The sequence below is a fragment of the Hoplias malabaricus genome, chromosome Y (genome assembly GCF_029633855.1).
Source record: "Hoplias malabaricus isolate fHopMal1 chromosome Y, fHopMal1.hap1, whole genome shotgun sequence".
In the NCBI taxonomy this organism is placed as follows: domain Eukaryota; kingdom Metazoa; phylum Chordata; class Actinopteri; order Characiformes; family Erythrinidae; genus Hoplias; species Hoplias malabaricus.
This window is the reverse complement of record NC_089820.1, coordinates 51,450,269-51,594,447: the sequence shown is the minus strand read 5'-3', so window position 1 is coordinate 51,594,447 and position 144,179 is coordinate 51,450,269. Positions and strand designations below refer to the sequence as shown.

General features: G+C 42.1%; 3 protein-coding genes across 5 annotated transcripts in view; all 3 read left to right on the top strand.

The window, feature by feature from the left end:
- Positions 1-14,056, top strand: part of LOC136678701 (E3 SUMO-protein ligase PIAS1-like) — a 55,637-nt gene extending 41,581 nt beyond the window's left edge. Inside the window, exons 7-14 of the mRNA XM_066656802.1 lie at positions 122-227; positions 1,463-1,536; positions 2,201-2,361; positions 3,047-3,177; positions 6,813-6,993; positions 7,740-7,879; positions 8,495-8,535; positions 8,629-14,056. Coding sequence (XP_066512899.1) covers positions 122-227; positions 1,463-1,536; positions 2,201-2,361; positions 3,047-3,177; positions 6,813-6,993; positions 7,740-7,879; positions 8,495-8,535; positions 8,629-8,937 — 1,143 coding nt within the window. The 3' untranslated portion in view covers positions 8,938-14,056. The remainder of the gene's footprint in view (positions 1-121; positions 228-1,462; positions 1,537-2,200; positions 2,362-3,046; positions 3,178-6,812; positions 6,994-7,739; positions 7,880-8,494; positions 8,536-8,628) is intronic.
- Positions 14,057-21,860: 7,804 nt separating this feature from the next.
- On the top strand, positions 21,861-22,907 carry LOC136678453 (relaxin-3 receptor 1-like). The gene has a single exon (XM_066656504.1). The coding sequence runs from the start codon at positions 21,861-21,863 to the stop codon at positions 22,905-22,907; it is 1,047 nt and encodes a 348-aa protein (XP_066512601.1).
- Positions 22,908-32,130: 9,223 nt separating this feature from the next.
- Positions 32,131-86,107, top strand: LOC136678960 (uveal autoantigen with coiled-coil domains and ankyrin repeats-like). 3 transcript variants are annotated; one of them, XM_066657173.1, is made up of 19 exons: positions 32,131-32,331; positions 62,105-62,235; positions 68,583-68,671; positions 68,962-69,026; positions 71,514-71,571; positions 72,465-72,535; positions 73,085-73,191; positions 73,299-73,480; positions 75,434-75,471; positions 76,741-76,794; positions 76,952-77,059; positions 77,454-77,486; positions 77,614-77,706; positions 77,832-77,844; positions 77,995-78,044; positions 79,006-81,660; positions 82,091-82,243; positions 83,212-83,277; positions 84,452-86,107. In XM_066657173.1, exons 1-19 carry the CDS (start codon positions 32,284-32,286, stop codon positions 84,521-84,523), a joined length of 4,086 nt encoding a protein of 1,361 aa, XP_066513270.1. In that variant the 5' UTR covers positions 32,131-32,283; the 3' UTR covers positions 84,524-86,107. The 3 variants fall into 3 exon arrangements, with proteins under 3 accessions (XP_066513270.1, XP_066513268.1, XP_066513269.1); XM_066657171.1 differs by having other exon boundaries at positions 32,132-32,331; positions 77,832-77,862; XM_066657172.1 differs by lacking the exon at positions 32,131-32,331 and adding an exon at positions 60,945-61,207 and having other exon boundaries at positions 77,832-77,862.
- The last annotated feature ends 58,072 nt before the right edge of the window (positions 86,108-144,179 follow it).

Here is a 144,179-nt window from a genome sequence, read left to right as displayed (position 1 = left end):
TGGTTTCTGAAATGCTTTAACACTTGTCTGATGACCTACCAATGTCATTGTCACATATATAACCCCCGCTCATGGTCATATATTTACAGTTCAATGCGAGTCTGTTTGTGTTCCCTTGTAGAGCTACTCTATGGCGGTTTATCTGGTGAAGCAGCAGTCGTCAACAGCGCTGTTACAGAGACTCCGTGCCAAGGGCATCAGAAACCCAGACCACTCTAGAGCACTCAGTAAGAACACTCACTATTTACTGAATGTGATCCATGGTCACAACAATGTAAGATCTGGGCCTAAGAACCTAAGCAAAGCCATAAGTTTTAAAAAGCATTTACAGCGGAAAAAAGATAGTTCATACCACTAAATCCTTGTCTTCACTAACACTATAACGGTTAATCCATACTTGAAAAGAGCTCACATTAACTGTTTAATTAATGATTTTTCAAAATCATTAAAATAAGTATCCATCATTATCATGGCCCGGCTGAAAAAGATGCACCTATTTCATTCCTAAGTCAGCATTGCAAAGTTTCCAAAATGCTTGAATGGCCACATATTGCATGCAGCAGCCTATAAAGTGTCTGAGCTAGCTTGTTAATTCTAAAAGAATGCTCCTGTAATTGCCCCAACAGGTTATAAATTCTAGTCTAATAGCACCTGGGCTCAAGGCAGTTGTACCAAATGCTTCAGCTTGCTTTTTCTAATTTATTACCATGCTGTCTAGAGACCCTGATAAATTATGTGTTAGCATGCTGCTGCTAAGCTGCTGTTGTGGTTGAGGGTAGAAGCTGCCTTTGGATTTGAGTAAGACCAACTTCATTTGTTTCACCTCTGAGTGTGTGTGTAGAACATGCACAAAGAATGTTTGTATGATTTTGGATGTTCTGTTGTGTCGTGTAGTTGGCTGACAGTTGTTGCTTAGTCGCATGACCCCATTTATTTGAACGGACAATTATTGGACCGACCACACTCAAGTCCCACAATTATTAGCTTTAATAGTCCACAGTAAATAATGGATTTTCTTCCATTAGCATGAAGCAGTGGTCAGTAATGTTTGTTTATTTGAGCTTAAGCTCAATTCTATTTTCTGTTGGAAGTTACTAAGTAACAACAGCAAGGAAACAAAAATCTGTTAAGCCAGTTCAACCACTCTAGACATTAATATTAGTACAGTGAACAAAAGACGACACTATAATTGTTAATCAAATGTATATGAAAATTAACTATAATTTGACAGTTTAATGTTAGACAGCCAGCATTCAATTTAACACTGTGAACCATTCCTTTTTTCCCTCTAATGCCATTTGCGAGTCTGTACAAAAAGTCACATGTAGAGTTGCTTTTCTTGCAGTACGCTGTAGTTTAGTTTGATCTTTGGCCACAGACTAGACGTATCTTTTTAGCGAGGCTGATAACGTGTTGTCTCACTGACTGAGGATAACCCTGTTTGCTTGCTCATGTTCTGCAGTAAAAGAAAAATTAACAGCAGACCCCGACAGTGAGATTGCCACCACCAGTCTGAGAGTGTCGCTGCTGTGTCCGGTAAGCACACGCACTCAGTTTTTCAATTACTTGTTTTCATGAACTCACAAGTCCAGACTTGCAGTCTGATAGCCTGGAGCCTTATCAGGCCTGAAGCATTAAACTCCATGCTGCTGTTTTGAAATGCCTGCTCAAAACAACCCACTGTTATGGATATTCTGAAACAGAGATACTTAAACAATCATTCAGTCACTCAAAAACACTGACATGCGCACACACACACACACACACACATATAAATATGCATTTATTCCATCCATGGCCACACACCATTCATGGTGCACTAGGGGCAGTGACCACACACACCTAGAGCAGCGTAGCAGCCGTCCCCAACACCTGGAGAGCAATTTGGGGTTATGGGCTTTGCTCAAAGGCACCTCAGGTGTTGATTGAAAGAGGAGACAGTGCTGTTCTCTCACTCCTGATTTCCCCAGTTTTCCTGCTTGTCGTTTGTGGGTCTTAGAAGCACAGTCATTTGAAATATTAGATTAAATAATGATGGTTTTAAGAAAATACTTGTAACTCTAGTATAAATATTCAGTCTTGATTTACTGTTGTGTGCTTGTGGTTTTTCTGTCCACCTGTGCGTGTGTGTGCATGTGTTTGTTTGTCCTATTTCCATGTGGGTTGTGTGTTTTGCCACCATGTGTGCGTGTGCGTGCAGCTGGGGAAGATGCGGCTGATGATTCCGTGCCGGGCAGTGACATGTTCACACCTGCAGTGTTTTGATGCAACGCTCTACATCCAGATGAATGAGAAGAAGCCCACCTGGGTGTGTCCTGTCTGTGACAAGAAAGCCCCCTATGAGCACCTCATCATTGATGGGTAGGCTTTCCTGCAACACACCGATATCTGAACACCTCCAATATAAAGACCCACGCTTACACTCACCTGTGGGCAGCCGTTAGCCCTGATATGCTACAGTTTCTCATGCTAATGCTCCTACAGCAGAAATTCTTAACATATTTTCACTGAACTTAACAAGCAAAGCGAGAGATCAATAAAAATTGATAAGAACTCAGCCCAAACTCTGATGTTTTGTCTGGCCTTCTTGGGCTCAGCTTGGGTAGCAGATGTGTGTGTGTGTGTTTATTTTCATTCATTTGGGAGGCGGACAGTTCTCAGCCCTTCCCCCACCTCTGCACACTCTCTCTCTCTCTCTCTCTCTCTCTCTCTCTTTTGCTCACTCGCTTGCTCTCTCTCTCTCTCTCTCTTTTTCCCTCCCTTTCTCGGTGCAGAGCAATGCTTTATTATGCTTTACTAGCCAAAATGTTACATATTTCTTTATTACCTCCGTAAATCACATATACATTAAAATAAATTAAAGTGCAAATGAAAGAGCAAAGTTATTAGTCATGAACAAAGAACTGGAGAGAACAGGAAAAAAAGAGCTCAGGGGAAAATAGGTTTTCTTAGGATTGATTCAAATTTTACTCTATTGTTTCTCTTTCTCTCTCTCTCTCTCTCTCTCTCTCTCTCTCTCTCTCTCTCTCTCTCTCTCTCTCTCTAGGTTGTTTATGGAGATTCTAAACAGCTGTGTGGACTGTGATGAGATCCAGTTTAAAGAGGATGGCAGTTGGGCCCCCATGAGGTCGAAAAAGGAGGTGCAGGAAGTGTCTGCTTCATGTAACGGCGTAGACGGTAACTTCCTGTTTTTGCCCACTTTGTTTTTCACTTAGAAATCATGTGTTTATACATTTAACATTCTTTTTGTTATTCTTTAGGAAATACACACATTTCTGTCACAGTTATAGTTTTGGATTCATTGCAGGAAAGTTTAATCACACACTGCATTTGTAGAGAGTTATTTAATGATAATTGTTGGAACTTGGCTCTAAATTGTCTTTTTATTTTATATAATAAGAGTAATATAAGTCTGTTTATTTTTATTTTTTTAATATTAGAATGTGCTGTAGATGCTATAAAGTATATTTACATGATTGGGAATTCTAAATTTTTTATTTTAAATGAAAGTATATGGAAAAGGTCTATTTTGGTCCTCCTTTCTTGGTCTTTTTATTGTGATGTAGTCACAGTGTAAAGGGAAGGATTTGTTCCACTGCCAGTGACATGAGCATGAAGCACAAGGTCTTTTATTAATGCCTGTATTTAAGACTGGCTCTCTGTGTGCGCGTGTGTATTTGTGTGAGTGTGGGAGCGTGCACGCACACACGCACATGTGTCTGTCTGTGTGTCTGTTTGCGCCTGGGCCTGTGGTTGTCTGGCCTGGCCTTGCTAATAGCACAGCGGGTAAACATTAAGGCGTGGGGAAAATCAATACTTACAACAACATTTAAACTAAACATAGACTCAGACATGAAGATCATGCACAAGATGGAGGATGTGATCACGTACGGCGGTGTACAACCTAGCGATCAAACATATGTTGAGTTGTGTTCAAATAATTGTGAAATTTGAGCAAAATTAATGCTGGTTTTATACAATCCACCGACTCATTTCTGATGCACATTGAAAGGTTAAGTTACTTTAAGCACCTGTATGAATAGTCCACCTGGAGGGAGTTCATATGAATACTTTACATGAAATGCAATTTATATTTATTTATAACAGATGAGGTCTAGTGGAATGTTATTTACAAGTTTAGTAAATCAATGTAGGCAAAGTTTACTTTGTTGTTTTTCTTTCCTAAAAACACAAAATATATAGAACTACAGTTAATTAGAAAACACTGTCAGTCATGGAAAATGTGATTTTGAGAAGACAATATGAGAGCAAATATCAGCTAAACAAAGTACTGTTTACCAGTTTTATCGATATCTTTCTCTTTCTCTCACTCTCTCTTTCTCTCTCTTTCTTTCTTTCTCTCTCTCTCTCTCTCACTCTCACTTTCTCTCTCTCTCTCTTTCTCTCAATTTCTCTCTTTCTTTCTCTTTCTCTCTCTCTCTCTTTTCTTTCTCTTTCTCTCTCTCTTTCTCTCACTTTCTCTCTCTCTCTCTCCTTTCTCTTGCTCTCTCTCTTTCTTTAAAAATGTACTATTCTGTCTTCCACTGAAACAGCAGCACTTTAGTGATAATAATGTTCATACATTTATATGACAATGGATTTTTATTAATTACAGAATGTATATTGTATAATATATAAGAATATGCTGCTGCTACTGATAATAATAATAATATTTTTTTCCAACAGCTTTTAACACATTAGATAAAAACAGAAGAAAGGTATTCTGTATTAAACACAAACGTAAAAATTTTATAAACTGAGTAAATGAAAGTACAAAAGTAAAATAGAAAAAGGGAACAAAGTAAACACGTAAAAGACAAAAAAGTAAGTGTGTATAAACAAGGCATATGTAAAGACAGATAATTGAGGAAAATAAAACAAATAAGAATAAAAACACCTGAAGTAACATACAGTAAAATGAAGGATTCCAAATAGAGGCAGATCAGTGCATCCATAAATCAGTGAGGTTTAAGAAGAGATTTAAAAGAGTTCAGACTGTCTGCTGGATGTTATCAGGGCGCTGATTCCACATGCGTATAGCAGCAGAGGGGAATGATCTATCATCTGCAGTACTGTGACTGGTCTTTGGCTCCAGAAGCAAACCAGAACTCGCTGAGTGTTTTTAATCATAAAACACAAGAGAACGAAGGAAAGCGACTTTGGGGCCGAAAACCAAAGGAAACCAAATGAAATTAATAACTCAGTGGTGTGTGTTATTTCACGGCCTTCTTCAGCTTACTGCTCTTATTATTGTTGTTTTTTTATTGTGTTTTTTTTTTTCATATTTTTCCCTCTTACCAATTTTTAAATTCCTATCATCACTGAAATGAAAAATTGTTCGTTAAGAAAAAAATTTGGGAGTTTTCATTATGCATTCACCTTTCTTTGGCTTTAGGGAGCTTTCGTAATCCTAAAGGTAAATTGGCTTCAAGAATAATTAGGAGAATGTCAAGTATGCTCAAATGATATTAAAACTTTGTAAATTGCCTGTCAGAAAATGTGAAAGGCATTAGTCATCCCATTAGGTCCAAAAAATCCTCATCGGGCACTTTATTGAAGGAGAACTTTTCCAGGAGACACACTGTAATGACTTTGAACATCTGAAATTTCAAAGAGACAGAGTTGAGCAGAGTGGGGATGGTGAGCCTTTTTTCAGTAATTGGGTGAGCGTCAGTGCAGTAGATGCATGGTGCACAATATAAACAAAATAGCATTCTAGTTTTAATTTGCTCCCTGTTGAAATTGATATACATTGTTTAATACATTAAGAACACGGGTAGACTCTGACTCTAGAGAGCAGCCTTTATGATGTTGCATTTTTTTTTCCACTGTGTGTAAGTCATAAAAACTCACCTGGAGCATGCGAGTTTGATCAGGATGCTCATACACATGAGCCAAAACATAATGACTGCTCACAGATGTTCATAACGCTGGTGTGGGCTGTACTGCTGTATAGTTTGGCTGTATTTTGGGAGAAATAAGAAGAATGAATTACTGCTCCAGGGGCCTGGAGGTTGTGGGTTCGATTCCCCCTCCGGGTGACTGTCTGTGAGGAGTGTGGTGTGTTCTCCCTGTGTCTGCGTGGGTTTCCTCCGGGTGAGTGTCTGTGAGGAGTGTGGTGTGTTCTCCCTATGTCTGCGTGGGTTTCCTCCGGGTGAGTGTCTGTGAGGAGTGTGGTGTGTTCTCCCTGTGTCTGCGTGGGTTTCCTCCGGGTGAGTGTCTGTGAGGAGTGTGGTGTGTTCTCCCTGTGTCTGCGTGGGTTTCCTCCGGGTGACTGTCTGTGAGGAGTGTGGTGTGTTCTCCCTGTGTCTGCGTGGGTTTCCTCTGGGTGACTGTCTGTGAGGAGTGTGGTGTGTTCTCCCTGTGTCCGCGTGGGTTTCCTCTGGGTGACTGTCTGTGAGGAGTGTGGTGTGTTCTCCCTGTGTCCGCGTGGGTTTCCTCTGGGTGACTGTCTGTGAGGAGTGTGGTGTGTTCTCCCTGTGTCCGCGTGGGTTTCCTCCGGGTGCTCCAGTTTCCTCCCACAGTCCAAAAACACACGTTGGTAGGTGGATTGGCGACTCAAAAGTGTCCGTAGGTGTGAGTGAATGTCTGTGTTGCCCTGTGAAGGACTGTCACCCCCTCCAGGGTGTGTTCCCGCCTTGCGCCCAATGATTCCAGGACCCACCGCGCTTACAGATAATGAATGAATGAATGAATTACTGTGGGGATACTAGAAGAATGGAGGACAGGGGCTGGACAGAAAGACAGTTAGAATTAAAATCGTCCTCATACATATCCTGTCTCTGCTTTCTTCCATGCGCTCATGCTGGCAGGTGGCTGTCGGACGTCGGTTTCCGAGCAGAAATCCAACTCTCACACAAACAGCAGCAGTAAGAAAGTGGAAGTGATTGACCTGACTCTAGACAGCTCGTCTGAGGATGAGGAGGACGACGAACCCCCTCCGAAGCGAAACTGTCCCTCCCTCTCGCCTGCTTCCCCACAGATGAATAAGGGGTATGTATGCAGGATGTGCACCTAGCTTGATATTTTATGGGTAGTTGCATTCAAATTGATGCACGTTGTCATAATATATCCCCCAGCCAAAAACAGCACCTGAGGCAGTGAATAAGTAATCATTTTAAGTGTAACCTGTAATCTGGACAGTGCTGTGTCTTGTCTGGTAACATTTAGCCAGCTGCTGTGGTCTTTCTGTGCTTTTTCATTTGGCAAAACAGATGAAATCTCTAAGTATAACAGAAAACATGACATAAATCTAAACCCAGGCTCTACACTGCCCTCTGTTGGGTAATAACCACACTCATTGGCCATTGAACTTACACACACACACACACACAGGAATTTGACCTCTGCATGTATCCCATCCATATGGAAGTAAAAGACACAAATACACACTACTGAACACCAACACTAGGAGGCAGTGAGCACACATGCCCGAAGCGGTAGGCAGCCCTGTCCACAGTATCCACAGAGCATTTGGGTGTTAAGTGCCTTGCTCAAGTTCCTTGTTGGTTCAGGGGATCAGGCCACTGATTTCCCAGTCACGAGGCTAGTTCCCTAACCCACAGCTGCCCCTTTAAAAAGTGTCATTCGAGCTGAATTCAGGCATCATGCGTTTCCTCGATATGAGGCCATCATGTATAATGCTAGAAAGGAGCTAATTTGCATATAAATGAAAATGTAACAAAATGAACATTCTTCTTCTCATTCCTAAATCTCTGTGTGATTGTTTGATTCTGTAGAGTGCTGAATCTGTGCACACAGCCGTCTCCTGTGAGTCGAACTCCCAGCATGCCTCAAGTGGAAACCAATTATATCCCCCCTCCACCGCCCCTCATACAGGACTACCGTCACTATTATCCTACTCCTAATGATCTGTCAGGTATACAAACCCAGCACACACACACACACACACACTATTGGGAACACAAACGCATACCACACACACCCACCAATATCTTAATATGTATGTATTTATTTATTTATTTAGTTTCAGTATCTTTGTTAGTACATGTCTATGGATATATTAAGCATTATTCATTTATGTTGTTCAGAATTTTTTATCATACCAATAACTCTGCTTTTGTGTTTTGATTACAACACTAGGCAGGATTGGACAAGGGTACATAATATTTGCCAGTAATAATATTATCCCCCTTCCTACCGGCTCCACCAAACATAAATGCTCAGCTAGATCAGACACCTGACACCGTGTTTTACTTGGAAGTGTGATCAGGTACAAAGGAAATGACATTATGACCTTATACAAATGTTTCCATTGGAGAATCAGGTTTACACAATACAAAGGGCAGCTGCAATTTATCAAACCGTGTAAAATTATACGCGGAAAATATTCTCTCTCAAAAGTGATGACTTTTTTTTTCTTGTGTTTTCTGCTGTTCAGTAAAAAGTAGAACACACCCCTGTTCTTTATCAAAATGTCAACTGCTAATAGGAAAATGAGTGTAGTGAACACATCTTCTTTCTTTTTTAACAGATTTGAACTTCTTCTCCTTTTTGCAAGGAGATAATCACCAGGTGAGACTCACTGTCGACACAGCACCATTCTACATCACTAATGTAGTCCCGTAGTACAGCTGTGAAGCTGAGCTCTGAATGCTTTTCCCACAGCATTACAACATGGTGATGGCAGCGGCCGCTTCGGCGTCTGAAGACCACGATCTGCTCCTGAACCGTTTCTTGCCCTACAGCTCATCTCAGCTGTTTCTGGACCCTCCCAGCACGCCGGTCAGCAGCAGCGGTGTCCACGCACCCGTCAACGTCAACCGCAGCAACAGCAGCAGCTCCAGCGGCAGCCTGTCGTCCAACAGCCTGCGAGAGGCTCACCACGGCCTGTCCGCTGTCCCTCGCTCTGCCTCTGACACGGCCATGGCCTCCGCCATCTACGGAGCCATCCCTGACGTCATCTCCTTAGACTGATCACGTACGGCCACGTGCGAAAGTCCTGGTGCCCCTGTTCTTGGTTTTTGCTGGTAGTCCAAGTGACGTAAAGTTCACTCCCTCTGCAGAGAACATGTTTCTACACGTTACTGCACAATTACAGTTCATTTGCTGAGCTGCGAATATTGCGGGGGAATATAAAACGCCTTTTTTATTGTTCAGATTCAGTAGAAATCGGGCACAAGTGTTTGCAAAAAAAAAAAAAAAACGTCCATCTATAGTTTTGTTCTCTGCAGAGGGTCAGAGGGTCTTTTTCATTTTGGACACGATCAAGACATGAGCAGGAGCGTCTAAACTTGCACATGACTGTAGTCCAGCGCCAAACAAACTGAAAAGACATTGGCAGAGAATAAAAAAAAAACAAAAAAAAAAAACAAAAATGAAACAAAAACAAAAAAACAAAGAAGCTCGACAAGAAAAGAGATTTTTTGTTTGTTTTTTTCCAAAAACATTGAGGAACGTTGCCGTGTACAGAGAACAAATATATTTTCAGTTTTACTTTTTGTATATATATATAAACTCGAAAGACATTCTTTTCCTATTCTGCGAGTAACGAAGGGTTTTTGTTTGTTTTCTTCCATGGGAAAAACAGACTCTTGATTTTGTCACACATCTTCACTTTGTTGTCCCCTGGATTGTACTGTTAATGTAATATTTTGTATCTTTTTAGGTTTTTTTTTGTCCTACATTACGTTCAGTATCATTTCTAATTCCACATCAAAGCACAGCCCTCCCACACAAGGACTTCGCTGTCCTTCTGCCCATTGGTCGCCCGCGTCTCCAGATGGACCCAGGCATGCTTTTCAGCTCAGACGGAGACTCTTCAGCTGGCAGTGTTTTTCAGCACGCAGATGGTTTTGTAATACTTTTAAATTATATGAAGTATATGAACTGTTAACAAGCATTCCTTTACCTTCAGGAATATGCTACGGGGAAACAGATTGGTGATGATTGACTGCCATTATAAATATTTTTTCTTAATCTCTTATTTATACTTTAGAGCAGATGGATTATGCTTTGCTTGTGCTGTCATGTGTCCGTCTTAGGAACTGCCTTCAACGGGAATTGTGCGGAATTCGTTTTTTTTAGACCACGTTTGTTTGTTGATTGCACAATGCCTAAAGCTACGCCACAGAAACTCATCCTCTTTAGCTGTTATTTTCTTTCCTTTCTCTCTTTTTGCTCGTTTGTTTCATTCTTTTAGTCGCTCAGACTTCTCTTCTTTCCCCTTGTTTCTGAGAGGTGATTAACTGAGAGGTTCCACAGTGCGTCAGAGCAATAGAGCTTTGTCTGGGTTCGACTGATGTGTGAAATAACTAAGAAACAGGGCTAAGATGGGGCTGAATTTATTCCATGGACTAAAGAGTATTTTAAAGAAACGCTCCAGTGTTTTAAACTTACATCTGCTGCCTTCTTTTACAGGGTTCATTAGTGACATTGGTGAATTAGAGACATGCTTTATGAGCTGCACTTATCCCTTTCGTGACAGTGAAAACACAAACTCTCACTTGAGCAGCCATCCTCGGTGCTTGGGGAGTGTTTGGGCACCTCAGCCATGGCGGTTCCTGCCGATCAAACCAGCAACCTTCCGACACCAAGCCTGGTTCTCTATCCGATAGAGAAATGTAAGATGTCGTTTGGACACTGCCCTCTAGTGGAGCACCAGTTTTTTTGCGTGAAAAATATAGAGGATTATTTACATGTAGCAAATTCTAATTTTCTATTCTAACACTTCGATAACTACTGAAGTATGTGGTCATTCTGACGCTAATTCGGACCCTTCCAGCAGATTGGGACAACAGTGGAGTGTTTTTCCTAATTCCATGTTCTAAGCGGACCCATTCAGTCCAGTATTGTTTGGTGTGTTTAGTGTTCGGAGCTTTCCGAAGTTCTTCAGAAACACACAGGTCTTTTAAAACCACTCTTCATTTTTCACTGCTCTTTCTTACAAGTAATATTGAGTTGACAGTAACTCGTGACCCTCACTGCTGCTCTCATCCACAAAATGGATGAGAGGTTTCTAACAAATAAGGTATGACAGAAACCCTATCTGCTCAAAGCGCTTCCAGGTTAAACATGTGGCTTTCAAAAACAGAGTGGTTTATCAGCAGATCTGCCATGAACCCTCCTTTTTCTAAACCACTAGAACTGATTCATTGTAGTAGATGAGAGAGAAAAAGCGCACTTCAAAGACTCTCTCAGAATATCAAATGACATCCTGCTCTGGATGCGCATGACTGTTCTCTTTACGGCTCTAAACTTACTGAGTTAAAAAAAGAAAAGGTATATTTATTTAATGAATGAGTTAAATTAATAAAATTGAAGGTAAGGCAACTTTTTTAGCCTGGTATGATTCAGGCTAATTAAAGCCTTCTATCTGGCTGCCTGTGTGTGTGTGTGTGTGTGTGTGAGAGAGAGAGAGTGTGTCTTTAATGTGTAACTTGAGTTGTCTGGACCCATGCAGTGTCCAGAATTTGTCCCAAAGCCTAATTGTATTTCAGAGGTGATCGTATGTTGGGATCGTAATGTCCTTATTTAGCCTCCATGGTGTGGCAGACTGATTTCGTTTTGATCATTTTGTTCTCTTATTGCCCTCTGATCTCTCCTTTTCCACATCGCATTCTTCTAGCTGTTTAAATACCATCAGTATTTTTCTTTATTGCCGTTTGACACTGAAGAAATACGTTATATTTCTTTAATAGAAAAATGTTCTTGATTTCCTTGTGCATACATTTCATCATCACCATGTAATCATTCAGTTGACTTGCTCTTCTTGATTATTGTGTTGACGTGGGAGATTTTATTCATGTGGAAATACAGCACAGTACTGTGCGACACTTAGAGACCACCAGTCGGTTACTTCATTTTCACAAGATGTTCTGGAGATGTTTTGATTTCCTTGTGCATACATTTCATCATCACCATGTAATCATTCAGTTGACTTGCTCTTCTTGATTATTGTGTTGACGTGGGAGATTTTATTCATGTGGAAATACAGCACAGTACTGTGCGACACTTAGAGACCACCAGTCGGTTACTTCATTTTCACAAGATGTTCTGGAGATGTTTTGATTTGTTGATTTGAGATATCCATTAAGATGTCCACTGGGCGGCACGGTGGCGCAGCAGGTAGTGTCGCAGTCACACAGCTCCAGGGACCTGGAGGTTGTGGGTTCGATTCCCGCTCCGGGTGACTGTCTGTGAGAAGTTGGTGTGTTCTCCCTGTGTCCACGTGGGTTTCCTCCGGGTGCTCCGGTTTCCTCCCACATTCCAAAAACACACGTTGGTAGGTGGATTGGCGACTCAAAAGTGTCCGAATGTGTGAGTGTGTGTTGCCCTGTGAAGGACTGGCGCCCCCTCCAGGGTGTATTCCCGCCTTGCGCCCAATGATTCCAGGTAGGCTCTGGACCCACCGTGACCCTGAACTGGATAAAGGTTACAGATAATGGATGAATGAATGAATTAGATGTCCACTTCTTGAGGAGATATCCACATACACAAAAGTACTTTTTTTTTCTTTAAGTATATAGTAAAAAATACAGCGGTGTTGTGTCTCCTAACAACCGTGCAGAACCTGGTAGAACACTAAACCTGTTGGACTGGCTACCAGAGAGTCCACCCCTCAGTGTTGTTGGATGTTTTTAGGGATTTCTAATGCTGTGAGGCAATAAATGCAAGAGGATGAGAAAATATCTCTGTTTTTTTTTTTGTTTGTATTGTTTTGTTTTTCTCAGTTTTTTCCAGACACTGATAATAACTTAATTAACTGAACATAAATGACAGGTGGTCTCTGACCTGCACAGTGCTGTGTACATATGCATCAAATCAGTTGAATGCACTTTTTGTTAGTGTGTGTGCTGTCATAGTATTTAAGACGTTATTTAAGTCATTCATTCATTTGTTCTTATTTAAATCCCACGTCGTACTTGTGTTTGTCGTTCATTCGCCGAACAAAGATATCTAACTATAGGAGAGAAGCCTTTATATGGTCCATTTCACACGTAATGTTCCAGTCGACTTGCGTTTAACGATTGTTTCTCTTGTGTCAGATACCACCCGTGGGGACGTGAGCGTTATTTACAGCCAGACGCAAACCATACGGACGGCAGCTCCTTGTACTTTCTTCGCTCCCGTGGTTTTCTGGCAGTTATGAAACGAGTTATCAGCCCCCTGTGTCTCGGACATCCTTAAAGACTGGCTTGTCATATTTGCTGAAATAACCGATGCGGAGCGTGTCACGTCCAGTATCAACCTCTCGTTAAAGCCCTCTAAGGTTGCTATGGTAACTGCAGGTGTCGGAGTCCCCTTTCGTTCGACCCCGAGGAGCTAAAAAGAGCATGTTTTCAAACAAGCTACAGCTGTGATATGGCTCCAAATTGCATTCGTGGTGGTTACTGGAAGCATAAAGGTCACACCTACTTTCAGGAGAAATCAGACTGACTGACCAGTGTTTTGTCCAAGCTTCCTTCTCTCTTTCCCTCTATTCTCTGTAAAATGACGCTGACTAGGAATGATTCGTTAGAGCCGAGTGACCCCTGGTCGGTGTCAGCAGTCGAATTTGGTCGTGTGTTTCATGGAATTAACTTGATGTCAATGTTTTGCGATGATTGATAAAGGGAAAGCTTATGGTTAAAGTTTGGGTTGGGGGCGGGGTGTGAGTGTGTGTGTGTGTGTGTGCGTGTGTGTGTACGCTTTGACGTAAGGGTAATCGTGTGAACCTGGATGTTCCTGTGCTGTGTATTCGTGTTCTGACGTGGGATACCGGAGCATTTGAAATGATTTCTATATTTTTAGATGCGAAATACTGTGCTACAAGTGGACTTGATGTCGAAGTCGGATCTTATTATTATATATTTTTTTCCATTTCACATAAGCTGACATCTGCGCTCACTGCCTTAAACTTTCACTTACGTCTGTGGCATGTCCTACGAGAGAAAAAAAACAGCTTTTTAAGGAGATGTGGAAGAAATATTGTACAGTAGAACAATGTTGGTTTGTATAAAGTACTAAGAAAAAAAATATTTATTACATGCATTGGAAGAAATTGTTTACTTAATGAATGTTACCTGTTTATTTAGAGATGTTTAGATGTAATAAATGCATTGAGTTAAATTTGAAGGTCTTTTCATTTTGTTGTTTCAGTGGAGCACATTAAGTGGCAGTGAGTGATTACAGAAGCTGTGAAAACGGCATTTAACTACTCATACAAACCTGCTAAAGATGAAATTACAGGACACACTCATGGTTAATGGACATTCATTGTAAGTAAAAAGCCTACAATTGTTCAAGAAAACCTGATGGAAATACTGGAAGAACAAGCAGTACAGGTTCAGACTTACATAGTGCACTCTTTAGGGAGTAGGGAGCCATTTGAGATACACTCACTTCTATTAAATACCAGTGATCACTCAAGGCATCAAACTGGTTTCCTACCCTCCTCCAAAAGTTACATAGTGCTGTTTCTGCAGTGTTGAGCCTAGAGTAGCAACTACACAGGTTATATTCTCCATATGGCAGGTCAGTGGAGCATCACATTGACTTTGAAGCTGTAATTCATTCATTCATTATCTGTAACCCTTATCCAGTTCAGGGTCACGGTGGGTCCAGAGCCTACCTGGAATCATTGGGCGCAAGGCGGGAACACACCCTGGAGGAGGCGCCAGTCCTTCACAGGGCAACACAGACACACACACACACATTCACTTACACCTACGGACACTTTCGAGTCGCCAATCCACCTACCAACGTGTGTTTTTGGACTGTGGGAGGAAACCGGAGCACCCAGAGGAAACCCACACAGACACGGGGAGAACACACCAACTCCTCACAGACAGGAATCGAACCCACGACCTCCAGGCCCCTGGAGCTGTGTGACTGCGACACTACCTGCTGCACCACCGTGCCGCTGAAGCTGTAACGTAAAGGTAAAAATATTAAACAGTGTTCCTTTAAAACAGTTTTGGATCATATCTCAGAACCACTGACCCTCAGAGCCCTCTGGCAGCCTGGGACCCCATAAATCTTTATTTAGTGCCTCATCATATAGACTCTTAATACATCTGTACAGCCCTGACACACTGCAAGATCCATGTTTTTAACATCCTCAGTAAGTTCACTCACTACCACTGAGACAGACCTGCTGCCATCTTCCTGTAACACGTAATTCATAATGAATCCTTCACAACTCTAACTTTTAACCCTAGTATAAGTTAAACCCTAGGCACTAAGCACATGCGACATAAACAGCTGTGCCCAGGGAACAGTTGGTCCTTAAGTGCCTTACTCACTGCACTTCAGCTGTGGATGATGGCGGAGGAGAAAGTGCTGCCTGTTCATGTCCCATGGTGCAACATAACAATTGCTAATAAAAAACGAATGATATTGTTTTTGTGCTGCTGGGCGTTTAAGATGCCAGTAACACCTCTGTTGCTGCTCGGTTTAATCATCAGAACACACACTATACCAGAAGACGCTTGCACATGTCCCATATCACCACTATTCCAACACTCTATCGCCCAGACCCTTGAGTTCAGTGAAGTAATGAAAGACTGGGACGTGGAATAGTGTGTTTCTCACTGCAAGGTCTGTTTCCACCAGCAGATGGCAGTAAATACTAAATATCATGGACCTGCAATGTCTCCATGAAACAGGTTCAGATAACTCTCACTCTCAGAAAATCTGTCCCTGTGGTGGGGCTCTCAGTGGTATGTCTTATGACCTTTAAACCAGGAAAAGACCTGGGTCGTATTTTACTTTATTTGTAGGAGTTTCGTCCATCCATCCTTTGTCCACCGCTTATCTGGGTCTGGGTCTGGATCGCGGGGGAAGCAGTCTGAGTAAAGAAACCCAGACATCCCTCTCCCTAGCCACCCTTGGGATACCAAGCCGTTCCCACCTCAACTGGCTCCTCTCAATGTGGAGGAGCAGTGGCCCCACTCCGAGTCTCTCCCGAATGCCCGACCTCCTAACCCTATCTCTAAGGGAGAGTCCAGACACCCTGCGGAGAAAACTCACTTCAGCCGCTTCTCACCCGCGATCTCATTCTTTCGTCACTAACCAAAGCTCGTGACCATAGGTGAGGGTTGGGAGGGAGATTAAACGGTAAATTGAGAGCTTTGCTTTTCTGCTCAGCTCTCTCTTCACCACAACGGACCGATATAGAGCCCACATTACTGCTGACGCTGCACTGATCCGCCTGTCAATCTCCCGCTCCATCTTTCCCTCACTCGTGAACAAGACCCTGAGATAATTGAACTCCTCCACTTGAGGCAGGAGCTCATTTCCAAACTGGAGAGAGCACTCCACCCTTTTTTCCGGCTAAGTACCACGGACTCAGATTTGGAGGTTCTGATTCTCATCCCTGCTACTTGGCTGCAAACTGGTCCAGCAAGAGCTGAAGGTCCCGGCTCTTTGAAGCCAACATAACCACATCATCTGCAAAAAGCAGACATGGGATCCGGAGAGCACAGAACTGGACACCTTCCGCCACTTGGCTACGCCGAGAAATTCTGTCCATAAAGGTTATGTACAGAATTGGTGACAATGGGCAGCCCTGACGGAGCCCAACTCTAACAGAGACCAACTCTCTGACTTACTGCCAAGCGTACAAACCAAACTCTTTCTCTGTGTATATTCGGACCGGATAGCTCATAGCAAAGAGCCCAGTATCCTATACTCACTGAGCACCACCCACAGAACATCGAGAACATAGAGGGGTGTGCTGGAGAGTACTAATTCTGGGGACTTAATTTTGTTCTGCTGGGGGACTTCAACGCTCACATGGACAATGACAGTGAGACCTGGAGGGGGCATGATTGGGAGGAACGGCCCCCTGATCTGAACCAGAGTGGTGTACAGTTATTGGATTTCTGTACTCATCACAGTTTATTCGTAACGAACACCATGTTCAAGCCTAAGGGTGTCCATAAGTACGCCTGGCATCAGCATACCCTAGGCCTGCGGCCATGTGTTCTGGACACTCGGGTGAAGAGAGATGCTGAGCTGTCAACTGATCACCACCTAGGGACGAGTTGGATCAGATGGCGGGGGAGAATGTCGGAGGGACCTGTCAGGCCCAAACATGTGCTGAGGGTTTGCTGGGAACGTTTGGCAGAGGAACCTGTCAGAAAGTTCTTCAATTCCCACATCTGGCAGAGCCGCGAATGCATCCCGGGAAAGGCCGGTGACATTGAGTCAGACTGGGCCATGTTTCGGACCTCCATTTTTGAGGTAGCTGAACAGAGCTGTGGCTGCAAGGTTGTCGGTGCCTGTCGTGGTCGCAGGCTGTCAAGCTATAGAAAGAGTCCTATCGAGGCTGGCTGGGTCAAGGGACTCCAAAGGCAGCTGACGGGTACTGAAGAGCCAAGCGGCTTTGGCTGTTGCCGAGGCAAAAAACCTGGTTGTGGGAAGAGTTCAGTGAGGACATGGAAAACGACTTTCGGTCTGTTCCGAGAAGATTCTGGAAAACCATCAGGTGACTCAGGAGGGGAAAGGGCTTTCCACCAACACTGTATATGGTGGGGTTGGGGAATTGGTTACCGCCATTAGGTGGTAGAAGGAATACTTCGAAGATCTTCTCAATCCCAGCAGCACGTCTTCCACAGAGGAAGCAGAGCTTGAGGATCGCAGGGAGGGCTCGTCTATCACCCGGGCCAAGGTTGCAGAGGTAGTCAGAAAACTCCTTGGCGGATCCACCAAGTTCCTCAAGGCTCTGAATGTTGTGGGGCTGTCCTGGCTGACACGTCTTTACAACATTGCATGGACATTGGGGGCGGTTTCAACTTCAGATTCATGTGTTTTACTTTTCTACTCAAAACACTTAGTTTGTGGAAATGTAGAGATGTTTACCTTTCCTTCTGGAGAAAGAAATGTAATGGAAATTCAAGCTACACGACCAGGCGATAAGACCGCTAGTGTACCTTTTAGGGGACATTTACACTGTACCTTTAAATAACAACAACAAACTTGTAAGAGGGTTTTTCTAATAGTGAAAAAAAGCCAGGTCTGTTACACTTAGGCCAGAGGTCTCAGCTCCAGATATTAAGTCCATCTTTCCCTCCGCACACTGTAGGTTTCCAGTGCCAGAGGTAACAAGCAGCCCCAGATCATCACTGAGACACCAATGTGCTTCTCTGTAGACAGGGTGCTGTCTACATATGTTTTGTTCTTCCTCCTCCAGACATACTGCTGATACATACACTGGAAAAGTTCTAGTTTTGTTTCCTGGTCCACACAACAGACTCCCAAACTTCTGTGACTTATTCATATGGCTTTGAGCTGACTTTTCTTGTGCTTTTGTGTCAGTAGATGTGCACGTCTTGCATTTTGTGCATGGAGACCTTCAGCATTTTTCATGTGCCATACTGTTCAAACTGAAACATCAGCGCCTGCTACCACTAAATCTGGCTGCAAGTCTTTTGCCACATACTTTTGGACACATAGTGTTTACCCTTACTCACTGGTCACCGAGGTGTGCTTTATAACAATATTATAGGTCATCTGACTCTGTGCATATTTTTAGGCCCCATTTTCCTCATTCATGAAAGGTCAGGACCCTGACAGGCCACTGATATAGGGGCTGCTGTAGAACCACAGGCTGAGTGAGGATACAGGGAACATAAGGATGTGGCTAGTGGTCATAACTGTGTATACACTGCCTGGTGGACCCTTTCTATGTGTGTGTGTTTGTGTGTGTGTGTGTGTGTGTGTGTGTGTGTGTGTGTGTGTGTGTGTGTGTGTGTGTGTGTTTCAACTGTAATCTGCTCAAATATTTCTCCATCCACTCTGACAGGAAACAGCCACATCATTTTGCCCGAAGTGCAGTAGAGGAACTGAATATAAAGCTAACTCACACCAGCACTGACGTCTCACAACACAACACACCATAATACACCACACCACACCACACCACATTACAACACATCATAATACACCACATCGCAACACAACACACCATAATACACCACACCACAACACAACACACCATAATACACCACACCACATCACAACACACCATAATACACCACATTACAACACACCATAATACACCACATCACAACACACCATAATACACCACACCACAACACAACACACCATAATACACCACACCACAACACAACACAACATACCATAATACACCACAACACAACACAACACACCATAATACACCACACCACAACACAACACAACATACCATAATACACCACATCACAACACAACACACCATAATACACCACAACACATCACAACACACCATAATACACCACATCACAACACACCATAATACACCACACCACACCACATCACAACACAACACACCATAATACACCACAACACACCATAATACACCACATCACAACACAACATAATACACCACATCACAACACAACACACCATAATACACCACATCACAACACAACACACCATAATACACCACATCACACCACACCACATCACATCACAACACACCATAATACACCACATCACAACACAACATAATACACCACATCACAACACAACACACCATAATACACCACATCACAACACAACACACCATAATACACCACATCACAACACAACACACCATAATACACCACATCACAACACAACACACCATAATACACCACACCACAACACAACACAACACACCATAATACACCACACCACATCACAACACAACACACCACACCGTAATACACCACACCACAATACAACACACCGTAATACACCACACCACATCACAACACAACACACCATAATACACCACATCACAACACAACACACCGTAATACACCACACCACAATACAACACACCGTAATACACCACACCACATCACAACACAACACACCGTAATACACCACACCACAATACAACACACCATAATACACCACAACACATCACAACACACCATAATACACCACACCACAATACAACACACCATAATACACCACATCACAACACACCGTAATACACCACACCACATCACATCACAACACACCATAATACACCACATCACAACACAACACACCATAATACACCACACCACATCACAACACAACACACCATAATACACCACATCACATCACAACACAACACACCATAATACACCACACCACAATACAACACACCGTAATACACCACACCACAATACAACACACCATAATACACCACATCACAACACACCGTAATACACCACACCACATCACATCACAACACACCATAATACACCACATCACAACACAATACACCATAATACACCACACCACATCACAACACAACACACCATAATACACCACATCACATCACAACACAACACACCATAATACACCACATCACATCACAACACAACACACCATAATACACCACACCACATCACAACACAACACACCATAATACACCACATCACAACACAACACACCATAATACACCACAACACATCACAACACACCATAATACACCACACCACATCACAACACATCACAACACAACACACCATAATACACCACATCACAACACAACACACCATAATACACCACATCACAACACACCATAATACACCACACCACACCACATCACATCACAACACACCATAATACACCACAACACACCATAATACACCACATCACAACACAACATAATACACCACATCACAACACAACACACCATAATACACCACACCACATCACATCACAACACACCATAATATACCACACCACATCACATCACAACACACCATAATACATCACAACACACCATAATACACTACACCACAACACAACATAATACACCACATCACATCACAACACACCATAATACACCACACCACATCACATCACAACACACCGTAATACACCACACCACAACACAACACACCACACCATAATACACCACACCACAACACAACACACCATAATACACCACATCACAACACAACACACCATAATACACCACACCACATCACAACACACCATAATACACCACATCACAACACACCATAATACACCACACCACACCACATCACAACACAACACACCACACCATAATACACCACACCACATCACAACACACCACACCATAATACACCACACCACACCACATCACAACACACCACACCACACCATAATACACCACACCACATCACAACACAACACACCACACCATAATACACCACACCACACCACATCACAACACACCACACCACACCATAATACACCACACCACATCACAACACACCACACCATAATACACCACACCACACCACACCACATCACAACACACCACACCATAATACACCACACCACATCACAACACAACACACCACACCATAATACACCACACCACACCACATCACAACACACCACACCATAATACACCACACCACACCACATCACAACACACCATAATACACCACATAAAATCATAACACAACACACCATAATACACCACATAACATCATAACACAACACACCATAATACACCACATAACATCACAACACAACACACCATAATACACCACATCACATCACAACACAACACACCATAATACACCACATAACATCACAACACAACACACCATAATACACCACATCACATCACAACACAACACACCATAATACACCACATAACATCACAACACAATACACCACAATACACCACACATCACTGCATAAGACATCCCATGGAAAGAGCGTGTGTGTGTGTGTATATGTTTGTGTGTGTGTCCAGTGATTGGTCCGGCCCCTACGCATTTCACCAATCGCTGCGCGTGTGAAACGAGCCTCTCGGAAAGCGCGCGCCATAAGCAGGACCTCTGCGCTCTCTCGAAGTATTTGTTCCGCTCATGTAGCGCGCGCTGCGAGGGGGATTAACGGAGACGCAGAGCTCTCGTCGCCCTTCCGGCTTCATGGGTAACTCCGAGGTCAGGGCACCGGCGGCGGAGGAGGCGGAGGGTCAGAACCGGTCAGTGGACGAGAGAGAGGACCGCTTTCGGAGCCTGGAGGACATCGAGGTATCAGCGGACGGCAGCCCCGCGCTGAGGTGCCTGATCTCGGCCACATACTCGCTGGTGTGCGCTGCGGGGCTGGTGGGTAACCTGCTCGTGCTGCTGCTGGTGCGCGCTCGCCACCAGCGCCGGACGAACCGGGTGAATTTCTTCATCCTCAACCTGGCCGCCACGGACCTGCAGTTTGTGCTGACCCTGCCCTTCTGGGCCGTGGACACAGCGCTGGACTTCAGCTGGCCGTTTGGCGACGCCATGTGCAAGATCGTGCTCTCGGCCACGGTGATGAACATGTACGCGAGCGTCTTCTTCCTCACGGCCATGAGCGTCACGCGCTACCGCTCGTTGGCCTCGGCGCTCGCGGAGGGCGCGCCGGTGAGCCGCTGTTCGGTGCGCGGGGTGGGCGCGCTGCTGTGGGCTCTGGCCACCTTGGCCACGGCGCCCACCTCCGTCTTCTCCACCGTCAGCACCGTGGCCGGAGAGAAGCTGTGCCTCCTGCGCTTCCCCGAGGGCCAGCGTTGGCTCGCGGTGTACCACCTGCAGAAGATCGTGGTGGCCTTCGTGGTGCCCATGGCCGTCGTGTGCGTCAGTTACTTGCTCCTGCTTCGGCTCGTGCGCCGCCACGGCATGAAGCGCAGTGCCGAGCGCACCACGCGCGTGACCAGATCCGTGACACTGGTGGTGCTCGCTTTCTTCTTCTGCTGGATGCCCAACCACGCGGTCACGTTGTGGGGAGTGCTGGTAAAGTTCAACGTGGTGCGCTGGGACGGCGCGTATTACGTGGTGCACACGTACGTCTTCCCGCTGACCGTGTGCCTGGCGCACGCGAACAGCTGCCTCAACCCCGTCATCTACTGCATGACCCGCCGGGACTTCAGGAAGAAGCTGAAGGAGCTGTGGCTGAGGGACCACCCGAGACCAAGTGTCGGAGTGTTCAAGTCCCACTCGTGAGGCAGTGGTCACCGCTGGAGTGACCTCGCGAGGTCCATATTTAAATAATGTGCAATACAACAACAACCAAAACATTAAAGCCATTCTCTCAGCTCCATTGGCCATTGTGTAGTTTTACAGTTATACAAAGTAGTCCGTTTGTGGCTCTGCATACTTTGTTTGCCCCCCTTTGCCCCTCCTTTGTGGCCTGGACCCCCACAGGACCACCAGAGGGCGAGGTATGTTTTGGATGATTGCTCTTTCTCAGCGCTGTGTGATACTGACGTAGCGGTGGGGGGTAATTCTGTAATAATGTCTGCTCTGTGGGGGTCCTGACCTTTGAGGAACAGAGTTCATTCATTCATTAATTTATTCATACATTGTCTGTAACCACTTATCTAGTTCAGGGTCGCGGTGGATCCGGAGCCTACCCAGAATCACTGGGTGCAAGGCGAGAACTCACCCTGGAGGGGGCGACAGTCCTTTACAGGGCGACATGTACTCAAACCTATGGACACTTTTGAGTCACCAATCCACCTGCCAACATGTTTTTTTTTTTTTTTTGGATGCGGAAGAAACCTATGCGGACACTGGGAGAACACACCAAACTCCTCACAGACCCAGAGCAGGGCATGAACCCACAACCCCAGGACCCTGGAGCGCCACCGTGCCCACCCAGGGTGTGATTGTAGAAATAAATAAAATGCTCCTGTATGGTCAGTGGAGCTGAGAGAATGGACAATGAATGTAGAACAAGAAGGTTGTATTAATGTAAAGGCTGACTGGTCTACACAGTGCCGTGTAAAATTCAGAGACCACTCTTTTATTTTGTTTCCAAGCAATATATGAGGTCTATCTTTCATTCATTTAATTCTTCCTCTTCTCTAACCACTTCATCCTGATCAGGGTCGTGATTGGTCTGAAGCCTACCCAGAACCACTGGGGGTCAAGCCCGGAACCCACCTTGGACAGAGGGGTGTGTCCCTTTGCAGGCGCTACTCATTTTCAAGCAGAACTGAAACCTCTGCTACGAACTCTGATACCATTTAATTATCTAGTGCTATTATTTCCCCAAATAAATTTCACAATACGAGATCCGTGTCCTTTCAGAACCACGGTGTTGAGCTGAGTGTCTTCACACAGTGGAGAGCAGGACACACACACCTTCGGATTTGTTTGGATCTTAAGTGAAAGTGTAGCTCTGTGTTTATCTGATGTTATTAGTGGAGGTTATGCACCAGGTGTCGACAACATGTTCTCTGTATATTATTTTTAATGTTTTGAACTCCAGTTTTGTAATTCCTCAGGAGTTAAATGAATGAAGGGTGTAGGGGTGGTCTCTGACTTTTGCACGTCTGTAAAGCCACTGACTTTTCAGTCCTGATTCTGAAGCTTGTTGTTGGAGAATTGGTTCATTTCATCACTTTCTGTGTCAACAACCTTTATCAGTCCGATATGAAGGGGCTGGTGTTTTAAAAATGCAGCTGCAGGAAATAAATGCGTCGACACAAATGGACAAGGAAAGGTTTAAAGAAAATGCTTCAAAAATATCTAACGGCTTGAACAGTGAGAACGCTGAGTTCAGTAAAGGCACACGGAGCTGGGACATGCTTCCTGTCGTGTGTATCCCATGGGGCTGATGAAACCTTCTGCATGGAAGTGTGTTCGTGAGGCTGTGCACAAAACAAGTGCAGAATCCAGCTGATCAAACCTGGAGCGCTGTGACTGCCCTGCACCCTGTCAGTTCATGGAGTCCTCAGCAGTGTGAGCTGTTCCTGTCCGTGCCCCTACCCCTCCCCTGCGACTCTGAGGTGTGTATAAACTTCAGCATTTCTACATGAGTGCCAAACACACTCATACCAGTGTTACACACACACACAACCATGTCAGGTTTACTTCTGTGTTTGAATGGAGACGGTGTGGGGGCCTGATTATTTTGTGCAGAAGCAGATGAGCTATGGACCGAAGCTGTATAGTGCCCCTATATGCTGTCCACAAAATGCCCAGCCTTTGTTGTTTAAAGTAGTTATCTAAGGAACTGTCAACTCAGGTATTGATTGATTGATTGACTTGGTACTGTACCTAAAGTCATATGCACACTGTATGTGCAAAAATGTCTAGACATCTCTTACTATTAGTGCATTCACTTAAAGTCGTATTTGTGGAAGCTGACATTCAGTCCCTTCACAGTCTGTGTAATCCACAGAAAGCCTGATATGAACACACTTGAGAGTCTAGGCTAATCAAGATCAGTGCTTAATGTTGATTAGAGGAGTGTACAGCCTCCCAGCATTGGACTGTGCATCTGTGGAACTGCATTATCTGAAGTGATGGAGCAGTGCTGAATACCACAGGGATACTCTGGAGTGGTGTTTGCAGTCCTTGGACCAGAACAGACATCAATACCTGACCTTGCTAATGGTGATGTGGCTGAATGTCATCAAAAACTCACAGAAATGTTCCAACGTCTGAGAAAATTAGCAACTGTTACTGCAGCAAAGAAGCACAAACTACCAATAACGTGCTTCGGTTGCGATAAGACACCACTGCATTGATGCTGGAGGAAACTGCAGAAGAAAAAAATACTTCTGCCAAGTTGTCAGAGCTGGAGGATGCCCTGCGACAGGCTTTTAGAGCCACAAACAGACAGTTATTCATGCTTGTGTTGATAAATCTGCAGTAAATGTTCTCAAAGTACTGATGGCAGAATGCCACGCCTTACAGGCTAATAGGACTCAGACTTTAAGGGATTCGTTTTGCATCAAATGTCAACACAGTTCATCCCTCAGATTCATAAAAGCAGAGGTCATTTATGGCACAGCATGGCTGCATCCCTGCTACACCTGCTCTGTTTGTGAATGATTTATAAATGGCTTAACTGTGCAAGACTGCAGCCCTCCAGTGTATGACCCCTGCAGTAGAGGACGACCACCGTAGTCACCATCAAATTTAAAACCTGAACTAAAATGATCTAAAACACATTAACAATAACGTGCAGTGGCTGAAGGAGGAATGCATCTGATTCTGTTCTTTCCTCTTCTCCATGTGTTCCTTTATTCTTTATCCTTTTTTCCAAATCACTGTGTTATAACCATGTTGTTTGTTTGTTTTTATTTCAATTTAAATTGATTGCTGCCCTCTCCATTATGTGGACGTTTATTTTATGACGAACGGATCAATAGAATGAATGTAATATATTAACACACAGTACGTTACAGGGGGTATTTTACTAGATCTATAAACTCTCTGCCTAATTCATGTGTTAAGATATGAACAAAGATGTTCAGAGAAGTTTGAAATTTGTGAAATTGTGACTTATAGACACGTTTACTGAATCTGATTTCCTAAAAGTGGTGGTGATAGGATCCAGGGGCTTTGCCCGAGATGCCTGATGTCTGACCTCTGGCCTAGATTTGGATTTTGGAGATCTGATATTATGAAAATGTTCAGATTATATATAATTTAAATATTCAGATAAGGGCGGCACGGTGGCGCAGCAAGTAGTGTCACAGTCACACAGCTCCAGGGACCTGGAGGCTGTGGGTTCAAGTCCCGCACCGGGACGTTGGGTGTGTTCTCCCTGTGTCTGTGTGGGTTTCCTCCGGGTGCTCCGGTTTCCTCCCACAGTCCAAAAACACATGTTGGTAGGTGGATTGGCGACTCAAAAGTGTGTGTGTCACACTGTGAAGGACTGGCGCCCACTCTGGGGTGCGCTCCTGCCTTGCTCCGGTTAGGCTCCGGACCCACTGTGACCCTGAACTGAATAAGCAATTACTAGCAATGAATTATTCATTCATTCATTATCTGTAACCGCTTATCCAAGTCAGGGTCACGGTGGGTCCAGAGCCTACCTGGAATCATTGGGCGCAAGGCGGGAATACCTTAAAGTAATGTTTCACCAGGCCATTGTGTCCCACCATTCACCAGTGTGTCCATAACCATGACACATAGTGTCTTTCTGTTTGGTGGATTATAGACAGGGACCTCACCCAACTGAGACGTCTGGTTCCATTCAGCACAATGGAGAAAATGAAGCCTCTCACATCACATCACTCTAAAGGCCTTTGTTTCTATCTCAATAATTTAATCATGCAGAGAAAATAAGGAAGAATATCACCAAAAACAATGAAGTCAATGAATTTCCAATGAAGTCACCATTCTGAGATATGACTTTTCATTATGACAACAGGGATAACAGGAAAAAACAAAACAAAACCCAACATTTCTGTCAGTTCCCACCCTGCAGTGGTTCTCTCCCACACGCTCACAGCTCCGTTTCATTCTCGGCTCTCTGAGAGATTGATGGACACCCCCTACAGATACACCTCCTGTATCTAGTGATATCTACTCTGGAAGGATATCTAGCCACACCAGGCAGACACCACACATCTCTTTCTGGAGAGAACCTAGCTTCGAGCTTTGAGACGTGCCAGGGCGTTTCACTAAATCTCCTTAGTGCCGCCAGCGTCAACTTAATTGCAAGTTAATCACTGAAGGAGCTGAGTGTTCAGTGTTTTATGTCTGAGTTGAGGTCTGGCTAAGTATAAATGGCAAAGATCACACACAGCTGCTGTTAAGAGTAACTGATACAGCAGCTCACACACATGAGCCCTGCCTCTGGTTATTATCACACTAGTCTGAGTGGATTGAAGCCCACAGCAAAACACATCTTTAGAACCAGTACATTTATTAGACACCTGTGAGTCAGCACTGAAATATTTTTAGAAGCTGTAGAGCTGCACAGGTTAATAAAGGAGAAAGACACCTCCATCCTCTTGTGTACCACTGCAACATAATAAAAGACCACTGAAATGGAGGCCGTAGTTTAACCACAACCACCGCAGACCTCATGGTAAAGGGTACATCCACTAACTTTTCAAAATTCCCTCATAAATTAAGATGTAAACAAACACACAGAGGGGGGTGATGTGAAAAAAGCCGTTTTAGAGAACGTATTCACAGTGGTTGTGAATGGAACCAGACTTCTGAAGGGTTCATTTGACCTTCAGACTGAATCTCCTACATTTATTGCATGAAATTGTTATGCAAATGCGGAAAAACTGAGCTGGGAGTCTGGCCTAAAGCGAGTTTTGTAAAATGTATTCATGGTGTAGAGCCACATGCAGAATGTTGCGAGGCAAAGTAGTGTGAGTTGGACTAATGTTTTTAGACACTTATGAAGCCTTAGAAAACCTGTGGGTTCCCTGGTTGTTTAGATAATAGTAAGATGGCGTAGACCATGTAACAAACCCTGGCTCCTATTACCACTTAAAGAAATTAAAGTGATTACGTCTCTGTAATGCATTAATATTCATAAAAACTCAGACCTTGTTTACATTTCTGACCTTAAACCATGTCAAAATTTAAAAAAAATAAATAAAAATCATTGGATGTCCACTTTAATATTTGCCCAATGTGGTAAAGACTTTTCACTGCATTTAAAAATAATGCATTTGCTTTTCAATGGCCTGTACTTACTGGAATAAATGCTATGTGCTGTTACCTCTGGATGAGCCTCACTCATACATTACTCCACTGCTTGCTCAGATTCCATACCTTTTAATGTGAAGTGATGTGCCCATTGGGATAATGACAGTGCACAAATGCTTAGTGGTTTTTCTTTTCTTTCTTTCTTTCTTTCTTTTATTTTTTTTTAATAAAATGCTTTTACTCGTGTTCGTTGTTTTTCTTTTACTGACTTTTTATGAGAGTGTGGATCTTTATCGTGCCCATTATTCTGCACTTTCTATAGCAAACCTAACAAAAGCCACAGTCGGTGTTCCTGTGAAGACTCGGTCCTTTTACATGGTGGAATTACATGTTTCAGAGTTGCTGCTCATTTCCTGATGCTCCCTCTATTATGTCCACCTATATCCATTAAGCCCTGTGCTCTAGATAAGAAAACTCATGACCATGAAATTGAATTGCGGCTTTTTCCTCAGGGACCCTTTAGTTCCAGCTGTGATGCCATGTGATACGCTCTCGGAGAGGTTTACTTCTGGAGTTCAGGAGACTGTTTCACTCCTGAATTATGTCTTCATATCTCGGGCCCCCCCTAGACATGGTGGGTATTTTGTTGCAATATTTTTTAATATTTTTTTTTTCAGATGTTCACACAATAGCTCATTGGTTTATATTTAATAAACTGAAAAAGCAGAAACACTGGTGTTAATATCTGCAGCGTTAAACATGCCCCACAGGGAAGAACGATGCTGCAGTCAGGAGCAGTTCTGTGTGATAATATACAACAGCCTTTTAAACCAACAATAATCAGCCTTCTGCTCAACATCAAAACAAAGTCTCTCCCACCCACCATGATTCGGATCTGTGTTCCCGTCTTTATACCTGCTGGTGGATCCTTCCCCAGGTGTTTCCTAGTAGGAGGATGCTGATCGGTAATCCTTGAACCAAATTGAGTGCGAGAGGAGTTGTTTTGCTTCAGCCACACCTCAGCTCAAGGCCTGGCTACGAATTCAGCCTCCTGGGATACATTATCGCTTCTTCCCTGGAGCACGGCCAGCAGCAAGGCTTTAGTGAGCCTCCGTCCTGCCTCCGGAGCTCCGGCCACAGCAGCACATGCAAAAGTTTGGGAAATTCCTCGCTGCCATGCGGAGGTTTTGCTTTGCCTTTCTTGTCAGTGTGGGGATTTGCTTACTTTGCTTGAACATCTGCATTCACTTGTGTTATCTTAAAGATACACCATGCATAAAGTAATCATTCTAGCTGTCTAGCTAACTATCTGGAACATATCTCATGTAACTGGTGCCATGACGCAATGTAAGGTGTCTGCCAGGTGTGTACAGGGAAAAAGCAAATACAAAGTGTATATGCAATGCCAGCAGTAACGTGGCCAGTTGTGAAGACACTCATATTTCTGTTGGATGAATACTAATTTCATGGTGTTCTTCAAAGCCAGCCTAAGACATTGAATAATTAAAAAAAAAAAAAAAAAAGATTCTTCGCAAGCTGAATAATTGAGAGGGAAGTTAGACCGTACCAAGTTATTTGAGTTTGTGGAAAAGGCTTGTGACCTTGCACAGCTTCATTTTTGTTTTATGTCCACAGACATTTGACTCTGAAAAATGCACTCTGAATATCAAACCCCCCCAAAAAATAAGCATTCTTGGCAGCAATGCTGTATGTGCTGGGTTTAATGACAGTAACATAATATTTTAGATTATATTTATATTTTTATATTTAACTCTCAAAATAAAATGCTGAACCATTGGCTTCCCTTAAAATATTTCAGCTGAATCATTCATTTAGTTTTTCCTTAAAATAACCATCCTCTGACAGTGGCTGCTCTAGGAATCAAACCTGTTCTAGCGCCTTTGTTTTTTAACAACAACACAGAAACAAATTAGACACAGTGTTAAAGCTCCGACGCCGCTGGTCTACAGTGGGTGGCTGAGTTCATGTCCAGTCTGAATGCTTCACTGGTGCTGACCTGAGGGTTTTTGACAGGATAATCAAATCCCTTCTTCCTCATCACACCAGCGCAGAATCAGACACTGGGCAAAACCATGGCAACCATGATTTCTATAGCAAATATGAAAACCACTCAAGGATAAAGTAGTTTAATATCAGAGGACTCACCGCAGTAACTCCATAGTGCACTATTCACCCAAAGCCACGAGGAAGCCAGACTTCGTGCAATTGATATTAGTGTATTTCCTACAGCGTGATGAGGTATACAGGGCATCCAAACATTAAATATAAACCAGCAAAGTTAACTTTACAGGAGAAGGGGAAAGAAAAAATAATGCTAATTCGAATGTAATGAAAAATAAATACAATTATGTTTCATTCCAAACAGTTTTTCGTTCTTCTGTGGGTTCAGTCATTCAGAAAAGCAGCTGGAGTTTACATTAGATCCAGATTTAGTTTAAGTCCGAGGATGATGGCCCACCTGTATGATATTCAAAAAGGAGCAAGCACAAGATTAACTGACTGTTGGGTCTGTTTTACTGGACTCTTGAAACTCTGCACTTCTTTGATGCTCATGTTGAGAGACAGCAGCATTGCTCTCCAGGTGCAGCCAGCTTGAGAATTTTTAGCACTCCTTTGCATGGACCAGTGAAAAAATGCAAACAGCTGGCTGGCAGATCAGCAGCCAAATACAGGTCCACTTACAGTCATTTTCAAGGGTTCAAATGATTGACAGCAACACACTTTAACCTCCAAGTTATTGTTTCATTTCAAATCATAATGCAGTATGAGTAATGAACCAAAACACTATAATGTAACACTTTCCACTTAACCTACTTACACACTGTAGTGTGTCCTGTTGGGATTTATCTCTGTTTTGGAGATCTAGTTCCAACTTTGCTTTGAAGTGCTGTGACCAGAAACGAGAAAAGTAGCCAGTCTTGACTCACGGCCCCAAGAGGGAATAATTTAACCCCTCATTTGTTCTCAATGAGGCCAGAAGGGGGCAACAAATGTCTTGAGTAGCGTATGACCACAACTAGGCTTAACTTTCCATAGAACATGTTTATGAATTCAAACATATATCTACTGACGCAGGCTTTGAGCGTATAATTATTCCTTTATTTTAATAATAATACAACATTAATAATGTTTCAAGAATCTTATAATAATTTAAGCCGTTTCTACAGACAGACCGATGCCCTCTACAGGGTGTGTTCCTGCCCCACAGCACCTTGAACTCTATGAACGGTTACAGAAAATTAATAAATAATAGAGCTGTACAGTGAAAATCAAGATTTTTAACATAGTTAACATCTGTGTGGAGCAGAGGTGGATTATAATGAACAAGAACTGACAGGCTGGAACTGAAAAAATATCATAAAATTAACCGCCTGTGCAATTTTATGGCACACGGTCAGCAAAGAAATAGAAATGGAGCATTGAATTTAATATGTTCCTTAAACAAAGTTTTACTTTAATTTCACAGTGAAAATCAACAAAAGTTTGGCCTTCGACTGTGTCCGCAGGCTGTTCTGGGGAAGAGCTGGGATTTATTTAAAACCTGCTCCTCTCAGGTGAAAGTAAACCGCCACTCGCCCGACAGCGTCCCGCCCATTCTCAGGTAAAGAATACGTCACAAACTCTCAGGTTGTTCCCGGCTTTCCAAGCCAAGCGCCAACCGACGAGGAAGTCCCGCCCATGCTAACACCTGATTGGCTGCTGGTCATGTAGTTCAGTGAGGTTTCGGGCTCCCATTGGTTGAGAGTCGTGCCTGTCTCAGGACAGGTTCAGCGTCTGTGGTGAACGCATCAGGTGAAAACCGCAGTTACTAGTTTGAGGAGAAAAGAGGAAATTTCGGTTCAAGATTCATAAAGGGCAAAGTGTAAACAGACTCCGTGTTTTATTATTTTTTAGTGAGTAGTTTCGTTTAAACGCTCGGGAAATCTTATTCAACCAAAGAGCAACAATGAAGAGCCTGAAGTACCGCCTGAAAAAGCACGAAGTTACTATCACAGTGAGTTAAAGTTGTTTTTCTAGATGGTTCTGTCCCAAACTGCTACATTCTGTCATGATATGGGCTGAGAGGGCGAGGGACTTGGTTTCTGTGGGCGAATGTAGATTTTTTGTTTAGTCACCACAACGCTTTCTGATTTGTTCACGTTATCCGCAGTGTTCACACACGAGGCTCAGATTTAGTGAGTTTATAGCGTGTACTGGTAAACAATATTAAACAGCCGATTAAAATAAACAAGAACAGACTCGACCTAAAATTCGTGGTCGTTTCACCAGGAAAACCCCTCGACATGTCCTCTTATATTAGCTTAGGGAGTCAGTAGAAGTTAAACTTTATCAGTTTTTGCATCCATAACTCGTACACAGCGTTTGTACGTTATTCAGCCCCATTCGCCTACATTTAACCCTAGTCTGTGGTTAGTTTTTCAGAGAACGGTTTATTAATTGATACACAGTTTTATGAATTACAACGTTTTCTTTCTTCCAAACTGTAATACATTGAGTTGAATCTTGGTTTTGCACTGCATTCCTCACTCTTTGTCTAAAAAAAACACAATAAATCAATCTACAATACATAATAGTTTACAAACACATGTATTAAACCTAGCTTGAGATAAACATTTCCTTTGAACAGAAGTGCTTAAATGTTCTTTTGGACATTTGGGGTTGAATTTGTATGTGAGAAAACCTGTTGCTCCACTTTCAAGGCTTTCTACTTGGATAAAATGCAAAGGGGTACGCTGGCACAAGACAGTTACTGAGATTTAGACACAGCTCACTGTTCCACAAGCCTGGTGCTTGCACCCTTCTTGAATTTACATGTGAAAGAAACTCAGCTCTGATCTTTCAGTGGGACCCAGCAGGCCAGCAACTGAAGGGCCTTTTGTGTGAGTGTTGTATTGAATGGGGGAAAGGCTCTCTCTACATTTCTTTCTGTAGTGGTTTATGCTGTTCCTTATGCCCTTTCCCCATCTCCTGCTTTATGATTGTTTTCTTAATTTCTTGAGCCTTTGCATCGAAGAACTGTATGTGGCATATGATTATTTTCCAATTAAAAACACGTGTCTCCATTTTTGTCGATTTTTAGTTTAGTAAATCATTTAAAACAGCAGCTGCCACTTCACGCGGTGTGAACATTTCCTGATGAATGGATCAATAGAAGTGTTCCAAAATGACTTGGAATCAAATGACTTTTTACATTCACTTCCACTGAAAGTTAACAAGTTTTTTTTCTTTCTCTTGTAAAATTGATGTTTTGATAGTTACATGTTTTAATTACAGTTTTGATGTAAAAAAAAACTGACTGGATAAGCAAGGCCTGCTACTAAATGTTTAAATGGCTGTTATGGATCCACATTGCAAAAGTTAATAAAAAATAAATGGTGTCTCACTATATTCAAGAATCCCTGATCTGCAGCTGAAGGCTGAGGTGTTGTGGTTTATGCAATATTTTCTTCTCTGGGCTGTGACCATGCCTTTGGTTTCCATACCCTAAGAAGTGGGAAATTGCCCCATTTCCATCATTTTAAGAGCACATGATGTTCAGGATGGATTAGACTGCTTGAGGCCAGTTGTCGCGATTGTCAAAATTGCAGTAAAACCACATGAGCAAGGTCAATTCCCATGCTGAGACAAATTATAGGAACAGCAAAATGTACAGCAAGCAGATATGAAGGAATATTGATCATGGTCAGGATTTTTCATGTTGTTGCTATGCAGGAATTGAAGTGTCCCCAAAATGGAAAAAAAGCGATACAGGAAAATGAAAACAACCTTAAAATTTTACATGAGGTGAAGTTACAATATTTTGTCATTTTAAAGGATGATTTGGGTATTTTTTTTTGTTTCTGGGGCTCCTCTTAGTGTTATGAAAGTTTACAGGCCTGTTCTGAAATAAATTGGGAGGGTAGGGAGTGGGTGGTTTTACAATTACATAGTGTGGTTTCTGCAGTGCTGTTTCTAGAGTAGCAATGATAGAGGCTCTGTTCTCTCTATTACAGTTCACTGAAGCATCACCATGGGTTTGAAGCTGTAATTTTAATGTGAAAATTTTATGTGGAGGTCTATGACACTCTTTCCTCTTTGTACATTCATCAGTGTATGCATTGCTTACTCAACCCTGGGCTCTCAAGCTGAACTGAACTCTTGCTCATTTTCATTTAGAGCAAAACTATGTAAGACTTGGCATTTTTGCTCTTGGGCTTCCTGTACAGTTGCAGAGTGTAATTCACTTTAACAGCACAGTCATGAAATCAGGTCTGTCCCTGTTATTACAAGCTACCTGAGATAGCACAACTTTGAGATGTCAGGCAAACCCCTAAAGCTCTGTGAAAATGGTTTGACTTGACTCATGATTACAAGCTTTTTTTTTTAAAGTCATAACTTAATAGTCCACCAAGAAGAATGCCATTCTTTTTTCTCTGTTAGCTCACACCAAAAGATAAAATATGTTTGTGTGCTTGAAATTGGTCTAATATGCTTCTAAAGTCCTAGTGTCTGTAAATGGCTAAAACAAGAGTCTTTGTCCTGCTAGACTCATGGCAGAGAATATCTGGAGTTTATAGAAAATGAATGAATGTTGCTCTATTCCTGCTCCACTGGTGGATAATGGAGATGACTAACTGCATTACTGAAAGTGCTACAAAACAAAACACCTTGAGTTACAAATGAGTTTCTGTGGTAATAAAAACAGTGAAGTTAAACTTCAGCCACCTATTACACAACAGTCATTTTTCTCCCCTCAAATATACCATTCTACCTTAAAGGCTAAGCACCACTTAATGGACCTCCATGAATATTTCACATTATTTTAGTTACTGATATATATAAGTATGATTTAAAATGAAAATATCATGCTTAATTTGCTTTAAAACTGACAGTTTTATTAAATTGACGGAAAAACCCGAGCTCGCTACGGAAATTTTTGAACGCAACCGTGACGTCACTGGTGGACAACAGCTGAACGAAGCCGCGGTAAACCACAGTTATGACTGACTGTTATGACCTTATCTAGCTAGCTCAATAACCGACATTATTCATGACAATAGCCTAGCAATAAGCTAAACTCAAATTTAGAGGTACCGTTATTCTTGTAAATGTGATCGAAGTCGAACTCGAACTCATCCGACACTATAAACCTCCGTAATGCAGCTACGTAGCCGAGTATAATCTGAGCCCCCGAGTTTAGCGAGTCAAGCTAACGTTAACTAACACCAACTAAAACAGGCGAAGTGAGTGTCCTCACCCTGTTTACCTCCATGTTACAGAGGCTCTTGAAACCTTTCGTTGGTGTCCTTACATGCCCATATTGTTGGAAAAGCGCCAGTGAAATGAGCTACAGATAACGGAGTGAGCGGAGGGTCCTTTCCAAAGTGCCCGTTTAAAGTTGACAAATTTAGTCCATTTTCTGGATATTTTGGGATCTTTGGGCCATTTGTGCACAGATGTCCCAGTGTACATTGAATGATTGCAGCCAAAAACAACACACCTTTTCATCATTTTGTGTTAAATTAACTGCAACTTCTAGAGTTGTTTCTCTACAGTTTTTAAACCTTATTCCTTGAATTAGTAAGAAATAACATGTTTTCTGACTATTAATAAACACAAGTTAGGAACTCTAATTCCACTGTATTTATTTGTTTGACACTTTCATAGAGCTGGTGCTTAGCCTTTAAAAGATGCAGAGGTTCTGAACATAAACAAAGACGACAGCGTTACCGCACAAACGTGGATATCCCCTGAAAATGACGGTTTGAAATAATGGTTACATTTCTTTCATTGCCATGTATTCACATTGCCTCCAAAAACAAAACCATTGCCATAAAACAAACCTTTGTAAGCAGTACCCCGCTGTGTTGAATTACACCACTGCTCTATGTACACAGCCAACGATTCCCAAAAATATTAGGTTGCTAATTTTTCTGAGAAACATGAACAAACATTGCTAATTATTTGCATAAAGTTTATTGCTGTTAGAATGGCATTTTTGCGCGTCTTATGTACTACTTTTCTACTTTTATAAAAATATTAAATTAACCAGAAAGTGTTCAGATTCAGATAAGATACAAGTGCCATTGCCAACTATAAGTGGCAATATACCTCTAGTTTATTCATGAAATATAGTACAGCAGCAGTTGACATAATCTACTCCTGCTGGCCTTGACATATTATTTTCCACAATTTTTGAGTAATTTATGGGTAGTATTTATTATTATTTTTTTAAACATTGTGAAGCAAGTTAATGTGGACTGTTATTTCGCATGCTGTCTAACTAATTCATATGCAAAAAGCCTTATAATAATGGGGTTGGACTCCCTGTGGTCACTGATTCGGCTTCAGTCAGCATTGCACATGTATTAGGTTCTAATATCACAGAGGTTTTTGTTTACAGAGTAAACAACAGCTTGATCCAAAGACACACAGGAAAGAAAAATAGATCTTTGCAAAATAAGCAGATAGACCGGGCAGACAAAGAAAATTACATTTTGGGATTAAGTCTTTCTCTTAATGAAGTTTCAGAACACACACACACACACACACACACACAATTTTGAGCAGAGATAACGTGTAATTGCAAATGCTCTAATGGTTTGTTAAACAGTGCTTAAGTGACTCTTAATGGGCAGTTTTCAGATCTGTAGTGTTGCACCAGTTATCAATTTTTCATGGCTGACTTTGATTTCTTTATAGTCCAGTACACCCTCTCTTTAAAAGAGGATTTATATGGGAAGTAAGACAGGGCTGACTGTGACAGATCACAATGAAGCTATGGTATTTTTCTAAGTGTGTCAGAGCTCCAGCATTCATGCAGCGCGAGTGCCCTTATTTTAACTCTTTATTTACGTCATGAATCTGCAACATGAAACGAGCTAAAGAGCAAAAAACTTGTCAGATTTGGTTTTGATTTATTTATTTTTTTAATTCTCATATTCCCTCAGCTTAAATAACTTAGATATGTAAAACAACAATATCCTGTTCATAGAGTTGTTTTTGTATCTTGTGGAATTTGAGTGATCCTATTAAATATATGGAGCTTTAATAAAGCTAAGATTTGTTTATCCAGTAGCTACTTTGTTGCTTCTTTGTGGGTAATGATTATTTTTTAATTTGATAATGAATATTTAATTTCAGGCATACAACAGATCGTATGATATTGTGTTCTAAATCCTACAGTTCTTAACAAGGTTCTAACCTGTGCCACAGCCATGCTACATGACACTGCTGTTAGTGAGTCTGATCATATAACAGTGAACAAAGGAGGATGGGACACACCCCCATTCCCTTTCCAGAATGCGGCGGCTTCATGCTCTGCGTCCTCAGTTGCTCCCTGAACGTGGGCTGAATTTCCCCATTCTTCAGTTAAAGCTCACTCAGCTTGCAGTGAGTGTAGGGTGAAAAATGCTATGATGACAAGATCCGAAACTTCTCCAGGCTTTATACATCTGTTCAGAACTCTCTGCACTGGCATTTTAACATGTGTAATGTTTCAGCGTTCCACTGTGGCAGGAGGAGGAGCAGATATGAGAGTTCTGAGTTCAAGCAGAACCTCTCCTCTGACAGCTAATGAGCCAAAAACATATTTCACTTGATATTTGACATGCTTGCGTCAGCCGGATAAGTGACTGCTCATGGTGTTATCAAGTGTATGACAGAGTTTTACAGAAGTAGAGACTTTTAATTAGGGGTGTGCATCTCTCCAATAAATGATGATCCGATACATATGTCTGTACATGTGGTACGATAAAACTCAGAAACAATATGTTTTAAATGGGATTTTGATAAGATTCAGTTTACTATAATAGGATGTGAAATAATACGGTAGTTTCTTGTTTAAAGGAGATGATCATTTTACATTATGATTCATAAGTTATTTACGTAAGTTAATACTAACAATGCAATGTGTTTTTGCTTGCATTCAAATAGATTAATGAAATACTAGAGAACAGGTACAGTGTTGTATTTGACATGTGAATTCAGAAATATGGTGTGTTCTCCCAGTGTCCGCGTGGGTTTCCTCTGGGTGCTCCGGTTTCCTCCCACAGTCCAAAAACATATGTTGGTAGGTGGATTGGCGACTTCAAAGTGTCCATAGGGGTGTGTGTGTGTGTGTGTGTTGCCCTGTGGAAGGACTGGCGCCCCCTCCAGGGTATATTCCCGTCTTGCACCCAATGATTCCAGGTACGCTCTGGACCCACCGCAACCCTGACTTGGATAAGCGGTTACAGATAATGAATGAATTCAGAAATATGTCTTGTTTATTAAAGTAACATATTGCACTGAAAGAACTTTATAAAGCCCCTCTGGCAATGAAAAACAAACAATATTCAAGTTCACTATAGGCATGAATTAGAGCCTAAAACTTTCAGAGGTCTGTGTAGCTTCAGATCAAAGAACAATGAGCTACTGAAGTAGAACATAAAATCTCACAAGACATCCTTTGGGAAAATTGAAAATGGAACATAAAGTGGCAAATTGTAAATATTCATATACAACACTCACCAAGGGAGTGTTGAGGCTGGTTGTACTTCAATGCGACTTTGCATTCTTTGCAATGCATTCTTCGATTTTAAGCTTGGCCGAGTGTTGTGTATAGCATCGGACAATATATGAGAGAGAGAGAGAGAGACAAATGGATAAAACTGGTAAATATTACTTTGTTTAGCTGATATTTTCTCTCATATTGTCTCCTCAAAATCACATTTTCCATGACTGACAGTGTTTTTTTTAATTAACTGTATTTTGTGTTTTTAGGAAAGAAAAACAACAAAGTTAACTTTGCCTACATTGATTTACAAAACTTGTAAATGACATTTCACTAGACCTCATCTGTTATAAATAAACCTGCATGTCATGTAAAATATTCATATGCATTCCTATTCATAGAGGTGCTTGGAGGGAGAGAGGGGAAAACACCAAACCAAAAATGTTTTAAATCGTGCCCTAGGCCGGTTCATGCTAAAAATAGACAGATTCAGGGGTCTGTGTACTGATGTATTCGCATTGTTTAAGTCAAAACCGGATATCTGATTCAGATTGGTTGTTTTTTTACACCCCTAGTGCCGAGGGCTTTTATTAAATTAAATGATGTAGTTTTAATGTCACTGCGCCCAGTGATTCTGGGTAGGCTCTGGATGCACTGCGACCCTGAAGTGGATAAGTACTTGCAGACAATGAAGGAATGAATGAATTAACAAGATAAGCAGGTGTTATGCTGTACAGATTAAAGAGAAGTCCAGTCTTAGAGGTTATTGGCTTTGATCTGATCTGATCTATAACTTTTTACATTGCATGTAGATTCTTTAAACTTTTAGAAAGTGGTAAAATGGAGTAACTGACTCATATTTGCACAACAACAGGGAAAATTAGTATCATTTTTGATCATCTCTGTAAATTAGCATTACAGTAAATTATGATTATCTACTGATGCTAAACGGATACCACTCAGGATACTACTGCAATGTGCAAATATTATCATAGCTTTCTTAATTTTAAGGATGGCACTTAGCCCTAAATAAATGAACAAATTTTTAAAATGGTGTTAAATCCTACTGTTTCAAGGGGCATATAATCTCTGTCACTGAACACAGGCCTGGATTACTTTAAGTAATCAAAATAGTTCTATGTTAAATTTCCTGGTTCATTGATTTTTGAACTGAGTTTCTGTTCTTTCAGAAATAAACCTCCAAATAATTATGCAGTCTTTGTGGCACGAGGCATTACTTTTTAATTTCCTTAATAAATCTAATGAGTTAAAAACACCAACACTCCACTAAACCCCTGAAGCTAGAAGATGCTCAGTAGTCGTTTGAGCCTGATGTGGTTTTCTGAAAATAGAGACACTTTGTTTTTCTGCATTGCAAACAACTGCTTAATATTTGTCAGAAAACATGGAGTAATAGACCAAACATTCTATGCTTTCCCACTTTGAGTTCACAGTTATTAGTGGTGTTCTGGGGCTGGGGAATGTTTACTGTGTGTTGTCCTGCATGCTAATGACCAGCAATAACCATAAGCATTGTGTAATCTGTCTCAAATTCTTTTCTGTTCAAGAAAGCATTGATAAATGACTTTGTGCTTATGGGAAAGGGCAGTTTATCATTATTTATGTTTGATTGGAGTTCATGGCCTTAATTAAATGCCTACTATTTATCTTGGTGGTTTATGGGTGGGTATTCTGTCATTATTGCAAGAAAATATGATGTGTTTCTAAATGTATCTCTGGTATACTTATAAAAATGAAAAAGAAAACTGTGATATACAGGAAGAAGTCTAAATCTAGGGTTGGGGTTAAATGGGATACAAATGAGTGGCTTTTTATTACAATAGAGTTTTTAATGTATCATACGTATATTATTATATATTGAATTAAATTTTTATTTCTGCCAATATTCACTATTGATGTTTAGATGTTGTTTTTTGTATAATTAATTTGACAGCCGATGGTTTTATTTTTTATAATTGTATATGTAAATATGGCTTCAGCACTGTGATGGTGTGTCACAGAGTTTGCAGTGAATCCCAACTCTATTAATATGTAGCTTCTAGTTTCACAAACACACTCCCTCATTCCATCACATGGGAAGTCATGTAGAAAACAGTGTATATGTGTGTTCTAGGCTGATTCCTGGAAGGCTGTGTTGTTAGAATGGACTGGCCTGTGTGTACCGCTCTGAAAGCCTGTCACTGAGCAGTGAGGCCCCAGAGTGCTGGGAAACTGCTAATGTGGATTGAAGGTTATCCTAGCTTGAGCAAAGGCCTGGGGATTACAGGCAATGGGAATGTGATGTAGATGAAAGCCCCCCAGGCCCTGATGCCTGCAGAGCTGGTCTGACACGGCCGGAACTCAGAACACCATCATAAGAACGCTTCGGAGCTTATTTATTCCACAGTGCATAAACATCTCAAATCAGCTGACTCAGCTGACTTCTGCAGGTTTCATTTCCTTTGGTCCAACTGCATTCTTGTGTATAGAATATGTTTTATGTTTGATGGGAGAGATTTAGGTCACTGACTAAGAGGGTGAGTGGAGGACAGAAAGCTTTGATGTGTTTTTAATAATAGATCAGTGGAAATTTCTAATAAAGAGAAGGCTATATTTACTTAATGTAAATAGGTTGTGAATTAGTGTTGAATATAAGCAGACTAGGCTTTCTGATCACTGTACTGGATTGCCATTATTCATTCATTGATTCATTGTCTGTAACCTCTTATCCAGTTCAGGGTAGCGGTGGGTCCGGAGTCTACCCGGAATCACTGGGCGCAAGGTGGGAACACACCCTGGAGTGGGCATCAGTCTCTCACAGAGTGACACACACTCACACATTCACACCTATGGATAATTTAGAGTCTCCGAAACCCCTACCAACATGTGTTTTTGGACCGTGGGAGGAAACCGGAGCACCAGGAGGAAATCCACGTAGACACAGGGAGAACACACCGAACGCCTCAGACAGTCACCCAAAGCTGACCTAAACCCACAACCTCCAGGTCCACTTTGCCACCCTGTATTGCCATTATAGGGGATATATTATACCCCTTTATTTACAACTTAAAATAGCTCCATGGGGTCTTAATTAATTAAGTCCCTGTGTTTATGGAAATTACAACTTTCCATTACAATGATCCACTGTACTGTACACATGATTACAACCAAATGAATGAACAAATTAACAAATTAATTAATTAATTCCCCTGTCTCCTCCCACAGTCCAAAAACACACGTTGCAGGTTGATTGGCGACTCAAAAGTGTCCGTAGGTGTGAGTGAACGTGTGTATGTTGCCCTGTGAAGGACTGGCGCCCCCTCCAGGGTGTATTCCCGCCTTGCGCCCAATGATTCCAGGTAGGCTCTGGACCCACCGCGACCCTGTATTGGATAAGCGGTTACAGATAATGAATGAATGAATGAATGAATAATTCCCCAGTCAAGAGGATACCCCACATTAGGGACGTCACGATACCAATTCCACAATTCTCGATACCAATTTCAATACCACGACTAAACCAACAAATGAAACAAATGCATGTCAACATAAATGCGTTTATTTAAAAAGTCTTTTTCCAGTAAAAAAAATTGGCAATTTATTTAACATTTTATTTGCTTTTTTGCTTTTGTTTAATGTTGTTTCTAACCCAGTTCTCTACCCCTTTTTAAATACCAGGCGTGTTGGAAGGTGGGAGCTTCACCCTGATTGGCTGTACAGCGAGGCAACCTCTCTCAGACCCCTCCTGTATTTACATGGTCTCAGTGGGAGAAAGGCAGCTAGTGAAAGAAATCTAAGTTTTGAAAACATATTTATTGTCTTGGATTTTAGTTTGTTGAGCTTGTGGCTGCCAAATAAAACCGTCGAGTCGTCTCTCGTGCTGCGTTGGTCAGTTAGGTGCTGAGACTGAATGCGCTCGGCTGAAGCATGGGTCTGTATTTGTCCATTCTCCTTGGATGTGCATTGCCATAACCTGGCCCCTGATTGGTCTACAGACGTGATTGATGTGTTGTTGGAAAGCTCAGAGCTAAAGCTACACAGGGATCATTTCAATAGTTTTTTTTTCATTTTTGTATTTTTAAACCAAAGGCTTCACAGATCTGTGAAGAAATGAAGAAAGTAATTACATTTAAAGCCCTACTGTTTGAATAGGAGTTTAAAGCATTCACAAACCTATGATGTCAGCCTGAGATGGTGAAGTGATTTCATTAAGGCATTTGTGTGGGCTTGATCTCCTTTGAGGAGAATGTTCTGTGTTTTATCGAGCTGTTCAGCTGTATCACAGTAAATGAGTTGGTACACTTGACTGCAGTTCTGAAAGTTTGAAGTGAATGAAGACCTTTTCCATTAGCTTTAATGCTGACAATAGATATGTTGCATCAGTACTATGGCAGATGAATTGCGTCCAGATGTGCTGGAATTGGGAATCTGTCTGATTGTAAGAAGCAGTGCTTTTATATCAAAGTTGATATTAATATGTGAAGAATCTGAATATATTTTCTCATCATAGCTTGGTGCAGTGCTTAACATCCATTGTATCATATAATGCCAGGCTAAGATATTTCATCTCTTATCCATGGCATGCAGGTAAACAGACAACCTCAGTATGCAACATTTCAGTGTTTGCATGTGGACATAATAAACAATGTACTGATCTATGGAACTATATTGCTATGCCCATGTAATCTGATGACGGTACCCTAAACGTCCTCTTCTTCATATTTGTTGTCTACTGCTGATCATAGGCCATAGATGGTGAGCTCCTTGTTGTAGTCCAAGCACGTTTTGAAGTTGCCCTGGCATGAATATGTGATTTGAAGCTTTCAAGCACCAGTCCTCAGCGTACAGTCTGGGCCAATAAAATTGTTACCAAAGAAAGCTGAGCAGCTGTCAAACTTATACTGGCTTCAGGCCTACAATGAATAGCTGATGTGATTTTTTTTTTTTTTTTTTTTTTTTTTTTTTTTTTTTAAATAACAAACAAATTTTTTCAAAAGAATAAACAACAGTTGCAGTGTCTTTTGTTCCCCAAAAAAGGCACCTATTTGAAGAGATGGCATTAAAGCAATAGCTCAGATAATCAAACATGTTTATGTACTTTATTATTGTTTCTTTGATTGGTGTTTTGCCCAAGGTATTAAATCTGTCTCAGTATGTAGATTAAGGGTGAAGAACACGTTTAAAAGGCATTTGACTAGAATAATGAATCATGCAGAGGAAGGACCACCAAAGCATGGGGAGGCACCTTGCTATTTTGTTTGATTTGAATAACCTTTTAATGGTATTCAGAACCCTGTCATTGTTTTCACTACTCTTTAAAAATAGAACAAACCTTACCGGATGCAGTATTAATAAGTATGAAATCTCTGTTGGTGTTATGTTTTTGGGTAGTTCCAATTGTATGCGACGTCAAAATGCCAGTCTGTTTGAACATGATATTTACAGGCATAGACCCCAACAAATAATTGAATTTTATATATGGCAAAAGATTTCATAATATAAAGTATTATATAATATTTTTAAAGTAATATTTGACATGTATGTTGCTTGGCAACCATAGCGTGCTTGGCAGAAGGTTTCTTTGCATTTATTACATTCCTTTACTATGGTAAACTGCTGTAACATTCGACTTCTTGTGGCTTTCTTGCTTTATTTTTGCCGAGTTTGTGTGTGCACCTAAGTAGTGTGTTAAAGGGTGGGCTGGAAGAGAGGAATGTTGTGATATGCAGTCCAGATGTTGCACTGTTCTTGTAGAGCCTGTGGCACTATCTCCCCCCCCCCCCCCCCCCCAGAGAGTACAGTCTCCCCTCCCATTCACTCCCTCCACTCCGCTGTCACGAAAACTTGATTGCTGCAGTGCCCCTCCAGTTCCTCTCCCTCTTCCTCACTCCCTCCATGCTCTGTCCTTCCTCCAAGAATATATATAAGAATATAGTCTAACATTTAAAGAATAATGTTATTCAATTTAAATAGTTACCTATTGAAAGAAGAGCAGAGAGGGTCTAATAGGAATGAAACCATTACCATATACATTTTTGTATTTAATCACCTGCTGATAATTACATTATGCTAAATAATGCTGCTGATTATAGTATGAATAATGTTTGTTCTTTAGCAAAGAAAGTAGTCGGATGTAGCATCAGCTCTGGCCACATTAATCTTTTGGCTGTTGGTTTTGTTAAACTCCCCGGCAGTGGACTCCTACCGCGTTAGTTGCGTCTGTGGAAGGCCTTATTTATTACTGTACGTGTTTGTGCCATGACGTGAGACCTGAATAACTCGCTATAACGTTAAAGAAGCCTGACGTCATATAACAAAACCATACACTTATTCCTGATTATTCTTAATCTGTTCATAGTTTGTGCAGAAATAATTTGTATTATATCTTTTTCCAAAGCATGCATTTCATTTTGACAACCTTTTTTTATAAACCCGTCCTCATCTGCTTGCCCACACATGTTCCGCTGAACAAGCACCACACCTTCATACGACCATGACTCAGCTCCTTTTCATCACTAGCTCTGACACACTCCATCCCCGTTTCCTTTTTTTCCTCTTTTTTTTTTTTTTTTTTTTCCTTTGATTCTGTGCCATACACCCTCCACATATCGAGTTTCTGACCCCCTCTTTTCACTCTGTTTCTCTTACTCTTGTGTCTTGTGTATCTTCTCCCTCCTAAGACTCAATTTCAGCCTCTCTCACTTTGTTTTTCTTTGTGAAATAACAAGGGAAAGTACTTTATCCATCACTGGAGGATTTTTTTTTTCTCCCTGTGTCCAGTCAGCATGAAGACCCTCCTCTGGAGAAAGAGAGTTGCTTTCTGCCAGATCTTGTTTTTCTCTCTAACTTCAGCCACTCAATCGATACAGGCCTTTTCTCCCTGAATAGTCCTTTTAAAGGTTGAGTTTTTAAACACGGGGCTTATTCTGGTCAGGCTTTATGTTGATGCTAGTGAAATAAAATTTTAATAATAAAAACACAGCAGGATAAAGGAGAAAAAAGAACTTGCAAGTTCTTTGGAAGATGGAAGCAAAATACTGAACTGAGCTTTGAAATCACATCAAATACCTTTTTAAAGAACGTGGCTTACATTTTTATTTTTGAACTCCTTCCTCTTGACTGCAATTGCAGTGATTAAGTTATAACCAAGCAGCGTGCCTGTTAATTTGAGGTTAACAACAGGGCAGTCTCTGAGCATATTCATGTTATCGTCAGTGCAAAAAGAGCATGGACCAACAATGTTTTCATTAAAAAGACAGCACACTTGGACGTGTTCGGCTGCGTTTCTCACATAAAATATTTGCAACGTTATGTAGGAATAGTTTTAATTGTTATATGGAATAATTGTTTTTATTAATGTGGCATAGTCTGTTCTAATTGCTCAGACCTCAGGACAATGATGCTGTACATTGTCATGTTTGCGGTTTTGAAACATCTAATGTAATGTCTCTAAAACACAAAAGCTGTATCAGTGGCAGTCTGAAGTACATTTATCACACTTCAAACGCTAACACTGTTTGGAATGCTTTTAACGTAGCCCTATCCACCTGTGACAAACATTTATAGTACTTTTCGGTGAGTATGTTCAGTGAATCTTATCAGGCAGCAATAGCTCAATGTTCTGAGGTGCTAGAATCAAGCCTAGAGCTGGATAAAAATTCAGAGGCTAATGAATGCATACCCACATATTGATTTTGTGTGGAATGTGCTTGGCAGGCTGACTGTGTTGGCTGCCACCCTGCACGCACCAACATTGTTCATTATGTTTATACACAGTAAGTGAGCTGATAGTTTACTCATTAGAGATGATGTGGTGACCATCATGAAATACCTCTCCCAGGGCAAACAAGTAAGTCCTGGGGTGAAACCATGACCTTAGAACAAATGTTCATAACTCTCAGACTCTACTGTGAAATGTTTTTTAATTTTAAAAGCAGGGGGTGTTCTGAACAGTTAAAAGTTTAAATTGAGTTTCTATAGGAAAGTACAAAGACTTTAGAAGGAAATATTTAGTTGAAAATGGCAGTTCAGACCGTTTTTGTTGACCTCACCCACCCTAGGCCCCTCATTACAATAAATGCAGAGCAGAAAGATGTTCTACATTTCTGGAATTTGATATGGTGGGGGGGCGTGGTGTACCTACATCTGACAATGTTGGTGAGTGTAGCTGAAAAATTGACTGAATTAGAGTAGTATGGGAGTGTTTTGTCAAAAGTTAGAAAGTTGTCTGAACGTAAAAGCAGTTTGAGTTTTAATATAGTGCTTTCCAAACATTAAAATAAACTGGATTAAATACACGCTCAGTTTGGCCGAGACACAGAAAGCTTTGCTCATGGTCCGTGGGCGTAATTTTAAAAATGAGATTCTCTTTGGGGGTTGCCAGGTTAAATGCAATTCAGTTGGAGGCAGGAACTGTAATTTGGTTATATATTTTTTTTTGCTTAGTTGTTGAACCAGGAACGACAGAATTCGCCTAAAGTGATGAGCTTCTTATAGAATACAATTACGTTTTTGTGTGCAAGAGTGAGTTTGGAGGCAAATTGATCCTTTACTGTGAATATTAATGTGGAACTGTGTAGGAAAAATTTGTTTGCAGAATGATACAGAAATGGCAGTCATATTGAAATCTCATGAGGCCAGTGGATTGAGAGGTTGTGCTTGGAGACGGCTGCTCGACAGTTTGTACTATATCAAGCATTCTTATGATGAATAAAATGTTCTGGAAAATTGTTTGGGTTTTTCAGTGCGATCTTTGCATATGTTTGAGCCTTTCATGGGTGAAAGCTGATTTTGTGCCCTGCAGAGGTGGATAGATGAGTAAAGAATTATCACTTATATTCACCAGTGTCGAGTATTGGACCTGCTTTGAAGCTCAGAGTAGTTGTAGAAAGCAACATGACTCCCGTTTAAGAAAACATCAGAAAAGTATCTGGCCCTTCCCTGCTGAATTGACCTAACAAAGCCTCTCTCTGTCTGTGCTTAGCTGGAGCCATTATCTCTCTGAATGAAGAGGATTACTGAGGGTGTCTGTCTGTGTCACTGTGTAGAGTGTGTATGGGGGTGGGGTATGTAGAGTTTTGCCACATGGCTGTTTGTGAATCTGTGCTGTTGATGTCTCTGTCCCCATGGCCTGTTGTGGAAGTGGGCCCATGTTCTCTAGCAGCTGAGCATGAATTGGAGAAGAGAGTGTGTTTGAATGCATGTGCTCTTGTGAACTCGTGCGTATGTGTGTGTGGTGTACACATCCTCCTATAGCCCCCCCCCCCCCCCCATGAGGTCAGCTAAATAGGTGGGAGTGAGAAGAGAGTAGGGGAGTTTCAAGCCCAAAGTATGTGTGTGGGTGGGTGGTGTTGTGCAAATTGGTTAAAGTGCCATCTATTTATTCTGCTCTTCCAAGTCTTCCAATAAGACAGGGGTTCCCAAACTGAGTGGTACAGAGGTATTGCCTGGAGTTGGGGGGTGGTGTGCAGGAAGCAAGGCAAATGAATCAGAGCCGTAATGAATGTCACTTGTAATAATTACACAGTAAATGTGATTTTTAAAAATATTTTGTTCAATAAGAAATTGCCTTTTTTTTAATGAATTTCAACAGTAAAAAATAAATTACATTTGTAGTCTGGATGCAAAAGGCATGTAATTTGTGTGCTGTGAATATGACAGGCTTGAAATCATCCTCATCTACTATAAGCAGGGTGCTGCAGACAACGTCTATGAACCGCACCAATAAGGCATTGTCAAATTTATTTGAAGATTTTGTGTAATAAAAACAAATGATAGAGGTCAGTAGTCATCCATGACTTCTCTTAATACATCTTATAAACATCTGTCGGCCATAACCCAAACATATAGTGAGACCTCTTTTATTAAGGCCTTAGAGACTAATGTGTGGTATAAGACTTGGACATTTAAGTGTAGACCCATAGTGCTCCTGGGTTTTGAACACATTTGCAGGCCCAGACTCGGGGCGTTTTCCTGGGGAGAGGGGATTATAAACCTGGTGGGCTTTCCAACAGCAGCGTCTGGCTGTCTCGGGGGGGCTTCGGCTTATCGCTGTGCTGCTGATTTGATGCTGCTGACTGCAGTGTATACGCTGGCATGGGGCTCCATCACAGCAACAAAAATACTCTTCTGCTGATGTCAAGGCACTAAGCACCACAAAAAAGTGCAGAAACACACTGTAGTAGAACCGAAGAACCGCTGACACTCTAATAAATCTTACGATTTCTCACAGTCTGTAAATATTTAATTTAGTTGTACCATTTCAGGGCACAGCTAAAAATATGGGTCATTTGTTACAGATGAAGGCGCAGAGAGAAAATGTATCCCACAACTTTAGCTTTTTAAATGTCAGCAATGTTTCATCTTACTGTTGCATCTTAATAAATTCTGCTGTTAAATCCAGAACACTGGGATGGTGATGTGTTGGGTAGTAATACTGCCCTCTAGAGGAAAGAGAAGGTATAACATTAGTTCTAAAGAATTTGAGGTGGATTGGATTGTTTGTTAAGAAACATTAGTGGATGATGTCAAAGGAGGCCGAAGAACTATCTGTGGAAAGCAAGTCTAACATTAAATCGTGTGATTGGATTAACGTTAGAGAGATCTGCAAAGTAAATGAGAGAGATCTTACCTTTTGTTTTGACTATTGTAGATATCCGAAATCCTAGATATCTTCAAATAAATTACAGATATCTTGAACTTATTCACTTTATGTATTTCTGATATCTTAAATTACTGTTCTTACTAGTCAGACTGTAAATACATATGTCTTACTTTGTCATTCTGACTGGTCAAAATGTAACTGCTACTAGTCAAAACTCTTGTGTAGATATCCAGTATTTAATTAAATATAGTCAGACGAGCTATTTAATGTTAAAACGGCTTGCCATACTGTGTCTAACACTTTTCCCTCAGGTAGAAAGAGGGAGACACACATTAGTGGGATTAGAAGGAATCTGAACAGTGGGTTGGAAAGGAGCACAGACTGGAGAAGCTCTATCTAGAGACAAGTCTGAGCCTGCAGTTTGTTTTTCTTAACTAAGGATTGGCTTCTCCTCACAGATTTACAAATGCAGTTGTATGAGCAATTTTTTAAATCCCTGTTAGTGAGGGTTTCTTTTTATAATAGTTAACATGTTCATCCTACGCTCATATCTCATTTATACCTAATGTTTTTAAGGTGATGTTCATTTTCTCTTCTATAAATGACCTACAGCATTTCCTTCTTCCTCTAGTTTATGCTCTTCCTCCCAGTTCATTAGTATGTGTTTTTTTATGTACATTTTTTGTTATATGTCTTCATTATCCATTGCCCATAGCTTTTGTTAATGCAGTAATAGTTAAGGATACTTTCTTAGTTTGACTAAGAAGAATGTCAGTGCATTCTTTTCTTATTTACACAGAGAGGAATGTCGGCATGCTCCTTGATTCCAGGCTATTTTTAAGGAGGGATATTAATATTGTGAGGCCACACTTTGTGAGCCGTGGTCTTTTCTTAGTTTCATCTCTTTTCGTCAGCAAACATCAATTCTTTACAACAGCACGTATAATATTTCTTTTCTCTGTAGCTCTTATTGTTCTCTCTCACTCTCCCTCTCTCCCTCTCACTCTCTCACTCTTCCTCTCTCTCTCTCTCCCTCTCTCTCTCTCTGCCACAATCAGCTCTGTATGCAATCTTTCACTTATTGAAAGTGGGAAAATTGAAATATATGAAATGTGTGACTCCTTTCCCTCTGATATTTTCAGCTCCATGACTTTGCAGAAACAAGAACAAGCAAGGTCGTTTCAGAGGAATCTGAACACTCTTAACAAATTCTCCATCACAGCAAACTCGATAGAAGCGATTTCCAATTCGTATAATTAATCTCTCCTTCCCCTGCTCTGACGTGAGCATGACAATGTTATTAATTCAACACTAAGTTTTACAGCATCTGCCACCCCTCAGTTATATTAAATGTTGTGGATTCTGTTTGTTGTAGTGTTGCAGTGTTTGAAAATGTTATTTCAGAATTCTGTTTTACAAATCTATAAATAATAATAATAAGCTGACGTCTAAACAAAATTCTCAGTGCAATTTTCACTTCACATGAAAAAACTAATTTCACAAACTAGAGGGTGGAGCTGTCATTGAGATCGTTATATTTTCGATGTTAACAAAAGTGAATAGACTCGTAGTTTAGGGTGTGAAGTTGATTTAATAGTTATGCGGTGTTATTAATTTTAATAACAAAGAAAGCTGACAAGAGTGAAGATGGATCATTTGACAGTGTTTTTCTGCTCTTGTGACAGTTTGTTGAAGGTTGGTACCCACAGGCTCTAAAGGCTGGGTCCAGCTGCTTTGTTCTTTTTTTCAATACCCAACAAACCACTTTTTTCTTTCAACCACATGGGAATTGTTTCTGTAACAGGTGCAAGAACCTGTTTGAAGGGCATCACTGAGTAGATTAACTCTGCATTCTGTGTAAATTAAATTCATATCAGTCTAACTTTTTAACCCAAAATGACTAAGACATTTCCTTCGCAAGAAAAAACAAAAGTCTTGCTTGAATTGATGTAGTTAACATTTTTAACAGTGCATTATGATGGTCATCTTTTGAGTTTAATGTGAGCTCAAGTTGAGCAGTGATGGTATTTAGAAAAAGTGTGCCAGTTCCCCTGTATAGTCAGGATTTGGTTCCACACTACGCTCTCTGGAGCAGCACAAAAAAGAAGTCTCTCACGCTGAGTAACAGACAATTTGGAAGAGTTTGTTTGTGATGTTTAACTTTACAACTTTACCCTCTGACACAGGATGGACGGTCTTTAATTTGTTTAGAGTTAAAGAAGATTGGGGAGATAAAGGGGGGCTGTTTGTGTGTGTTGTGTTTTGAGCTCCTTGGTGTGTAATGTACTCCTCTGCTCATTATGTGCTGAGAGCAGTCTGAGACAGAAGGGGTCTCTAGTGTCAGTAAAGTTGGTCTGAGTGGCGCCGGACCCCAATAACCCCCCCCCCCCCTCCACTTGCAAAGCATCCTGATATGTTGCCACCCACAGTGAACTCTGACTTGGTTGAAATCGTTCTCATTTCTCGTGCTTTTAATGTCTCTCTTGGCCTTTGTTTGACTTGTTTAGGATTAAAGCTTTATGTACAAATAATTTCCATATTTTTCATTTTATTTTTAATTGAATGAGTAAATGTAAATGACTTTAGGCAACTGGAGCTTGCTTTTTTCTCTCTCTCTTCCCCTCTTTGGTCTTGAAAGTATTAATTTCTGACTCTCGCATAAAGCTCACATTCACTGGGCTAAGAAGGTGCCTTTCATGTGGGCACAGCTCATTTTCCATATATGTGAATACAATGTGTTGTAGTGAATTGCTAATATATTTTGCACAGACATTTTTCTGATTAGCGCCTTGCTACCTTATTTGTTTATGTTCAGTTGCACTCTTTGAGGCTCCTGGTCACACGGCACTGTGGAGAGCACTTTCCGCCGGTGTAAAAGTTAATCAGTTCCGTCTGAAGACTTGTTCTTATAGAGCCCTGGCAGGTGTGGCCACTGACTCGCTGAGTAACCTGCTGTTGTGGTGTATTTCTAAACCCAATGTGTTCTCCTTATGTATGTGCCCTAGTGTGATCGGTTAGCGGAGGCCTGGCTGTGGTCTACAGAAGGGCAGAGGACGTTCACTGGGAATACCGATCCTTCTGATTAGAACTCAACTTCCGGAAATAAGAAAAAATATCAAGTGGGACACCGTGACCCCTGAGGTCAAAGGTCAGATCTAGCCAGTGTGAATGAACAGCTGTCTAGACTTGGGGAAAGTGCTTTCTGACTCACTAAGTGAAAGTGTGTGCACAAACGCCCTCCATAATGCAGAAAATGAAACTTGGGTTCTCCCACCGGGGGTGTGTGAAAGTAACAGTGAGACTAATGGACAACCGCAGGCAGATGGACATCTATATTAATGGATATTTGACTCTGCTTTACTCCGTCAGACTTTTAGTAAAGCAGACAGGAGCTATCTTGGGGATCTGCAGATGGGGACTCCTTAACCTTATTTCATGTAATGATGGAGGAGTCGACAATCATGAAGGGCCCAGAAGAGTGCTTGTTTGTCCTCCAGCGATTTGGTGTTTTGCCAGATGCCGTGCTACAATAACAGGTGCACACTGGTGGCTGATCATTTGAACACAGTAGGCATTTATGGTCAAAAACAAACATGTATAATTCAACAACTTCACTTTGGCACAAAGATCAAATCACACACACACACAACTTGTGAAATGTTCAAACTTTCAAAATTTGATATTTACAAGTTCATAAGATGCATATTTGGCAAGATATTTTTATTATTGCTTCATCAACTATGATTCAGAATTTAAAAATATCACTGTTGAAGCTGTGACGTGATTAACCAAGCACTTTAACACTACATAATGCTAGGTGATGATTGCATTACGAGAATATTGGGTGCATCCTGTGTCTGGCACCTTGGTCTCACTGTTGCCATGGCAGCAGTGTACCTCGACAAATTGGTTTCCGCTTTTTCTCCCGTCCGTCATGTTTGCATGCATGGATATTGGTCATTGGAAATGGCACATAGCCTATAGCTGTCTCTCCTCAGCTAGTTTACATACCAACACACAGGCCTCCCCAGCTCCCCACTGTCTTTCTTTAGCATACCAACACACAGGCGGCTGTGTGCACACTTGGCCACGATCATCAGCAGACGCCACCTCACTGGGGATGTCTAATTAAAGCATCCATTTAGCCAGCTGCATAACGACAGGCACTTTAGCTAGCTGCCTGTGGTCCCAGTGTAGCAGTGAGCCTGGAAATAGCTCCCACTTACAACAGTACACTCACTAATCACAGGTTAGCCCTTCGTCCCCACCGTGCAATTTAGCGCACTGCATTAATGGCTAACATCAACAAACCCACAATCGCTACACTGCAGCTGTTGACACCACTGGGGCGTTAGCGGTGGGTGGCTAGTTTAGCTGTGGCATGGCATTAGGCTCTAGAGCTTACACATTTGTTGTGTTTGAGGTCCATAAACTGATTTATTGGCCCATTAAATATAACCTTAGTGCTCCATTATCTTTCATGGCCTCATCTGTGTTGGCTTTTGAATGTAAATATTATATTTAGATGAAGATTATTTGGCAAGATTTGTTGGGAAATGTTTATGGGACAAATTGTGTTGTAATTAATTTTTAAAAATGTATATTCTGCATCTTTCACCATCACACATTGATAAATCATTATTTATTTCTACTGTAAACATGTAAAATAAAGTCTTATTTGGAAACTAATCATTCATGTAATATCACCCTGACCTTGCCCTTGAAACATATATAAACCAGTCATGTACCTGAGCTTTGCACTACAAGAAACTTATCACGGAGTCAAGACCATCCATATGTTACATGATCTATCGTGCCCTAAAATAGACTTGTCAACAGTGGATCTAATTATCTAACATCCAGTAAATCTATGCCCTACTCTGCATTTCAATGAGAGCAAGGTCTGAAAAGCTTCACCTTTTAGCTCGTCTTATCTGTGACGATTGTAGATACATCCCAGGTGTAGATACGTTTAGTGTTTCTTAAGCCTTGCCCACACTGTTTTGCAGCAGAGTTGCTCATCCCAACAACTGTAAAAGGTCTCCTGAATTTCTGGTAATTATAAACCACAATCTTCCCTGATTATCCTGTAGCGTGGAGAATCCATAGTCCAACCAAACTCACGCAATCTTCTGCAGTGTGGTGTGGACACTGACTCTCGGGTGTGAAACATAAAGATAGCATCATGACTGAAAGAATCTAAACCAATAAGAACCGAGCCAGGGCTATGGTTTCTCTGCTGTTCACCATTTGTTTAACTCCAGTTTGCGAGAAATACACTTGAGATTTTGAGGACTGGAGCTGTGTGTGGGATGTGAGCGTTCCGAGTGTGTGATGTTTTGTTAAGGTGGATAGTGCTGTGTGAGGGCTTTGAGGATTGACAACAGTCAAGCACAGAACCGTCTAAAAAATATCGTCATGGGTGGTGTGTCCGTTTTTAACATCGGTTAGGATTTTTAAAATCCTGTAGTTTGGACCAGGCATTAGAGCTTGCCTGGGTGGCTCGGCAGTGTGAGCGGATGTGGTGTAGGTCCGCTTTAGGCTGCTGAAGTCCAGCTGCGAGAGCCGTTTGATGTGGCGTCAGCGGTGATGGGATACATCCTGACTGATCTCTCTCGAATCCTCGTCATGCTCACAGGATCTCTCAAGGCCTGCTCTGGCTTTGAGAGAAAGAGGGGAAAATAAACATGTTCCCTCCTCATCTTTTGTCAATCGTTCTAGCTGGTTCCTTTCAGCCTGACATCACGTAATTTTTTTTTTTTTCTTGCGAGTTCTCTCTCCTTTTCTTGCTTTCTCTCTCTCACTCCTGCTTTTGCCTTCTTTCTTGCCCTCTCTGACTTTCTCTCTCTCTCACGCTCTCTCTTTCTTTCTCTTTTGCATGCTCTCTTGCCCTTGTTTCTCTCTCTCTCTTTTGCATATTCTCTCTCATGCTCTTGCTTTCTGTCTCGTGCTGTTGTGCTCTCTCTCTCTCTCTCTCTCTCTCTCTCTCTCTCTCTCTCTCTCTCGTGTTAGCCTCTGCCCTTCTTAGTCACTGGAGAATGTAGTGTTTTTCTCAAACTTTCTCAATGTTGTGAGACTCTCACCTCCTCAGGGGTTGGGGCGGTTCTTGCTGGGGGGCTGAATTCTCTTCCTAATACTCATGCGTCTGGGGGCTTTCCATCTTTGGCAGTTGCAACACTGCTTCACTGGACCAGTCCTGGCTGCTGTGTGGCTGCTGCTGTTACGGGGGAGAGCCTGACATGAGTAATCTGGAGAAATGAGCACAGAGAAAGATAATGGGCTCCTGTTGGAACCTGTTTTTTAGCTGCAGGTTGTGAGTCTACGAGGACGATCTGTTGAGTGAGGTCTGATTGAGAAGTGATCTAAGATCACGTCTCGTACTCATGACGTGCGTAATTCATGGTTGTCACCATATACTCTTAAGTGAACTGTTGGCTAGAGGATTTGCTGCTGAAAGAAAGTGCTGAACACACGATATACTTTCTTTTTCTTTGATATTTATACTTTCTAACAGCACATATGACACACAACATTCCATGACCTTCTACTGCAGCGTCTGGTTTCAGGTGTCTGCAGTCGTCTCAGATGTGTTAGGATATATAGGCCCATTAAGTACAGTTCGCTTGACATTGCCAAAGGATGGATGGGGCTGTGTGGGTGGGGTTGTGGTGGTGGGGGGTGTTCTGGTTTGGAAGGTGTTGAAATGGACTGAACTATAGCCTGTAGGATGACCCAGACAGCCTGGCAGCCAATGACTGACTTTGGATGACAGCAGCTAGAGACAGAGCTCATCACACCTGTCTAAGCTGAGCGTGTAAACATTATAACACATTCCACTTAAATCTGCATCTAACCCACAATTACAGCAAAAAAAAACTGCCACTAGTGAACACTAGTGATTTAGTCTTATATCGCAGCAAAAGGTAATAGTAATATTAGTAATATGAAAATAAATTTAAATAAAATTACTGTCATAAACAGCATCAAAATATTCACTGTATGCTTCATGTACTTAAAGAGCACTGAACTTAATGTGTCATAGAAAATATATACGATAAGACAAGATGGATAAATTACAAACAAGTATAACTACTAGTGTGTATTTACCACATAGTAACAATTAAAGATTGAGGTCATTGTGCCATTGTCTTATTTCTTACAGTCACCTATTTTTAAATTTTATTTACTTAAATGATTAGAAATTGTTACATGCAATAATTTCACTGTTGCACACACTCACCATTTTGCTTTTTCGATATGAATATACACTGAACCGCGACTCTGAACTGGATAAGCAGTTTCAGACAATGAATGAATGAATGAATGAATATACTCTGAATCAGCAGATCAGACACAGCAGGGTGACATGAGTTTTTAAAGCCCTCAGTGTCACTGCTGGCCACCAAACAAAAATTTCCAGCCAGCTGTTTCCTGTGGGCGGCATCCTGAGTCCACTGGTGATGCACTAGAGGACGACCAACATAAACTGCAGAAGCAGGCAGTGAGTGGAGTTTAAAAACTCCAGCAGCACTGCTGTGTCTGATCCACTCGTACCAGCACAACACGCACTAACACACCACAACGTCAGAGTCACTGCGGCACCGAGAATGATCCACCTGGGGTGGTCCTGTGGGGGTAGAATGGGAATAGAAGATATGCAAAGAAACAGATGGACTACAGTCTGTAGTTGTAGAACTACAAAAGTGCTCCTGTGTGGTCAGTGGAGTTGATAAAATGGACAATGAGTGGAGATACAAGTGTTTCTAATCCAGAGATCATACTTTGTATAACATAAGCTATTTTTATTTGATAGACTTCAAATTGGAAAAGTGTCTATGAGCCTTTTTAGAACATTAGAACATTAAATCAGTTTAATTTTCATTCCTATATGTGATTCATTCTAAAGCTGATACCCATCAAGAGCAGCATGACATCTTCATAAATAAATCTTAATAAAAATGGAAGATGAAAATAATATCACTTCACATATAGTCCCACCACCAGGAGCAGTGTAAAGCCATTAGACACAGCTCTCTTCGTATTCACGTTCACACCTATGCCTTTGCCTTCTTTTGTGCCTGTCTGAGAGTCTGGCTCTAGGCCCAACCTGTACTTACTTATCTCAGTATGGAGCAACACCCTGGATTTTTAATTAAAGCCTTACCTTACATGGTACCTATTGTTTAAAACCCTCTCTAAACCACAATCAAACCAGCACCAACAGGTGCTGTGCTGTAAAAAGCTGATTCACTTCTTAAACAGACGGGAAGTGAAGTATAAAAAAGGAAGAATAAAACATCACTGCATTCCTTAAGGTCATTTTGCTGCTGTAAAGGGTTTTGCCTCATTAGAACTCATTAGAACTCCTCTGAGGGCACACAGAGGACCCTGCTGCCATCAAATGCATCTCCAAAGCTTACCTTCCTTTTTTGTTTCAGGTAAGGTTGTGTGACCTGTAGTATTGGAAACCAAGTGTGATATCATACGCCTGCCACTAATCTCACACTCACAGCACTCGCTAGTTTGAGAATATTGGCTGAAACTCAATTTTTCCGGGTGGTTAGAAACAGTAGGTCTAGTAGAGATAAGCCTGTGTGAGTGTATAGAAGAGAAAGTACTGTACGATCTACTGTTGGTTCTCCGAAAGGTAAAATTTTAGGTGGAGGAAAATCACACCTGACTTTCAGTATGAAAAAGTAAACGAACAAGATATTAGTAATGGCCATTGGTAAATTTAAATTATGCGACTGAAGTTTGAAGTGCAAATGAAAGGTTTTGGCCTTCAGGAGGAATGTCATTTAAAGGTGCCGTATACGATTCTGCAGACGGATTGTTGATGTTTGAACTCCGCAGTGGGGCAAACGTGTCCCTCCCTTCAGCGCACCTTCAGAAGCTCTTTTTTAACTTATTCCTATGTCCATGGCACTTTGTTTGTTTCCTGTTTGCAGAGCTGAGGTTGTGACAAACACAGACCGGAGAACTAGTGAGTCATGAGGTGTATTTCTGGTGTATTTGTGACCTCAGAACACACATGTAAACATATACATACATTAGTTTACAATCAATGTCAGAAACGAAATGAGCTGTTTGATGTTGCTATAGGGACTTCATAATTTCTCCAATGAAACATTTATCCTTTTGCATGGTTTCAGAATATTTATTGAGTTAATAATATTGTAATATGTTTAGGGGAATGGATGTAAGGGATGTTTGAAACACTATGTGCACTTTGTCACTGTGCTTTGTTTGTTGTGATTGTTTTACAGACAAATATTCACTGTCAATACTTCCATTTATTTGTTTAATAGATTGTTTTACTCCAAAGACGCTATATATGCACATATTTAACTTCTTTTAAGGCTGGAACATTCTTATGTAAATAGGCACCTGCTACTCCTGTCCTGCCGTGTTTCTGGAACAATCGACACATGACTCATCACGTCCAATAATCTCCCTCTACTTAATATGGGTGACTACAATGTGTCACAGATTTAAAGTGACATTGAGTGAATAGGCTATAAACGCTTCTGTGCCATCACTCACACTCCTCTCAGCAAGACAAAAACAAAAATACACACCCACATATACATGTTTATTTCTGTGAGTGGTCACACGCATGCCTCCGTTTCTGTTCCTTTGTCTCCAGGTTGCAGAGCAGGTTAGAAATTGCCAGCCCCGGTTCATACGTGTCTCAGCCGTTCCGTGTATGAGATTCTCACACGTTTGCTGAATATTGCTGCCACTCAGCCAGCTCTTCTCAGACTCGGATGGAGGACGAAACCCGAGCATCCCTTTGCTGCTGCACACTGTGTAAATTAAACACATCCCCCTCCCTCTTTTTTCACCTTCTAAATTAAAAGGTGACGTCTTCCTGATGGAAATAGATCTCATGCACAGTGTTTACCATCATAGTGCAGAACGAGAGGGGGGCTTTCAGACGCTCTGTTCCAGACAGCTGATTGTAAAGGAGCAGACACCTAACCCTGCTACCGTGTGGCTGGATCAGCGAGCCTCACACTCTTCCAGCATGAGGTGTCACAGATTGCGTGATGCTGTAGCTTTCTTCTTACTCTTCTGCCAGTAGTCCACTTTAGATTTGGACTTGTAATCTATATTTCTACCTGTGGGGGTCTGTGTGTTTGTTTCTATACATTTTTAGGACAAAAATAGTCATGACTTTGTAGATAAACTGGAAAACCTACAATGTTTGTCCCAGCAATATGCTTTGTTTGTGTACACAAGGAACATCCCTTTATGCTTCTTGGAATGAAACCTGTTGGTTTCGTAACAGTGTGTGTGTGTTATCCTGATATAGGTCAGTGTCCTTCATTCAAAAACACACACTTTTTATGCATTTTATCATGAATGTGCAAGGATGCACTCTTGCAGGGTGATGTCCCAATGGGGACTGATTAGTAAATGGCATGTTCTGCTAAGGTACACTCTCAGAAGAAAAGGTACCATGGAGGCATGTTGTTGTCACTAAAGCTACAAACAGTGTAAATGTATCTTTTATAGGTCCAGCAGTGGTTTTAATGAACAGTTGTTCCCTAAACGTACATTACATTCTCTTGTCCAGGAGGAGAGGTTAATATTTGTAAACTTTCCTTATAGATCTGTGGAAAACAAAAGAACACAGCATAAGTTCATCATTACATTCCCTAACTAAAAGTGTCAGACGGTCCCACCACAGTGAGTTTATCAGACAGTGCATGATGTAAGCTTTTATTTCAAAACAGAGTGGAAAATTTGACATTGTGTAAAGTTAACAGGCATTTGAAGAATATATTGACACCCTTTTCAATGGTTCCTTTATACGTGGTGAGATCTGTAAAGCTCTTAAACAATTGTGGAAACCATTCTGCTGCAATATTCATTTTTGTGTTTGTGTTGTGCATGAGACTTGTATGACATCAGGTCCTGATGTTGGATAAAAACAAGTCTGCCTAAATGTGTGTGAGGGTGCGCGTTGTCCTGCTTGGCAAGCCTTGCTTCTGTCTTCGCTCCACCGCAGTGGCAGTTACTCATGGGCCGAGCATGTTGGGGCAGTTTATTCTTAGCGCCCCGTCCCTGATCGGTCATTGGAGAAAGGTTGGAGGGTCAAAAAATAAAGAGGTGTCCAGTGGAAGGGCCCATCCGCGTGTTGTTTACTAGGATATTTTAGACCTCGAGGAGATCACATATTTACTGCCAGGGGTTTGACTATCTTGCCATTTGGCGTGGAGAGGGAGGAAAGGAGCACAGGAGGCCGGAGCGGAGAGAATGTGAAGACTGAGAGACAGAGCGAGGGGGGGGGCTGGAAAAAAAAAAAAGAGGACTGCTCTGGACTCTGCAGAAAAGGAGGACAGCCTTATTTCAGCCTAAAACCAAGCAAGAGAACAGGACAGAAAAAGTGAAAGTGAAGCCCAGAGGAGGAGCTGCTGTTCCAGGGCTGGCCCCTGTGCTCCACAGCAGCTCTCAGCTGGGGCGTGTGTGCGTGTATCTGCGGAGGCGTGATGAGAGCGCTAGAAGAGGCTGTGGGACGGGGAGGAGAGCACACGCTCGGCCGAGGTTTACCGGGACTCAGTGAGGCGCAGGCAGCCCGCTGGAGCACAGGACTCTACTGAGGAAGATAAAACACAAACACACTCGCTGGCAGAGTGCGGTCTTTCCTTTGACAGGAAAAAGAGAAGAAAACTTTTAGTGGGTTTTATTACTATTATTTTTTAAATACCTCTTCAATACAGCTGCGTAAAAGGACCAGCATTCTCCAGCACCATGAGTCGATGGCTCAAATGCACCTCAATGTATTTCGTAGGTATCCCACCAAATCTTTAAATAAAAAGTATTAGTTGTAGTTGGAGGCTGTTTTCAAGTACAAGATGTTAGTTCAAAGAAGTGTTTTTTATTATTACACACTGGCATCATGTAAATAGATTTGTTACTGTGGTCCCTGATCCCTTTCCTTCTCATACATAGAAGAAAAGCAGTGCACATATTTGTATTTGTGGTACAGGCAGATATAATGGTTGACTGACCAACTGCATGTTTAAAAAAAATAAAAAATAAATAAATCTGGGCCCTTGTGTATCTTAAGTTGCTGTGTGTGTGTGTGGAGACACTGACCCACTAGGGGAGCGTGACTTATGGCTTTCTCCATAGTTGCAAGGAATTCTGGAATGCACCACAATGTTACTGGAGAACACAGTGCTGATTTGGAGTGATATTTGCAGCCTCGGGGATTTAACAACTTGTTTTAACGTGTTGTCAACTTGCTTTTTTCCCACTCAGTTTGATTTTGCCATTGTTTTAAAAGCACACATGAGGCATTTGCCCCAAAATATTTCTGAGATACTTTGGCCTGTTCATTAGGCTCCTATTTTCCATGCAGATGAGTGCTTTTGCAGGTTCCTTTATTGTTGATAAACTGGTCTCACGGAATTCCATTCCATTCCTTGGAATTGTGAGCAGAGATATTTCTGACGGATATTTGCAGTGAATCAGTTACTGACACACACCCTTTAGCGCTGAGGGCATAGTTTGGTTAAATAGTGAAAGCTAAGCATGATGTTCTCTTTTGAAGTTTTGCTTTTTGAAACGTGAATGTTTTCATTTGTGTATGTAGTTGTTGAGCAGGCTTTATGACCTATGTAAAATAATATTTTGTTTTCTCTCTCTCTCTCTCTCTCTCTCTCTCTCTCTCTCTCTCAGAACACAGACTGGAATAAGTATGATGACAGGTTGATGAAGGCTGTAGAAAGAGGGGAGGTGGAGAAAGTTGCAAGTGTACTCAGTAAGAAGGGTATCATCCCAACAAAACTTGACGTCGAGGGCCGCTCTGCGTAAGTTCCCACAAGCTTATGCACACAACCTTTATTTAAGTTTACATCAATGATTTTAATACATGTTATGGAGTCAATTACAACCGAATCATTTTATAGAGGCTCAAAGTAGTGCTATAAATCTTGCCCAAGGTCTGATGTCTGAACCAAAGCCTTGTTTAATACGTACGATGCCTTATCAACAGCATTCATAACTGTGAATAAACAGACTGCATATTGACTGGTCCATATTCAGTACTCTTTTGTTCGTTCGTCATTTTAAAGCTATGGTTTATGTAAAACTTTATCAGCCATGGCTGCTCATGTTGCATCAATGGCCTAACATGTCATAAGTGTTCCCAGATTTATTGATAAACTGATAAGTTGTACCTGGCCCTGCTAGAATGATACAACATATCAGTCAGTTTCTCAATAAATCCGTCGTATTGTTCCCAGTGGCTGGTAGACTGTTTAAACTAATTCTGTTCAGCAGTGCCCTTCTGAATACTGGCAATAAGCCAAATTTTCAAAGCTTAAAATCTCTAAAATCTTCCTCTGTGAGTGTCTTTTTATAACTCTGGTCTTGTGTCTGAGAAATTCATTCAGCCTTGCCAGACGCTTCCTGCTCTTCTCCTGCTGCACAAAATAAACATCGCTATAATGGTTCTCCTAATAAATATGAATGAAAATATAGTGGACTTATTTGTGCCTGCCCTGAAAGCAGTAAAACAGCAATAAATTCATAGCACTCCCAAAAGGACTGTTTGGAGTGCAGTTAGTGGGCTGTTGTGACATGATATTATATGGTTTTACCTCCTCTAATAATGGCTTTGAGAGCTTACTGTAGAGCTGAGTCCAGGCTGTGTTCAGTATGTTTGGACAGTAGCATATGGTAGTGATTAAAATCTATTTGAAATCGCTGGTATTTACAGAACCCTTGCTGTTTGTGTAGTCTGGTCTGAGGCTTTCAGTGTCCGTCCATAGTTATAGATGGATCAGTATCTTAATCTTACGGGGGGGCGGGCAGCTTGACCAGAGGAAACATGTTAGCAGGAAACAGCTTATACTTTTTCTACTTTTTCCAACCCCAAGGATGTTTACATATGAAATATGTAATATGAGCATTCCGAAGAAATCCAGGGTATTTTGGAATAATCAGTCTGTACAACTGCCAATAGTGAGTAAGTACTCTGCACCTACACTCAGCAGAGGGCAGAGAGACCTAGGTTGGAAATGACCCTTAGATAAGCAGAGAAAATCCATGCTTGTGCATGCATGGAGTAAATTTAGGAGCCCGGAGCTGGCTGCTCTTCTAAGGTGTTAAGGTTAAAAGCTGCTTAATCTTCGCCTCGACGTTCCGAATGTAATAGGTTGTAGTGGATAAGCTTTTATTTTAGGCTAAAAGGAGAAATAAAAACACATTACAGAGTTCAAGCAAGTCTCATCACCTTGTTGTACTCAAATTAGCTGTTTTCCATTGCTCTGCAGCATGTGCCCACCCAACTCACTTTAGTTCTGCTCTCCATCTACCTCAGGGAGCAAAGCTTGGAAGCCTCCTTGATCCCCCCACCATTTTTATTCCAGAGGCATTGAAAGTAGGGCAAAGGCATCCAGCTTTCGGGTTATTTAAAACCCAGCTTTGTTTTGCTCTTCGATCGCGACCGTAAGATTTTCCTCTGTGCTTGGAGGGGGCAGGAGGGGTGTTTATGTTCATGTGTGAGATTCCTATAGTGGGCTGCTGTGGATGGGCCACGACGGGCCAGAGGAAAGGGGATGGTAATAAGGCCCTGGAATTTCTCAGGCCTAAATCAAGTGCATCGGCCGCCGCAGGAGTCGCCAGGCCGGCGAGGCAGCGTAACGGAGCTCATGGTAATAAACGCTGCGCTGATATATGAAGCCTGCTTGTCAGCAGCAGAGCCTAGCATGCCGTGTGTGATCAGAGCTGCTGAGGTACATCACGCTCCCCCACAGTCTCAAAGAACCCCCAGTGGGAGGTCAAAGAAGTACCACCTCCCACACTGGGACAAGATTTTCAATGCAAGTCAGCCTTCAGATGTAAACAAAGGTAATAACAAAGAGTCAAGTTTTAAAGGGACTTTGGAGGACATTATTGCAGAATATTGTCTCAAACTTAATAAATTAGCATTTAGCATTAAAGCTCAGACAGCTAATAAAATGCCTCTAGGTGTGTTGTAGACATTGAGACCCCTGGTTCTTGTCATCAGTATTTATTTAAAAACAAGCCACCACTAAGTTTTCACACAAAAGACCATTTTACATCAAAACAGTGACTGATTTGTGCAGAAACAATTGGTGGAATTTCTTTATAAAGCTCAATTCAATTCCATGTCTTTGTGAAGAGTATTTACTCATCTGTGCTAGGTTTGTGCTGCTGTCATAGATGTGCCTTAAATGGGCATGTGGTTTGAATGTCTATTTTAAAGCGGAGAATGAAAACAACTCAGATGACAGAAAAGAGCATGTTGTGCATGTTAGAGCACAATGACCTTTAACAAAATAAGAAACTAATAAAGCAGTCCAGAAAACCAAATCATGTCATAATGTGCCACCAAAATGTTACAGTTAAATCAGTTTCATTTAAGAATATAAAGTTATTTGCAGCCTATTTATTAATATTTACTTGCTTTGCGTGAGGGCAACCCAAATGTATTATATAGAGATTTGTTTTTTACATAGTATGGGCAGATAATCAGTATTGGGATTGAGTGTAGGGCAGAAATAAAGAAACATATCTATATATGTGCAGTGTGATACACCCTTAGAGAAGCTCCGATCAAAACAATTTGAAGAGCACAGTTTGGCCCTTGTCGAATTCGCTCAGACCCTTACATTGCTTCCAACACACATTTTATTGCCACTGATTGATCGCCATATTTCAAGAAATCCACCAGAAACTAATTTTTTTTTTGGTAATGCATATTTACATCTGGCTATAAATAATGTAACAGTGGGGATGCTGGTTGTTGCTGATTGCAGAATGTGCACACGGCAGTCAGCAGTGTTCAGGAGGAGGTGCTGTAATCCAGATTCCCTGAGGGGATGTTTTATATTCTGGATTAAACCAGCAATGTTTATTTTTAATAAAAAAAAAAAAAAAGTTTTGCCTGCCCCATGGAAATTTACCGCTGAGCAAACATTCAGCAAGAGAAGATCTGCTTGAGTTGTGTGTGAGGTGGTGCAAGAGGCACATCTGTCTAACACTGATTATCATTGCCAATCAAGGATTAAACAAAGAGACCAAATCTTCCTACTGTGGAAATGGTCTTATGTCTCTCACAGACACCAGCACACTTTACATTTTCTCAGGGTTTAAGACCGTATGTGATTACGCATTATGAAAGTTTACTGATTTGCCCAAGTTACTCTTTCTTTACTCTGTTGTAATTGCTCTTCTGGTACCTCAATCATGCCGTCGTGTAAGACTGTAAGTCAGTTGGGAATTTGGCACTGCAGTCATTACTTAATATTCTAGGTAAGTGACTTCATATTCGACTGTTTATGTACAGGAAAGCTGTTGAAAACTTCATGAATATTAACCAGCCCTGTGTTCACATTTGTAATTCTTCTTGTCTTTCTATCTCTCCACTGACGAGTACTGAAACTGAATAGTAACGTGTACTGTCAGAATATTAAAAGCTGTAACTTGTATCCATGTTTTCAGCTGGTATTTATTCCCCTTGTTTCTCCGTCACTTATTTCTCACACCAGTACACTGGTATGCAAGCGTACACATCAGTTCGGTGCTTCTAAAAATATGTTGCACCTCCAGGGGAGTTACAGAATGAGCTGGAGCCAAGCTAGAATGACATGTCTGGGTCCTGACCAGCATCATTCCCACTGTTTCTGTGCCTGACAGCAACATGGCCTCTGTAATTATGAATGAGCTTAATCGGCATGTATTATATTCCTGTATAATGCATCTGTATTTTATACAGATTTGAATACACCAGGTCTGTTATGGAAATGAACTTATAAACCTGTTTTGACAGAGTCTGGAATTTAGGACTGTGACAGAAGCACAGAAAAGCCCACAGAGTTGTCAAGTGTATGTGGAATGCTGGGTCACAGTAGGATCACACATGGGTAGGGTTTAAAAAGAAATCAGTGACTTTATTTCTGCTTTTTAATACACTACAAATAAGCTTTTTTTGGCTGTTGTCAGCCACAGTACCAGATATCTTGAAGTGCTGCTTGTGTCTGTAATTTGAGGAAATTTTTACTTTTTTGAGTGTATTTGTTATGCCTTTTGAATCATTTCGACTTCACTCGCTTCACTGAGTCCAAGCCACTCATGTAGAGAATTTCAATCCGTGCAGGTGTTCTGCTGAGGCCAAATCTCCAGTGTAGGTGAGAAGTGAAAACATTCATATTTTGTCACAGAACAGTGAACACTTTCTTTTTTTTTCCTCAGAAGAACTGATTACTTTAACCCCTCAAACCTCAAGGATGGTTATGTAAGCCCATATTTATAGTACTTGCTGAGTTTAATTTAGGGAAGTGTTCAATGTACAGTGTTTATTTCCTGCTAAGTGTACTACTTAAATGCATTTTTCCAATAGAATTGCAACTTTTGCCTCTGTTCACATGAGCATTGTGGATCATGACAGATGCATGCTAAGTACATGACACACTCCTGACATACGGATGCATGCAGCATGTAACAATACCACCAGTGTTGAGTGTGATGGATGAGTGTGATCCACGGCAGAGTCACAACACTCCCAAAAAAGCATTCCTCTGCATGACACGACAACAATAACCCTTGAATAACATGATGTAACTGTATTCCAGGGAGCAGATAGTGTCGGTCGGGTCGGCATGCCCTTGGTCATCCGCAGCTTTTTCGGCCAGAGCCGAGGTCAAGGCTGCGAATGCATGGACTTCATCTCAACACGGTTTTTAATAACAGAAGCTGTAAGCAGGCAGCAGTCTGAATGTCTCCTCACACCTCTTCTAGTGATTGGACACAAGTGGACTGCGTTCAACCTTGGGTCTTAAGGTTTAACCCCTAAATGCCTTCTCTGTGTTAACAAATCACAAGCTCTGAAGCAAGCAGTAGTGACAGTGGAGACCAGAAATACATGATGTAACATTCACCAGTTATCACAATACTGATGTAAGAAAAGCCGTGCTATGATGAGCATGTTTTTCCCAGTGTGTGATTGTTGAGAGAATCTTCAACAATCACAGTTGGTCAGATGAGTGTTTTGAAGTTTGGACAGTGTTCCACCAAGATATTTATTCAGTGTAAGGTTTTAATTAATTATCAATTAATACATTTCCAATCTTTAACTAAACAATTGTTATCCTAAAGCTTTTAATATTTTCATTCAAATAAAGAATAGCAGTTTCAGGCTAACATCAGCAAGAAATGCTGCATCAAATATCAGAAGGGAGCAGAGCCATTAATTTGCCCCACACTAGTGTTGGACAATAATATAAAGATGAATATATAACACCAGAGAAAATATCTGGTCAAGACAGTGGATATATTTATACAATGCAGAGTGTTATAAAAACGTGTTTCATGGACTTGGCAGATTTATCTTTCAGAAGTTTGAAGGTACAGATATCTGTTCTTGACTGTTTTTTTTTTTTTTTTTTTATATTGTTCATATAGATACTGGAATTGTTGTATCGACCAAAATTGAGTAATATATTGTGATATAAATTTTGCCTGTTTCATCCAGCTCTACCTCACACTAACTATCATCTAAAGGTCGGGTAATTTTTAGTAGAGTGGCGCTAAATGGTTTTTGTTTGGAAAGTTGTGGCAGTGGTAGCACAGCAAATATGCACCAAGGCAAATAAATCTCATCGTTATGCAAACAAGAGACAAATCCATGCTGATGAGGTTTTAGACCAGGATATTTTAATAATGGTCTATGTCTGTTCTCACTGCAGCACATAGCTAACCTTGATCTCTTTCTTCTTCTTCCTTCTTCTTCTTAATTGTTTAAACATGAATATTGTTTTGCAGGTAATTATTTTGTACATTCTCAAGCCGGTCTTTGCTTACCCACACAAAGATTGAATGTGTGAGTGTGAACAGAATGGACCCAGGCTGTGTGTTTTTAAACATTCGATGGTGTTGAGTTTCCCATCATACCTCTTTTCCTCTCTGAATGCTGATGAAGCTGGATACAGCAAGCATCAATTTTCAGCACTCTGTTGCCCACCTTTTCACTTGCTCTTCCCATCACACTCTCATCTGTCACACTCTCCCCTCTCCCACCATCCACTTTGTCTAATAGAACTTGCAATCAGATATTACTCTTATACTGTTGAACGTTATAAGATTGAGGACCTGATTTACTGAGGATAATTCCCTCCCTCCCTCCCTCTAGTTTCCATCTTGCAGCCACCAGAGGACACCTGGACTGCCTTAACCTCATCCTCAGCCATGGTGTTGATATCACAGCCACAGATGCCACAGGTAAGACAGATACTTTTGAGTGCATTATTATTAATGTGCCGTTATAATGGCTGCGGGTCAAATGAAATATTCACAGCACTGTTAAACATTAAAGAAGGGGGTGAAAGATTATAACTGGAGAGCTGTCAGTAGATGAATCCACTACGCACACCATCAAAATCTTGTTTGCTCAAATATGTGGGATTTTTTGGTAATCCACTTAATGTAACAGTAGCATTCAATTAGATGAAAAGTGTACTTTTTGAGATTTGAAACGTAATTTTAATGTGTGCTCATTACATTCATTTCAGGGAAAAATGCCTTGCACCTGGCAGCCCGAAATGGACAGTCATTGTGTGTCCAGAAACTACTGCAGGTAAGGTCCTTCTACTGCCCGTTCGGTCTCTCCAACACATTAAATGGTCAGTGAACGCAAGAGTTTGCGATTTTTGTGGTAATACCATTTTAGGGCTTTGGAGCTTCGGTCAGAATATTCGGTGGAGTGGAGTCATTAACAAAATCCTCTTCCGACCCCTCCTTTAATATTCCTCTCTCCAGTTCCCTCACTACCTATGCTCGCTAACCTGCTAACTAGTATACACAATTTAACCAGTTTTAGTGTAAGTGCTCTAATTGCAGGCACAAATCTGACAAAATGAACCACCTCGCTTCGTTGTGAGTGTGTTTTAGCATGTTAGGCTGTTTTATATGACTGAGCTTCATTTGCACAAAGACGTTTATGAGTCTGAATATGAGTGGAGTGGGGACAGCACTGTTTTTACTGCTGGAGAACCTGAATGTGGGTTGAGAGGAGTGTTGCCTTATTGATAGCCACATTTATCCAAAATAAACGGAATGTCCGAATCTCAAAATTAGAAACCGAATACCTACCCAATGGAAAAATGTCTGAATGCCGAATACATGGGGCCAGCCCTATTGTTCAAAAAATCAGCGCTCAGCACCCGCTTTAAAAATAAGGGCTGCACTGCGGCACCCAGCACGGATCCGTTCGCTGAGTCGTTTGCTAACTCATGCATACACGGTGCCACTAAGGGCACAGGGTGTCCACGAATAAACCAGAGCTTCATGGAGGTGTTCTAATTTGAAATCTAAAGCAGACATGAACTGTAGCTTTGCCATGCTTCATTGTTAGGAGGTTGCTGTAGCGTGTTATGATGTTTTAGGCTTTGTTCAAGACTTTTTAAAGCTGAATACACGTGGAGTGGAGGGAATATCTAAATCTCAAAATTTATAAAACAAATTCCCAGCGAACGAATATTTGAATATTCTGGGCCAGTCATAGAATTTAGAGGTATCTTTCCGCCTTGGTTTTTGAAGACAACTTCTGTGGTCGTGATTTGTTATAAACACCGGAAACATTCTCACATCTCCAAAGAAATTACAGCTGTCGCTTTGTTTGGAGAAAAGAAGCTGGTCAAACAACTTCAGTGATGAGCAGTGTTTAAAGTCACTCAAGTCAAAAGTAATTTGTCCATGGCCTGTTGGTATTTTATTGATGCATGTGTTCTCCAGCTTGGCAGGCAATCTAGAGAACAACGTGGGTGTCTTTTGTCAATTGTGTGCAGAAAGAACGAAATGTCACCAATCAAAAACACAAGGCGCAGCAGGCGGAGACACTGTCTGATTCCTAATGAAGGATGTTCATAACAAACTGATCTCATCCTGTCATGTCAGAATCTCCTGTCAGTTTAGCCCTTTGACATCTGCTAATTACACGACAGACTTTGCAAAGAACCAATGATTTATCTGTCTTAATTCATAAAGTCAGTAAGTGCTGTCTAATTTTAAACTGTTACCAGCGCCAGCAGCTTTTGAATCTGTGAAGGGAGTCAATGTGGGAAAACGGCACTGAAAACCAGGAAGGATTTTCTTTTTTGTTGTTGTTGAGGGAAAGTTAGTATCTGCCTTTGTCCCTTTTTAATAGAAGGCGTTAATCCATCTCAGCTCATGCAGTTAGTTTATCTTCAAAGCATTTTTAGTACCGCATGAATTAAACCAGGCATGACACTTAGACTTGTGCATACAAGATGAGAGGAAACTAAATGTAAATGTATCTCTATATTATTAGACAGGCATCTGATGTCTATGCTGTATTACTTTTACTAATGATGCTGTAATGCTTAGACATGATAGATTAACTCTTTAATTGTGTGCCAGTGTTTGCCTATCACTAGCTGAGCTCTGGTAGCTAATGCTTATGCAAACAGTCTTCAGGAACTTGAGCTGGGTGTTTGGAGTGTTGACAGGGCTGCCCTGTACTGTAACCCCCATCTGTATTTCGGTGCCGTCATCATGGTGGTCAACTGCAATCTGACCCCTCCGCCCCTCACAGCCCACCCCTGAGGAGATAGAGTTACCCAGGACACAGTTAGACGCCCTGCTGCCGGTTTGGGAGGCTGTTGCTAGAGGGAGGAGGGAGAAGGGAAAGAGTGATGGCTGGAATAAGTGGGATAGGAGGGCAGGGAGTTGAATGAAAAGAGGGATTGAGGTGAAGGGGGAAGAAAAAAAGAACGAATGGGGACTGGTGTTGTGGGACCTAATGTTCAGGCCACTTAGCCTGTATCATGGCAACACTTTCCCTGACTTGACCTGCTTTCACTGCTCTCAAATTCTGGGGCTTCAAAAAAAAAAGGCCCTTTAAAGGCAGGCACAGAAAGCACTAATCATTAGGGCAGATGACTCCGCTGCTTACTTTAGGCAACATTTTTAAAATTTGATGTAGGTTATTTAATTTGAAGTCAAAGCACTTGCAACATATTTGCCATGCCTCGTTTTATATTAAACACATGTCGGCTCACATTAGATGGAAAGTGAAAGTGTGTGTGTGTGTGATGTGTTGCAGCACAGCTGTCCAGTTGGAAATGTGGACCTGCAGGGGAGAACAGCACTTCATGATGCAGGTGAGCTTTCATGTATTGATTTATTTTTCCAAACCTTTCATCTGCACAAATATTTTTTTTACTCTCTACTTTCCTCTTATCTCTCCCATTTTTTCAGTTCATTTCACTGACATTTTCAACTCTCCCACTATCTCGCTTAATTCATTTCACTCTCATTCTCTTTCGCTCTCCTTCTGTCTGTATTTTGGTCCGTCTCTCCCTACCTTGCTCAATCTATTTGTCTCTCACCTTCATCATCACTGTACTTCTCTCATTAACTCATTAATGCCGCTCTAGTGCAAATCACTTACTGTTTCTGTGTCTGTCTTCCTCACTTTCACACCAATGATTCTGAAATCTGAAACAATGGTAGATTATTAATATTAATGGTCTGGATATTAAGATTTGGTCTGGCAAAAAAATGTGTATCACTATATGTCTTAATATCAGTGGATGTGATATAATATCTATATTATGAATAATACCTATGAATAATATAAAAGTCTCACAGAAAAACTGCCAAGAACAAAGAAGAAACATGACATCACCATCAAACAATTCAATTCAAATGAGATTTTATGAATGGACCAATAGATATGCCCCAAAATGTATTGGAATAAAATCTTATTACAATAAATTTTGGAGCATTTCTATTGGTCCATTCATCTTGAAATTCTCCCATGATGGGAAGGACAGCTGGATTCAAATGATGGGGTAAACTAAATATTGACAATAATGGAGACGCACGTTTTTAATCGGACAGGGAGAAATTTACATATATTATTGTCCTGCCCTACTTGATTTTTTTTTTTTTTTTTATTTGTGAACTTGCCGGATGTCCTTGAGCTTGTTTTAACTCCAGCATATTTGTCTCTCTCTCTCTCTCTCTCTCTCTCTCTCTGTGTTCACTGCAGTCATGGCAGGCTGCTCCTCCAGTGTTAAACTATTGTGTGACAGTGGGGCTTCTGTCAATGCCAGTGACTTTGTGAGTATTTGCACAGAATTGCATTGAATTCTCCTCCAGAGTTCCACTCAACCACTGCCCCCTCCAGTGCTTTGGCTACACCATGAGAGCATAGGAACATTAGGAGCAATATGTTTGATTTGGTGCCTATCATGAAGTTTATTGTATTGTTAATCTTGATGTTTTCTGAGTGCTGTGGCATTCAGTGCTGCAGTGCACTGGGTCTCGAAGGAAAATGTCTTTAGTTATTTTTCCCTTATGCTGAGTGACTTAAAGGTCAGGGTTTTACGTTGCCAGAATGGACTGACACTATCAGGTCATTCATGACATTTCATCTTGAATAAAGCAGAAAGTGAAGGCTGATTCACTTAAAAATCAAATGATTCATTAGAAATGATTCATTACTCTTTCCTTTTCTCTTTTCTCTGATGAAATGATCAGAATGCTGTAGTTAGTAATAATATTAATGATGCATCCTGTTTATAAAACTCTGTTTTAGATATTCTTCACCCTGTAACAGTCAGTTGAATGAATGTGCAGTATTGGTTATTTTAAATTGTGTTTGTGTAGGATGGACGAACTCCTTTGGTGCTGGCCACTCAGATGTGTCATCCCCGTATTTGTCAGCTCCTGCTCGAGCGAGGAGCTGACATCAGAGTGAAAGACAAACAGAACAAGTAAAAAATACTCTTTCAAAAACAGGTTATTAATCATCTTTCAGTGTGATGTTATGCTTTGAATATAAGTGTTAAGTAAGTTTCTTTGTTTTTGTGTGTTCTGTCAGAACTGCATTGGTCCTGGGCTGTGAGTATGCTTGTAAGGATGCTGTGGAGGTTTTGCTAAAGAATGGTGCTGATGTCACTGCTGTGGATGGCTTTGGTCATGACAGTTATCACTACGCCCGGCTCAGCAAAAACCAGGAGCTTATCAGCCTCGTCAAGAGCTACTTGGACAGTGCTACAAAAGGTACCTTAATTCACCTCATCTTAATGACCTTGAACTTGCAAGTCCAAAGCAATCTAAAGCTGGCTGCGCACTTTGTCATTGGCAGGAAAGCAGCAGACTGGTAATTTGGATTGATGATAGCGTTAGGACTCTAATCAGTATGCCACAGACTTTGCAGTGTTGCATCAGCATGCAAGTGACTTTGATCTACTCATTTGTCTTCATGCACTCAAAGTTCTGCTATCTATAGAATGCACAGATGCGCAAAGCACATCTGCATATTATCAAACGTACATGGAATTAGCAGATGTAAATCAACCCAATTACTTCATGATTCATAAAAAATTTAGTTAATTTGTATCAGGGTTTCCCCATGCTTTACTTGACTTGTGTGTATTTATGTGTATTTAATTATACATTCTGGGCCATTATGTGAGGAAGTGCACAGACACAAAACCCCAGCTGCAAAAAAAAAAAAACATTAAAAAAAAAATTCAGAAGACGTTTCCTTGCAATTTGCTAGCTCCTAGCTAAAAAAAATGGCTCAATCAGACAAAGATAAGGATATTGCTCTATTCCTGCTTCATAGGTGGATAATATTGACTTATTTTTGCTGAAGATGAAACTTACTCTAAAGTCGGGAGAGTGCTGACTGCATGAAAATAAACACAGAACAACAGTGCTACAAAACGAAACAGCTCAAATAACACATTTCTGTCGTAATTCAAACAATGAATAAAAACTTAGACAAGCGTTCACCTTAAAAAGATGCTGAGATTCCGAACATAAACAAACCAAAGAGAACTTCAGTTCTCCACTATTGTAGATGTTGAATTTAAGAGTTTTTATATCCACAAGCTCAGAGAAGTGAGCAAATAACATTGGAAGCTTATAAAAATGAATGAAAGCAGTGCCCCACTAGGGCAAGAGATAATGCCATGGGGACGGGGGCACAGGGGGTGTCCGTTGAGGATCACAAAAGGTTTGATGAGGATAAGGGAGACTATAACTGCAGGCCTCATGCTTGAGCTTTTGAGATGGGTTCCTCACCCTTGCACAAGCCTGCTTACTCTACATTTGCATGTAATATTTATTTGGATAAGTGCCTCTATGATATGACCTGTTAAGATAATGTAGTGAGAGAAGAAAACGAGGCGAGTGAGACTTTGAAGTGTGGCCAGGGAGGAAGAGAGTGAGTTCAGGAGTTACTTATGACACAACAGCGACAGGAAAGGAGGTGATGAGACTTATCTGAGGAGTCAGAGCCATCTAGAAGGTTCTGGCTTTCTCAGGCCTGCCAGGTGTTTTAACCCTAGCCTCAGGACAGCAGCAAGCACACAGGAAACTAGAGATCAAATCTCAGTACCGCTTGCATACAAAACTCTTTCAGCACCTCTCTTTTTGTAGAGGAAAGCTTCTTCAGTGCTGATGGAAAAAGGGGGTCATATGAAAGCTAGCAGCATGTTGCCTCACTCTGAGACTGGACCAGAGTGAGAAGTTTTAATGTTGACACTACGGCATTTTGAGACTGAATCTAAAAAAAAAATCTGCTTTAGTCTGTTTTTTCCTCTGCCTGGTTTTGTTTTTCCTTAAACAAAATAGCATATACTTCAGGCATTAGATGTCATTATTTATGTCAAATCTTTAAGCAGATTGTATGGAATATCTCTGTTGTTTTGATTGTTTCAGCCAATAGCTGCATGTCAATTTAAATATGTTCATCAGAGTTGTATGATATATTCTGTTAATTAAAATGCCTCATCCCATCTTATGGTGTTTGCTCCCATTGGCGAAGAGCTTCTTCTTATGACCATGAAGCCTTGCTGCAATAGTGTAATCACAGCTGTTGAGTTTCCTTTTTCGAAGACTCTTGGCCTTGGTTAACCTGTGCTCTCATGAATAAAGCCTGGCACTTGTGCCTTTGTACGGAGGAAGCTGTGAAATGACTAACATTTTCTTCATCTGTATTCACAGCAAAGGAGGCATTGAGGATGGAACAGAAAAAGAGACAGGTAATAAAATATACTTACACAGGCTGACATTTCACAAATAGAATTGTGTTCAACGCTCGGCTGATTTAAGAACAGAAAACTAAATGTTCAGTACTGGGCACAGTCGGAAACCACTCGTGATTAGTTGGTTCGGTATTAAAAGTGGGTTTTTATATGATGTTCTTCTTGATCCAAGCAAACCACAACACATTTTAAAGTGCATGGACCTTTGCGCGGCCCGCTCTACACATCCTTTCAGACCCACAGCACTGAGTAGTCCTCAAATCTTTCAAGAACTATTAATATCATGATGAGAATTTTGGTGGTCTACCAGGTTGTGCCCTTTTATATATTTCAGTTGTAGATTTAACTTATTATCATTATTATTTTCCCCTTTGATGCCCCCCTCTTTAAGCAAGAGGGTTTATATTAAATCACATCTCAGAAAATAGCTGATTCTTAATTGCCAATTTGACCTGACATTCTATTAATGGGGGGTCTCTGACTTTTGCACAGTTATGTATGTTTTTAAAATAGCACCTGTTGTAAATTGCTTGTATTTTATCCTCGTTGGACTGTTTACTGTTGACTGAGGTGAATTTGTGTGAATTCTTTGCACGTACCATTGCCTTTTTTCTCCTTCATTATGCTGCCACCTGAGGTAGACTATGCAGAAAGGCAGTGAGCTTGAACAGCTGGGAAAAGATTAGACTGGCTTATGTCTTTACTGATATTTTGATGAGGGGTTAGTGATAGGAGCTAGTGTAATTATTGAAGTAATTGTTGGCTCATATACAAAGCTGCGTGAACTTTCCAGCTCTGGAAGTTCTTCAATCTGTTCCAAACATCTTCCTTTTGTAGCTTTAGACTGCCACCAAGGGATGCTGTAGTTTTAATTTGCTTGCTTATTAAGGTGTGCTTAGTTTTGCTCTTGTTGATTGTACAGCTGGGATTGGACTTAATGTGTATCATCAAGTGTTGATGGCGTGTAATAAACATAGTTGATGCTCACTGCAATAAGCCCTGTGGAATATCCGGTTTACTTCTCAGCACTACTGCCATCTGGTGCAGGAGAAAAAAAACTGCAAAGTAACCCCTGAATTAGGACTCTCAAGAACTCAGGACAACACAACCTCAATTATAGCTTTCTGCCGTCATAACGTCTTATCTAGATGCAAAGAGTATTTGCTTTTTCCTTCGTCTCATTATGAGATTTGTGATTAAGTCACGGTTGGCAGTGATTTCTACCCATGGAGACCATGATGTTATTCTTCTTTCCTGTCTCTGCAGCTGTCTGTGGATACTGCCTCTGAGACATCATCTAATAGGGATCAGATCATTCACGTAAGTGGAAGAGTTTGCACTTGCTTATTGGACAACTGGGGCTTGCTATTCATATATGACATAATTTGATGGCTATGGTTCAAATTAAGTCTCTGATGGAATCTTCATCCAGTGATTTACTCCACAGCTAACTTTATTTTCCGTTCAATTTTCTCAGGACTTGGAGAAACAGAATGAAAGCCAACAGGAAACTCTAAGGAAATATCATCAGGATCAAAGGGCTCTGTTGGACAAAATTAACATGCTGCAACAGCAACTTAGTCAGGTAAAATCACATGTACAATCACACGAAACAGTTAAGTTTCACTGAAATGGTGGGTTGCATTAGTAGATAGAAATATGTAGGTTGGGATATGGGATCTCTAATATAATAGGTTTCCCATACAATCCAACAGCCTGTCTTTTGCTTTCTGTGTCTGTAGACAAACTATCCTTAAATGTGTTCAGCGCAGGCAGCAGGTGGTGTGACAGGATACTGTTTTATGTCCAATTCTTTGTAGTTTGGAGACTACTGCTTCTACAGACTGACACTTATGTATTTTAGATGACTGTCCTCAGGTACCCTCCTGTGGATGGTAAAATTATGTTCCTTTAGTGTGGAAATAGATTTGTAATTACTGTGCTCTCATAGTGGTTCATATTTTTCTTTTCTTTTGCAGGAAAAATCAATGGTGGAGGACGTTCACAAAGAGGTAATGTGTGTATTTTGTAGGCCCTCAGAGACTAACCCCAAAACTATCATTTTAAAGCATTCAGGAAAAAGAGACAGCTGATTAATTAAACTCCTTCTCATTTTCCACATCTCTCTGTGGTACTTAGAGGGAACAACTGAAGCTCCTGCTGTCAGCCAAAGAGAAGGAAGAAGGAGCCAGGGCTACAGAGACCGTGAAGGTTCAGCTCCGGAGCCAACTGGTGAGTGGCCAGCAATGGCAAATGGAGGCAGCATGGTCATCAAAGCCTTAATATCCTCATCCAACCTCTCACCGTGATCAAAGTTTGTGTGTCTAATTAAGAAATTTGCATGTTTATCGTTTCAGGGAGATTACGCAGGTCAGTCTGTGATTAAAGGTGAGTGTGTCCTGTGATTATGGCACTGACGTGGTTTAACAGGCCTACTGCTGAGATTGAGCAGTATCAGGCATTTATTCGGATGGATTAATGAGGTTTGGTCGGCAAAGTAATTGCTTTTTTTCTGTGCAGGGAAGGAGAATGTTCTCGTCAGGCAGTCTCGTAGTGTGGATTCTGCTCAGGTAACACCATCAGAAATGTGTTCTTTCCTAGATTCACAGGAATCCTGTATCATAAAGGCATAATTTGTCAGTGTAATACATTTTAGGTGACAAACATTAGACAGAGTTTTTTAATTTTGTAGCGTAGCATTGTCTAATCTGATCTACTCAGTAATTCCTCCCTGTCTGTGACCTGTTTACTGTACGCAGACACATGGTGTCAGCAGCATTAAGCTTGAGGGAGACTCATTCTGTCAGCTCTGTCACCTGCAGTGGGAAAGTTATGATTCATTGGCTTTAATCTCCGAAGGGACTTTCTCAATTTGGGATCAACTTTAGCGATAAACATTTTATTACACCAAATGGCATCTGATCTCATCTGCCACAGGGACGTCTATAGCTGTAGTATAGTGAAAATGTCATTTGGAAAAGTAAACTGTTTCAAATATGTCCTAGGGGTGTCTGTTAAATATTTAAATGCTCGGAATGACTTGGTGTGAGTGAATGATAAAGGCATCGGTTCTTCTGCTAACCAGTTGAAAGTTTAATAGGTTTTTTAATATACTGTACTGTACAGAAGTCCATTTACAAAAGTCAAATATGCACCTCAAGTTCAGTTTCATTAGTTGCATTTTCTTGTTTTTATGATCCAAGTATTCTCAAATACAGAGTAAGACATAACTGCTTTTCAGTACTTATTTATTGATAGCTACTCATTCTTTCACACTTATAAAATGGAGGGTTTTTACTGTTCAAATAATGATGTTTTCTGTGGTCTACTGTGCATTTTAGGATTATTTTTAATTTAATTTATTGTATTAGTAGACTATTTTACATGTTTATTTTTACCTATTTTACATTTTAACTGGACATTAAATGAACAACAGTTTTTGGTATTTGCAGAGTACTGAATGTATATGTTGACACGCTAATGGCTGTTTTTTCTAGGAGTTTACTTGAGTCATTATGTTTATCTCTACAGATTTTACAGCCCCCGGTTCCCTCACGTTCCGTATCTCGGCCGTTGGAGCTCTCTCCCCCGGTGACTGGGACCACTAACGAGATGGACATTCTACGGCAAGAACTGATCTCTACCCGTAAGAAGCATGAGGCAGCCCAAGAAGAGGCGGGCTACCTGCAGGCAGCACTGACTCAGAAGACCCATGAATGTGAGGAACTGATCAAAAACCGTGAGGTGGCCAAACGTGAGGCGGACCGGCAAATTCAGGAATTGGAGGGGGCACTGGGAGATGTACAGAAGAGAATGCTGGACTCTGAAGCCAAGGTCAAACAGCTACAGGCCCATGTGGTGGCTGTGAAGGAACACCTAGGCAATCAGATGGTGGATGACCTTAAAACTCAGCTTGGCGACGTCAAGGCCAAATATGAGGGCGCTTCAGCTGAGGTTGGCCGAGTTAGGAACCATCTAAAGCATAGCGAGAAAGCTTTAGAGGAGTACAAGAAGAGTGAGGGTCTTCTGGCCCAGGAGGTCGAGAGACTGGCTGCTGAACTGAACGTGTTGAAAGAAGAGCGGGCACAGATGGCTGAAACTTTGATAGAAACTGAGGCTCAAGTTAAAGAAGCAGAAGTTCGTCTGACGGCCGTGGTTCCTGTAGAGAAATTTGACAACATGAAGAACCTGCTGACCAACGCTGTGGATGAGAAAGAAAGACAACTGGCCGAGCTGAGGGAGGACTATGACCGCGTGCTGGAGGAGGTAGCGGAGCTTCACAGGGAGAAAGGAGGTCAGGACACCATCCTGCTTCAGGAGCACGAGAGGGTCAGGACCACTCTGGAGGAACAGTGTGCTGTCTTGAAGAAGAAGTTGGCTGACGTCACTTCCAAGTGCCAGTCCCTGATCTGTGAGGTCGAAGAGGGCGAGGACGAGCGAGAGTTACTCCGGAAAGACCTACAAGAGCTCACCCAAAATCTCCAAACCAAGTTCATTTCCATTGACTCTCATGAAAAAATGAGGAGTGCGCTGGAACTTGCACTGGAGGAGCTGAAGGATCAACTAGAGGAGACGGAGGAGCGTCTAAAAACGATCCGGGAGGAGAAGGTCTCTCTCTCTGAGAACATGAACAACCTAAAGAGCACTCACATGCCCCGTGAAATATATGAAAGCGAAGTTGCTGTGCTGTCTTCCCGCAGCACAGAAATGGAGAAAGACCTAGAGAGTCTCCAGAGGAAGTTTCAGGAAAAAGTGAAGGAGCTGGAGGTCGTGGCATCTGAGAACGTGACACTGAAACGGAGCATGGAAGGAGAGTTTGTTAAAAAGGACGTGCATGAACAAGTTCGTTTGGAATTGGGCGAAGCTTTGGCAAGAGCCAAGGCTGAAATTGCCAAGTTGGAGGAAGATGGAAGAGTCAAAGAAGAAGAGCTGAGAAAGGTGAAAGAAGGAAGCGCTAAGTTGAAGGAGGAGTTTGAGAATGTGCAGAAGAAATTAAAGCAGGACTATATCAGCCTCGCTGAACATGAGGCAGTGACGGGCAAGCTGACATCTGCGTTAGCTGGGGCCCAAAAGAGAGCCGATGAAGCCTCCACCAAATATCAGTCTGCTCAAGAAGACAACACGAAACTTCATAAAGAAATTGAAGCCCAGAAGAAAGAGCTAGACGCTATTCAGGATGCCATTCATTCCAAGTTTGTGCCACTGACCACTGCGGAGGAGAAGGAGAAGTCTTTTAATGCTACTTTGAAGGACCTAAAAGAGAAACTCGTTGACGTGCAGGTAAGGTACGAGAGTGCTAAGGCCGACTTGGAATGTCAGAGACAGGAGAAGGAGGCAATGAAATTAGAGATTTCTTCTGTACAGCAGAAGCTGGAGGCTAACGTTGTGTCCAGTGAGAAACACAGGGAGGTGGAGGATGACTATAAAAGCCAGGTGGAAACATTGAGTCTGAAGTTGGTGGAGATGGAGCAGCAGTACATGGAAGTGACTGTACAGAGAGCGGAGCTGGAAGAACAGAATGCACTGTGCACAGCGGAAATCCAAAATCTCCAGCGCCGACTGGAGAGCGAGTTTGTTCAGATGGAGCAGTTTGAGACCTTGCAGTGCTCTTTGGGCTCCAGCTTGCAGGAGGCACAGGCTGAGTGTGATCGGCTCCGGGAAGTCTATAATCTGGAGGTCCAACACGTCCAAGAGTTGGAGAGAGAGCTGCAAGGTCGCAGTAATGATAGTCAGTTATTACAGACCTTGGAGAGGGAGGTGACTGATCTCCGGCTGGCCCTGAGGGAGGAGGAGGAGACCAGTGCACAGAGGGCTGAGGACGTGGCCACCCTGCAAACAGAGCTTCTCAGAGCAACGCACGCCTTGGATGACCTCCGCAGCCATGAAGGACAGGTGGCTGAACTACGGGCAGAAAAGCAAAGACTGGAGGAGGAGGTGACTGAGCTCAGCGATCGGCTCTTGGGCCTGGAGGATCAATGTGAGGATCTCTACAAAGAGCTGACTCAGGCCCGAGAGGGTGAGAGCAGGGCACGGACAGAGACGGAGAACCTCCAGGCCAAGAGCATTTCAATTGAGAAAGAGATTCGAGAGCTAAAGGAGAGGTATGACAACTCTCTCGTTACCATCGGAGACCTACAGAGGAGGATTCAGACGTCCTCAGAACAGACTGAGGCCAAAGACAAAAGGGTGAGGATTAGAATGTGGGTTTGTCTGTGTGAGATCACCTAGTGCTGCCTAATTCAAAAAGCAACAATACACTTCTTACATATCAGAGAAGGGCTAGTGGAGAGACAGGTTTTTGTTCCAGTCAGACAGAAGCTAACCTGATCCTACTTGATGAATTGCTTGGGCTCAGTGTGCAAAGATGTGCCCTTATTCAATTAGAATTAAATCCTGCAGTCACCCTGGGTTTTTATGGATAACACTGATGACCCCTCTTCTGTTTATCATTTCTATCCTGTAGTTGGATTAATCTTTCTTCTCTTTTTATTGCTTTTAACTTAAATGCTCCATAGAAACGTACTACAATGTGGTTACAAATGATTAAAGATAAGATATGCTTCTTTATGCAGCGTATTTAGGATCCAAAATAATAATATATATGTTTGTGTTTCAGATCACAGAACTGTTGGCTGATGTGGAGAGACTAAAGCAGGCCCTGAATGGCCTGTCCCAGCTGGCATACACTGGCAACACGCCCAACAAAAGACACACACAACACATTGACACACTCCAGGCACAGGTCAAGAGTCTCCAGCAGCAGCTGGCTGTGAGTAGCCCTCTCCATTAAACGCCTCAGCCTTCAAATACACTTTCACATCAGACCGAGTCCTCCTGCCTAGGCAATGAGATTATATAATGTGACTCTCAACTAGGCTTAAAGTGGCGTAATTGATTCCACTGTAAAGGAATAATGAAATAAGTCTATCAGTAGATAACAGTTGGACTTTTTCCTTGGCTTTTAATAATGCACAGACTGGGAGAGGATTAAACTTCATTAAAATGTTAGCCAACCACAGACTATAAAGCTATGTAACATTGCAGCTGAAAACCCCCTGGCATTCAAGCCTTTTGTTGTGCACTTGAATATGAGTCACTGGTGTGAAACTGGGGCAGGAAAAGACCAGAAGGACGGCTTTCTCGTAAGTGTATGTCTCAGCAAAAATTGAATTTATTAAAAATAAATAAATAAATAAAAATAGAAGAAAATCTGTCTCCAGGCCTTTCCAGAACTTTATGTGAAATGAGGTTTGAACTTTGTAACGTTTCAACAAAAGCCTATTTACTGAAGAAGGATTTTTCACCGTTCTGATATACAGTCATTATATTTGCCTTCCAAAACATGATGGAGAGATGACTAAATAGCTAAATTAGAGGTAAAATTTGGCCAAAAAAAACAAACAAATAAAATAAAACAGCTCTTAAAACTATAGGTGGCTTGAACTAGGGGGTGAGCAGTACACACTGAAACAATGCTTACCTAATAAATCACATTAAATTCAATCATTATGGGTTCTTCTATAGTTCATTCCATATAAAATCAGATGCTGGTGCGGATGGTGCTAGATAAGTGTAGAGAGATGTGTGAACATGAGGATAATAAACTCCAGACAATCTCTCACTGACTCTCAGGCTGGTTGAGTTGTAAACATTGCTTTCATTAGGACTGAGACAGAGACATGGAATGGAGTCTTGCCTGGCTTTGTTTAAACTTTATAAACTCTCTTGCCATTGCAGGATGCTGAGAGGCAACATAGAGAGGTGGTTTCAATTTATCGAACTCATCTTCTAAGTGCTGCACAGGTAATAAAGTGTGGATGTATGTGTGTGGAAGTGCTTATTTATGCTTTAGTGTTAACAGTTATATCCGTCTCAGGGTCTTATTCAATATGCTGACTCTTAGATGCTCTGAAAATAGATGATCTTTTATAGCAGTGGTCTTTGAACTTCAGTTCAGTTTTAGTTTATTCTCTGACTCAGGCACACCTATCTAAAATTGTTCCTCCTCATTTCTATCTGACACATCATTGACGTTACATCTACCTTGTGAAATTACGTGTTAAGTGCAGGCACAGTGCTTATATAATTGTTTTTCGAGAAACTTCACGGTCTGTTTTCTATTTGCTGCTTCTATATCAGGTAGATAATGGATAAAAATGCATGATTAATCTGTTCTGTCTGCTACAGAAGCAGCCAATAGAAAATAGATTGGGGGGGGGGGGTCCACCTTGCTTTGGATATACATTGGCCACTTGTAATAGGTGTCCAGTGTGACCAGATGAGATCCAGTTTTTGTCTCATGTAAAAAAAGCACACATCATTTCCGTTTTATGTTCTGAAACCTACTATAAACTTGTTTTCTCACTGGCTATTACCAGCGTATTGTGAGTTTGCTCTGGTAGCTGTAGCTGCAGTTGTCAGCGATATTATTATCTACAGAACTCATAACCACGAGAGCAAAGTCAGCACTGGTGGGAGAAAATTGTGGCTGGTTTCACAACAGTATTCTTGTCATAATTTCCCATCCTTTAGCAGATATTCATCTTTAATTCTGGTAAAGTGTGACCACCGGCCTTGAAAAGAACAACCCACAATGCATTCACGACAAATTTCCATAATTATATGCGGATACAGCATGTGCATTTCCACTTCCTAAATGTGGTTTGAGTGACCAAGCACAATACATCGTGGGTCTGTTTACACCCAGCTTTCAATTTGTCAAGGAACCTCTGAACGTGAGCCCGTCACCAATAATGCAGGTTAATTTCAATGCTCCAAAGTGTAAACAAACTCTCTGTGTTTCTGATTCCTTAAAATGAATGTCTTTTGTGGTTCTGACCCTGTACGGTTAAAACTGTAAACACATGTTTTATGGCATTGCTCCAGAGAAACTTTTTGGTTATATGTGAAATCACCTGAAAGTGGATTTGTCCGGATTGACACGCCGCCTGTTCCCTTTTTTTTTTTTTTTTTGCAGGGTCACATGGATGAAGACGTCCAAGCAGCCTTGCTGCAGATTATCCGAATGAGGCAGCAGTTTGTGTGCTAAACCCTGGCCTAAAGGCACCACTGACTCAAATCCCCCCCCTCACCCTTTCTCCGTAGGTTTACAGTAAGACAAAGCCATGCCCTGGTTCAGTCAGGGAGAATATAACGTATTAGAAATGTCCTCCCTGGTGTGGGACTGTGTGCTTCTGTAGAATCAAAGCCTGTTAGTTTGTTGTGATGATAAATATTGGTTTTAGCAATAGAAGTTTCAGAAGTGTTACTGAGGATGGCTGTAGGCCTGCCTTACTTCTCATGTATAGTAGTTTTAAATCAGCAGTGGATGGGTAGTTTAATATTAAAAATTCAATGAATGTATTTAGTCTGAATATTGACCAGCAGAGGTACTCCAGAGTGGTGTGTGATGGGTACTGATTATAATTCATTGTTCAGTATGCTAGATTTAGCAGACGTTTATGCAGTGTTGTGCTGGATATCTAATGGAGTCTCATTTATCTCCTCCTTTTCACTGTAGAAAAACCGCCTAGAGCCTGCAACAGGCCTGGCCTCTCCTTGTCTCTGTATAGCTACTTATTTGAGACTGTTAGTCTTTGCTATAAAACTGCGGTCAGGGAGCAGGTCTCCTACCCCTGTTATCAAGGGTGTCGGGCACAAAAAATCTTTCATTAATGTCCAAACTAAACAGCACATTCATAAGAGCTGTATGGCTAAATTTACACGAACAGAGCTGGTGTTGACTGCTGTCCCTATCATCACCTTTTACCATCAGTAACAGCCTCTGACTGGAACCAGTAGTGCACGGCTTTAAATAAAGTGAAAGCTGGATTTGAGTCTGTGAGTGTTAAAGACACTGGGTGAAACGGGTAGCAGCCCATTAGCAACTACAGCTCAGCTGCTTCCTGTTCCAGCCACAAGCGTTCTGTACCCTGGATAATACTGCCCTCTTGTGGTGTGACTTGGCTGGCCAAGTTTTGATGGCATAATTTAGGTCTTTGTGGTTTCTTTGACTGTGTAGGTGATGTGATGCATTTGAGATTTTTCTTTGGTGCTTCCAAAAATCTGATATTTTTATCATGGCTTTGTATTACTTTTGATTAATGATCGTTGATAACCATGTTTTATGGTAATAATATTCAGCAGGACTGGACTAGAATGCACATTTATTGAAGGGACAGGACATTCAGATTTTCATATTTTTCATTGTATTAATGTCTCATACCCCACCCCCCTTTAAAAAAAAACAAAACAAAACAAAAAACGAGTAAATAGCATTTAGAAGCGACTTTGTGTTTTATTAGCTGCTTTAGCCTAATCACTGAGATTACTTTGTGTATCATAATACTGAACTAAACACGTATTCACTGAACTCTTTTGCTAATTGGCTTTGCCAATAGTAATTTATTGCAAAAGGCTACTGATCTTTTTTTATTTTATTTTATTTTATTTTTTTATTTTTTTTTTTTTTAAGCTTATGAGGCTTTGGTTCTCTACTGGGATTACAAACTTCATAACATCATCACTGTGGATCTCTCCTTTCTGATGTATTGGTCTACAGGTAGATTTTCATGCTGTGTAGGCTTTTCTTTTCATTTTTGTTTTACAATTTAGTGAATTTAACATCAATAAAAGTGCCTACTTTAGACTATAAGGCCTCTGACTCTTACTCTCAACAAACAGGTAGGATCTCAGCTGCTCGTGTGAAGAGAATCCTAGGAGATAAAAGTATATTTTGCACCATTTTCCTGTCAGACAATCTCAAGTCCGTCAGCTGGAGATGTCTTTGGAATCTGGAAGCTGTATCTGTTTCTGTTGCTGTCTATTTGCGAGTACGATGCTGGCACAGCTCCAGTGTGACACACTAAAGACACAAAGTTCAGCTCTAAACGTGTCTTGGCTGATTGACTGCATTTGGAATGAGGGGGAAAAATCTGTAACTTCTGTTCCTGGGTTTGGACCCCATCCTCCGAGGACCTCCTGCAGATTTATGACTTCTCATTGAAGTAAATGCGTACGGCCAAACCCACACACACACTGCAGTAGGCTGAATTCACAGGAGGTGGTTAAGTGTATTTCTCTCTGCCTGCCTCTTACACAGTTATTCTCCTTCTGTTTGTTCTTTTCTTTCCCCCTGTCTTCTACTTCTCTCTCACACTTTTTTTATCCCCCCTCTCCCCTGCTTCTTTCTCACCACCCCACCTCCCTCTCCCCCTCCCGACCGTGCCCAACCTTTTATTCCACGTTAGTCAGGGCATGTGTTTTCACTTTAAACACAATCACTGAAGGAATGACGATGCTCTGCTGCGGAGGCTGCACTTTTATCTCTCGTGGCTCACATTGATTTGTAATTTTGTGTTTCACGAGAAGGTTTGTTATTCCGCAAATACCTTTAAAGCTGGGAGTCGAGTCGTACAGGAGACTCAATATTGCACTTCCGTTCCAGGGATTTAGCTCTTTTTGAAGTGGCAGGAGATGTGCATGCCACCTGGGTGATCTAACAGGAGACTGCTCCTCTTGTTGTCTGTTCTGTTTCACCTCTTTCGCTGAAAGCGTTTTGCTCTGGTCTTTTGTGGTTTCCAGCCAGATCAGAAGCCGAAGCGTTATTTCTGTGTCATCTTACGCTTGTTTAGTGTTTCCTTTCCGAAGCTTTTCATACAGCGCTCTGAATATTATCAGCTTTACACGCGTGTCTGTCTGGGGTTCCAGCTCTTTGAACTAAAATCCCTGAGTGCACTTGAGCCCTAACCCCATCCTTTCTCCTTTTCTAATGAATCCAACATTTCTCTTGTGTTTGGTAAGTGAAGGAGTGGGTTCAGATGGCAGAACCTACCCCCCCCCTTTTTTTTTATTTTCGCACTGTGTCTTTTTATGACTGTGTTATTTGTGGTCTGCGTCATATAAACTGTTCACAGTAATTATAGCAAATACAATTCAATCTGTTTGGAGATTTCCTTTTAATTTCATTTCCAGGACTATAAGCAGAACCAGACCTCCCCCTCCACTTCTCTCTCTTTCTCTCTCTTCTGTTATCCCTCCCCCTCTCTTTTCTTGTTCTCTTTCCCTGTCATTCCCTTCACTCTCATCCTTGCCCTTCTGTTATTCTCTCTCTCTCTCTCTCTGCTCATTAATCATGGCTGTAAGGATCACAGCGCTGGCCTGCTGTGTAACGAGCCCCCTGGAGTGTGTGTAGAAGGAAGGGGTCCATCCTGTTCATGCAGCTTTGATGCACTGAGTTGTCTCAGTTCAGTGTGTGTGTGTGTGTGTGTGTGTGCTGTGATTCATAGGAAGCCTGCACCTTATTAGACTCACTGCGTCTGCGGATCCATCCACGTCATGCTTATGATTTGTCCATGCTTTCTTTGGACTCTGTAATATTTTTACATGCCATTTACCCTCTGTCCTTCTGTTCCTCTCTCTTTTTCCCCTCTGCTGTTTGTCTGTTCCCTTTCATTCTCTTGTTTTCAGTGTCTCTTTGTTTCTCCTGCTGTGGTTCAATGGAGACAGTGCGCAGTTTTGATGAGGATGAGAAAAGTGCTTTTAAATTAGGAGGTTTTTTTTAATAATCCTGGGCAGTTCCACCCTGCGTTTCTCAGACTCATGACTTACAAACATACAGCTGTATTTCAGAGCTGCTACGTAGTACTCCTTAGGATCCAGGGGTTCACCCACAATGTGAAGGGGATCTTTAACAAAAGCAGTAGTTATATTTACAGTCAAGTCTTTTGTAACTTTTAATGTAGGAAAGATTTAATTGAATTTTTTATCTAAAAACGCAATGCTTGCGAACAACGATTACATGGTTTCAACCAATCAGAAGCAGATAGAGGCCATGTCATCAGAACCACAACTAACTGACTGTCTGTTTCACTGCCGGCAGCACTCAACCCTCAAGCCATAACAGAGGATATGCTGGAAATTGAAGTCTGGATTTCATAGCAAACAATTGCACTTTAAACCACAGTCACAACATTGGTCAGAGAAATCACTTCTAGATATTTTCCCCCAACCGTTCAGCCCTGGTCGTAATCAAATTTGAATATTTGTTTTAAGGGCACTCTTTCACTCCTCTCTCCCTCTGTCTGCCTTCTCCATTCCTCCAGTGCACTGAGGTCAGCAAAGCGGCTGCGGTGCTCCGTTTCCTCTTAGGGTCGCGCTGACCGTGTCTGTTAATAATGGGCCATTAGCCAGCGAGTGGTCTGCGGCCCGCAACCCTAAGACAGACCATCCCCTCGCTCACCCCCTTTAATGTTTTTGCAGACTTCCCAACACTTTGTAGCCCCAATAAAGTTCATTTATAGGATAATGGGGCTGTGGAGGACACATGGGTCTGATTTGAGCTGGATGGCTTCAGCATGTCTCAGGCTGACCCCACCACTCCAACACCTGGGAGGAGGGAGGGATGGATGGAGAGAAGGGGAGAGAGACAGAGGCCCTTTCATTTGCCAGGATTTATTGGCTGGCCATGGGAGAGGTCCATTACTGGAGCCAAGCCCTCAGCCTTCTATCAGGAGAGCTGCTTTCATGTGCCAGAGAACGACCACAGCGCTGTGTTCGCTTCACCACCGCCACGTCCTGTGAAACCGTTTGTTGTTTTAAAACTCTCCCAGATCTGCCCTTATAACTTAAACCTTAAATTGCGCCAATAAGCAACTGGAACATGTGCTTATATAAACTTAACCCACGCTCCCTTTCTGATTGGAACACACAGGTTTAAGAATCTGAAGCTGTTGACGCTGATTCGAAACAGGCCCCTTAACCGCATGGTAATTACGCCAGAGGAGGTTAACACGGCGCACCATCTTTTCCCTGAAATGCAATAAGAACATTATACGCTGCACGCTAAACGGTTTCATCTGAGCCCAGTGTTTTTCTTCTTCCCTCATTAGCTATTGGTTAACCACTAATGCCTAGTGTATCCACTTGCTTTTTTTCCCCCTCTTTTTTTTCTTACCCTCCACCTTCTCCTCTGCTCAAGGACTTAGCAAAACCATATGTGCCCCCCCCTCCTCCTCTCTCCGAGTCCAACTCCTTAATAATCCCCGAGCCTAAACGGAAAACAGGCTGCGTTTCACATGTCTGCTTAGGGCTGACACATGGGGCCGTGTCCGTGGTTTAGCAGAGTAAGCCTGCCCAATCGCTGACCGACTGCTTGGAAACGGCACCCGAACCAGTGTCGGCTTTTCGTCGTCTTTAAGAGACGAGGCTTGGCCTGCAGCGGCCTGCTTTTCAGCTCGGCGGAGAAGCCCTGCGGTACTTTACAGGCTTGTTAAGTGGGGAACTGCTGGGGAAAAAGGTTGGGAGTGCAGCAGACCTGGGACTTTTGCTCAAGTGCTCAATATCTTTCTTTCTTGCTTGATAATATATCGACCACTCGATCTGACGGACAGCCTCATAATCATCAGCTGCATGTCTTCTGAGCCCATGTCCATGACCCTGGGAATCTGATTCATCAGCCCCCTCCCTTTTCTTTCTTTATTTTCGTGGCTGGAGGATATCGCTGTACTAGCAATTTATCTCAGTCCGCTGCAGCTGTATTCCAGAGAATACGTCTTATAAAACAGTGCTGTAAAGTGTAACCACTCTTCTGCTTTCCCTCCAAAAGGCATAGTTTTGAAACAGCGTAAAACATAGTTTCAGTGGGATTCCACAATTTGGGACGAAGAAGTTAATGCCTTAAGTTTACCCCCCCCCCCCCCCCAAAAAAAAAAAAAGGCTGTGGTTGACCACATTGGCTCCAGATAGTTGTGTTAGAAAATAAGTCTAAAGGATCAAGAAATGGAGTGTTCTCAAACCACAACAGATATTAGTAGAATTTAATGACTGTCCTGTCATTTTACTACAGCAAAGCTTCTTTATCCTTTATTCAAAAGATTTTTTTTTAAAAAGTGGTTACAGTAAAAAGCTCAATTTCACCATTAATTCATGGCTGGCTTTATTTTATTTTGAAGCTACGGATTGGCACAAAGGGCTCAGTACCACAACTTAACATGAGTTAATACAAGTGGAGCCACTGCATCTTTATAATATGCTGCTAACACAGCACTTGTGGTGACAGCTCATCACACTGGGAGGAGAACACTACCTGCCAATTCTGTTGAGGGGAGAAGGGTGGACCGTTTTAATCACCCACTGTGAGGCCATTTGTTCTGTCTTTAAATAATTGTGGTAATCCTCAAAGCAAGAGCAGGGCTCAAGTTATTTGGCTAAACTTAAATGTTCCTGTGCAATCCCCCTCTGCTCATGGAGGCTGGTGAACATCCCCTAATCTACAGGTTCTGTAATGTGTATATACAAGTCTTTCTTTATTAGAATTACAGCTTAGCCAACAGTCACTAAGACACCTTTTAAATCAAGCACTGCATTCAACAGTAGCATTCAACCTTCTCACTTCTCAGTGTCCTCCTCCTCCTTACACCACACACTCTCCACTTCACAGCTAAAGCTAAAGCTGTTCTTTTGATTCAGGCCTGTCCCTGCACACGAGCCCATGTGTTTACTTCCTGTTAATTATCTTTCCAGCAGGAAGCCAGATGCAGGGATGAGGTGCAGTAGTGAAGGTGTTGGAGATGTTTAATGTTCCTGAACATTCCCCTCCCTGCAGAAGGTTTCGCTTTACTCATTAGCCATGTGCTTCTTAGCCCCTGTGTTTAAGGTGTGACTGCTGATCATTAGCGCTGAGAAAGTACGTTTGTTACGCAGCGCTGTACAGTCACACGATCCAATTAAAGACATGAAAGCGCCTTTTCCTTGGGAAGGAATTCACAAGATGTAAACAGGTAGTTAAATGAGGAATTCACATCTGTGTTCATTTCTTTCCCACTGCAATGCAGCCACATTTGGTAATCTTTAGCAAACACTCTTTCATACAATTTAGAGCATTTAAGAAGACCTGGAGGGGGTGGGATATGTACCACGTGGCTTGGACAATACCCGTAGTATTGAGTTTCGTAGTAGCAACTTGGACATTATCATCAGGGCATTTGGTAGCTGAATAACTGGTTTCTATTAATATTTGCTCATGTCATTTTTAAAAATACTGAACTAACTCCCTCCGTCTGTCACTTTTTTCTCTTGGTGAACATGTATATTTTATTATTTCTAAGTATACTGCTCATTTCCCAGTTTCAATATGGAAATTAAGCTGTAGAAACGGTTCTGAGTTTAGCTTTTAATCTGTTAATAGCTGTTTAGCTCCATGCATTTGGTAAAGCATTATTTACAAAGTGTTTTAGCCCAGAATGCTGTTAAAAAACAGTGCAATTCAGAGCAGCCAATCAGAACAGAGGTCTTTACATATCCGTTTCAAAGATGTCGTAGCAGTAGCTGGGAAATGTAACTGTATTTTTACGTTTTTGTAAGTGAACCACACAAGCATCGCAATGGGACCTCAAGAAATATCAGAAGTGAAGAGTATGAAGTCTTTACAGAATTTGTCATGAAAAGAACAATATCCTTCAATAAATTTGCTGCTAATCGGGAACTAAATACTGTGCCTCTTTAAATAGAACACCATTAGCTGTTGCAGTAGTGGTGTAAAATGTCTCAGCTACAGCTCTGGGTGGTGAATTTTAATTAAATTACCTGCTCTTTTCCCTCTCATTAGACAAGGTAGTGGCTTCACTGCTTCTAATGCAGCTTTAAATCTCTCTAATCTCACCTCTTTCATCTGCGGCTCTCCCTGGTTAGCGTGTCTGTGATTGCTGCTGCTGTGTGCCTTTGATTGTTCCTTTAAGCCCTAAACTCATCTTTGAATCAGAATGCAAATGCCCTGATTAGGAGCTTCCAGACGGTTCCGTGTGCGGGGTGGTGGGCTCCTGCGGGGATCGCTGCCTGTTGGGCCTGACTCCACAGATCGGATTCGCTTTTACAGATGAGCTGCAGGATGCTCTGGCACGGTCCAGACTTTCATGTCTGAACTTCAGAGAGACTCTGTCACTACCTTTCAAACCTGACTCCAGTAAAAAGGGAAATATTTATGAGTCATCTGCACAACAAATATCCAGCCAAGCTGCCCTCAGCATCAGCCAGAGCATCCAGAACGAGCTGCTGGAGCATCCACTGATGTAGAAGATATGCTACATTGCTCTATTCTGATCTGCAGGACTCGTACAGAGTGCCCTGGATAAGCAGAGAATAAGGAGTTGAAATGTGAAGGTCAAGGTGAATGAAAGGTAGTAGCATTAGCGACAATAATCTCCTTACTGTCTTTTGCCTCTTCATACAGTTCTAGGTCTGGAGCCGACCTGGAATCACTGGCCTCAAGGCGAGAACACACCCTGGATTGAAACACACCAAACGACTCTCAACAGTGACCCAAACCCAGAACCCTGGAGCTGTGTGAAAATGACACTACTTTGTTACATTACTGTAATGTATTCCCAGTAAACAATTAGCTGTTGATTCAACATTGAAATAACGTAATGACTGCCGTCTAATCAACGTTCTCTTAAGGTTGAAAATGAAAGTTGAAAAGACGTCCAAACACAGACATTGAAAAGACGACTATTAGACGTATTTTGGACGTCCATTGACGTTATTAATTGGTCCCGAAATAAATTACTTGTATAAAAACGTGTTTTGGACGTCCATTGACGTTTAAAATATGTCCTTGACGGACAAACTACTTTTAGACCTATTTTGAACGTCCAGTGACGATCCCTGTTTACTGGGTTTACTAAATCAAGTCTGTTATGTTGTTAAAATATCCTTATATGAGTAATTTATATCAGATCAGAAATCCAAACCAATGTTTCTCAATTCTTTTACTGCACATTCCTGTGCCAAATTTCCAGAGCTGAGGCTAGTGCATGACAGTAGAGAAACAAAAATCCAGATTTGGGAACCAGTGGTCAGCACTGTAAGAAGAAAACAAGTTAAATGGCCAGAACCACTGTATAAACAGTGTAGTGTTAGCATTTCTGCAGTCTAGCTTTTTAATAAATATCACTCTCAAAATGTTGGATTTCTTGGAAAATGTTAGAACTTTAAGTAAATGGATAAGGCTGCAGAACGGGGCAGAATCACCCACCTGCTCTTCCACTAGTCTCTGCTAATTACCATACTAACACACACTATTAGATATTCACCATCTAATGCCTCATTAGCTTGTGCAGGCTAATAGCTAAAGCAATGCCAGTGAAATGGACAATAATGTGCATAGCAGCCCACACTGAAGCACAGCCCGGGGCACCTCTTTCTGAATAGATCTAATTGGAGATGAGAGTGACCTCCTGGTTTTTATATCCGCTATATAAGGGTGTAGCCATTACCGCGCTGTTAGATGAAGCGCTCTGGTGTAGTTCCGCTCCTGACCTGCAGAGGGCAGACGTGGATTGTGATAGTATGCTGGCAGTAAGGAGACGGTGAGATTTCTTGAGGAATGCTGAACAGTTCAGCTCACGGTTTCAATCACATTCAACAGCGAATGAGCGTTAATGTCATTCCTGCAGTTTATGTAGCTATTGCAGTGATGTCTAAGGCTGGGGCTTTGTCTCAGAACAGCGTTTTGGCTGGGTTCATATGAAATGTGAACTGTCGCTGACCTTCATGACCTTTTGATTTTTCTGTTTTAACCGCATATTCTTTTTCTTAGCCTCTCTCTCTCTCTGTGTGTCTCTGTCTCTCTCTCTCTCACACACACACACTCCCTCTCACAGTAACTTATTCTTCCAGCTTCCTCATTGAAATTCTCTGCACTAACCTTTCGTGTTGTTTTTCTTCCCTCTGAGCATGTGTAACCGATTATACACGTCACATTCAACAATACTTTACAAGTTCATCTGATCAGCAGCGAATATGTTGCTGGCTCCTTATCTAAAGCAAGCATTGAAAACATTGGAATAAATGGCTGTGATTTGGGCAGAAGCCTGGATTTTCGGTGCTCTCAGCACCGAATACTTTGGCCCTGTGTCTGTATTTGTTCAGGTGAAATGGACTATTGTCAAATATTTGTGTGATTTAGTACTGTGTTTTCATTGGCAGCGATGGGGCCAGGTGATTGGCGGAACACCGCGGAGCGTCTCTGGCGGCTTTTACGGGCAGCAGGAGCTGAGATCTCGCAGTAATGTCGTTACAGATATTTACCCTCGCCACTGCAGCTGGAACATCTGCTGAAATGTTTGTGGTGGACGTTCAGCTGGGGTTTAAACCAGGGCACACTGCCATCCCTGATTACAAGGGTGAATGTGGCTCGATATGACTGAGGCTTCTGGGTGGAGTTGCCCTTAAATGTCACAACCACTCAAGGCCCAATCGCTCCACCTGAGGAAAACTGCTCGACCAATGAGATTGCGCTGGGACCCCGGGACAGTGGGCTGTCTCGGAGGCTGTGAAAGCCAGAGCAGTGTATATAAACCATTTAGGTCTTTACTAAGCAATTCCAGTGTAGAGTGGAGAAAGAGCGTATGTGTGAGGAAATGGGTAAAAGGCATTAAGGATTTATAAGCTGCCTGTTGGGGAGTAGTGTTAACAGAGAAAGTACTGGTTCACCCGCAAGATGTTTGATCATCTTATGCTGTACCTCTGTGCTTTTACAGAATGTCTTAGCAAGGCAGATTTCACAGAATTCCTCTCAGCTCTAAAGATCTAACTGCTGGGCCACGGTTACACCATGGAAAATTGGTCCATAGGCGTTCTGTACAAGAACCTATCACTGATTTATCTTCACACTGAACATAAAATATTCATGGAACTCATGTGGTAAGATCATGTATCGCTAACCTTTAGAAGTCAAGAGTTATTTCTTTCATTTTGCCGTGCTGCTCAATTGTGATAGAGTTCTTGCATTTTTAATTACGCAGTGAGCTATGCTGTGATTTGCATTTACATTCAATTGCCATCATTTTTTTTTTTTTAACATATTCCAGTCTGGACGTCCATGTAATTTTGTTTCAGTGTCAAGAAAAACACACACCTCTTCTTGTGTTTTAATTGTAATACTTGGGAAAGTGCACAATCCACACTTTCTCTCCAATTACACCATGTTTTTGCTCTTTTGCTTCCCAGCCCCATTTCCTGACGGCCATGTTCCAAATATTAATGTGTCCCCCAGTACACGATGCTGGCTGTGAATGTGTGTGTGTGTCGCCCTCTGAAGGACTGGCGCCCCCTCCAGGGTGTATTCCCGCCTTGCGCCCATTGATTCCAGGTAGGCTCTGGACCCACTGCGACACTGAATTGGATAAGCGCTTACAGATAATGAATGAATGAATGAATAATAGTAAATATTATTATTATTTTAAATATGAATACCTGTATACATATGAATAATAGTTTAAGGCGTTGCCGGCCATGACTGGGAAGGACACCCAGCCCATCCAGCGAGTCAGAGGCCATGTATGCAGTTGCCTTGTAATGGATACATATGAATTCATCAGGGATTGGACCACTTACATTACCAGTCTGTGCCATTCCAGGGTTGAAAACGTCCGTGTTTACACTCTTCTTGCCTTATGCATTCTCCACACGGTTAGAGCTGAGCTGTTCCAGCATCTGATCCGCTCTGATCACAGCACACGGGAGTGTAGTTAAATGTAGGCTGGGAGAGAGCGGACATTTAAAGTGGAGAGAACGCTGGAGGCCTCCATTTGGCTCTGATCAGGCTCTGTTTGAAGCCCCGTTCTCGTGGCTTTGGACTCCACTCTGTCAGGTAGAGTTCCTGGGACCGAGGCGCACCAGAGGCCTTGCCTTTCTTCCCCAAGCAGAGCGAGTGTGAATATCAAAAGGCATCCAGGCCCCCTTTGTGGAGAGTGGGACATAAATTATTTGGGCCTGGCAGATGTTCTGTGATCGAAATCTGCATGAATTAGAGCCATTGGCAGCGTGTCCCACAACTTATTAGTTTTCATGATGCATGCTGGAGCAGCCTGGATCCTGGCGCTTTTACAGTGCTCGTAAATCTGTGCCTGTCGTCGTCTCAGCCACTTTGCTAGAGATTATTTCACTCGGCTAATAAAGCAACTCCGGCTCAACTTTACAAATGCCCGCAGGTTAACAACCTTGGCAGCTATGTGATCTCAGCACACTCTCACACTTCAGAGGCTCAAAGGGGGCTGGGAAAGGAGTAGATGCGCCAACCATAATGAAGCCTGAAATGGATCCCATGTGGTTGTTAGCTCCAAACCCACCTGACTTTTCCACGCTCTGGAGAGCAGAAACCTGGGTCAGCCCGTGTCAAGTGTTTAGAGTTTCATAGTTCATTTGTTTCCCCTTTGATGGCGCAGCGTCAAGGTACTTTTGCAACGTGGGTTTTTTTTTCAAAAACAGACCACAATGTTTTCAGCTAAAAAGGAATGTCCTGGTCGCACTTTCAAAATGATTAGGTTCTTTACTGGTGACTCTTGCTGAGAGCAGTTCCTGTGATTCAGGACACGTTCTTTGTAAGGCATGCATGTTTTTGTGGATCCTGGGAGTGAAACGCAAGTAGATTTGTGGCACTTTTTATTAAGCGGCCTTTGTGGTGAAGGGTGAAAGACAGTACTATATGTCAGTTATTTTGAGTCATCAAAGGAAACCACATGCTGACTGAGCTGTCCTCTATCAATTGCCCAACAGTGGCTTTATCAGCAGGCTCTCTGGCTCATCACACAGCTCACGTCTCTTCTTGTTCTTCAACCTTTTAATTTCCCTCTTTCTTTTTTTTTCGACATCAGTTCATGTGAAAGACTGCTTGTTATATTGTCTCACCTGAGAGGACATTAAAGATACATTCAGAATCTCAGTGAAAATCTGCTAATAGGGTAGTAGACAATATGGAAAATTCCAGGGACAACTACAAATTACAATGATGGGAACTTTAATGTCATTTACTTCTAAATCCACAGGCATTAATATGAAGTTGGTTCCCCATTTGCAGCCACAACAGCATGTGTGGAACTCTTTATTATTCAGCAAACACAGTGTTGTCGAAGGTTATGCGTTGTGTTCCTCAGAACTCTGTGACAATGCTCTGTAACGTTACACAGTCTGCCAATTTGTGGCTGAGTTCCTGTGGTTCCTAAACACTTCCATGTCTATAAGGGATGACATTTCACAAACCGACTTGTTGCTACATTGGCATCCTACTACATCACTATGCTTGAATTTAGTGAGGTCTTTGGAATGCCCCAAACTTTCACAAATGTTTATTAACCTTGACTTCATGAATAGGTGCTTTTTTAAAAACATCTCTGGAAATGGGACTGAATCACTTGGAATTAGTGATTACGTGGTCTGTCCCAATACCTTTGTCCATGGCCTGGAGTAAAATGCATCAGCAGTGTTGTCTGTCACTATAGGAAAGGAGCAAAATTCAGTTTTTGACAGTTGGTGTTGATTCTTCCACGTATCCTCATACTGTGCTACTTTTGTTTGGACAGTTGATCAGTTTTTACAGTAGCAAATAAAAGCAGCTGGGTTATTATGGGTTAGTTTAATTCATTTAATAATATAAGACAAGCTGTTTGTCCCACATTATTAAATTAATAAAGTGATCATTTTTGATCATATACCCATCTGCACCGTAACAGCATGGTTGTGTTGTTCTTTTGTTTCAAAGTAAATATCAGAACAGCTTTAAGCGAAATAATTAAAAGAAATAGGCAGTTTGCCTCTTGTTTAATAGCCTCAACTAATAAAACTGCATAAAGATGACATCTAACCATTATGTTGCTTAATAATTTTAGGAGACGGATAATATTTTTAACGTGTGACTTACACCGTAACTTGTGTGGCAATCAGAACATACTTTAAACCTCATGACCGTCCCCATCTGACACTGCATGTTGTTTTGAAATGAGCGTTTGGTGTAATCACACTGACACAGTACAGTTAGTCTCTATGTTCTGTATTACTATTTCAGTGTTCATGTTTTCTGACTCTTTGATTGAGCTGAACTGGGTCAGAGCCAATCTGTGATTTGTTCTTACAAACCACAAACCCAGCGTCCTCTCACAGTGAGTGCACTCGATCTGCTCGCCCCAGAGAGAATGACTTCAGCTCTTTCCTTTCACACCACGGCTACCACATCTCCTCCTTTTGTTGGGAGCCTTGTTCTTTTTTTTTTTTAATGACTCAGAGAGAGAGTGCTTTGTGTGATGGGGATTTACAGATTTTATAAACAGTGACGGGTGAGTAATTAGTGCTCTGGAGTGACAATACTCTTGGGGTCTAGATTTAATAGTAAATGCCTTTAAACAACAAATGTTCTATGGTTCATTTGCACGGTAATGCGTTTATATATATATGTTTTTTTTAAAAACTATAAGTTCCTGCAGATGCCAAAGGTGGCAAGTAACAACTATAATAATATCTGGGTTGTGACTCAGCAAAGATAGGCTAAGGACTTTGGGACTACTGTGAGTACTTGAGAAACACTGTTGTAAACTATGTGGCCTAAAAAAAAAGCTAGCCTTCTCTAGCTTCTAGTAGTGTGTCCATAAAGTAAGAAAATGAGCCAGCAGACCATCAAATGACCAAATCATGGGCAGTTTCTGACAGATTTATGTTTATTTCTGCACATGGTCTCCGCTACTTTTTTTTGGGGGGCCGTCAATCCTTTTTTTTTTTAAAGCAAACAAGCGCAAATAAAGACAGTCGGGCCAGAATATTTACAAACAGGGCTACAATGTTTGAGAAAACTGTACACAGAACAGATACACCATCTTGATTAAGGGAGACAAATCTGACAGCCGGATAACTCTGTCCGATGAATTCAAAGCACAGCGTTAATTAAAACCAGGTTCAGAGCATCAGATATGGGATATCAGGATTCAACTGCATGGACATTTCTCTAAACTTGTTCACCATTTTGCTGCTCTGCAAGAAAGCGCTTGCTGCCAACACGGTTTCCATTAGCTACATCCAAACCCAGCATCCCCCTGCGAAGAAAGGGCGGTGAACATTTGATCGTAGTCTAAAGCATTTCCATTTTATTGCACGAGAAAAGCGTTTCTGATATAAACGTCAAACGCTCTTTATGTTGTGCGTGTTTTATGAAGAATAGACCTGCAGAACTGTTCCACCTTTATTCGGAGCTCTTGTCCCCTGGCGGTTAAAGAGGTAGGTAAAGGAATGATAGATTAATTCACAGATTTAATTCATCAGTTACAGTTTCAGCAATACAAGCAGCTATGTTCTACTCTCTCCAGTCCACAGCTCATAAAAACAGACTGTGTATTTCTCTCTGTGTCAAGGCAGAGCAGAGCACAGCAGGCCTGGAGGCCAGAGGAAGCTCGGAGCTAACCCAAGACCCTCAGTGCGGCACAGATACTCAACAACACTCCAGGGTCCTGCATCATTCCATAAATATTCCAGCCCATTTTTCGTTAAGGACTTACTGTGGGCTGCAGAAGTGGTGGGCCGTCACTTAAGAGGCTAGGAGCAAATGGCTGGTGCCTTTAGGGCCCTGTTTTCTGTCTGGCTGAGGATCGAAAAAGCTTTGGAGAGGAGGCAGAGATTAGGGTTGGGGAGATGAGTTCAGTTAAAAACAAAAAAAGGAACCTTCTTGGAGTTCCTAGGGACATGGCAGGATAGATGAGGGTGACAGATCTGGTCAGTTGGCTGCTACAGTGCTGTTATCCTCTGTCCAGGCTGGTGTTGTCCGTGACCAGTAGTTTAAGCCTCTGTGTTCAGGAGTCTCGCACTCTTAAGGTCCCCACATCTCAGTTGATATCTGTCATAAAAGAATTGGTAGTTAGTCCTCTCCTCCAAGCATTTTATGCTGCCAGTTGATGATGTGTTAGCAGCAGTGAGAAAAGATGCTAGTCATTGGTTTGGCACGTCTCTCTGGAAACTTCTACTAGCAATCTCAGCTTGGTAAGGGAGTGTGAGTATGTGGAAGTAGCTATGACTAAATAAACATGTAAATTCCCAGCAAAAATATGTCCTAATTTACATGTTCCGGTAATGGAAGTCAGAACTAGACTGTTATGACATTTTGAAGAGCGGAATATTCTCACCCGGGGGTTCGGCCCGTACCCTCCAGCACTGAATCTGGTGATAACGAGGGTTGCTTCAGTTTCAGTGAATTGCAAAACACATCACCATAAACCACCTTATCATAGAGAGTCTTTCACAAGTAAACCACAGACAGTATGGGCCCACCCTAAGAGCTAACTCTAACCACAACGCTAAATGTGTATGGTCTTTATTCCACCCATTAAAAGTTCTCACTCACTCCCTTTCTCTCTGAGTTTTCTTGCTAGCTTTGCTAACTTCCCTGTTTTTCCTCTGCTTCATGGTCAGCAGCCCTGAGAGTGAAGGCCGCACTAACCGCCCTAATTGCACCCGGCTTCATTTCCTCTTTACAAAGCCACACTGACCATGGCTACTTCTGTTGCACTCTTAAACACAAGCAGCTCAGACCCATGCTAGGCGCTAAACCACACTAAACAGCTATTTTGTGGCAGCACTAGCTGCTTGGTTCTTTTTTGTGCTGCTAATGTTTCCTGGAATCGATGCGCTATAAAGTAATCATCTGTCAGTGAGGCAGTGCTGCTGCATTGAAGGGAGCAGTGCTGGGGCACCTAGGCCTCGTTTATTGTGTGGTTATAGCATTGTGTGTGTGTGTGCGCGCGTGTGTGTGTGGGGGGAAATGGTGGAGCCGTTTAAAGATGGCCCCCGCGGCTCTCTCGCCTGATTTAATGTAATGGCTTGCGTGGGAGGCCTCTGGGCGGCCGGCCTTAGCAGACAGACGATTAGACTGACCCCATCTCAGCCAGGCTCCCCTGAGGGCCGCTAGCACAGAGAGGAAGTGTGTGTGTGTGTGTGTGTGTGTGTGTGTGTGTGTGTGTATGTATGTATATATATATATATATACACACACACACACACACAAATTGTGTGCTATGAAAAGAAAGAGAAAAGCAATGTGTGTGTGTGTGTGTTTGTGTAAAAGACAAAGTTGTCTGCAGAAAGCCCCCAGAGGCTTTGGGTTTATGTGGGAGATATTCTTTTAACATCACCCCACCTCCTCCTCCTTCTCCTCCTCCACAAGCCACAATCCTCCCATCATAAGATCCTCATTGGAGAGAGAGAGAGAGAGAGAGATAGGGATGGGGAGGGGGGGAACAAGACAAGAAAAACAGGAAGAGTCGGATCCTTCATTTCCCATTCCTTCAACAGATTGCTTCTTTTTCCCATGGCTTTGAATAGAGATGAAACAGGCCTTTCGCTGGAGACTATACAACCGTACAAACACGTAGCTGTAGGGTGAAATCCCCGCTGCAATATTACAATATGGAGAGAGGCCTGGTTTTGATGTGCATGACTCCGTGAGACGGCAGACGGGGGAGCAATAAAAACACGACCAGTGGCGATGCTTTTGATGTCAACACAGAGGAATTATCAAGAAACAATTTCGCTTGGTCCTAGGCCAAGCCTCGAGATTACTCCGAGATCCTATCTGTCTCGGACCACGTTTAATGAAAGAGATTTGTCACTGTAATAAGTGCGGATATTGGACGGTATCGGAGAAAAATGGCCACCGCTCTCAGTGGCCAACGGAGACTGTGAAAAAGCTACTTTGCATTAATCCGTAATCTGTCAGTCAGCACTCTGAGGGGAATGGGAAGGGGAATTATTATTAGGGGGAAAAATATTCCCCCATTAACAGCTATTAGCGGAATAATCATTAGCTACCGTCGATCTGAGTAAACGTTAGCTCAGATATCTCCATGTTACTCTCTGCTAATTCATTGTACGTGGTTGTTTTATTGCTTTACAAGCACTGTTCGTACCACCGTCTGCAATTACACGGCAAATGGAAACAGCCTTTAGCTAGCTGAAGAATTACGACTAGTGTTTTGCTGTTACGCTCATTATTTGTGATGCAGATGAGAAGAGCTGGAGGGCCATCTTCTCCTTTGTGTCAACAATCGCTCTCCAGGCAAGGGCTTTGCATTTGTGCCTCTCGCGCACACACACACACAGACACACACACACACACAGAGGATAACGAAGTGCATATCAGCTTTATAGTCCATCTGCATTCTCATTACAGTGAGATTAGGATAGATGCTGGGTCATGTTTGCGATGTCAGTCATTTTCTCGCTGTGCCAAAAGCTTTCAAGAAGCATCCATCTCCCATCTGCCTCATCGTGTTATTATGCCCACAGAAAGCACACGTCCAAACTTAGACACCCCACTAGCCAGCCTTCAGAGCCAGAGCCAAGCTCCGCTGCACTCTGCCAATTCCTAAAGAACTACACGCTAGACAAATATGTATTTTTTTTTTACAGTGTATTTAGTATTAAATACAGCTTTCTTCAGAATGTGCTTCTGAGAAGGAAAAACTTTCCTAACTTGTAATAGAAGGAAACACAGAAAATTATTTCTTTCCAGTGTTATTGGACCATAGTGGCATAAATATTACAGGCATAACTTTCAGCAATCCAGTGAATAATTATGGGAAGGAAGTGCACATACAGCCTATAGCGACATGTTTAAACATCCCAGTAATAACACACTCAAGGGATGGTTTTAATAGTTCGGCATACATCGTTTCACTGGGAAAATTGAGAACTGTTTATATGTTCTTTGAAATTTATCACATTTGTGTAACCCTTCCCCAAAACCTGGCCCAAATCTGGACTGTTTCTGGAGCTGCCCTTTCACATTTGTAGAGTACATCCTGAGACTTGCTTCATCAGGTGGGTTCTCAAAGCTGGAAATGTTACACATGGCTGCACACGGCTTGGGGTGGTGCCTGTGTAGCATGTGCAGGAGGCACAGCATGAACTGACTGTGATTCTCGAGAAAATCACCAGCTCTGTACAGACGAGTTCACTCAGATACTACGACTTGTACTAGGGGGCTGGTAGGATAAGTTCAGAGTAATGCCCGGCATAAATGTTATGGATGTATGCCTTCACGCGTACAGCTCCTCTGGGTAACGTCGGCAGATTTCTGGGTTACCGTGCATGTGTGAAAGGAGCTTAAGGGTAAGAGGAGGAAACCTTAAGGGAACTCTTCCTCCCCTGGTAGCAGCTGATAGAATTATCACAGGAACTATGCAAAAGAGGGATTAACCACACACACCTGGATCGTGCAGAGGAGGGAACAGTGACATCAGCCAGAGGCCAAAATCTGGCAGACAACACACGGCACAGAAATGTACAGCCCAGTAGTTTTCAGAGCATGACAATTAAGTTAAATATACACAGCCTTCCTTTTTCAGGAAGGGTGGGATTTATTACCTCATTTTCTCAGGCTTGTTGTTATTGCCAGTTCCATCCGTTAGCCAGGTCTCGTCCCATATAACAAAATGCTACCAAGCTAGACAGCTAGACTAGCTCACGCGTTCTCCAAGAAACTGCAGCCAGCTACTTATTGAATTGCAGCTAACATGCTAACACAGTGAAGCTTGAAGGAGAAAACTAACTGTCTGTGATAATTAGCAATGTTCTGGGTGTTGTAAAAAAAATAAAAAGAGAGAGAGAGACTTGATTGGCTCATGCCTGAAGTTTGCCTCTTTAGCTTAGTGCTAAAGCTCTGATGTGGAACTAGCTAACTTTTAATTGAAGCTAATGCCCTGCAAAGTAGCACCAGCCTCAGACTGTGTCACACTCTTAAGTAATTTTAGACAGACTTGCTACTACATATTTTTTTAAGCTGTGCTGTGCATAAATTTGCATAATGTAATTAGCGGGCATAAGCTCCCATTAGTTTTTAGCTGCATTAGCTTCACTGGTCCAGTGAAAAAACCAAAGACACTAACTTCAGACATGGACCCTGTCTGCATTTGAGGTGAGGGAACGTTGTGTAAATGTAATTATTCACTGAACTATCAACATTAATAAGTCTTAATAAGTATGTTACTTTGTGCTTTATTGGCATAGGGTAATTTCTCATTTTGTTGCTAACTCGGCCCGGTCTGGGAGCAGCAGAGTTATAATTATGATTATAAATATAATTACAAGCCTCAAGATTAATAACCCAGTAAAACCCTGCAGTTTAAGTGATCCGAGCTAACGCAAAATATGACACACTTTTTACACATCTGACCCCTTCAGCGTCCTGCTTTTATGGAGATTGGGGGTCAACCTCCCATCTCAGCTTCCCCAAACCCTCAACCTCCCTAACCTCCCCAACTCCACAACACCCCCCCCCCTCCCCTCCCATCCAGAAAGCTCATTATCCTGTTAACACTACATTTATCTGACAAGACAAAAGTGAGTGGGTGACCCAGCCACCATTAAAGATTAATAGAAAGGCATGAAAAAGGAGGGGACAGGGAAACAGAGGGATGAAAAAGGCGAGTCTTAACCAGGCTTTTCTCTTTAAAGAGCGAGATGAGTCTGACAGGATTATTAATCAGACTGGAGGCCAGATCAGACCTGTATTCCAGCTCCCTCACTTAAAGTCTTTAGTTAGCATGGCTAGAGAGCAGGCCCGGGTCAGGAGGGCCCGCACTAATTGGTTCTACAGGGTTTTGAATAACAATGAGCCTGGGCCCAATTATGAAATCACTCAGAGAGAGAGACAGAGGGAGAGGGTAAAGAGTGAGCATGTGTAAATTCAGTGGAGAGAGAGAGAATGTGAGGATGAAAATCTGTGGAGAGGAAGCAAAAGAGCCTAAAATTACTGTACAGACAGATAGAGAGAGAGAGAGAATGTGAGTGTGTCTTTATCACAGCCTCTCTCTCCCTCAGCATGAGCCTATTAATAAGATTTATAAATCATCGGTGGTATAAATTTTAATAGCAGGTTGGTGGAAAACATTGGCTGTCCCTGAAGAAAGCTTTGCCTCATTTTAAATTCCATTTGCATTAAAGATTCACATAAAACAGCCAGATTTGAGGGGAGTCTTTTTTTTTTTTTTATCTCGTCTTCATTTATTAGTAATGATTCGTTTTTTCTCTCTCTTTTCGTCTGACTCTGACACAAGCGCTTTAGAATCTAAATCAGTGTGTATTCAGAACAAACACTTCTCTTCCCTGCTTTCCCTACCATTCACACATATATATATAGAGAGAGCTATCGGAAGGTTGCTATTGCTTCCAGTTACTCTAAAAAAAACATTAGTGTTCATTTGTACAGTATTTGTTCTTAAGTCGTATAGCATTTCACCGCTAACAGCACACGCAGTGGTTTTGTGGGCTTCCTCCGAGTGTTGTACAGCTCTGTAAACGTATGGATTCTGTTCGGATCCCTCGGTGAATAATGAACGCTCACAGAAAGGAGGCTGTCAGGTAAAAGTAGTACATGTGTATGATATCGTCTGGTAGATGAGCAGAGAGTAATGATTGTTGTAAAATGACATTCGTTCAGAAGGAAACCTGCTGCTGTCTGGGGCCTGTCTCTTAATAAGCTAATGTTTATTGGAGCTGCTTAATTACCTTCATTAATTGTGCCATTTTGATTGCACTGTTTGCTGTGTGCTTTCTTTGCGGAGGCATGAACCTGGTCTGTTTGTCTGTTTGAAAAGCGAGGCGTCGCGCTGAATAATTCATGGCTCACTCTGCCAACAGACAGCATCGGCGTTTAAATTATGAACCGATTCATGAAATGCTAACCCTCTACAACTGCCTGCAGCGAGAGAGAGAGAGAGAGAGAGAGAGAGATGAAATTCTCAGAGTGTGCTACTTCACCTTTAATGAAAGTGGGGCTAGGTGGGGGCAGGGGATGGGGTCATTTAAAGTCTTTAATGTGTGCTATTAGACTCGGGGTGAGGCTGTAACTCCTCTTGTGCTCTGTGCTGGTTTGGGATCGGCACGCGGCTGTGTTTATACTTCATTTCTTACAGAAGGTTTTTTTTAATTTAGTCTTTTTTTTTTTCAGAAGAAACTATAAGGGCCATGGATCCAGAGGAATGCTTTCAGAAGAGAAGAGAGGGCAGGAAACAGAGTTAGAGGAATGGAGGGATGGTGGGATTGAGAGATGGAAAGATAGAGTGGGTGTGAACATGGAGAGCCTGAGAGTGAAGACTGAATATCAATCACAGAGTCAAGCTCCATGCCAGTTATGCCCTGAGCCAGCCAGTTTAATATATATATATATATATATATATATATATATATATATATATATATATATATATGAGAGAGAGAGAGAGAGATGAGAAAGTAAGACAGGAGAGAAAAATAGAAGGGCACAGAGAGGATGAGGAATATCTCAGAAAGCTGCTGTTTGTTTTGAATGCGGAACGGCCTCCCAGGCTTTTCCTTTTGTTCTTTTTGTTTTGGGTGAATCTTCCTTTTATCTCCATCTCTCTTCCTGTAAGCCATTATTCACTCCTGCCTCTCTCTCTCTCTCTCTCTCTCTCTCTCTCTCTCTCTCTCTCTCTCTCTCATATAAAGCTATGTGATGCTGTGGTTATTCTCTGTGTGTGTTTCTGTAGAAGTCTATCCATTCCCTCGCGTGTGCAAGTCCACGATTCTGCAAAAATGTGTCAATTAATGGATTTTAGGCATTCTTAAACATCTTCATTAGCTCACACACATACACACAAACACACAGACACACACAAAAGCACACAGAGAATCTCATTTTTTTTCTCAGCTCAAAGCATCAACTGCATTCTGTCGCTTCTGCCTTTGTAGCATGGCAGCGTGCTAGCTATGCTAATGTGGAAGCCAATTTGCATAATTAGAGAGAGAAATGGTGTTATTATTAAGAGAAAAACGCCTGAGCGAGGTTATTATAACTCACGCGGCAGGGAGTCACAACTGCACACGCTCAGACGAGCCTTACTCTCTCACTCAGCGGCCACATTCATCATAATTAATTACCCACAATACATCTTAATGATATTTACTCGCCTTTAATATAATTGTTTGAAAATGCTTTTCTAAGGAATGTGTGTGTGTGTGTGTGTGTGTAGAGAATCAGGAAAGAGAATAGTGAAAGCAAGGCCTGTTATTTGGATTATTACAAGCTTTATATATTTATTTATTTTTAATATGCCGGCTGCATCATTAGTTTTATTCCCTCAGTGTGTGTGTGTGTTTGTGTGTGTGTGAGTGTTTAATAAGGCTTCATGGTTCTGACTGCACAGCACACACAGGGGAGAGATTCAGCCGAGCGCTGCTATTATTCCGCTCCTGGTTTAGAGAGCAGATAACAACTCTACAAGAGACCGCTACCTGCTAATGAGGCGGAGAGCCCCCAGGAGTGATCCACAGCCGCCAGAACCAGTTCACTTTCTGCTATCACTCTCACTTTCCTTCTCACTCTCACTTTTCTAGACTCTGGCTTGTAGCGTTAAATCAACAGTGAAACGTGGACCTGGACGCTGCAGTTCGCTCAGCTGTGTGACAGCGTCAATGTGGCAACGTGCCTCCCTTTAGAACAGGACTTTACACTGTCCTTTCACTGAGACTTTTATCACCTCAGTCATTTGGGAAATGACTTCAGAAGCAGTGCTCAGATTTATTTGGGCTGTGGCTTCAGCACTGTTCACACCTTGGGGTAAAGTTAATGTAACGTACTGTAAGCTGTTATAGGGTTAATACAGACGCAAATCTAGTTTCAAATGTACCCTGTTCCTTTCATGAAAACATTAAAATATTATTATAAAGTCCTTTATAAGGAAAAAGACATCGGAAAACCTGAGCAAAATACTTACTTTACTACTTTCATTCATTAATTCATTCATTGTCTGTGACCTTTTATCCAGCTCAGGGTCGCGGTGGACCCAGAGCCTACCCAGAGTCATTGGGCGCAAGGCAGGAACACACCCTAGGGGGCGCCAGTCCTTCACAGGGCGACACACACACTCACACACTCATACCTACGGACACTTTTGAGTCGCCAATCCACCTACCAACGTGTGTTTTTGGACTGTGGGAGGAAACCGGAGCACCCGGAGGAAACCCACGCAGACACAGGGAGAACACTACTGTTTTTCTTTTTGATTTTCAAAATATTTACAAGTAATTAACTGGTTTTACTGGTATTATTATTATTATTATTCCCCCAAAACCCAGCATTAGTTCTGCTGAAGTGATGTAGCGTTATAGTGCAATGCTCATCTGCTTAGTAACTGAAGTGGCTGTGAATCTACAGGGTGTTAGAGCTCCGATCGTTCTTCTCAATAGTGTGTGTATTTCCTGTAGTGTGTGTTTGGTGCACTGGGTGAAGCCAGGTTCGCCTGATGATTCCCTGCTCAGGTAAAGCACAGATCAGTAAGAAGAGATGTTACCAGCTGATACTGTACCTGAACACGTAAAGACAGGTCACTAACAGTAGTAAGTTGAAAGGGTAGTTCCCATGAATATCATTGACAAATTAATTAATTGCTACCATCTAACCTTTACTGGGCATAGAATGATTGTAAGTAGAACAAAACAAATTTGTTCTTGAAAAATAATGTTTTTCTCAGATCTATTGCCTCAGTTGTTGACACCCTTAGTTTTCTATACGTGGTGCTACCTCCTTTTACAAAGATAACAGCTCTGCCGTCTGCTGTGGTGCTCAGTGAGTAGTCGAAGGTATCGGAGATACACAGAACACCCTTCAGATACTGAGCTCTGCACTTGTTAATATTTTTGTTAATATTATGAGTGAAATATCAAAGGGAATGAGTAACAAAAAGCTTTTTACGGCCTGTCTTGCTGAGGTTTATCAGGGGTGCCAGGAGTTTTGGAGCTGGCAGTTGCTGGTGTAAGTCATAGTAGGGTGTGTTATTATCAGGTCGCTCACTCTCTCAGTTATTCCTCTGGGTTTGAAGGTGCACTCTGATGTTTTCTCCTGTATTAGTGATTTAGACGTGTTCAGAGGATCCTCTGCAGAGCGGTGGGGCACAGCTGGAGACACAGCAGGAAATGAGGCCTAGATTACACAGGATGCTTCGGCTATTTCTGTGAGGGCTTGAAATGCCAGTCATAATCTCAATGGTGCTTTTCTCCAAAGATCCTCAGTGAAAGGCTGAGCGCAAGAGAGCAAAGAGTGCATCCTTCAAAGACAACACTGCATCCGAGCGAGAGAGAGAGCAGCTCTTCATGCATCCTGTTTCATCATGAACAGTTCTGCGCTCCAGAAATATCCTTTTATTTCACTGTCAGGCCAAAACATCCTAATAACGTTATTTCAGAAAGCGGGGAAAATGACCTTTACCATGTAACTGAATGCTGCTGTAAGTCATTTTACTCTTTGCATGGATCAACATCACACAAACATATGGACTACATCTGCCATTTCATCTCAAAACTAACTGTTAATCTTGAATTTTAAACTCAAGACATATGTTTTTTAAGTAGAAACACGTGAGGGTCCTCAGCTGTGACTGGAACGCACTTCAGTTCTGCGGAGGATCTGGTTCTAAACCTGTTTACGTGGCCGACCGCAGTGTTCAGTGTCCACAGTGAAGGTTTGTTCATGTTTACAATTCACAGAGCTTCTCTACGTCTGTATAGGGTCCTTCCGGGTGCTGGAGTTCCCTTTCACAACCCAAAAACACATGAATGTGTGAGTGACTGGATGTTAGTGAGTGTGTGAAATTGTCCACAGGTGTGAGAAAAACAGTAGACCATGAAATATGATCAAACTGATAAGCCAAAAGATTAAAATAACCTCATTTTCCATTGTATCAGCTCTACTGACCACACAGGTTTGTGTCCTGATGGTGGATCAGACACAGCAGTGCTGTTGGAGTTTTTAAACACTGTGCCCACTCACTGTCAACTCTATTAGACACACCTACCTTGTTGGTCCACTTTGTAGAATTAAGTGCTGCACAGTTTTGTTCGTCGTCTTTTGATTCTCAACGATGCATGCCAAGTATGCAGAGCAACACTGGGAGAACAATGTGTAATTGTAAAAAAACAAAGAGTGTAGAAGCAAAGAGGCGGTTTTAATGTTTTGGCTGCTCGATGTCTATAGTTTACTTTGTGTGACAGAGGAACCCGACCCTGACGTATTCACAGGTTTCTGCAGAAGAAGTCGAGCTAGTGCTGCTCTTCTCTGAATGACAACTTTATTAATTGGTCTAATATTTAGATATCTTTGATATCTTTCTTTCACATGTCATCGTGAAGTCTTCATAGGAAACAGAGCCCATATGTCGGCTCATTAATATGTCACTCCGCATTTCGGGGGGCTTGGTAAATCTTGCTGCAAAGAGGATAATGATGGCGGCTGTGACCCTGGGCTCGTGGTGTGCCAGCACAGCAGGTGGAGAGATGGAGGATCTGGGTGGCTGTACAAGTGCATTTTAATGAGTTCCTCAGGGAATTTCTCACTTTCTTCCTCTTTCTCTTTTTTTTTTCGTTCTGGGAACCCACATGCTATGCTTCACCCTAAATCACTGTCAGGTTCTGTCCCACCATGCTTTAGTGGGGCTCGCTCTCGTAGCAATGTTTGTTGTCAGCAGTATTTCTCTCCCGCAACCCGTTCCCCTCTTCATATTCTCTCTCTCTCTCTCTCTCTCTCTCTCTCTCTAACCACCACAGATGAGCTGACAATTTGTCCTGTTTATCTTTGGGGTCGTCATAACGCTGCCACACACTCTGCTTGGCCTGGATCTCTGAAATGAGCTACAGATGTGGGCTGTTTCTTTTCTCTCTGTCTCTCTCTCTCTCTCTCTCTCTCTCTGTCTGTCTCTCTCTCTCTCTCTCTCTCTCTGTCTGTCTCTCTCTCTCTCTCCTTTTTCTTTCTTACAGATTTGATAGTTATTACTGCATTATTCATCACTGCATTAATATCTTCTGATAACATCACCAGGGTACAGCTCATGCCCTCTCTCTCTCTCTCTCTCTCTCTCTCTCTCTCTCTCTCTCTCTGTCTCCTTCTTTCTCTCATCTCAACCTCACTGTCTCTCTCGCTCTCTCTGCCATTCTTTTTTGGTCTCTCTCTCTCTCATTCTCCCCCCTCTCTACCTCCCATCTTTATCCTTCTCTCTCACACTCTCTTTCTCACCCCCACTCTCATCCCATCACTCCTCACCCCCCCCCCCCACACACACACACACACACACAGACACACACCCGCCGACACCCCCTTCATCTTTCTTTCCCTCGTTCAGGCCTCTTGGGAGAACTTTATTATGCTGTGGTCTGACAGTGAAGTATACAGATAAAAGATAATTGCCTGGCTTGACTCCACTATTGATATGAAAATGGGTTCTAAATTATTCAGTGCGGTTTAAAGGTTAGTTGAAGGTTATTACTGAAGAGAGGCGATGAGGAAAAGGGGGCAGAAAACATTGTGTGTGTGTGTGTGGGGATGGGGAGGTTACACATATCTGAAAGGCTAATTTGCTGCGCATGCAGCTCTGCTGTCTCCTGAACAAACTAGAAGGCTCCTCTGGGATCTGGACAAGGGGAAGTCAATTATTTACAGGCAAATTAAGGCTGACATCTCGGCGGCAGAAACACGGGTAATGCTCGCTGGAAGAGACCGCTGTTTGTGCTTTCATCCGCTGTCGTTTGACATACAGAAGATCCCCATGTCCCTCTCTATAATTCGCCTGTTAGCAAAGGAGCTAATGCAGCTCTATTAGTGGGGAGCTCAGCTCCGAGGGGTATAAGAGGGTCTGTGGGGCGTTAGCATGTGCCACGGCTAATACACAGCAGGCAGGTGGATTGAGACCTTGGCCTGGTTTCTCTAAGTGAGGTGGAATAGTGACTCTGTGAAGTTAATTAGCAGAATCGCTTAAGAGTTCTGAAATCTACTGCCCTTCTGCCCTCTCTCCCTGGGCTTAAACACTAGTTAAATGCCAGAAGGCCTCTTTAAGCTTAGTCTTACTGTTGTTCTTCAAGTCACTAAACAATCAGCCTGGAAGAGTCCCTCTGCAACACACTGCAGAGAAGCATTTATGGAAAATTAACAAAATCCCTGCTCTGTCTATTATTGTGAATTTATGAAACTCATAATAAAGTCCCACAAGTTCTCAGATGTTCAAACACACGCTGATTGGGTTTTATTGACCTGATTCTCCATTCAGACATTGTTTATTTTATGCTAATACTGTATTGAAAATTCCACAGGGATGCTAGAATAAATAAACAGAAATAACACATAATCACTGCTCACTTCTGCATTTTATTCATACTGATGTTGCATTTCTAAAAATTATTGAAAGAAAAACATTATTATTATGTATTTCTGAAAAATCAGAACCGCTAAATACAGTAGGAAGATCTCTGAGTACAGGAACGTGGTCTGGATCAGAGCAGTGTTTACAGATAAAGCTGTAAGTTTGTGAGATGTCTAACTGTCTTTATTACAAACATGTTTTATTAAGCTGAAATGTTTATACAGAAATGTAGTATACAGTTGCAGCCAAAAGTCTGGACACATCTTCTCATTAGCCATTGGTGGAATAGGGCTGTTCACAGTATACAACTGTGTACCAGCCCCTACCTCTGCACAACACAAGTTACGGTCTCACATTAAGAAGGCGAGCAGTTCTACAAATTAACTCTTGATGAGGCCACAGCTGTTCACTGAAAACCATTCCATGTGACGACCTCATGAAGCTGACTGAGAGAATGCAGAGAGTGTGCAAAGCTGTCATCAAAGCACAAGATGGCTGCTTTGAGGAATCTAAAGTATGGTTTGTTTAACATTTTTTGTTTACTACATACTTCAGTGTGTTCCTTCATAGTTTTAATGTCTTCCATATTAATTTACAATGAAGAAAATAATAAAAAATAAAGAAAAACATTGAATGAGAAGATGTCCAAGCTTTTGACTGGTACCGTATGTGAGTTAAGACTATAGCTAAGGCTCAGAGAGTTGGCCATTGGCCAGGCAAATTTCAGAACATATCTAATTGATTAATTTAACACTAATAGTGTTGATTTAACTCTGGTGAATGTCACTGCAGCACTGAGAATGATCCAGCACCCAAATCTTACCTGCTGTGGTGGTACTGTGGGGTCCTACCATTAAAGGGCAGGGTGAAATGGGGATAAGAAAGTATGCAGAGAAACAGATGGAGAAACTACAGTTTGTAATTGTAGAACTACAGAGTGCTCCCTTCTGGTCAGTGGAGCTGATGAAATGGATAATGAGTAAAGATACATGGAAGGTTTCAAATCCAGTGATTACTCTCTGTGTCAGGGTTTAATAGAGCTGACTGGATTTAGACTGTGTTTAAGCCCAGCCACAATTCTCTGTGCTTAAACTTTTGACTTCATTGATCTGGACAACATGATGGACTATGGAAAACCCCTGTTTTAATGAGCTCTGACTTCCACCAAGGCTTTGATGTTTACTGTAGGAGCAGGAAATGATGGCTAACCTAGCCACCAATTAGCATGATTGCTTTCACTTTATTTTAGCATTACTGCTATGGGAAATATACTCTTAACTGCGTACATGTGGGCCTTTCATTGTATGTGGGTTGTGTATGGGGAGGATTGACAGCCCAATGGTGTGTTAAGACGTGTGGTAGTGTGGGGAGGTGGGGGGGTATTCAGTGATCCAGAAGGGTAAGCACTGAACTGATTGGTGCAAAAGGGCGTCTGGGGGAAATGACCGGCCTCGCTGTTGTGGGCTCCCTCTCCAGCCCGCTGTTAACAGCACGGGGGAGCACGCAGTCCCCAGCATATTAGCACAGAAAGTTCCACGCCCGTTCCATGCTGAAGGGCACATTCAGCATGTTCTCCCTTATGAAAGAACACAATCAGCTCCAGCTCACTCCCACACTCACTCACCCCCTCATCTACGGCAGCACGGAAGACATAACTCAACACCTTCAGCCTGAGCAGGGCTTAGAGCATGTGGTAATGCAGCGCTATGTAAAGTACATAGGTCAGAGATAACTCCATAAAACCACTTTATGAAGGAATTCCTCTCATTTTTCTAGAGAGTAAAACTCATTCAGGGTGAGGTCAGGCACTGATGACAGTTTCTGTACTGTGACTCAAAATGGACGTTAAATTTAAAGCGGTGTCATTATGAATTGAACAAGGTACTGTACACTTCACCACGGGAAAAGAGCACTGAAGAGCTGTCAGTGAATTTAACGAAGCCCAGACAAGAGCCGCCATCTGAGCTGTGATCTTTCCTTCTGTCTGTGACCAATCCTTACATCTGTTATCAAATTTTTAGTCTGTGATCTGTCCTTCAGTCTGTGATCAGTCCTTCTATTTATGATCTGTCTTTCTGTCTGTGATCTGTCCTTATGTCTTCAACCTGTCCTTCAGTCTTTTATGTTTTTCAGTCTGCGATCTGTCCATCAACTCTGAGCCGTCCTTCTGTCTGTGATTCATACTTCAGTCTGTGATCTGTCCTTCTGTCTCAGAGCCATCCTTCTTTCTGTGATCTGTCCTTCTGTCTCAGAGATGTCCTTCAATCTGTGATCCGTCCTTCAGTCTGTGATCCGTCCTTCTGTCTTAGAGCTGTCCTTCAGTCTGTGATCTGTCCTTCTGTCAATGAGCTGTCCTTCAGTCTGTGATCCGTACTTTATTCTCTGATCTGTCCTTCTGTCTCAGAGCTTTCCCTCAGTCTGTGATCCATCCTTCTTTCTGTGATTTGTCCTTCAGTCTGTGATCCATCCTTCTGTCAACGAGCTGTCCTTCAGTCTGTGATCCGTCATTCTGTCTCAGAGCCATCCTTCTTTCTGTGATCTGTCCTTCTGTCAATGAGCTGTCCTTCAGTCACCTTACTTTAGTCTCTGATCTGTCCTTCTGTCTCAGAGCTGTCCTTCAATCTGTGATCCATCCTTCAGTCTGTGATCCGTCCTTCTGTCTCTGAGCTGTCCTTCAGTATGTGATCCGTCCATTAGTCTGTGATCTGTTTTTCAATCTGTGATCTGTCCTTCTGTCTCTGAGCTGTCCTTATGTCTGTGATCCGTCCTTCAGTCTGTGATCCATCCTTCAGTCTGTGATCTGTTTTTCAGTCTGTGATCTGTTTTTCAATCTGTCCATCTGTCTCTGAGCAGTCCTTCAGTCTGTGATCTGTCCTTCTGTCTCTGAGCTGTCTTTCAGTCTGTGATCTGTCCTTTAGTCTGTGATCTGTTTTTCAAACTGTGATCTGTCCATCAGTCTCTGAGCCGTCCTTCAGTCTGTGATCTGTCCTTCTGTCTCTGAGCTGTCCTTAAGTCTGTGAGCCATTTTTCCGTCTGTTTGTGAGCTGTCTTTTGTTTATAAGCCGTCTTTGTGTCTGTAAACCCTCCTTCAATCAGTGAGTGGTCCTTCTGTGATCCGTCTTTCTTGGGAGCTATCTTTCCGTGAGCAGTTCTACTTTTTTTTGAGTCTCTCTGTCTAAGAGCCCTTCTTCGGTCCATACGTGTGTTTAGTGTTCCCTTCTCCTTCCACATCTTCCTGCCCTCACGTCAGAAACGCTCCTCTCTCAACCTCACGCTCGTCTTTCATCCCCCGTCCATCCCCCAACATTCAATAATTCATCCCTCCTCCGCACCCAGTGTATTTGTTTTTATTTAAAATTCAGAAAAGTCTTGTCGGCAAAGGCTCCCCACCTTCCCTGGGGGGCTCACCTGGGATGGGCTGATGGGCCGTATCGATCTCCTGCAGCTAATCATTCTCCGCCGCTTCCACTGGGAGCTGATGAGAACCATTTTCCTGCTTCTTTTTTAATTAGCTGCAGAACCCCGTGGGCTCTAATCTATGAGTCCTACTCTGATATTCCTCTGATGTGCGGTGCTTTGATTTCTCTGACCCTACAAGGAGTGAGAGCTGGGATCCAGGGATGCTGCCTGAATCTTAATGCTGCCTCCTCTCTCCCTCTCTCTCTCTCTCTGTATGGTGAGAGGAGCTTGAGGAATATTGGCCAGGGACGATGTAAAAGATGAAGAGTCTCTAAATTTAGCCTCTCTTTGTCATGAGTCAACTACACAGTGATTCTTTTTTTTCTGCAAATCTGCAATTTCTTTCCCAAACTAAAGGGTCCACATCTTACATTTGTGTTGTATTTCTTTCCCAGTGAATGTCCTCTACAGACATCAGGGAGGGGGGTGAACCCAAATACCGTCATGATTCATTTTATTTGATCATTGTCAAAACTTCCTTTAATCCAATAGAAACAAACAGACTACTGACTTTCTGCATAACTCTGTCTGATATTTGTAAATCAGCTCTGTTCTGATTGGTCAGCTGTCCAAACAAGTATATGTAAATTAGGGATGTGTGATATCCACATTTTTCATACTGACATACTGTTTCAAAAAAGGCTTGCGCACTGTGGAGCTGCACTGAGCCTTATATCTGTGAGCACAAAGTCAAGTGAAGGGTTTTCTGACTGTTTGTGTTGTGCAGTTTAGCTCAGCACAGACTGACAGTGTACACCAGCACACGTGTTGATGATTTAAAAACCTGTTTTTAGACAGCGAATTTCAGTAACTCTTTTTAGAGGAAGAGGAAATTGGAAAATACGTGAACTAAGACTATCCTACACTGTTTAGAAGCAGAGCTGGCCAGCTAACAGGCACTTGAATTAGCACACCACAGCACATAATTCCAGTGAACTGAGGCTCAAAACACACATAAATAGAGGATAAAGCCTCATACTTGTGTGTTCGAGTGAAGGGTCTTCTGAGTATTTTGTCTGTTATCATCCTTCTTCCTCTCTTAACCCAAGTTTAGTTATAAATTCATTTATTCTTATATATATTCATCAATTGTGGTGGGCTACTGGGCTTGTTTTTCTCCGCCTGTTTTCAGACTGTCACATCTCCAGTCAATGAGCTCTCCTTAATCTAAAGGAAGATATTTACTGTATTTAGTTATAAAATGTCCAAGGTGTGTGATCATAGATTAAGGAAACAGTCAAAGCTAAAACACTGCTGTCTCTGATAGCATTGCTGAAGCACTGTATTCTCTTGATCCCGCCCTCCGAGATCCTGTCTGTACGACAGCGTTTTAGGGTCACGGCTTTAAAAAAAAAAGTAAAAATTCAGAGAATAAAGCCAGAATTTTTTTTTTTTTTTAATATTATTATTTAACGCCGTGGCCCTAAAACTCGTATGCCTGTGATCCCACCCTCTGTCCAATCATTTTACAGTCCACCGTGTGGCCTGATCTACAAACAGTGTCCCGCGGCCATGAAATGACCAAGTGAACAAAGTCAATGTTATATTTTACTGGACCCAGAAAGCCCCATTGCCCTTCTAAACATCTCCATGACAGGAAATGAGAGGAAATATTGGCCTTGTGTTTGAAAAGTTTACAAGCAGCAACACTACTGAACAGGTAACAGCAAATCATTTCTGAAAAAATATTCAGATCATTGAGATGCCTATGAATATTTTTACTTAAAATACTTTTATTTAAAGAAAGTGAGGAATAGTGATGTTTGAAAGGTGTCAGGGCTGTGTTTTGTGTTTTATATGAAGAAGATAATTAAGAACATGATTGAAAGGTGTAAATACCATTGTTGGTTTGTTTTCAAGATATTGATGCAGGTTCACCACTCCATGGTGTGTGTGTTTTAAACAAATTAAGAAATAAAATTTGTGTTTGAAAAGTCTCGCATATTCATCTATTTAAGGTGGAATGGAGTAATCAAGCTTTGTAATACACATCAAATATAAGCGTTTCTCCAGTAGGTAGATGTTTTAGTGACATGACGTGCACTTGGTTGTGTGTTTTTAATGGATAAAATGGGAATAAAAATGAGTTTATAAACCTAGCGCTAGCTTTAGCTTCGCACAGCTGTTTAAGGTGGAATTGAGTATTCAATAAGTAGCTGGAGACTCTTAAATGGACTCATTCAAGGTGGAACTAAATGCTTGAATATGAAAATTGTGAATAGGAAGCAAGGATCTGCCTTCTAAAATGACATTTATGTTTGAAGAGAAAATAACACCAGCCTTGTTTTTTCTCACATGAATTTTTTTTCATGTGGTTTAGACATTACATTCTTGTAAGTGCAGGGAAAACCACAGTTTTTGTAAGTGCCATGGAACAACAGTTGCTTCAAAAGGTTTCATAAGCTATAGCGCTAGCTTCAGCTCTTAAGGTGGAACAGAGAATTCAAGAACCTGGCAGATAACGCCATTAGGACTCGTAAACCGACACATAATGTGGAACGAAATGGATAAGATCTGCCTCCTAAAAGACATTTATAGTGGAAAGGAAAAATCGATAAGTAACACCAGCCTTGTCTGGTCAAAAGATTTCAGGTGGATTTGGACATAAAAGTCATAAAAGACTTGTAAATGCAGGGAAATGGCAACAGCATGTTCTCTTCTTTATGTAGGTACATGTTTGAATGAAATGATGAACACTTTTCTGTGTAAATATGTTGATTATGGCATATACGTCTTAGCTATTACAGTCCAAGTTCTTAAACTCTTGCTTGTTCTTTCACACAGAACAGAAATTTGACACGACACACACACGTCATAAACCCCGCCCTCATTTGAGATACGTTCCACATTTTTAAATACCGCGGTATATGGTATTAATGTTATATCGCCCAACCCTAATGTAAATGCACTTCTAACAGCCTCTAATCCTCTATGTTGGCTTTACACAAGAGATGAGAACACTGTGATTGTGAATGATTTGATTGCATTCTGCCACAGAAATATTGAGGATGTCAGCAACTGATGTTGGATGATGTAGTTCTGGATCGCAAACACCACTCCAGTCCAGATGTATTAGATTAGGCTTCATCATTCCAGAGAATGCATGGTGGGGGTGGGTTGGGGGCCATTGAATGGACGTTCTCTAAAAATATATCTGTCAGAGACCGAAATTCAAAGTAAGAAAAAAACAATCCTGTACCTGTTGTGAAGTTCCAGCTCAGTCTGCCCTTGACGATTTAATTGCTTTCTCCTTGAAGCAATTATACAAGGCTGTATGTCCATGTAAAACAATACTGTGTTTACTGTCATGGGAAATCTGGACCTAGCTGAGTTTAGCCCTGAATTTTCTTGGCTTTTTCCACAGCCGTTTTTTAAAGGTCTTAATAAACTTGTTGTTAATTTGTTCCATCCTGACCTTTCGTACGGTCAGCATCTCTACATTCCAGGAGTTATGAATATTTTCATGAATGTCTTGCTGTGCATTTCTAAACATGGCAGCCAAGGTTTCCAACCACTGGTTGTTTAGCACTGGGAACACAACCACTGCCAGCTACATATTACCAGTTTTTCATAACACTTAATTATTGTGATTAAATCAATGGAAATTATATATTTTTATAAATTATATATGATTATAAGTACATTCTATTTTGTCATGTCTCTTTGTCTTTGTCAACCCAAACTTATCACAGTGGCCCTAAAGTGCTACTACTTTCTGTCCAGATATTTGTGTGAAACAGGTGAGATACGTCAGATACTTGTGATCGAGTATATCCCATGTGCTTGTGAACCATGTTTTGCTCATGCTCAGATGCTCAATGCAGTTAATAGTTGCCTCTGCTTCCACTCTTCACCCTGTCAATGTCGATTCAAACTGGAGATATAGATGTGTTCACCGCACTCTCCTCAGCCTATGAAAATGAGAAGAGTGGCAGTAACAAATTCATCGGTCAAAGCCCATAACCCTTCCTGACTGGCTGAGGTGAGCGACAGTAGCATTACCCCCTCCCCACTCTTCATCAAAAATTGTTGTTGTCTGGTCTGTAGTCAAAAATTTGGGAACCCCTGCTGTAGAGACAGAAGAGGATGTCACTTTATCCACAGCCACCTGCTGCGGCTGCTGTTGTCCTGGATGATCATCTTATATCCCTCGCTCTGTTCTGCTCTGAAAAGAGGGAGACGTACATGAGGGATGAGTGGAGATCAGAGGCACTGAGTCAGCTCCACAGCTCCATTCGGCCTCCAAACACACTGAGCGGGGTAGGGTTTTTATATAAAACAACTCTAAATATGCTACAAACCTTTGCTGACAGTTCTGACATGCGTTGGTGTTTGTGAAGCCAATAAAGCATTGTGAAGAGTGTAAAACAGTGACGGTATGGACCTCAAAAACTTCAGCATTTTTCATAGTAACTGTAAAAAGCAAGCTCCGCTTTATTTAGACGTCCCTCCATTGAAATGTGTCATATTATTTCTTCAGTAACATGCATGGAATGTAATCTGAAATTTGATCAGAAAGCCATCGTTGCTCATTAGCAGCTCAACAAAGAGATAACAGCATCAGATAATCTGGTACCAGAGTGGAAGGCCTGCAGACGCAAAATGCTAGGAGGTTAGCAACAGGAGCTAATTTTACTGCGCTGAAAGTGGAATAAAGCCCAGTCTTATCTTAAGATGTGTTGTAACAGTGTGACGGTAGTTTATCTGTTTTTCATTGTCATGTTTTTCCAATATTTACTCACAGAACTCAGCAAGTGCCAGCTGCATTCAATTTAAACAGGATACAAATTAATTTCCTATTCTTATGTACAATAAAATGATGGCAGTTGACTCTATGACGCAGATGCGTCTGATAGAGATGAGTCTGAAAGCGATGTAAAAGTATTCAGTAAACAGTGCGGACCGTCTCTGGAAGCAAAAGACTACCACATGCTACACTTTTTTACGGATAGAAAGACTTTGATTATGCTCCAGTGAATGAATGTGTTTATACGAGCCCTAAAACTCTCTCAGACCTTGGCTCTAAAAAATGCCTCGCAGCGTTTTCATGGTGATGAAAAACAGGAGAGCCATCCGCGAGACACTAAAACAACTCACATCGCTTCCACACACCCTAAAGTGGACTGCGTCTGGGAGATCGTCCAAAAGCAATGCGTCCTGGAAGCCGTTAACAAGTCAGCAGCTCCGCATCCTTGTAAATTCCCATCTCCAGAACATGGTGTAAGAAGTCCCTGGAAGCTCATTAAGACCTACAGGCTTTTGCCGTTAAAGGAGCAGGTGTGTGTGGGTGTGTGTGTGTGTGTGTGTGTGTGTGTGTGTGTGTGTGTGTGTGTGTGTGTGTGTGTGTGTGCGAGTGTGAGTACATCCAATAGCAAAGACAGCATGCTATTGGACGGAATGCTGAGTATCAGGCCATCCGAGAGTAATGCTCGGCCGTGTAGCTGAGGGAACTTAATGCCTACTCAGCGTCTCATGGAGCCAGACGCCACTATTGAGCGCTTTATTGTAGCCTGCACTCTCCTCATTTGAAACAATATAGGCTGACTGTTGCTATTGATTTTAGTGGATTGTACGCCGGTAAAGCTCTCCTCTGAGCCTGCCTGCTATATTAAGCAATCATTCGTCCTGCTGATGACAAAGCGCCTTCCCAAGGCAGTGGCCAGGCCTCTAATAGGCTGGGTATTACTCATGTTAATTGATTGGGTGACAGTGGAGGGCCGAGGAGAGGAGAAATTATGGCCCTTCTGAGAGGAAATCAACACAAGTGGCAGTAATTAGCGACGAGAGAAACTAGCCTTAATCGAAAAAAGCTTCACTCTGGAGAAACGAGCGGAGATGGGTGGAACGAAGGACTCAAGCTCAATTTTCGACAGCAATTAGGAGACGCTAAAGCCTGTCGAAGATAGCTTTCTGCTAAAGTTTTATTTGTGTTTGTTTTCCTGCTCGATTCAAACGTCACTCTCCATTTACCTTCAGTGGCTTCACATTGCCACATTATGCACAATCATTTATACTAACGGTCCCAAATCTTACAATGCTTTCATGGATTTCTTTCTTGGAGTCCATCTGGAGATATTTGTCTCACATTTATGTACCAATAATAACAATAAATCATGTTTGTTTGACCATTTGAACATGATTTCTCTTTGTCTCCTCTGCCATAAATACTCCAACTTTATCTCTCCCAGGTTTAACCGTTATACACCCCCTGTCTGTCCAATCAAACTCAGCCTAATCCGTCCTACCCAACTTACAACACCCTGTCTCAGTCTGACTCAATACAGTCAAACCCAGTCTACTCAACTTACCCCAGCATGTCCTGCCCAACCCTACTACCACTTCCCCTAACCCTAACCACCAGTTCAGTCTAACTCAATACACAAACACCCAGTCCACATTAACTCAGCCTATTATACCTTATCTAACTCTCCCATCACGTTCCCTGATCTACCGACTCACTCAAACCCAATATCTCTAATCAACCCCGGTGTACACAGCTTATAGAGTGTTGTTATGTTACTGTCAGAAATATAATACAAGTCAACAATGTTAATACAAAATGTAATTCATTGCATAACTGTAATACATTAATAAATATCCTAAATTATACATGTAAATGCAGGAAAATAAAATTCAAAGATGTCTCGCTTCAGTTCTGTGTGCTTCAAACTCTCAGGAGTCCACACAGGACATTTCTGAGATGAATCCCACCCCATTGAACAGGAGAGGACTGTGAATAGTGTCAAATCGGAACTGCTTTTCAAATCAGCTCAACACTGAAAGTCTTCTCAGTATCTGAGTTCAGCCAAGCGCCGATAAATCACCACACACACACACACACACACACACACACACACAGAGGGCACATCTGGGGCCTATAAAGCACTCCATAGTCATGCATATTTGGATATACAAGCCTCTTGTATTTCTGTTGATGGGGATACGCATGGTGGCCATTCAGATGCCAGAGAGAGAGAGAGAGAGAGAAAGAGAGAGAGACTCTTATAGACAGAGAGATTTGATATTTCTGCCATCAGGGAACAGAGTGATTGCTAAACCTTCTGGCATTTGACTTCATGTGCTTATCCAATTGGCTGCGCTCCGCAGTAGAAGTGGAAGTGATTGTGTGTGTGTGTGTGTGTGAGAGAGAGAGAGAGAGAGAGAGAGAGAGTCAGTTTGACTTTATGTCTTCCAACTTGACAGAGGGCCTCTGGGAAGTAGCCAACTGTGTCCATGTCTCATTTTTCTGTGTTCCTTATTTATTTAATTATTTATATATGTTTATGTGTTAACATGCTGGAATATGGTGCTGTGTGTGTATGTATGTATTCACATAGTGTGTGTCAGTGTTATGCTCCACTTCCTCCACTGGTGTATAGAGCTGATTAACACCAGTCTGCTGCTTTCAGAATACACCATGACACCACATCGGGCTTAAAAATAGCATTCACAGTACATGCTAATTTGTGCAGTGGAAGATAAAATAACACAAACCCACATTATATATATAATAAATTAAAATAAATATGTGTATGTGTGTGTGTGTGTGTGTGTGTGAATGGACTGTAGAACTTCACTTCTAATGTAGTTTCGTTCCAAGATCGGGCTCTGACTGAGGGACTGTGTTTTGACTGGATGGGAGCTTGCCTAAATGTAAGTCGTAGTACTCTCTCGGTGTATACAGCATTAACAGCGTGTCCGGAGGGGCTGCTCATTTGGCTGGAGACGTGCGATACATGTGTCACTTGTGGTTTTTGCTGCTATTCAGCGTGGTTCTGGCAGAAAATCCCATTTCCCCTGGAAACACTGCCCCAGAGTGGAACATGCAGGTATCAGTCAGAGCTCAGCACAGTGCTCGGTTACTAATGGAGGGTTAGCTCTGTGGGCTTTGTGTTTGGCTTCATTATTGCTTGCTCTTAAGGGGGGGGGGGGGGGGGGGGGGCTGTTTTCATACAGTGACGGCGCAGACTGGCCTCGGAAATGCAGTAACTAAGCCATAGCCTAAGGACTTGCCCTTTAAGGTCAGGGCCCAGCCTGGTGGAGGCCGTTGGCTCAGCATGAAATGTCTATCAGAGGTTAGTGAGCAGCTACCACAGCAACTCTGGCAGACTTTTCCTCTCTTTTTTTCTGATGTTTTGCATCCCCCTTTCACAGCTGAGTGATACCCCTGCTCCACAGTTAACAGCACGGATCATTTACATAGTCGCAGAGCTCATTTTCATAATGTTTTCTTTATTATCAGAGGGAGAAATTAACCCAGGAATATATTTACATAGCAGGCGCAAACGGTAACAGCTTGCTAATTGCCTGTTAGATGATTAATAAGCTTACAGAGATGCTAATGAATGGAACACTCAGTGTTTCAAAGGTGCTCCGCTGGTGCGCGTGTTTTGGCAGCTTAATTACGAAGATAATTATGTACTTGTTGCATCTGCTCTCGAGCAACCATCAAATATCAAGGAATATGAAGTTGAATTCAATCAATAAGGGCCAATCAAGCTGAAGTGTTGACACTTGCGCTAGCTCGCGGGGAAATGGGACGGGGTCTGGGAGTTATATCTCAATTTATGGCTGCAGACGCTGCTGCGTTACTGAATTACACACACACACACACACTGATGTGAGTTTGGAGAAAGCGGAGTTGATTTCCCAGTGTCAGCTGACCAGTGAGTCAAAGAGTCTCTATCAGTAACTCAGGGGAGATTTAATAAAGACCAGAAATCTGTTAAGAACAGAAAGACTGTACAGTTTATCTCAGCTTGTTGACTGAGAGGGCAGTGTCTGAACACTGTAGTCTTCGGGCTGAACAAGGCCTGGCTGAACCCTGTGCTGCTGTTTGTCTAATTGTGCCTATGATTCAGTGGACGTGTTCTATTTATTTAGCTGCTGCAACAAAAGAGTGGATTTACTTTGTGTGGCCTCATGCAAAATTGAACAGGGCACAAGGCAACAAAGCACTCTGGAGACTCCCTGAGATGCTAAACCAGGACGTGTGTGTGTGTGTGTGTGTGTGTGTGTTTATAAGCTTTCTGTGGACATCACTCTCTTACGGTTTTACATTACATACACAAACTATTCTACGTTCTACTCACTGTCACTCTCTCTCTCCATTCATTTTCTCAGTTCTTTATCTATTTCTCTCTCTCTACTCAGTTTCTCATCATCTCTCTCTCTGTATACATCCCCCACTCTCTTAGTTCTATCTCCCTGTTCTCTCTCTCTCTCTCTCTGCCTCTGTAAATTGGCAGTATCTTGCTGATGCAGGCTCCCTCTAATGCGTTGCTGACAGTTGCTGCTGCGAGCAAGTCTTTGGATTCTTGTCTCAATTCATTAATTCGGGAGTTGGCCGGAGTCGGTGGAGTGTTGCCTATAAAATATTAACTTCGACAAATCTTCAAGGACTTGTACGAAAATATAATAGAGGGACCAATTAAGAGAAGGGCCCGGAGTGAGGGTTTTTACGGCTTACTCTGACTCAGTATGTGCAGTAAAAATGCAGCTTGGAAACAACACATTTTATATAAGAAGCACTCCGTGTGCGCGGTGTAAAACGCCTTATTGAATTTCTCCACGCCGTCTGGGCTTATTCCCGCCCACTCCCACACCACGCCAACATCAAGCTTTAATGTGTACAACATCACCAGTGCATGCGGGAGAAGTGTGGATCCGTCTTTTTTGTGTTCACCTAGCTGCTATTTTATTCATCTATTTATTCAACCGGCAGCTTATGCTCCCTGTCATATCTCCCTGGCCGCTCTTTAAGAGATGCAGCGTGTGTTTGAATGCTGTTGTTCTCCAGTGACTGTGTCGAGAGATGCAGGCAAAGTGCTGGGTCTCTAAATTTAACCCAGGGAGCACGCCAGGCTGTTTGTAAAGAGCCTTTGTGGAAGTGTGCAGGCACACAGCTTCGTTCCTCTTGCATCATTTCACTCCCTTCCAGCTGCCAGAGCGGTTGTAGTCATATTTGCACACGGGGATAAGAACACAGGCAGAGAGAGGAGGGGGGGGGGGGCTGTGGGATTAAGTTATTAGTGTTTTCACTTTAGAAGTAAAATGGTTTGGCCTTTTCTGCACTTTTGGTCACTTGGTTTAAGACACTTTTACTAAAACTGTGCAATAGCGGTGATGTAACCAGAATTTATCTTTATTCAGGGCTGGGTAGAGGTTAGGGAAACTTTTTTATTCATTCATTCATTTTCTACCACTCTTTTATCCTGTTGAACACACATTGGTCTCACACACTCATATATTTACTCACACACTCACAGCTGTGGACACTTGAATAGCCAATCTACCTACCAACATGTGTGTTTTCATGCAGTGTAGAAGGAAACCCATGCAGACATTTGGAAAACACATCAAACTCTTCAAAGACAATGGCCCAAGGCAGGAATTAACCCCCCATGACCCCAGAACCCTGGAACTGTTTGACAGCATCACTCCATGTTTCACCACCACGCTGCTCTAGTAGCATTACGTCCAGAGATAGTGGACTTAACTAGCCAACAAGCCTATTAGCCTAATGCACACTCTTAGCACGAGGGAAGACACAGTTTCAGACCTGATTTGTTGACTTTGCATTTATCTGCTCAATTTTAGAACAGCTGACATAATACAGTGATGGGTGCCTCCCTCTTTCTCCCTAGGAGTTGATATCTGAAATGTACAGTTGGTGGTTTTGCATTTTATTATGGTATTAAACTTTATTACTCAACTACCAGGCTAAGCTGTAACCCATGCTAGGAGCTAGTCCTCCAAGTCTGCACCAGCACTTGAGCATGGTGACTGTGTGTTGAATGCTGTTCTATTCTGAGCTGTACATTACAGAACTGGTGTGAAAACAGTGACGGTGCATAAGCAATGGTGACATGTCATGGTAAATGTTGCAGTGGTTTTGATTATGATTAAGGGCGACTGCACACTAGGAAGGACGTGAATACATGCAGATCTTGTCCGTCTACAAGGCCTACACGTGGCTGGAGCTGGGGCAGAGTTTTTGCACTTTGAAATTCAGTGGGAAACTAGACAGTTGGACAATATGAAAGAAAACTAACAATAACCTGAAAACCCAGAACATAAAGACACATTGTGCTGCAGCACGACTAACTGAATCTTTATATTCTGCCAAATCTGCCATCATACAGAATCTAGAAATAATTCCCACCACTGACCACCCTGTCCTCCATCTTGGACATTCTTCCATTGTCTGCCTGTGCCCGCCCATCTTCATTTCTATTGGTTGATGTGCCTGCACATCAGAATCGATTGCAGTAAAAATTGAAATGGTTGGAACTTTTTGACACTCCATGGAGCGTCTTTGTCTGTAAACAGGCATGTGTTGATGCAGTGTCCAAACTGAAATACATTGGGGAACTGCATTTTTGAAGCTCCATTAAGGCTAATGTATTGTTCCGCATTGAATCTACACCATAAACAACATGTAGGTCCCACATAGCCACGTACCCTGTGCTGTACTAACACACTCCTCCCCAGAAATGTAATTATGCATCGCAATGACACAGACCACAACAAATGTGGTCCGCAGTTTGACAAAAATAGATCAAGCTGAGGAGACATTAGCAAAGGAAGTCCAAAAATATGAACTCCTATTCGCCACAGGACAACAACTAACCAATGGCAGCGAGATCATGGCGAGTGATTTCCTCAGACATTGGTTTGGACGTAATGGAAAGAATAAAATGTTGGAACAACCTAAGGGAATCATACGAATGCCTCCAAACAAAATTACTATAAGGAGCGGAGACACGGGGAAAGGGAGGGAGTGTTGACGTTGTTTTTGTTTCTTTCCTCACGCTGCATGTAAACTATGCTCTGTTCCAAATAACACCCTACTCCCTACATAGTGCACTTCATAGATTAGAAAACTAATAATACTATACCATTACGTTGTGTGGTGGAGGACAATATTTGTGATTCAGGCCTAGTGTTTTGAATGTGTAATTGTATAGCAAATGCAGTGCACAAATATAAACACTCACAACAGTGTAGGGCACAGCCACTAGTGTGTAGGCACCCTAAAGGGGACACTTTAGTATTGATGCCCTAGCTTCTCTAAAGTTCTACTGTCATTTGAGACTCTAAGGTGCTACAGTTTAGCACAGAACCCGACCAATGCAAACGTTCCAGTTGTGTATTAGATGAGGTGTGTAGTCCTCTCCTGGATGCCAGGTAAATCTAGGCCTGACTGTTCAGGCAAAGGGGCTAATTAAGTTAAACTAAGACCTGTTAAAAGGATAGCGCCATGTTTGACTCCTTTAATGCTGATCTCTATTTGTGTGTGTGTGTGTGTTTGACTGACTCTCTCTTTGACTGCTCAATGAGCTCTGTGCCCCCTGAGCTAGCGCTCAGAGTGCTGTAATTCTCATTAGCCCTCATTAGGGAGCAGCAAAATCACCTTCTTAATCAAACTCTGGCTGGGCTCGAATGTGCTGCGTGTACGAGTCATTTAGAGCCTGGCACACTCCGAGGAGCCTCATAAAACAAACTCATCCGTGAAGCGGCACGGAAACTCCAGAAAAGAATGACCCTTTAGCTGCTGCCGTCCCCCCTCTCTTTAATGAATAACTCTTGTGCTAACATGACACGAAATCGTGGCTTTGCTAAATTGCATAAACATTATTGCGACTCGTAAAACTCAACGACTCCTCTCTTGTTTGCTCCTGCTTGGCAGCCGCGTTTGCATAATGTAATGTAACGTGTCAGTTTTCCTCCTTAATCAGAAACAGCTGGCTGTACCCAGTGCACCATGGAAAAGCAGCAACCTGCCAAACAAACACAGAGAGCCTGCCGTGCACTATTTATTTAGCCCAGATACAGAAGAGAGTCTTAGCATTAGAGAGAGAGAAAGAGAGATAACAGGGCTGAGCTGGAAAGCCCTCTGGCCCTCTGACCGGCCCATGGCCTTAAGCCGAGCTGATTGGTCAATTTTTTAATCTTAATTACTGCGCGGATGAGCCCAGTGCTGGGATTGTGCCTGCCCCTGGCTCTCTGCTGTAATTATAGATCAATCTGCCTGAACTGCTTATGTTTCTGGCTGCAGGCTGGATGATGAGTGCGTGAGTGCTGTACCAGGATCAAATGGCCATAACCTCGGTGCTAATCTGGGATATCAGCAGCTAAATGCTCCACTGATCCTGGATCTGTGCTTAGAAAGCATTACCGGGAATTGCGTTATGAAGTCTGTCCGCTTGGTACGGAGTCTGTGAAGCGGTATTCGTAACCTTGGCTGAGGATGACGGAAGATGTTCATCCAACATTCCTTCAGAAATTAAGGGTATTTATAAGACGTTTGTCCTTCTGCTGCAGTTACAGCATTGTCTACTGTTCTGAGAACTCTTCACACTTGATACAAACTATTCTGTGGGGATTTGGCTGTTGGCTTTCCTGGCATCAATATATATACAGTACACACACACACACACACACACACACACACACACACACATATATATATTATGTCTCTTTCTCAGATGAGTTTCAGAATGGACAGCATGTCGCCAAGCATCCATTACCTCACTTCAGCACTCTGCCAGTCCCCTGACCTTGTAAACACAGCATCAGTGAGAACTGGAGAGCGACAGCACAGCGGCAAAACACAAACAGAGAACAGGCCTGAAGCCCACTTGCCCTTCAGCGCGAGGACAAAACGGAAACAAACTGAAGACTATTTCTGGGACACATCTGGGGAGACTCATTGTTCATGGGATCAGGAACGTTATTCGACCTAGACCTACACAGTATAAGACGGACTATTCTCAGTCCAGCAGTAACACAGAGGGCTTCAAAAACTCCAGCAGCACTGCTGTGTCTGATCCACTCTTACCAGCACAACACACACTAACACTCCGCCACCACGTCAATGTCACGGCAGCACTGAGGATGATCCAACACCCAGTAGGTGGATTGGCCTTTCACAAAGTGTTCATAGGTGTGAGTGTGTGTTGCCCTGCGAAGGACTGCCGCACCTTTCAGGGTGTGTTCCTGCCTTGTGTCCAGTGATGCTGGGTAGGCTCTGGACACGCCAAGACCTTGAACTGGATAAGCACTTACAGGCAATGAATGAATGGATGAATGAATGTTCGTTTGCTCAGGGACTTATTTGGATTTTTCATTGTTGATGTTTATGGAGTGCGTAGCCTTCACCCAGTAATCCCTTTACCTCTGTAATCCCTGAGCTCTCCTCTCATTTTTTTTTTCTATATTCATATTCATTATATTTGTATTTATTGCACATTTTGTCCTTGCAGTCTCCTGTCTTTTCACAACAGTATTGTTTGCACTTTTGGTACATGCTGATGGCAGTCACACGCAGTCACACAGCTCCAAGGCTCTGGAGGTTGTGGGTGTGAATCCTGCTCCGAGTGACTGTCTGTGAGGAGTTGGTGTGTTCTCCCTGTGTCCGCGTGGGTTTCCTCTGCGTGCTCCTGTTTCCTCCCACGGTCCAAAAAAAAAACCACACGTTGGTAGGTGGATTGGCGAATCAAAAAGTGTCCGTAGGTGTGAGTGTGTGAGTGAATGTGTGAGTGTGTGTGTTGCCATGTGAAGGACTGGTGCCCCCTCCAGGGTGTATTCCCGCCTTGCGCCCAATGATTCCAGGTAGGCTCTGGACCCACTGTGACCCTGAACTGGATAAGTGCTTACAGATAATGAATGAATGTTCTTGTACTAACAATGACAATAAACTTGAATATATCTGTCTATCAATCAATCTATGAATCAGAATTTAGAAGACTGTCATGTCTCAGTGGAATGAAGCTACTTAGCACCATTGATTTCCAACAATGAAGACCAAGGTGAGTGAGAACTGTCAGGATGTCTGTATCTACAGCCTGCTGACCCAGAGGACCACTCTGTGTGTGTGTGTGTGTGTGTGTGTGTGTGTGTGTGTGTGTGTGTGTGTGTGTTTGAGCTGAGCTGAGCTGGACTCTGCTCTCGGCTGGTGGCCAGGCTGTGTGCCCTTGAGGCTAATGGCTAACATCAAGCCCCCGGCGTATTAGAGCTCTGAAATGTGTGTGCGACTGTCTAAAAGCTTCCTTGGAAAGTGACAGACAGGTCAGACTCTATCTCGCAGCGTCTGACCTCTTGATCTGACCTCCACTGATTGATCTACCCAAGCTCTAGAGGGGGATTTAGTTGCAGTCACTCTGAAGGCAAGACAGTGGACACTTACTGCACTTGTAAATACAGACGAATGTATTTGGAAGGCAGCCACTTTTCTGCAAAGCATCACTAAGTGACCGTCCTGTTTCACTCGAACCCTGAACGTTCTGGGCAAGTCTCAGCAACTGTTCTGTCCCTTTGGGAGCTGCCACATGTAAAAGCCACTTAAAGATCATGAGCCATGAGCTTTCGCTGCAATGTTAACTGTCTTTTTGCCTCATTGAATGTACTAGTACTTATTCTCCTCTCTTCTTCGGTGTCAGAACTCACACTAAGACATCATTAAGTGTGATATTTGGAGGTTAATGTCTCTCCAGAAGAGATGAAATCTCTCTGTTGCTCTGTCATTTGCCTTTACTGCTTGTGCCTCATTGGTTATGGTAATTCCTATAGTCTTTCAATAGCCTTCCGATGTGAGATGTGGAGGATGTAGAGAGATATGACACCAGGCACAGTATGAGAAGCCCATAAAGTGGAAGTGTTTCCATAACCTAGTGATTTGATGTACATTAGGCCTAGTGAGAGAGCAGATTGAGCTATTCATGCATTACTTCAAATCAAATGTTGGAAGGTTGAACAAGCTTTGCAGAACATTGGCAAAGATTTTATTGACCCACTCGACCTGGACTTGCCCTTTATTCTGGTTCGAAATATATATAAGAACGATACGGGTAAAATTAGGACCACAATCTTAGTGGCTAGTATATATATTGGGTAAGAACTATGTAGGAAGTATGCTAGCAAGCGCAGTAGCTAATTTAGCTGGAATAGTCAGGTCATTTTTGGGCCCAATCCCATTTCTTATTTTTACCCCATCCCACCTTGCCCCTAGGAATTGAGTTAAAATCTTCCTCTACCCTTCAAGCGCCCGCTATATCATTAGCGGCTTTGCCAGTCTGCAGTGATATCAGAAGTATGATACAGTGAAGCTATCTAGCTGCTGGACCTCATTTATCGCTGATTCTCAACTCTTCTGTGATAGAAAGCTGCAGTCTGCATCTTATTCATCAGATATTTCAACATTTAAGGTAGAACTAGATATTTACCAGCTAACTACCTAGACGTGTATTCTGGGTATGAAGTAATGGGTCATAATACATTGAATGGATATGAAACTGAGGCAATACACATGTTATCATAGAGTTAAAATGAAAATACTGTTATTTCTGGGTTTCTTTGGTCACTTGCACAGCCATTTTGCCAGTGATTCACAATATATTTATAACACGCAGATAAGGTGTGCCTCTGAAAAATCAACATTTGAAGAGCCCTATAGCCCTAATACAAGGCCCTACCTTTCCATCCCAAGAAGAACTGAGACACTAACTCCTAGGCAAAACAGAAGGGTAGGGATAAGTGATAGGGATGAAATGGGATTCACCCATTAACAGGATTAGTTATTGCACTTGTATGTTTACAAACAACAAAACAAAGATTTTAAAAACATTTTAAACATGTAGCGCTTCTGTTCTGCACTTTATTTTGAAGGTTCTATTATAATCAGAGATTAATTATTTGAATCCTCACACTGACTGTTGTAAAATGCAAGGACTGCAGTAAAAATAATCTCTTGAATCTCTAGAAAATCCCTAAGGACAAACATACACTTATTTTGGGAGAGCAAAGACTCTTTCTCTCTCTCTCTCTCTCTCTCTCTCTCTCTCTCTCATACAAACACACTCTCCAGGGGAGTTGAGTGACTGAATGAGGGTAGTGTTCTTCCAAAACCAGACACTTCTCATTCTGCAGTCCAATCACACACAAACAGGGAAATAGGCTGCTTGTGTCTGAAACCTGGAAATAATGGAAAAACTGCTCCTTCAATTTACCTGTTCTAGGTGTTTTCTTTTTTCCTGCCTGGGGTAAGAGAAGCTTGGAAGTCTTCTAACAAAATACCCCCCAGAAAATGGATAAGGCTATAAACAAACTAGCTGCAATATTCTGTGTTATGAATATATAATTTCCATCGTTGATAATCAGCGAACCCCGGGGGAATCTGCAGCAAATGGCTTGGAGTGCTGTGATATTTGTGCAGAAAATTCCTGTTGAATAATTAAAGCATCTCCTCTGACGTATGACATCACTCTCACAGTTGCCAGGCAGTGGAGATTTCCAAAAAGCAACTGGACACCGGGCTGCAATTTTTCAAATGCCAGCTTATAGTTTAGCAACAATCTACTCTTCAGTTACAAACTTTTCACCAGAGCTTGACCCCTGCTGTACAGAGATTTAGACTAAACTCCCCCAAACTGGGTGTAAATCTAATAAAGCGGTAACTCAAAAGTGTTAAATAAATCCCTAAAAGGGGGCCTTGTTCATCAGATTTATCTCCTTTCTTTTTACTAATTTAAGAAATCCTATTAGGATCCTAATTCTTTACTGAGATGCCATTAAGATCCCATTGTTTTACACTGAAGTCAACTTTCAGTCTCTTACCCACTACAGACACTTCACTAAAGCTGTGCTGTTGTGATGAGAAGAGCCCCATGTTGTCTGTATCGTGTTATCAGGACATCTGACCACTCGGAGATGTTTATCAGCTCTCTCAGAGCAGTGGGAAAGGGCAGATGTCTATCTGTGCATGCATCAGTATTGCAGCTCAGACCTGCCCCAAAGGCAGTGCAATGTGACCTATGTTAAACGCTGAGAGTGGGAGGAAAGTGTGGGCAGCTGCTTTCCTCATGGCTTCCACGCACCTAAAACTTTCTCACAGAAGGTTTTAAAGGTAAGACGTGGAGGTGTGGAGAAGGTGAAGCAGCAGCTGTACTTGGTTTAGAACTAATAAACAACAACAGCAGCCTAGGGCTGCTCCATTTTCAATGCTTGCTTTTTCTATGAGTGTTACTAGCATATCAAAGCCTTCAGTAAAAGTTGGAAAATTAGCATTTAGCCCAGTGTCAGCTGCAGAGTAGTGCCACACTTTGGACAATGGTGTTTATATATATGAACCTGTGTTCAAATCTCAGGAGTGTGGTGTGTGTGTGTGTGTGTGTATATATATATATATATATATATATATATATATATATATATATATATATACACACAGTTTATATGTACACACATTTTATAAGTGGTTGAAAACTTGTAAATAACTCATGAAAGAATAAAGTTACGTTAAAACCAAGCACACCATTGTTTTTCTTGCGAAATTCCCAATAAGTTTGATGTGTCACATGACCCTCTTCCCATTGATAAAAACAGTTGAAAAAGTTGGATCGAAAAGGCCAAATTCAAAATGGCCGCCATGGTGTATCAATATAAATGGCCCACCCTGTGTGTGTGTGTATATATATATATATATATAAATAGGAAGAAGTTTGTAATCATTTTATCATTTATTAATTTTTAAATGTCTGAGACACCGTTCAGACTTCGTAGAATAAAGATATACAATAAAATTAAATAATGATTTAGAGAATGGTATTGAAATCTGTTTCTAACACATGTGGTTGCAATTAAATGTCAATAACAAAATATCTTATCCCTGAATCTTTATTACTACTGTACTACTATATTGTCACAACTGGCAAAAAGTGCTAAATACAATTCAGACAAATAAGCTTCTGTTGCAAAGGTGACAAAACGTTCTTGTGGCTATTATATATTAATAACATGCAATGAACTGTAAAGTGCAGGATACTGTTTTTGCACCTGTACTTTAAAAGCAATATTATCAAATCTTTCTGAGGAATGTTCCTCAGCTCCGGAAGCCCACGGCTCGGTCGCAAATTCTCAGTTAAGTATCCAGGTGTTTTCCAGTGGATTGAGTGCTCAGCTCATTTCAACCAGTCTAACCTTTCTGGAGTCAGTGAGGTAGAAAGGAGTGAAATGAAAGACTGCTGAGTTGAGTGAGAAACAGACAGAGAGAGAGAGACAGAGAGAGAGTGAGAGTGCATCCATATTCATTAAACACAACACTCTCACACTTTGCTTGTCTGACAAACTGGTAATGCATGCTTAATGATGGCAGTTACTAACAATGTAGAGACAGAGGGAGAGAGAGAGATGTTGTTATTGACCCCCACACACCTCCCACCCTTGCCTGGTTTTCTGCTCTATTGATTCTTGTTGCCGTGGTTGCAGTGAAGGACCTGCTTATCTGCTGTGTATCTGAGAATGTGGTGGAGGTGAGGCGTGGGGGGGGGGGGGTTACCTTTTTCCTTCTGCCATCAACAGCCATCGAGCTGACCATCATTAAAGTCTCACAGAATCAGAGAGCAGGCTGGCAGACATCCTACTTAGGTGTCTGTAGAGAAAAAAAAACACATTTCACACTGAGAAATACACCACTCAGTTTACCCTCATCATTCGTGGCACCTGTTTATACACTGTTTAAGAGATAAGAGGTTTTCACAGCCTGATCTCTCTATCGATAGATATGTTACTGAAATGCCGTTCCCAGGACTTGTACAATGTGTATGAAACACAGGTTGCCATTTGTGGGGGATACATACAAAATAAAAATAAGCCTAAATATATTCAGTCTAAAAATCAACCTAGCACTAAACCTAACTCCAACGATAACCCTATCCCAAACCCTGACCTTAACCCTGACCCTAACACTAACCAGAAACTAACCATAACCCAAAACAGAACACTAACACTCTGACACTTACAGTTAAGGCCAATGTGTGCTTCTGCGCTGACTCAATACAGACTCTACACCACAGCCTCATCTGCCCTACATTGCTGTGAGTGTTTATAAGTATGTGATAGTCTCTGTGTCAAACATCTTCCTCTACACTATGTAGTAAACAATGTAGTGGGGTATTACTATTAATTCTTAAATCTGTGAAGTGCACTATTTAGGGAGTAGGATGCTTATTATTGGCATATGACATGGCATAGTTTACATGAGGTGCCAGGAAAAAAAAACAGGTGTGTTGCACCCTGTAGCTGCCGTCTGCAGATCTGTAGTGTGGAGTAGAGGGGTTCATGTTTATGAACTTACTCAGTTTAACTTGATCCATATTTGTAGGTGGTCTGTGTTGATGCAATGCGGTTACGTTTATAGGGAGGTGCATGTTGGACCTATACATTGCGTATGGTATAATTTGGCCTTAACCAACTTTAATCAGAACCAAAACCATGAGATAGAGGGGAAGTGAGTATTGCCAATTCTGAGCATTATATGCAGTTTTATTAAGGTCAGTGAAACTTAACAACAGACAGCAGGAGACTCTCCATGTCTCGTTGTTGTCTAGGAGGAAGTACACAGATCTGAGATCTATGTTTAGAGATGTCTCTCCTTTGGGTACATGCGTGTTTACAGTTGGCCCTCAATTCATACAACAGTTAAACTGAACTCTGAATGTCCTTCGTCATTCTCTGGGCACCATATTCTCCCTCTGTATGAATATGCAGTACTAGCTGCTTAATGCACCTGAGGTACTTTAACACACACCGGGTTACTTTAGTAATTAATCAGCTAATTGCCGAGAGTGGTTTCCTCGTCAAGCAGGATGCAATAATGATGATGACAATAAGCGACGGAGCAGAGAGGATATAATAGCGCTGATAAAAACAAAACAACAAAAAACCCAACAACAACAGCGGCAACAATAAACCGCGGGAGGAGGGGCAGAGCTCGGCCTGCGGCGGAAAACGCGAGGTGTTTTTGTTTTGCATTTTTTTTCCCATGCTGATAATCAAGCATTTATTCCATAAACAATAAGGCAAGCAGCTTGGGATTAGCCTAACAATGGCTCATTACGAGTGCATGAGCTTATTTTTCCCCCCTCAGCCAGGCTTTTTGTCGAGGAATGAAGGGATGGAAGTGACGAGAGGGGGAGGAGGGGAGGAGGAGCAGGAGGAGGAAAAAAACACTTATTAATTTGCAAGAAATGGAATTAGCGTTAGGAAGCATAGCGGCGGAGTTCTAATTTTACAGGGGGCCTTACGAGCTGCTACGCTTGCGGGAAATGGAGATTTGTCACACTCCACTTGGCTGCCTCCCCAGAAACGCAAAGGCCTGACGAGCTGTCGCTGCTACCAGAGAGAGAGAGAGAGAGAGAGAGAGAGAGAGAGAGAGCGAGCTGTGTGGGCCATATATCAGCAATGACAGGAGGGGCTTCACCTCTTGTCCTGCTGTCCTCTCTCTCTCTCTCTCTCTCTCCCTCCTTGCTTAAAACGCTGCATGAATATAGCAACAAACATGTGGAGATTTCCAATAGTATGTTCATATACAATAAAAACTAGTGGACCAGATTCAGTTATATTCAGTAAACAAGCTCCCATCCACTGGTGGTGCTGTTTTACCAAATACATTCAAACTCTCTGTCATGTACCTGAAGAAGTATTACAGAAACAGCATTACAGTGAAATAAACTGTTGTGGGAGAATGTTACACAGAAGAACATGGCTTCTAACATTTTTGAACTTATGGTTAGACTTAGCATTATGATACATGTTAGGGTTAACCTTGGGGCTAAGGTTTGGTTGAGGCTTGCGGATGTGGTTAGAGTTCAGCTTAGGGTTAGGTGCATTGTATATGAACGCTGGGAATGGCCTTTTTCTGAAATATGTAGAGATAAGCGTTGAGACCTGGCTGCATAGAGGAGTAAACCAAGCTCTTAAACACTTAAATGAGAGCTTGGCTTTTAAACAGTGCTTTCCAATGGAGGCGGATATTAATTTAGAGGTTTTCACCACTACTAGGACTGTAATTAGATACATAGGTTGATGCAAGCCATTCATCTTGTGATAAAAAGTTACATTTTCATCTGCAGTAACTGTATACTGTCTGCAGTAACACCACTCTTTATCACTTCAGCATGAATAACGCATTTCTATAGTCATTTAATAGATATGTAGTTCATTTATATAAGCATGTTAGCATGGTCTACAGAATAATTTATATATGAATGAATGAAATAGACCCCTGCTTCACGTTCTTTGGGCTGTGTTCAGCCTTCATTGAGGTGATGTGATGGCTGCCAGTCTGCCTGAGTACACTCACCACATACCAGCTATTAGGTCGAGAGGAGACTTCAGAGGGAATGAGTGAGCCAGTGCATTTGATGCTAGGGATGATTATGAGCCCAGAAGAGACTCCTGAGGTAGATTTAGCTGGACACTGAGGTAACACTATATTTGAAGAAATGCCCCAGAATCTTATCTGACCTCAGAGAGTCTGGACCTCGCTGCCATTGGATGCTGCCATTTGTTCAGTACAGTGTCCCTGTCACTGCACTCAGGCATTGGGATCCACACAGACCACAGGGACAGCGCCCAAGTCCAGGAGCCATCCAATCTGTGCAGACCATCCAGGAACTGTGGAGGTCTTTTTCTCAAGTATTTGCCACGTACCTGGTTAGCTTCAGTGGATTTGCACGAACTATTGGCCAAATATATTGTACTGACAGTTAGGAAAATTCTACAGTGTTCACTGTATATGTTACTCTTGAGTAAACCAGTAGAATACCAGTGAAAATGTGTTTTATTTGTCCTTTGATACAACCCTTAAACGAAATCCCGGCCTGTTTCCTAAAACCACTGCTGAACAAAGACCAGCCGAAATGTGAGAATCTTTCAGAGTACGGACTCTAGCTGTTGGGACAATTGTAAGGCCACAGTGCTTTTGGGAAAGAGTCCATTTAGGGTTCAATGTTCACAGCTGCCACTGTATTGTGGATGACCACAGATCAACAAGGTCATGGCCTCTCCCCTGTGACCAAGCAGAAACAGACGGCAGTATGCTAAAAGAAACCAGTGGGTGGTTCAAAGTAACTGGAGCCCTGTCCCCTTGAGTCTCTCTGTTTCTCTCTCTCTCTCTCTCAGCTTCCTGCTCCTTTTATGAACGTATTGATCGGGTGATGGAGCGACTTCAGAGGGAGATGGAGTTTTTGAAGATTAAAGGTGTTGTGCCCTGGGTGTCTCTTGTCTCTCATTGATTATTGATTATTGTATCCACAGTTCTTCCTCTCACTGCTGCAAATGACCTGGAAAACATTTAACCATTTGATGATATGAGGACACTTTTGAGCATTAGATCTTAAGGCATATTTTTTTAGAAACAAAGCTGGTTTATAACTCACACTCATCTCAGTATCACATGCGCCATCCCTGGGGTACATAGATTTATTAATACCAACTGGTTCAACAATGTCCAACTATTAGTACAATATTTAAAAAGACATTCTTGGTGATTCATTGTTGTTTTAAAATCACTAAGGATCTCCAAAACACCAGTGACACAGTTTCACCAAATCTACCAAGTCATGACCCTGAAAAACATAGATAATAGACTCATGTAGCCATTATATCACATCATCATTTTTTTACACTCATTTTTCATGTCGTTCTGTCCCAACTCTGTAGTCTTCTCTCTGTCAGAAGAGAATTCCAATAACTCCTTCATAGGGCAAAGCATCTAAGTGGTTGATCATGGAAACACACACACACAAACACGCACATGCTCCCTGCTGGTTGATATAAGGTCTGTGGTGTGTCTGACAGTGGGCTGAGTGAGTGTGGACTTGGTGGGATTAGGGGGGATTAGGGGGTGATGGAGTGAGTGGATGGCTGCTTGGATGATTGTGGATTAGAGAGATTACGTTGGAGCAGTTCAGTTGACGCTGACAGCTGAGGCCCTGCAGGTGTGAACACGGAGCCACAGAGAGATGCAACCGCTCTGGGCTACGTTCCCTTCTCATCTCCCCTTCTCCCCTGAAGCTGCAGCCCCTTGCTGCCATGCATCTCTTGATTTCATCACTGGGGTAGTTGCAGGCCTGTTTCAGACAGCATCGTTTTCCTCTGTTTCGCTCCAAACCGCTGTCTGTCTCTTAACTGTCTCTTTCATCCGTTTACATCAGCCTCCAGACTTGGCGCTCGTTTGTAAGACATGGGTATGGATGAACGCGAGAGTGGAGCATGCATGTTCTGTACATGTGAACAAAAATCAGAACGTGGCAAGTTGCTCAGTAAGCAAACTTCCATGTGATGTAGCCTACGGTTTTGCTGCAACTCTTTAGCTGCTTTAAGGTGCACACATTCCCCGAAAATGTGCACAGTCTTTACATAATGTACAATTTAATACCTGTCTCCATGGTGAAATTTGAACATGACGTTTCCGGGGCAGTAAATCCCAGTAAATTAAACAGAGCTGCTTTGGTTATTGTTTTCTCTGCGTGAACAATAGACTAAGACCAAACAAATCAAACTGGCTGATAATAGTCAAGAGGTTTCTGTTGCTGGTTGATATCCAGTTCAGAAGAACACAACAGGAATAAAGAATTTCCATGACTCGTGCATTACTCAGAAGGCTGCTGCATTCTGGGTAGCGTGGGAATTGTACAGTACGCGTAAACATAGCCCCTGACCTACCAGTAGCTGTCAGGAAAACGTGGCTGTATGGGCAAAACACGAGGCGTCTGTTTTGTCAGTGTGTCATGGAGGTTTGTTCTATTGATGCAGGCCACCTCCTTTCAGAGCAAGGACGTAAGACGAGAAGCTTTTCCAGCCTGAAAACACAGAGCTCTTAAGACAAGGAGTGATGATGCAGTGTAAACACGGCCTCTGACCTTCCAGTAGCTGTCTGGGAGATGTGTCCGCATGATCTGAGCATGAGGTGTGTGTGTGTGTATATATATATATACACACACACACACACGCAGATTCTTAACCCAATTTTCTCCCCATTATAAGTTGTCACAAGTTCCACCATGTTATCACAAACAATGCTTCCATCCTGGGAGGATGAAACTGAGCATATGCTTCCTCCAAGACATGTGATGCCAACCACTGCTGTATTTAGAACTGCTGCTAGTGTAACACCACTGGACAACCCCAGGAGAGTGCCAACTGCCCAGATCTGTCACATTCATCAGCTGATAGATGCTAGCACTTATATACAGTGATGAATCAGGGGACACCCAGAAAGCAAAGCCAACAGTGCTCTCTTAGGTTTGTGTTAGATGTGCGAGGTGTCACCAGGGTTTGAACTAGCTATTCCCTGATGATAGGCCCAACACGTGGAGTGCTGCAGCAACCAGGAAGCAACTTGGTGAGCTCTGTTGGAGGCCACATTATCTCAGAGTGTAGATGTTCTGTCCAGTCCATTGAGACTCAATTGTCCAGATAAGAATGAAGAACCCCACAGAGGTCTGTGGTCCTGTCTAAACTGAATGTGGTTCATTATTCAATGTAATAAATTATTGGGAGCACCAGATACTGTGGGCACCCGACACACACACACACACACACACACACACACACACACACACACACACACACACACATTAATGTAGGTCACTTTCTGTCCTCCATCTACTCACTGAACTGGACTGCGTGTGTGTGATTCTCAGCTCAGCCTGATAGCAATGGGAAATTCTCTAGAGTTCAAATAGTGAGTTTGTTAGCTGCATCTAAGGTAGCGATGTTGACCGTTCACTGATATTGATATTTTGATATACTGATATTGTTAGGTAATTGGGCATGAGAATTATAATAAAAATAATAATTCATTATATTTATACAGTGCTTTTCAAGAACTCAAAGATGCTTATAATAGTCAATACAGTGTAAATATTAATAGACATACAAAACAGAGCAAATGAGGAATATTTTAAACAAGGGAAAATATATTTTTTGGTTTGATCTGAATGTAGACAGAGTTGGAGAGTGTTGGACTAGAGGGGAATGAGAGCTCCAGAGTCACGGAGCACATCTAGAATAAATAAAACAAATGTGAGGACTGTAGTTCTCCAGAATCATGTCTGTAGACATTCAGCACAAAATAAAAAAAAATAAAATAAAGGAAATAAATAAATGAATTCATTTTAAAATTATGAAATATGTGTGTAATTCTTTCTGTTTACGTTGGGGTCTGTTTGGCTGCAGAGAGTGAAAATGTCTTTCTGTGTGACAGTGTTTTCTATCAGACCTACAGTCACTTACACACTACTAGTAAAGGTTTAGCACATGTTTCTGTGGTGCAGCTCAATTTCTGTGTGTCACTACATTTAAATGAACTCCTCTTTATTTAAAGTTTGGAATGGGCTTGAATTGATCAATTACTTCAGCTGGTCAATGTGGTTTTTCCAAAAGCAGTCTGTGTGTTTTCAGAGGCTCTGTAGATTGTTGCTCAGTTTGGATGGTGAGAGTTGGGACACAGCTGGACATGATGGAGAGGAGAGTTTCTGGAGACTTTGCAGTGTTTTGCCTGAAGCTAAACCCAAGGTTTGGCCTATACTCTACTCTCACACCTCCTGCAGTATGCTGTGTGTGTTGTGTGTGTTGTGTGTGTGTGTGTGTGTGTGTGTGTGTGTGTGTGCGTGTGTATGCACTTGTTTGTCCATTCTCAGTCTCCTGATGTTTTCTGGCTCAATCTGGATGTGCTCAGCTGTGTACAGACTGTGACAGTGTTACTTGTTGATCAGGAAGGAGAAGTGGTGTGAAAGTCATGTAGCCAGCAGAAATAATGAGGCTACCAAAACCATTTCCTTTTTTTTTTCTTCTTTTTTTCAAAACAGCTTCACTCTCATTACACACACACACACAACACACATAGAGGTTTCTCAAAGTAGATACACAAATATACAAGTACACACACACACACACACGACTCTCTCAAAGCAGTTACTGTCTTCTCTTTCTCAGAAGTTGCCATTTTCTCACGTGTGACAGTTTAGCTGTACGTCTATTTATAGTGGGGTGTATTTTTTTCTGTGTGTGTGTGTGTGTGTGTGCGCATGCGTGTGTATGTGAATTTGTCTGTATCTGTGGGTGTGTGCACATGCATGTGTGTGTGTGTGTGTGTGTGTGTGTGTGTGTGTGAGGGTTATCTCAAAGGTTCAGCTGTGGCTTGGTGCAGTGCATTATATGTGCTGAGTGAGTGAGAGAGAAACGTTTGCTCTTGTGAAACCTCACAGACCAAAAACCACACGCTGTTTCTTCAGCAGCACACCACACCCCTCTCTCTCTCTCTCTCTCTCTCTCTCTCTCTCTCTCTCTCTCTCTCTCTCTCTCTCTCAAACTTTGTAAACCCAGTCTAGTCTGCTAACTTTACCACAAAACAACATCTTTGACATCACAGATATGGAAAGAAACAAGCCAACAACAACAAAAAAGCCCCTGCTCGGTAGAAGCTACACACACACACACACACACAGTAAATACTCGGGGATTCATCTCATCTGTAAACAGAGATAATTCCATCTCAGAAGATGAACACAGGACTTTTAAAGAGCTGTGACTTGTTGTCTAGCAGGTTATCATGATGACATACAGCTAGTTAGCGAGGTGTGAGCTCCGCTCTGTCTTTCCTAACAGCTCTCTCTGGGTTTAAAGGTCAGTTTGTTCAGTTGCGAGAGTGTTTCCTCACACGCTGCTCGCTCCACTGTTGCGGTCTTCTTTCAGTTCTCTGTTTATCGTCTTTCTGTTTTTTAACTTGTTCCTTACTGTTTTTTTTCCGCTTTTTCTTTACTCTGATAGTTTCTCACAAACTTCAGTGCAGATGATCCGCTGCCCCACGTTGTCATGGCAACTGCGAGGCTGTTCACCACCAAATGAGTTTTCCACAGCACCACGCCATCGTTATTTGATCATCTCGTCGTCTGCCTTGCTTTTCTCCTCTGTCTGCGGACCTCACAGTGTACATATCTATATATATATATATATATATATATATATTTATACATATACATAGAGAGAGAGAGAGAGAGAGAGAGAAACTACGAAATAAAGTTGATCTGTCTCACTGGAGGATTGCAGTTTATTTGCCTCTGATTGTTATTTTATTAAAGTACAACACTGCATATCACTGACATCCCTTCATTTCTTTTATTTGCAGATTAAACTCTGTACTAAAACGATGTTTTAGGCTCTGCAGGTGGTGTCACTACCACACAGCTGTAGGGTCCCCCCCCCCCACCCCCCCCCCAACCTAGGTTTGACCCCTGCCCCAGGTCACTGTCTGTGAGAAGTTTCCACGAGTGCCAGTTCCCTCCCACAGTCCAAAAGCACATGTTGGATCAGTCGTGTGAAATATTCCACAGGTGAGCGTGTGTATGAGTGTATCAGTGTGTGTGATGCCCTGTGATGGACTGGCACCAATCCGGCCTATGGTTCCAAGTCAGTTCAATGTGGTGCATGAGGCAAGGAGAAAAA

Bases quoted from the DNA above. Each gene is read 5' to 3' on its own strand.
- LOC136678453 (XM_066656504.1), top strand. From the start codon at position 21,861: ATGGGTAACTCCGAGGTCAGGGCACCGGCGGCGGAGGAGGCGGAGGGT.
- LOC136678960 (XM_066657171.1), top strand. From the start codon at position 32,284: ATGAAGAGCCTGAAGTACCGCCTGAAAAAGCACGAAGTTACTATCACA. The intron at 75,472-76,740 runs GTAATAAAATAT...CTGTCTCTGCAG, and splicing joins TGGAACAGAAAAAGAGACAG to CTGTCTGTGGATACTGCCTC. The intron at 83,278-84,451 runs GTAATAAAGTGT...TTTTTTTTGCAG, and splicing joins ATCTTCTAAGTGCTGCACAG to GGTCACATGGATGAAGACGT.